The following is a 144,179-nucleotide window of genomic DNA, read 5'->3' as shown; positions in this document are numbered from 1 at the left end:
GAACTCTCTTGCAAGGTCCTCCCTACAAGCCTTAGACCAACTTCTCATCCCCTGTTAATATCAAGTCATCTACATACAATAATAAGATAAGAAATTTTCCATCTACCATAATGTAATAGAGATTGGCATATGCATCACTCTTATTGAAGCCAATTCCACTGAGATAGGGGTCTATGCAAGTGTACCAAGCACAGGGTGCTTTCTTGAGACCGACTCTCCTGAGTCTACACACATGTGTCTCTCTACCAAATGTCTCAAAACCCTTAGGTTTCTCTATGTAAATATCTTCCTCAAACACTCCATTGAGGAAGGAAGTCTTCACATCCATATGGTGGATCTTCCACCCAAACTTCATAACTAATTCTATAATGGTTATGATGGAGGAGTATATTTCCATAGGGGAAAATGTCTCCACATAATCAACTCCCTCTGCGTATGAGAATCCTTTGGCCACAAATATGGCCTTGCACTTCTCGATAATGCCATCAGCTACATGTTTCACTTTGTATATCCATCTAAATCCAACCACTGACTATTTATTTGGTCTTGACACCACCTTCCATACATTGTTCTTCATGATGGAGTCATACTCCTCCAACATGGAATCTACCCATGCTGGTTGGGAAACTTCCTCCTCAAATGAAAAGGGCTCAAAATAATTGAGTTTATTCATGAGTTCTATACAACCAACATATCTACTTGGTGATCTCCTCTACCTCCATAAGGAAGTAGAAGCTTCCACATGATCCTGACCATCTTGTACTAACTTGTCATCCTCTCTAGCCCTCTTCATCCCATCTTTGAAAGATTTTGGTTGAGTGGGTACCTCCACTTGGCCTCCCTTCTCCTCCTCCACATGTGGTTTCTCCAAAACATCCTAATAATCTGACTGAGGCTCCTCCTTTAGAGCTAGAAGTTCCTCCTCTAGTGGAATACTTATCCCTCACTCTAGATAACTTCTCATAGTATTCTCCACGTCAAATCTGACATCTCTCCTCATCGTTGTCATTTTGAGAGAGGTAAAATACAACCGATAGTTATGAGGTGTCTCTGTGTATCCTAAAAAGATGCCCATATCAGTTGTAGGCTCCAGTATTTTCCTACTATCCTTGGAGACATGGCAATAGATTGTAGCTCCAAAAATTTGAAAATGGGAGACATTTGGCTTCCTCCCAGATAAATCCTCTTCGGGTGTGATCATGCCAAGTATTTTGTGAGGGCTCTAGTTCTACAAATAAATTTTTGTATTACAATATTCTTCCCATAAGGATAATGGAAATCCTTTATCATGCAACAATGCTCTTGCAACTCATACAATGCTTCTATTTTTCCTCTTTGCCACCCCATTGTATTATGGGTTGTGGGGTGCAATTAGTTCTCTTCTAATACCTACCTTGGCAGAAAATTATTTGAAAGAATCAAACATAAATCCTCCTCCATTGTCACTTCTCAGGGATTTAGTTTTTTTCCAGTCTCATTTTCAACTAATTCTTTGAATTCAACAAATTTTGCAAACACTTCATATTACTTCTTCATAACATAGATCCAACAATTGCAAGAAAAGTCATCTATGGAAATTACATAATTCATGGGCGTTGTAACTGAGACTGTAGATAATGGTCCGCACACATCTAAGTGGACATGCTCCAAGATGTCTCCAACTCTAATATCTTGACCTTGGAAGGAGGATTTCACATATTTTCCAAGGGTGCATCCCTTTGATGAGCCTCGGTATTGCAACAAGAATGCTGCAACTCCCAAGGCTACTGACTTTAATTATCAACCCTGGGTTCGTACAAACTTAAGAGGTGTCGACACTATATGTGTGGCATACAATGTGTCCTTCCTTTGTTGTCATGATGTAATGGAGTGCATGTATTAAAGTCAAATCGTAAACTAATTGCAGAAAATGAAGTGTTCGAAATGGAACCTTAACCTATTGCAAGAAAGAAAGTACAAGGAAAGAGACGGAAATTCAATGCTAAATCACACCATTTCCTAATTAATAGCCAAGAAACTATGCATTGCAATAATTCTAAATTATCATGAACCAAATGCTACTATCTAAGCATGGAAGTAAGAATCATCAAACGTCACTAATGTGCAAGTAAAGGGATTGAAATAAATCTGTTTTTTGTATTTTTGTCTTTTCATGCAAAATCAAGTATGCAAATTAATTTCCTTTGGTGATGTGGCAGCTGAATTACGGATGTTAGAGGTTGGATGGAAGGGTTAGGAGATTGTTTGATGGTGTGGGAGATCCTTGGGAGGCTTTTGGTGACTTCCTAAAGTTTGTTCATCAATTCAGCCTCAAAACAAACCCTTTCAGGAAAACCTACAGGATGTACAAGAAACCTACAGGATGATCATGTAGGAATTATAATGAACCTACAAGATACAACTGAGAGAAAAATGTGAGGTGTTGGAGGTGATGGAAGGCTTAGGGAAGGTGGTAGATGGGTGGAATGGAGTGAAAAAATGCCTAGGATCACTCATAACTCAAAACCAAAGTTGGGAGATGGATGGATTTGCTCAAAAAGCTTGGAGAAGTTTCCTTGTGAAATGATGAAATTGGTGAGGATTTAATGACTAAGAAAATCAAATCCAAATTGGATGCGACACATTTTTTTATTAACTAGGATGTCTTAGGTCCCTATTCCAAGGATGAAATAATGCTTGTGATCCTGCAAAAGAACTTAAATCAACCATTTAACTCAATCCTACAACAAAAAATCATTAATTCTAAACGCAGAAATAGAAAGAAATAAAAACAAGAGATGCATGTGAATAAGCAATGAAAAGAGGGAAAGAAAATGATACAAAAGGGCTCTAAGGTTACTGAGATGGCCAAGCCCAAGGAAACTCAGATACCTATGGAGAAGAACAAGATTTAGAAGCTAAACATGACACCAATCTTCATTATTTTCATCAATAGAATTACATCCCTGCAAGAAAATACAATGGAGCTACAAAAGAACATGCTCTCTCCCCAATAATACTAATGAAAATCTCTATCTAGAGGAAAATTCGACTTGGTACTTATACAAAATGATTAGGAATCATTACCTGTAAATGGAGGAAGCTTTTCCCACAAAAATCCCTTGATTAGTGGATCTAGTCCCCAATACTAGGAATTTGCATTAAATGGCAGGGAACACATTCCTAGATTTTCTCAATCATTCCCTAGAGGCAAATTCGACTTGGTACTTATACAAAATGATTAAGAATCATTCCCCATGAATGGAGGAAGCTTTCCCCACCAAAATCCCTTGATTAGTGGAACACATTCCTAGATTTTCTCAATCATTGGAGTTCCACAATTTGTGCCATAATTCCATAATATCTTGTTGAATTATTATTTATTATTGACCCTCGAGTAGTAGGGAACAAGTCACTAAATTAACTCCTCCTCCAACTCTTCATAACCTGCCCAATATTCTCATAATATTCCACAAAAATAAATAATATTAGGCACAAGTATTCAATTATTCATAAACCTTCTTAATGAATATATTAAAGTTAAAAATGAATTATCTAATGCAAAAAGAGAGGTTTAATGTGCTGAAGGATGGTCATAGGCCTTAATTTATGTTTTAAATTAGAGACATGGGCCTTAATTTATGTCTAATTTAGAGGCCCATCATACCCCCTACTGAAAGTGTTGCTCATCCTTTGAGCAACTTAGTGACCTCATTGTGCCTTATCCATGGTCGTGGTGGCCTCTCTCTTGTGCATTAATAATCTTGGTTGTAAGCTCTGCAAGGACAAGCCCAAAAACATATTTTTTCAAACAAAAATCATTGTTTCTTGAGACCATTAGCTTGCTTTCTTTCCCTTATTCAAGATGAGTTATTGAATATTTTTTTTAGTTTGGCAAGGTCTTCCACACCCTTATCAACCCTCTGCTACCTAGTTTCGCCATTTGGACACCACTAACACCTTCAAACTACATTTAGATTGATTTTCTTTTTTGAAATTGATATTGTTATTAAGTGTGAATGCAGAGGTGGTGATCGTGGACAAAGTATGGCGATGGAGTGATGAAGCGGGTGCATTTTATTAGAATAGCAAGTCATTTATTTTCCTTAGGACTGACTCCTGTAGGATTTCTGGGTCACTGTAATTCCTACAGGATCATCTTGTAGAAAACACAATCCCTTTGTAAATTGAAGTAAAGGAGTGGAAAAAATGACAGGAATGGTGGAGGAATGAATGGTAATGAGTGGTAAAATGAAAATGTGAGTGACAGGGGTCTCTTTGTGATCCTCCTTTGCTCTTTGAACATCCTTCTTGCTAACCTACAAAGGGAAATTTTATGAAAATGGAGAGGATGCTCTTTTTTTTTTTTTTTTCAAGAATGAAATGGGATGGATGAATGCTGAATAGATAGTGAATATGAAGTGGAAGGAGGGCTTGGAGTGTTGTCGTTACCTTGGCCTTTGCAAAAATTTCTTCTTTTAACTGTTGTTGGTGTAACCCAGCCACACAGGCACGCAGTTCCATGTGTCCATAGGCTACGACGTGTTCATTATCGTTGAGTTGTTATATCTGCGCGGAAATTGTTCTTTTATATTTTAGCTGTTGGTGGGTAATGTGAATTAATGTTGCATTAAATGGCCACCCATCTGCCTCAGGCCTGGTTCCCGACTCGCTCTTTACCCCACTCACTTGGTTCCTCATCTATTCTGGATTGTTTTGCTCGCCGAGAGAGTTCTGTGAGGGTTTCCGGAGTCGTGCTGTGTAGCCTCTGCTCTGATGGATGCGGTGACTTCTGGTGCGCCTCCGGTGAAGGCTATGAACATGTATCACTCTATTCGACTTGATTGTGAACTCATGGAAGGCTTTCTCTGGTGTTTTGGTGTTACTCTGGCTCTGTGGTGCTTATTCGGCTTCGTTTCACCTGGTGAGTTCTCGGTTGTTATGTTTTCTAACTGTAATGGTGTTTGTAAACTTCGGCCCATCAGAGGACTGCTCTCTAGTTCTGGTCCTTCTCTACTGCTCACGCTTAATTATCTTTAGCTCATATTTTCTGCTGCCTTCGGTCTCTGTCTTATGTATGTAATGGCTGTCCTGGATTCAGGGGGTACTCCGGTGGTCATTCGTAGGTTCGAACAGGTAATGCTACCCTTCCCTGTTTCAACTCGTCCTCCTTGTAGAATCATTGCTTACCAACGCCGTTCCTTTGGTCTCAGCTCTATAAATTCGTTTGCGATGGCTCTGTTCCTCGAGCTCAGCTCTGCCTGCTCAGGTAAGCTACAACATTCCTCTTATCTTGCACAGTTTCATTTCTGAGTTTTATTGCCGTGCATGCATATTAATCTCAGTGGTTTTCTGGTGCAGGTCTGGAATGCGACTTGGGTACGCGGGCTCTCCATCTCCTATTCCACACGATGGGAACCTGCCGGTAGGCTCTGGCTCTTCAAGCTTTTGACGTGTTGTTAGGTCTCTGGGTCCTGTAGGTTAATGGTCACAGTTTGTCATTGCTTGTCTGTAATTATTGTCTCTGTCGATAACTGTGCTTTGGTCGATTATAATGGTCGTTGGGTGGAAAGAGTATTGGTGACTATGTTCAAACCCTCGTCTAGGGTTTTGCCCTTAACTTCAATTACCGTCTCAGCACTTGGTTTATTTATTTTACAGGAAAGAAAACCCTCGATGTATATGTTTCGTTTGATAACATAAGCAATACAATTTTAGCATGTAATGTTCGATTTGTAATGACTATGAAAATGTGCGATGAAAATACCTCTGTTCTGGTTGTCTTCTGTGTATTGTTTTCTTGCTCATGTTGTTTGACTGTTGCTCGGTCCTCAAACTATTTTCCCCTTTCTGTTAGTCACTACGCTGTGTGCGAATTTCTGCCCAGGTTTGAAACAATCTGTGTGTCTATTAAGAGAAACAATGGGATCACGACTCACATGATCACTCCCAGTTTATCATTTATCAATCTATTGGAAAAAAAAAGTTATTAAGCTACAATAAATGAACAATGAATAGTAATTGCAGATGGACAATGGTAGAAGAGATTTGTCTCTGTATTATTTTTATTTCTTCAATCTGAATTTGCTGAACCTCTCCATCGTGTTACATCCCTGCTTTTATACATTTCTGTTACAGTTGATTGCAGTTAATTAAAACTGTCATAGAGTTCAGTTAAATGATCTTGATATGGTTGATAACCACTGCTCGTTTGATATTACAAGATTCATTTAGACAGTTTTTCATTTCTCCCCTAAATTGACAAATTATTTCCTAATTACTATTTAGAATGTAGTAATTCTAACTGTCTACTTAACTGTAACTTAACACACCGACTCTGACAGAAAAACAAATTAAAAAAACTACCTTATGACCACGTGTACTAAAATAAAATAAAATAATCCAGATGATCAACAACCTTCAAACCTGGCTGAGACTTCACCCAGTCATGGTGAGCTAGATGCTCCTGCATCAGGCTCCCGGGGCAAAAAGAGATCATGGCTCCGGCCCATGAGCTTCTCAACCAAAGTTCCTATTTGTGCAATCTGCCTGGCATCAAGCCACGAACTGTCCTCAATTGGACAGTTCTTCCACTTGACCAGGTACTGCATGTAGTCCTTCCGCCGAGTTCGTTTAACCACCTAAGTTTCGAGGATGCTTTCGATCTCGGGAGGTTGAACGTAAGGCATCTGTCTCTTCCAAGCTTCTCCGTCTTCCTGGGTACTTCGTGTAGATTGTATGGGTCCATCTTCTTCCTTTTCCTTTGGGTCAGCCGTGTATGGGAACAAGTCTGCTACGTTAAAGATAGGTGAAATGCCTATTCCGGGTGGCAACTGTATCTCGTAGGCATTAGCTGAAAACTTCCAAAGGACTTTGCAAGGCCCTATCTTTTTATACTTCAGTTTATTGTACGTACCTTTAGGGAAGTGTTCCTTGCGTAAGTGTGTGAGGACTTCGTCCCCCACTTCAAACTGCACTTCCCTCCTCTTTAGATCTGCATGTTGTTTGTACTTTAAGCTGCTGTCCTGTAACTTTATTTTCACCTGTTCGTGCAAGTATCTCATCGCGTTAGCGAAATCTTCTCCGTCCGCACTCCGTCTTTCCTGCAATCCAAGATCCCGAAGTTCATGCACTCTGCGAGGATGCATGCCATACAGGATCTGAAAGGGACTGAAACCTGTGCTGCGGTTAGGCGAGTCATTGTAAGCGAACTCTGCCTGTGCTAGCACCTGGTCCCACATCCGTGAATTCTCCCTGACTAAGCTGCGTAACAGGTTTCCCAAACTCCTGTTTACAACTTCTGTCTGCCCGTCGGTTTGCGGGTGATATGCAGAACTATAGCTTAGATGTGTGTCCATTTTCTTCCATAAGGTACGCCAAAAGTGTCCCGTGAACTTCACGTCCCTGTCTGAAAGGATAGATTTGGGCAATCCATGTAACCTGACAATCTCATTGAAAAACAAGTGGGCCACGTGGGTGGCGTCACTGGTTTTTCGGCAAGGTATAAAATGTGCCATTTTTGAGAACCTGTCCACCACTACCATTACTGAATCATATCCTCACTGTGTCTTTGGCAGACCTAAGACGAAATCCAAACTAACTGAATCCCATGGTCTGCTTGGAACAGGTAACGGTGCATACAGTCCTGTGTTCTGACTGTGCCCCTTTGCCAATTGGCACACTTTGCATTTGGCCACAAAACGTTGTACATCTCGTCGCATCTTCGGCCAAAAATAAAAGTGACTAAGCTGCTCGAGGGTCTTATCCATGCCAAAGTGTCCGGCCAAACCTCCACTATGTTTCTCGCAAATAATAATATTCTCCCTCATCGAGCAGTTAGGTATGCAGAGCTGTCCTCCTTTAAACAACAATTTTTCCTGTAAATTGTAGTCCAACCAAGGACTGTTGTCCCTCACTAAAGGGTTCTGGAACACCTCATAGGCCTCCTTAAAATATGTATCCATCCGATATAGATCCTATAAGTGCTCAAAACCCAGCACCTACACAGTGCTTTCCTGCAGAAGTAGAGCCTTCCTACTCAATGCGTCTGCTACCTTATTTGCTTGCCCGCTAATGTGCTTCAGTATGAAATTGAAACTCTGTAAATATTCTACCCATTTGGCATGTTTGTCGTTGAGTTTGTGTTGCTGCATTACATATTGTAGTGCAAAATTATCCGAGAACAGCACGAATTCATTTCCCAATAAATAATGCCTCCAGTGTTTTAATGCCTGTACAACAGCATAAAACTCTTTATCATATGAGGAGTATTTCTGTCTACTCTCGTTCAGCTTCTCGCTGAAGAATGCCACAGGCTTGTCCTCTTGACTGAGCACAGCTCCGATTGCTGTCCCACTGGCGTCACAACGAACTTGAAACAACTTCTGGAAATCTGGTAGCCTTAGGATCGGCCTCTCAGTAATCTTCCTCTTCAACAACTGGAAACTTCTCTCTGCTGCTTCTGTCCACTGAAAAGGCTGGCTGGCCTTTTTGATGGTATCTAGCATGGGCGCACAAATTTCGCTGAAATTCTTGATAAACTTCCTATAAAAACTTGCCAATCCATGAAAGCTACGTACCTCAAATAGATTTTTCGGAGATGGCCAATTTACTATCGCCGCCACCTTCTCCGGATCCATCTTCAGTTCATTCTCCACTACCACAAACCCCAAATAAATTAATTCCTTCTACAGAAAAGTACATTTCTTCAAGTTTATCAGCAGTTTGTTCTGCTACAAATTCTCTAGCACCTTACGCACATGTTGAAGGTGTTCTTCTCTCGTTATGCTGAAAATGAGGATGTCATCCAGGTAAACTATCACGAAATTCCCAATATACTCCTTCAGCATCTCATTCATTAACCTCAGGAATGTACTGGGCGCATTGCTCAGTCCAAATGGCATGACCAACCATTCGTACAGCCCCTCATTTGTCTTAAAGGCAGTCTTCCACTCGTCCCCCTCTCGTATCCGAATTTGATGGTACCCGCTTTTCAAATCTATTTTAGAGAACTAAGCTTCCCCACTTAAACAGTCCATCATATCATCCATTCACGGTAACGGAAACCTGTACCGAATGGTGATTTTATTAATGGATCTTGAGTTGGTGTACATCCCCCATTCCCCTCCCTTCTTGGGAGCGAGGACTGTTGGAACAGCACAAGGGCTCAAGCTCTCCCTTATCAAACCCTTGTCCAACAGATCTTGCACCTATTTTATGATTTCTTCATTGTCCTTGGGGCTCATTCGGTATGCTGCTTTGTTCGGCAAACTGGCTCTAGGTATGAAGTCAATGTGATGACTAATGCTTCACTTGGGGGGTAACTTGTCTGGCAAGTCATCTACAACGATGTCTTCAAACTCCTCCAACATTTTCAGAATCTTTGTCGGCAAGTCTGATATTTTTGTATGCAGCAGGACTGTCCTTGCTTTCCTGACCACCGCATAACCTACCTCACTGTCCTCCACCTATTTTAAAAACTGTTTTCCACTCACCAGCAATGCTCTGGTTTCACTTGTCTCAGCTGATCCTTCTTCTTCTTTGATAGGCACAAGTGTATGCTTGATTCCATCCTTCTCGAATTTGCAACAGTTCGTCACTCCATCGTGTGTCACTTTCCTATCGAATTGCCAAGGTCTGCCCAACAATATGTGACATACATCCATTGGCATGATGTCACAAACAATTTTGTCCTTGTATCTGCCTATCTGAAACTCAACCTCGCTCTGTTCATCCACCAGCAATTGGTGGCCCTTTTGCAGCCACGAAACTCTATACGGATTGGGATGCTTTAAGCGTTTCAACTCCAGCTTTTCCACCATTTCTGTGGACACCAAATTGTCAGTACTTCCGCTGTCAATTATTAGTTTACAACACTTACCTCGTGATTTGCAAATCATCCTGAACAGAGCTTTCCGTTGTGTCTGTTCGGTATTCTCCTTGACTGGTTTCAATAGCACCTTATGCAGCACCAAAGCTTCTCCCGTCTCTGGAGCATTCTCCGCCTCTTGAGGGAGTGCTGTTGTTTCCTCTGGTTGCGCCACATACGCACCCCACTGTCCAGTTGGATCTGCTTCTGGACACTCAAACGAGTGGTGCCCCCACTTATGACACCTATAACACTGATAACCAGCCCCTCTACCTCGACCATTTCCCCTGCCGTGCTGGGACGATCTGCTGCCTCTCGTACTATCTCCTCTGTCTACTGTTCCAGAAGTTTTCAAACTACTAGCTTCCTCACTGCTGCTAGAAGTCTGACCCCTACCATAGGACTACCCTTTCCCTCTGCTGGCTCCTCGTCCTCTCCAGGCATTCTGCCTTCTGGTAATTTTCTCCTCAGCCTTTATTGCACTCTGATATGCCTCCTCAGTATTATTCGGAGATAAAATACTTATTTCATCTAGAATATCCATCCTCAGCCCATTAACATACCTGGCTGTCCTTTCTGCGGTATCTTCTGTATATCCGACTCGCAAATTCACTCGATAGAACTCCTTCGTGTACTCTTTTACCGTCAATCCTTTCTGTCTCAGATTCTGCACCTGCCTGTGTAATGCAATCTGATAGTCCCTTGGCAAAAATCTGCCCTTTAACTTGGCCACCATTCTTGACCAGGTTTTAATCGGCGCCTTATTCAGTCTCTTCCTCTCGTTCTGGACGCTATCCCACCATAGGGCTGCGTGTCCCTTCAGTTTCGTCGTAGCGAATTTGACTTTGTGGTCTTCGCTGACTTCCTCACACTCAAAATACTTATCCATCTCGCTAATCCAATCTAGCAAAACATCGATAGATAGGCTGCCGTCGTACGTCGGGAGTTTTGGTTTAGGTTTACTACTTGCTAATAAAACAGACTTCAGCAATCTCACCTCTGCGGATTCACCTTCTGGTCCATCTGTTGCCACTTCTACTTCCTCTTCACTGGCATCACCCATTTTTGGATCTCTTCATCTACCTGCCTCTACTGCCTCCAAACGGGCAGTAAGAATTCTGATCTCCTCTCTTAACCCTTCATCTGCCAATCTGCGAGCACCTCTGCCACCTCGGCCACGACCTTGTCGTCCTACTTCCATATCCTCAGCCAACTTAATTTGCTCTGATACCACTCTCGTGTAACCCTGCCACACTGGCCCATAGTTCCATGCGTCCGTAGGAAATGACATGTTCACTATCGTTGAGTTGTTATATCTGCGTGGAAATCGTTCGTTGATATTTTAGCTGTTGGTTGGTAATGTGAATTAATGTTGCATTAAATGGCCGCCCATCTGCCTCAGGCCTGGTTCCCGACTCACTCTTTGCCCCAATTGTGGAGTACTAAAGAAGGTATGTTTTTGGTAATTATTTCAGCATCTTTTCATTAGAACTTACAAACCTTTTGCATCATGAACTAGGAAAATGATAAGGAATTGTAATGAAACCTGTGAGATTAATGTGCAAAGCGGAAACACTGACAATTGTCATTTTCTTATGCAGAAAGAAGGGAAAACAAAAGACTGTCGTGCTGAAGGAAAGAACAAGGCCAGGTTAACCGTTGTCCCTTTGACGGGGAACCGTATGCAAACAAGGCAAAACATATCAAAGCGAATCAGCCCTGGAAAGGAAGTGGAGATGTCGGCTTGGCACAAGAAGGAAAAGAGATAACTGAGAACTAACGATTCGGCGAATCCCTTGCTTTAACTATTTTTGCACCTAGACATCTTTGCCTTCATCATTATAAAAGGGGCAACACTGTTAGCTTGAGGGGGTCGAATCCTTATGTTTTATGTAATTTCTCTGAAGATTGAAACTTTGATCATCGAGTCTCATTGAGAACTGATCTACTGTAATTCCATTTTATGCATTAATACAAACTCGGTTGCTATTTCATCCCTGAGTCTGGAATAACTTCAAGCGGTGTACCCCTGGAGGCTAAGGGCCTGGCCCTGGAGGACACTTGCTCCTGTACTATTACGTTTGGTTTATGTGTGGTTTGCTTATCAGCGTTATTTGGTAATTTGATGTGTTTTGTTAGTTTACATCACATGCTCTGTTATGTTTACTTTACTAAGACAGAATTATCGCATTGACTCTACAACGTATCACTGTTCTTCTAAGTGTTGATATAATACTGTCAGTCTTTACAGAATATTGTTGTTGTTCAATTACAGAGCCTCTGTGCTGTGCACTTATTCATTGATATTACGGAATTCATCTTAGCGATTATGTTCTTTGCGATTGTTGGATCTATAGACATTACTATTCCATTTTGAAACACAGTCGTAATATTTTATAACTAAGAGTGATAACTGGTTTACCGAGATCATGTTACTATTATGGTGTGTCGTGTGCATATATGGTTTTGAAGTGCTATTCTATAATTCATCATTAATCAGTGCTGTTCCATTTTGGTGTGTTGTTCAATTCGTCCGCAAGAGTGAAGGATTTCCATTTGATTCCTGTAGGTCATGATTCGTGCATTTGATCTTGTAGACTAAGGTGTTACTGCTTGCTAGACTTAGTTGTTGTTACAGTTTTTTGTTTTCCATTCTATTTCAGATGTGTTGTTCTATTTCTTATTTCCCTCTTCCATTTCTTATCTGTCGTTCCATTTCCTATCCTTTGTTATTTTGGTGTGAAGAACGATCCAGGGCTGTAGCGAGCACTGACATTTACTGCCTGGCTTCCAGATCCACGATCTGTTCTCTGATGTACCTTAGTTCCATCAGTTTACAAAGGGAGGAGTTACTACTACTGAACCCTTGACTAATAACTTGCTTAGTTTTTTGAATGTGTAGTTTAATCTTTTAAAATAGTTTGCTGTAAACAAGAATTCGTTTACTCTTGTATTTCTGAACATTGTATTGCTAGCATTACTCTGGCAAATGATAGCCTCAGACTGAGACACTCTTTGAAATAACAAAACGTTCCTGGATTGACAACTAATGTGAGGTAATTAGAGGTGAAAGAGACCCTTTTTATAGCTCCACATTTTGGCGTCGTTGCCGGGGAAAGAGTGTAGCCATTTGTTTTTTTCAGAGTAGTGTAAGAACCTATTAGGGAAGAATTGGGTTTTAAAAATGGAAGGTAAGAACCTATGTGTGGAGCATGTAACAACCCTGCTCCCCTGCCCGCTTTCCTACAGATTTGCTGTTGTTTTGTTTGGGTAGAATCTAGCAGTTGATTTGTGTGCATGACTAAGCAGAAAAAGCCAGAAAAGAATTCCAAACCTCTACCCAAGCCAGAAAAAGCTAAGGGGCCGGTGACCCTTGGCCGATCAACCTTCATAGACAAAATCTTCAAGAAAGTAGAATCTCAGCCTTCAGTAGGACCCAGAAAAGTTATTTCTAAATAGCCTACTAGTTCCCTTCAGGCCACAAGATCACCATCTGTAGCCTTTGTTGAGGTGCATAGTCAAACTGAAGAGCAGGACTTTCAAGAAATTGAAAATTCTACTCCAGAACTATTGCAAGAAGGGAATTTCAGTAATCTTTGTGAAGGAGGAGGAGAAACAGGGGAAACTGAGGAACCAAGGTCTCCTCTTGGGACAACTCAGCCATTAAACAGCCCAGACAAGGGAAGTGCTGCAAAAATCATTGTTGAAGAAACTCAATCTCCTCAGACATTAGGCACTCTCATTATCCCAGACAGAGGAAGTGTTATTAAAACCATTCCTGTTAAAGCCATTCCTTCTCAACCTAGGAATACCCTCCTAGATATCCCAGAAGGTTATTGGCATATATTCGACCAAATGGCTCAAAACCAACTGAACACCCAAACCTCTACATTGCAATACCCCATAGTGGATACTGCAGCAAATTCGCCCATGAAATCAATACCTCTTCAACATATCCCTACATTCCACGGTCTTACATCAGAAGGTCTGGACGCATTTCTATTTGAATTCGATGTGCTGTGTAGGGGATATGATTACACCACCGACCCCCAGAAACTAAAATTATTTCCCTCTACATTAAAAGGGGTTTCCTTAAGATGGTTTAGGGGATTAGGTGGCGGGTTTATAAATAACTGGGGTCAAATGAAAGAATCTTTTCTAAAGAAATATCAAGACTATTGCAGGTCTAGAGCACTAAAGGATGAAATATTCCAGATGGTAGCTAGACCAAATGAAACATTAGAGGGGTATGTGGAATTTTTTCAGTATAATCTTCAAAGATCTTATGCATCACTACCTTTACCTGATAATGTGTTAAAAACAACATTAATTAGGGGCATGAAGGAACAATGGATTGAAACATTAAATATTATGGGAAAAGGAGATATTTATCAGGAAAATTTTGCTGACATTATTGACTTATGTATCAGGAGTTCGAGAGGCAGCACAAGATTGAAACCGGCAGAACATGATCAGTTTGTAAGAGATAATAAAATTTTGACAGAAGGAGTAATGCGTGTAGAAATTGGAAATCTATTGGAAAATTTTAAAACTGATATACTAGGGACACTAACTACACAACTTGATGTTATGCAGGCCAAGCAGAAGCAAATGGAGGCAGAACAGAATTTGGCAATCTTCTGTCCCCGATGTAGGAAGAAACATAGCCATAAGGAGTGTCCACTAGATGCAGTCCGAACATGCACCATCTGCACAAAAGATCACCTTACGGAAAGTTGTCCCTCACTTCCTGGATTAAAAGCAGTATATAAGGAAGCAGAAGAAGAGCCAGAATCGGTATATTTGCTCAACCAGCGCCGTCAGTGGCAGCCGCGACAATCTGGTATGTTTTCGGACCCGACCTCTTCTTTTCAGTCTCCGCAGTATAATGCTCAACAATATAATATGTGGCAAAGTCAATCCCAACCCCCGCCCCCAAACTGGTCACCTCAGTCGTTTCCTTCATCAACCCCGTGGCTGAATCAGGCAAGCCCATCTGGTTGGCCGAATTTTCCCTATACTCCACCATATTGGCAAAGTAACGCATACCCACCACAATGGACTCCGCCTACTTCACAAAGTTTAGCCTGGCAGACAAACTGGCAAAGACCGATGCATCAGCCAGTAGGAACCATGCCGCTCCCTCAACCTACACTGCCAGCCTTACAACAAAATCCCCAGTCTAATCTGAGACCGCAACTCCTAGCCCAACCCAACCCCAATCCAAATAACAGATCGGTCCAATTTGTCCAAATAATAGAAACATTAGAAATAGGAGCTGATCTGAGGGAGTGTAATGATCTTCAGTTAAGATATGGGCATATTGTTGAAACTGAGGGAGAAAAGACAGCCCATGTTGAAAATCAGTTACCCAGAGAACATCTGTCACAAGAAGAGGATGTGAACAAACAACAAACTCATAACCAAACAACCACACCCTCTCCCCTGTTTCCAAAATGATTAATCATACATTGACCTACACAATACCCTGATTTTGACATTCTGGGAGAATTACAAAATTTGTACATAAAAATTCCATTCCTCCAAGCCATTCAAGACATTCCGATATATGCAAAGACTATCAAAGAATTGTGTATAAAGAAACCAAAGAGGAATGTAGCAAACAATCCAAGAGTCCAAGTAGTTGGCACTCTATCTGACTTATTATCAAGAAAAGAAATGCCCATTAAATACAAAGACCCAGGAAATCCAATAGTCACCGTACAAATTTATGGTCAAACATTCCCTAATGCCTTAGTTGATCTAGGAGCTGCAATCAACATCTTAACAACTACCACTTGCCAAAAACTAGGCATTACATCTATAGAACCCACCTCAGCCTTGTTAGAGCTGGCTGACTGATCTGTGGTTAGGCTAGAAGGCACGCTACATGATGCCATGGTATCTGTTGACTCCTGGGAATATCCGACTAATTTTTTGGTAATAAATCCCAAAAGCCAACTCGATGGACACCCAATGATTTTAGGAAGACCTTGGCTTGCAACTGTTGATGCCTATATTGGCTGCCGATAAGGCAATATGACCATAACGAGGGGAGCGAATATCAAGAACTTAGCCTTATATCCTCCAGCACAGCCAAGTGTCACAATGATAAAAACTAATAAGCACCATGTATCATACCTTACTGACAACATTAGATCTCCATTAACTATACAAGAGGCACTTGATTTTAAAGATCAGACAGAGGACGATGCCATTAATAAATTTATTAGTCAAACTGAATCCAGATCCCACACACAGTGTCACATGATAGAGGTAGCATTCGATAACGAATTAGAAGAAGATCCTCTTAAAGATACACATGATCAAACGATACTTGTTACCTCTGTTGCAAATAGTAAAATTGTGGAAATTGAACTGGGAAAAACCTTAAACATTAATGCCAACCTCACCTCCGAACAAGAAACGAAGCTCATCCATCTATTGAGGAAATATAAAGAAGCATTTGCATGGGACTATCCTGATATGAAAGGAATTGACCCTCAATTATGTACCCACCACATTTACATAGAAAAAGATGTGAGACCTGTTCGCCAGCCTTAGAGGAGACTTAATCCTCATCTAAAAGATGTGGTAAAAGCTGAACTTCAAAAACTTTTATATGTCAACTTCATCTATGCTATCTCCGATAGTAAATGGGTCTCTCCGCTTGTGGTGGTACCAAAAAGAATGGGAAATGGAGAATTTGTGTGGACTACAAAGAACTAAATAAAGCAACACAAAAAGACCACTTCCCTCTCCCATTCATCGACCAAGTATTAGACACTTTGGCAGGAAAGAAATTCTTTTCTTTCCTGGATGGCTTCAGTGGATACAATCAGATCCATATTTCCCCTGAAGACCAAGACAAAACCACTTTTACTTGTCCTTGGGGAACATTTTCCTACAGAGTTCTACCTTTTGGCTTATGCAATGCTCCTGCCACATTCCAAAGGGCTATCCTCAGCATTTTTGCAGACTTAATAAATGAAGGACTTGAAGTATACATGGATGACTTTACACTGTATGGAGACAATTTCGATCCAGCATTGGATACACTGGAAAAAGTCCTACAACGCTGCATTGCTACCAGGCTTTGTTTAAGGCATGAAAAATGCTATATGATGACGACTGGAGGACTTATTCTCGGACAATATATTTCAGCAGTTGGCATTCAAGTTGACCCAGCCAAAATCCAAATAATTTTGCTTATTCCCACTCCTACCACTCAAATGGAGGTACGCAGTTTTCTTGGATTTTCTGGTTATTATAGGAGGTTTATAGAGCATTTTTCGCATATTGCTGCACCTCTGTATGCACTAACTGGTAACACTGATTTTCTCTTGACAGAAAAATGTGAACGTGCTTTCTAGGATCTAAAGAAGCTTGTGTCCACAGCCCCAGTCATTCGAGGACCAAATTTGGATTTGCCATTTCAGATATCATCTAATGCCTCAGATACAGCCATTGGAGCAGTCCATGGGTAGGAAGAGGATAAAAAACCATATGCAATTTATTATATTAGCAAAAATTTATCCCTTGTTGAATTAAACTACACTATTACTGAGAAAGAATTTTTAGCTGTAATACATGATGTCAATAAGTTTAGACATTACATTACTGGATACCCTGTTATCTTGTATACAAATCATTCTGCCATCAAATATTTAGCAAACAAGCCTATCACAAATGGTAGAATAACTAAATGACTGATTTTATTGCAGGAATTTGATATTACAATCAAGGATCGACCTAGAAGAGAAAACCCTGTAGCCAATTTTCTCTCAAGAATGCCAAAGCCAATCGATGCAACAGCAGTTGAAGATCAATTTCCGAACGAGCATCTGTTTTCTGTTGCTGTTCAAACACCCTGGTATGTTGATGTTGCCAATTACCTAGCAGTAGGTAAATTACCAAAACATCTAACCCCTAATGAGCGGAAACAGATTGTTCAAAAGAGTGCTCGATTCTCGTGGGTTGGAGGCTACCTGTTCCACATAGGGGCAGACATGCATATCAGAAGATGCATTCGAGAGGATGAAATCTTTGACATCTTAAAAGCCTACCATGACAGACCATGTGGAGGACATTTTGCCGATCATAGAACTGGACATAAGGTCCTGCAAACAGGGTATTATTGGCCTACAATTTTCAAAGATGCAAAGAAATTCGTCCAAGCTTGTGACAGTTTCCAGAGAGCAGGATGCCCTGGTCAGTCCGATGAGATGCCCTTGAATCCACAGTTAGTCATTGAACCACTCGAACGATGGGCCCTTGATTTTGTTGGACCAATTAACCCACCCTCAAACCAGAAAACATATATTTTTGTGGCAACAGAATATGTCACCAAATGGGTTGAGGCAGAGGCGTTGCCGAGAGCTACAAAAGATTCTGTCATACAGTTCTTGTTCCATATATTTGTGTGTTATGGCCTTCCAAGAGATATAATTATAGACGGTGGACCACAGTTTGCTGGGAACAAAATAGCTGCAACACTCAAAAACTATCATGTCCAACACAAAATCACTACTCCATACCACCCACAGGCAAATGGTCAGGTAGAAAGCAGCAATAAAATAATAGAAGCAATCCTAACAAAAACAATCGTGTCACATAGACGTGATTGGGCTGCCAGACTACCAGAGGCACTGTGGGCTTACAGAACAACATGGAGAAGTACCACTGGTTACTCACCTTATCAATTAGTGTTTGGCAAGCAACCCATTTTTCCCATAGAATTCGAAATCCAAACACTGCGAATAGCACAGGAAGTTGGTTTAGATTTAACGGAGGCACAGATTAATCGATTGCAGCAGATCAATGAGCTCGATGAAATCAGGCTCTCTGCAATCCAAAATACTGCACTTATCCAACAGCAGTGAGTTAAATGGCATGATGCTCTCATCAAATTAAAGTCTTCCACGAAGGAGACTAGGCACTTTTGTACGATTCCAGGTTTCAGGACTTTCCCGGGAAACTCCAAACTCGTTGGTTGGGACCATACGAAATCCAGAAGGTACATGACAATGGTACTCTTATTGTAATCACTATTGACGGTTCTGGATATGCCTTCAAGGCAAATGGCCACCGAGTTCGCCTTTATCGCAAACCACTCACTCGGGAGTCCTTCTGCCAGTAGCTATGCCAAGACTCTGATATGGAAATTTTGGGGGAGGGAGAGAAGTCTTCCTCACCTGTGATTCATTAAGTAATTTATCTCTTTTCACAGTTTGTACATAATTTCTTTTGTTTTTGTACATATTTTTGAATCAAATGCTTTGCCGTTACTTTTTGAACCAGCAGCAATGTTATTATTTTTGTTGTTCCTTTTCTCAAAGGGACAACATTTTTCATTCTGCTATTCCTTTTTCAAAAGAACAGCACCTGTTGGATCAGCCGTCATTCTGCTTTAATTTTGTTCTTTTTCTTTATTTTTGCTTTCTGTTTTTCCTTTTCCAAAGGAACAGCACTTTTGCTTACAGCATTTGTGTGCCTTACTGTTCCTTTTCCAAAGGAACGGCACTTCCGTGTCTTGCTATTCCTTTTGTTGTTCCTTTTCCAAAGGAACGGCACTTGTGTGTCTTGCTGTTCCTTTTCCAAAGGAACAACATTTTCAATTTTTACTGTTCCTTTTCCAAAGGAACAACATTTGTGTGTTTTGTTATTCCTTTTCCAAAGGAACAGCGTTTCTGATCTTTGCTGTTCCTTTTTCTAAAAGGAACGCCACTTGTATTCTTTTGCTCTTCCTCTTTGAAGTAGCAACATCCTCTTATTCCTTTTACTTATGCTTGTTCCCCTTACTGTTTTAAATTAAGGATTCTTACTGTTCCTGTTCTTTCAAGTATTTTGGAATACAGCTATGCACTTATGCAATGGATACAAAATCACAACATACTGAAATCAGGTGAATTATAAAATCGTTATTTTTATAAGAAATTGCTCTGAATTGGTAAAAGAACAGAGGAAAGGACACACTTACCTATTATCTTTTGCTGTCATTGCTTCACTAACTCTGCTTTGCTTGGTTATCTTTATCATGTTGGTTCCTTTTAAATCCTCTTTGATTATTATTTAGGAATAAGAGAAAAGGGTTTATATATTCCTATTGAGATGTTAAGACTTCTTCCACCATTCCCACTCTTAGGGAGTGTTGAACCACCCTTTGTGTATAATTGGGATAGTACTTTATGAAAGAAAAAAAAAAAAAGAGAAAAAAACAGTAAACTGACTTGTTTGTATAAAGTTGTCAAATGCAGGATAGGGGGTCTCACCAAGAGCTAGCATACCATAATCATGAGGAAGAAAGTGAAGTGGAATTCCCACTATGGCCACCACACCAGGGATATGGTCCAAAAGGTATATCAAATAAAGAACCCTTGGAACAGGAGGTCTCATCACGAGCCGGCCTGCCCACCTTTCACTCCTTCCTCGTGAATGGCATTATGGCTAACTGGTCACCAAGCCAGCATAATGGCCTACATTTTGACATCACACAACACTTCCTAAGCATACACAAAGGATCATGGTTCCATGGGTGAAATAAACAACTCTGCCAAGGTTATGGACACCTGTTGGCAACAGAGCACTGTTAATGGTATTGAAGTCACATTATTTACACCAATAGGTAGTTATTAGCACCCTTCTGTTTCTTATACCTTAGTAATCAATCACATAAGACGAATGCATATTATTTTCCGAACCATACAACGCATGTAAATCTATTATCACCAATCATGACAGAGCAGTTGACAATGACCGCATGAGACTCAGTATGTACAGTAGATGTCCTATCCTCCCAGCCTCACATCATATCACAGAAATCTCTTACATATTAAGCGATCCAACTTGACACCTCGATTTCGGTAATCTGCTACCTTTGTAAACATGACATATTTCCATACACTGTTCCTTTATGACTTTGCTTTAGAACAGACCGGCACGCTGCTCCTTTATTTGACAGTCGGGACGGCCTATCACATTGCGGGGGGGGGAGGTTAACCTCATCATTCCTTGGATGACGTGTCAAACCACTATTCGGGAAACTGTGTACTTGGGAATAGCATAGCTCAACGGTAGACTATTTTTTATTTTTTGCATGACTTGTTGTTCCTAAGCCATTTCCATTGTATATTCCGCAACATTAGATTTTGAGCAATTCTCGCATCTGTCAGCCTCTTTGTGTTTCTAACAACGTGAACAACTGTTGTTCCATTGTCAAAATTCTGAGATTTCACAACAAAACCATAAACATGGGAGGGAGATCGATTCGGAGAGAACCGCTGGTGTTAACAGTCTCTGATGCTGCACGGGAAATCCTGGCAAGAGTCGGGTGGCTAACTTATCTCAATCGCTTACAGGAATCCAACGAGACTATAGCAATTGAATTCTTGCAGAACTTGCAAGAGGATCACTCCACAGTGAGGGGGAGACACATAGCAGTCACCGATGACATAATCGCAGAGGTCTCGGGACTGCTAGCCACTAGGCCTGTATGGACGCTAAAGAAGGAGAGATTGCAGAAGATTATAGAAACCTTCCAAGAGGAAGGCTAGAGCCTGACAATTAGAGGAAAGGGGGTTCTACCAGCAGCATTAGGAGAATCGTGGGTGGAATTGGCAAGGACCATTCAAAGCTACATCACCTGTGAAGGAAGAAAAGACGTGGTAAGACCACGGCACCTTAAACTTTTAGCTGTGTTAAAACAAAAATGCTCTGTAAATTTACCTGCATTCTTGAATTCATTACTGTATGATGTTGCACGGAGCATCAAAAAGGCACAGCATGTAGAATCAGTTATTAGTCATCATGGGTTGATATGGTTAATAGTCAGCCATAGCCTTACCCAGTAGCAGAGCAGCTGGGAAGAGCTAATTGCCATAATAGATGGAAGATTGACCACACCATCCCCAAACGTAAACATGCCACCAGTACACCTGAGCATCCAGAAAAACGAAGGAAATCGGCCCGACTAGCACGGCTATGAGGGAGGCTGGATAAGCCCCAAAGAAATAGCAGCCAACCGGTAGAGATAGAAGATACAGGGGATGAGCAACCCCCACGATTAGAAGGAGAAAACAATGAGAAAGTAATGCAGGAAAACAAGGAAGGAGAAAATGAGGGAGAAACCGAGTAATCTAAGCAGGAGGAGGAAACGGGATAGTAGGAAGGCAGCCCAGTGCAAGATCCATTGAGAGAAGATGAATTGGCCAAAGTTTTGGATAATATGGGCAAATATGGCCAATCTTCCAGCCCATCAAACCTCCATGCTGAAGAAGAACCAAAAGAACACTCTGCTCAGGAGGGAAATGCACTTGAAGAATCACATGCAGAGGAAGTAGAAGAGGAGAGTTAGCCCGTTCATGATGAAAACATGACAGGAGATGCAGAACAGGAACAATCCGTTCCTAGCCAGACGACACCAGAAGAAACTCCGGAGGTAGGGGGGGCAGAAAAGGAAGTCACCCAAGAAATAACAGAACCAGCTAGGGTTCTTGCCCCGGAGCAGCCAGAGCAGAGCAACAAAGAAGCACCCCAGGAACAAAATCAGGGAATTGATCATAGTCCAGGCCGCAGTGAATAGTCTGCTATTCCTTCTAAGGAAATTGAGGAAATTAAGAAATTACGAAAAGAACAGCAACGACTACTGAATGTAATAGTTCAGCTTCAACAGCAAATCAGGATTTTGAAAGCAAGGAAAAGGGTAAAAAGGACTTCGGGGAGGAAACATGCAATCGATCCAGCAAAACCCCTCAAGACAAAGGAACGGAGGACCAGAGTCCACCCTGTTGTTCAAAACCCTGTCGAAAAACGGGATGCTGTTCCAAATGTTGTTGAGAAGCAGCCTGTTGTTCAAATTAAAAAGGAACAGCATTTGACTGATATCCACGTTAAGATAGAAATGGATGATAGATTGACCTGCGATAAGGAAATTCAGACAGAGGCACCACCCTCGGGAGTGATAAGGGTCATGAACACAAAACAGCGCAATAGGAAAATTCAGGTAAAACTCCCGGTCTCCACCGCCGCATGGGAAAGAGATCCGAGAATGAAAACCCTACGGGAGGGTTTGATGCAAGCTCAGCAAGCAACAGAAAAGCTCATAGAGCAAACGGTTCCTCGGGAAAGGTATGAAGAGCTACAGCAACAACTTAGGAACGTCAATCTATCCGAAAGCCAGGCCTTTGAAGGGTGGCGAAGGGAAGAAGAAAAAGTCATGAAGGTAACTCGTAGGTTAGATATAGTTATCAAGCAGATGGATACCTTATGTTCTTTGTACAATGACGTCCTAGCATGTAGAGCCCCTGCTAAGAATTATGCCTTGTTTTTAATGGAACGATATTTGCAATTGAAAATAAAGGTTGTTAAAGCAGGTTCTCCCATACAAATTAATACCCTCGATGATTTTATAAACTGTTGTAAGCACTATGGGGTAAGAGTTCAAAGACTACTGTGTGAGTTTTACTTACATAACCTTGTATTAGACCAGGAGACTGAGCTGAACCTTGGGCCTTTTGTTGGGGATATCCAATTGCAGGCATTTATTTCATTTGGGGTTAATCAAATTAAATGGCTTAAAGCCTATAACGCTTTCCAAAGGCAAGAAAACGGATTAGATTTGTGGGTAAGAGCTGAGCCTAGGAATCCAGTACAGTTGTGGAGAGAACATAGGAACCTCATGAAGACTCCAGGTGTAATTGAAGCATTAGGACCCATTCACACAGCAATCAATCAGCAAGGAATAGAATACTTTTTCACTATTAAAGACCTTGCCATTGATGCGGCTAAATTTCGATATCAGATCTCTAATCCGAATATCCAACTCAGGGAGCCATTTAAGTATGAAAATTTTAAGTTAGCCGCCGATCGCTTGCACCTCTATGGCGAAGTCATTTTGAGGGTAGGGCCATCCTGGTTAGGATATAGGTTCCGGAGTCCAATTATTTGGCACCCTGCACCTGGGTACCAAGCCCTGTATGAGATGCCTGAGGGTCAGACAGGCCATTTCTTTGAACACCTAGTTATGCATCATGGCTGTAGACCTCCACATGAGATTCCATCTCCAGCCTACTCTCTCACTACCTTACATGTCAACTACAATGTTTTCATGAGGGAATGAAAAAGGGAAAGCAGGCGGGTGTGTGGAGTACTAAAGAAGGTATGTTTTTGGTAATTATTTCAGCATCTTTTCATTAGAACTTACAAACCTTTTGCATCATGAACTAGGAAAATGATAAGGAATTGTAATGAAACCTGTGAGATTAATGTGCAAAGCGGAAACACTGACAATTGTCATTTTCTTATGCAGAAAGAAGGGAAAACAAAAGACTTCCGTGCTGAAGGAAAGAACAAGGCCGGGTTAACCGCTGTCCCTTTGACAGGGAACCGTATGCAAACAAGGCAAAACAGATCAAAGTGAATCAGCCCTAGAAAGGAAGTGGAGATGTCGGCTCGGCACAAGAAGGAAAAGAGATAACTGAGAACTAACGGTTCGGCAAATCCCTCAGGATCCTTTGATCCTGAGGGATCGCTGCTTTAACTATTTTTGCACCTAGACATCTCCACCTTCATCATTATAAAAGGGGTAGCACTGTTAGCTCGAGGGGGTCAAATCCTTATGTTTTATGTAATTTCTCTGAAGATTGAAACTTTGATCATCGAGTCTCGTTGAGAACTAATCTACTGTAATTCTATTTTATGCATTAATACAAACTTGGTTGCTATTTCATCCCTGAGTCTGGAATAACTTCAAGTGGTGTACCCCTGGAGGCTAAGGGCCCGGCCCTGGAGGACACTTGCTCCTATACTATTACATTTGGTTTATGCATGGTTTTCTTATCAGCGTTATTTGGTAATCTGATGTGTTTTGTTAGTTTACATCGCATGCTCTGTTATGTTTACTTTACTGAGAAAGAACTATCGCATTGACTCTGCAACGTATCACTGTTCTTCTGAGTGTTGATATAATACTATCAATCTTTACAGAATATTGTTGCTGTTCAATTACAGAGCCTCTATGATGTGCACTTATTCATTGATATTACGGAATTCATATTATCGATTATGTTCTTTGCGATTGTTGGATCTATAGACATTGCTGTTCCATTTTGAAACACAATCGTAATCTTTTATAACTAAGAGTGATAACTGGTTTACTGAGATCAGGTTACTATTACAATGTGACGTGTGCATGTATGGTTTTGAAGTGTTGTTCTATAATTCATCATTAATTAATGCTGTTCCATTTTGGTGTGTTGTTCAATTCATCCTTAAGAGTGAAGGATTTCCATTTGATTCCTGTAGGTCATGATTCGTGCATTTGATCTTGTAGACTAAGGTGTTACTGCTTGCTAGACTTAGTTGCTGTTATAGTTTTCTGTTTGCCGTTCTATTTCAGATTTGCTCTTCTATTTTAGATTTACTGTTCTATTTCTTATTTCGCTGTTCCATTTCTTATCTACCATTCCATTTCCTGTCCTTTGTTATTTTGGTGTGAAGAACAATCCAGGGTTGTAGTGAGCACTGACATTTACTGCCTAGCTTCTAGATCCACAATTTGTTCTCTGATGTACCTTAGTTCCATCAGTTTACAAAGGGATGAGTTACTACTACTGAACCCTTGACTGATAACTTGCTTAGTTTTCTAAATGTGTAGTTTAATATTTTAAAGTAGTTTGTTGTAAACAAGCATCTGTTTACTCTTGTATTTTTGAACACTATACTACTAGCATTACTCTGGCAAATGATAGCCTCAGACTGAGACACTCTTTGAAATAACAAAACGTCCCTGGATTGACAACTAATTTGAGGTAATTAGAGGTGAAAGAGACCCTTTTTATAGCTCCACACCAATCACTTGGTTCCTCAACTATTCTGGATTGTTCTGCCCGCCAAGAGAGTTCTGTGAGGGTTTCTAAAGTCGTGTTGTGTAGCCTCTGCTCTGATGGATGCGGTGACTTCTGGTGCACCTCTGCTGAAGGCTAAGAATGTGTATCACTCTATTCGACTTGATTTTGAACTCATGGAAGGCTTTCTCCAGTGTTTTGGTGTTACTCTAGCTCTGTGGTACTTATTCGGCATCGTTTCACCTAGTGAGTTCTCAGTTGTTATGTTTTACGACTGTAATGGTGTTTGTAAACTTCGGCCCATCAGGGGACTTCTCTCTGGTTCTGGTTCTTCTCTACTGCTCACGCTTAATTATCTTTAGCTCGTATTTTCTGCTGCCTTCAGTCTCTGTCTTATGTATGTAATGGCTGTCCTGGATTCAGGGGGTACTCCGATGGTCGTTCGCAGGTTCGAATAGCTAATGCTACCCTTCCCTGTTTCAACTCATCCTCCTTGTAGAATCGTTGGTTACCAACGCCGCTCCTTTGGTCTCAGCTCTATAAATTCGTTTGCAATGGCTCTGTTCCTCGAGCTCAGCTCTTCCTGCTCAGGTAAGCTACAACATTCCTCTTATCTTGCACAGTTTCGTTTCCAAGTTTTATTGCCGTGCATGCATATTAATCTCAGTGGTTTTCTGATGTAGGTCTAGAATGCGACTTGGGTACACGGGCTCTCCGTCTCCTATTCCACACGATGGGAACCTGCTAGTAGGCTCTGGCTCTTCAAGCTTTTGACGTGTTGTTAGGTCACCGGGTCCTATAGGTTAATGGTCATAGTTTGTCGTTGCTTGTCTGTAATTATTGTCTCTGTCGATAACTGTGCTTTGGTCGATTACAATGGCTGTTGGGTGGAAAGAGTATTGGTGACTGTGTTCAAACCCTCGTCTAGGGTTTTGCCCTTAACTTAAATTACAGTCATGGCACTTGGTTTATTTATTTTACAGGAAAGAAAACCCTCGATGTATATGGTTCGTTTGATAACATAAGCAATACAATTTTAGCATGTAATGTTCGATTTGTAATGACTATGAAAATGTGCGATGAAAATGCCTTTGTTCTGGTTGTCTTCCGTGTATTGTTTTCTTGCTCACGTTGTTTGACTGTTTCTTGGTCCTCGGACTATTTTCCCCTTTCTGTTAGTCACTACGTTATGTGTGAATGTCTGCCTAGGTTTGACACAATCTGTGTGTCTATTACGAGAAACAGTGGGATCACGACACACATGATCACTCCTAGTTTATCATTTATCAACCTATTGGAAAGAAAAGTTATTAAGTTATAGTAAATGAAAAATTAATAGTAATTGCAGATGGACAATGGTGGAAGAGATCTGTCTCTGTATTATTTTTATTTCTTCAATCTGAATTTGCTGAACCTCTCCATCGTGTTACATCCCTGCTTTTATACATTTCTGTTACAGTTGATTGCAATTAATTAAAATTGTCATAGGGTTCAGTTAAACGATCTTGATATGGTTGATAACCACTGCTCATTTGATATTACAAGATTCATTTAGACAGTTTGTCGTTTCTCTCCTAAATTGACAAATTATTTCCTAATTACTATTCATACTGTAGTAATTCTAACTATCTACTTAACCGTAACTTAACACACCGACTCTGACAGAAAAACAAATTAAAAAAAAATACCTTATGACCACATGTACTAAAATAAAATAAAACAATCCAGATGATCAACAACCTTCAAACCTGGCTGAGACTTCACCCTTTCATGGTGAGCTAGATGTTCCTACATCAGCTGTCCTCATTCCTTGAAATGTTCACCCTTCATAATTTGACTTTTCAACATTGCATGAGTGGAGGAGTGAGTTGCAAATAACTAGCTAAAGGCGGATGAGACTGTCGACCAATCCTTAGCATATAAAACCTCAACTCTCATTCATTGACAACAAATTTCTAACTATAATATGCTCAAGAGAAAAGGTTAAGAATATTGCATACATGTACCTAACTGATGGTTGTTGGAGAGACATGCATGTTGTTGCTGAGTTGATGCTGATGTATAGGGTTGGATGGTGATGTTGATGATCCTAATGTTGCTACTAAGCTATGGAGGAGCTTCTTTGACCTCTGGATCTCCTTTAAAACTGCTCATTGCCAATCCTATAGCTGTTGTTTTGTATCTTGTAGGTTTACAGGACAACGACTTGTTTTTTCCATATCTCCCAAATAGTATACTGGATTGAGCTGAATGTTTTTGAATATGTTGCCATCATCATTATGCATCTCCCTATAGAAACATTTTGGTCAATTGATGCATGGATATCGAGAAACACTAAATATGGGTGAAGGTGATGGAGGCCGATTTCTTAGAAACCGTGCACTGGAATTTTCTGAAATTGCTTGGGCATGTTACCATCATCCATATGCATCTCCCCATGAAACAACTCTTTAAATGGATGCACGGATATTGAGAAAATGCAAAAATGGATGAAGGTGATGGAAGTCAATTTCATGGGAACCATGCACTGGAATTTGCTGAAACTGCTTGAACATGTTACCATCATCCATATGGATCTCCCCCTAAAATAGCTTGGCAAATGGATGCATGGTTTTCAAGTTATGGCAAAAAAAAATTTCTGCTCTATGTATTTTTGTATCCTGTAGTAAAATAGAGCATCCTGTAGTTTTTTAGGACAACAAGCAAATTGAACGGTAGAAGCGTGAGAATGATGGGTGGATGGTGAAAATAGATGAGGGTGATGGATTAGCATTTCCTTGGCCTTGTTGGAGCATTTGAGAAAAGGAGAAGAAAGTCAAAATTTGACTTCTTTTCACTATGCTTAACCAATTTTCCTTTTGGTACCAACTTTTTCTTGTTTCTTGCAGATGTTGGAGAGTACATGCATTTATTAAAGAGATGCATGGAACAAGGATTTTTTTTTTTTTCTCTTTTTCTTCTAGGCCTACTAGCCGCCTCAATGATGTTTTCAACTACTAGGTCTGCCTAGGCGCCTCAAAGGATGTTTTCACCTAGGATCTTTTCCTTTTTCTCATTTTTTCTTTTTTCCCAACCCATTGACCGCTTCATGGAGGTTTTCAATCAATGAGCCAATCTGAGGTGCCTCCAAGGAGGTTTTCACCTTAGATTTTTATTTTCTTCTCTTATTTTTCAATTTTTTTTCCTCTACCCTACCCTACCTGAAAAAAAAAAAAATTCATTTTCAAGTATAAGAATACTTCCAATGGAGCCATGTGCACATCAAGATGACAAACAAAATGATTTGGAGGCTTGAAATGTATGTTTTGACATGCACCTAGATTCTAGAGACCAAATGATTTGACTTTGAAAGGATCAAGCATAATTGAGGAAAAGAGTGATGCTGCAACTTAGTGACTGTTTGGAACCATATTTCAACATAGTTGTGATGTCCTTGGTCCTCTCATTGATTTGGATCATTCTTCATGTCTTCTTCTACCAAAACCTTCCAATATTCCTCTTTTTGCTGATTTTTCTCTTGAATACATGGAGGATTTGATGGTAGTCATGAGGGAGTTCTCTTGATCTCTGATTTTGATGTCTGCTCTTCATCAATCACAACCCATGGTTCTGTGGTTTTCTTATTTGAATCTTCTTCTTTTGGATGTGGTCCTTCAATGATATCAAGATTATCTCTTTTTCTCAATACTCTTCCTGAGCTATGGTGAATACCATTGATCTCAAGAGGAGATTTTTGGAAGTGTTATACCTCAGCATTGTAAGTAGGCTGAACTACTTCAATGTGTGGGTTTGCGAATGGTGGTACAGGTAGTTGAGTGGGGGTGTATATTTGAGATGGATGTGGATGGGGTTGTGGTTGTGGTGGAGGTTAATGGTAAGGATAACATGGAGTTTGGTATGGAGGATATTGAGGAATATATTGAGGATATTTTGGATGGCTCCCATAAGTTCTTTGCCAACCTTGTTTCCAAGATTGGTTTTGGGGTTGAGATGGCCAATGTTGCCAAGGAAAAGGTGTGTTCCAATTACTTTGAGGTGGAAGTGCATAAGCTTGAAATTATGAATTAGGATCTTGCATCATATCAGGCTGAATAGGCTGCCATGGTCCTCTTGGAGCTACATAACATTGCTTCATTGGCAATTGACTTGCTCCATTGTCCTCTTGGTGAACTTCCTTCAACCTTGGCAATGAGGAGCAACATTTAACATCATGTGATTATGCATGGACAACACAAACATATTCTTTTCGCTCATTTCATATTCTTAACATTTCTACTTGTTTTGTTAGATTGCTAAGAATTTCTATTTTAAAGTCATCAAACAAATTTCCAAGTTTAGCCTTAGTTACTAATCTTGATGCTGATTTACCTACTCTTGCTTTTCCTATTGATATGTTTTTGCATGTTTCACAAATTTTCTCATATAATAATTGATATACATCACCTCTACTCATGAGATTAAGGAGATTAATCCACTCATCCCAAATTGTTCTAAGTAAGAGGGTTTTTAGTGTGTCGGATCCTAAATGATGTAGTTTTGCCCTCTTAACATTATACATGAACCTATCTATTAGATCCTCTAGATTATCATCTTCTCTTTGATTCATCCTAAATATTTCTTCTTTAAGATCATGATATTTATATTTTTCTAGGAATATATTTTGCATAGCATTCCATGATCTTATTGAATTAGTCCCTAAACTCATGAACCATTTAAGAGCTCTATCCTTCAATGTTGCCGGAAATAATCTCAATTTTTGAGTTTTTTAATAAGTAACCATAAGATCTACAAACAATCTTAAATTCAAAGAGAAATGTTTATGAATCCTCTGACCTTAAACCATGAAATTTCGGAAGAAAATATGGAAGTATGTTCTTCATGTGCGCACTTCCATCAATATCTTGAATGGGAAATCCAATAGGATCTTCCTCATTGTCATCATCGCCATCAATTTCTTCTACATTCTTCGCCATCTTCTTCTTATACCTACAAAAGTGAATGGTGATATAGCTCTTACTAAACCATGTGATCAAATGGGGGGATGGGTTGGTGTTGGAGAATACTGTTTTCGTTTTTATGATTGAATGAAAATTATAATACAATGCAATTTTCTAGTTTTGAAATTAAATATGCGCAATGAAAATATTTTTCTTTTCTTTTGCAAAAATTAAAAAGAAATGAATCAACTAGGGAATAAAACAATGCATACTTTGACACCTCCCTGGAAACGACACCAAAAAGTGATGAGCCTTCGTATGGCGACAAGAATGCTGCAACTCCCAAGGCTACGAACTTTAATTATCAACCCGAGGTTCGTACAAACTTAAGAGGTTTCGACACTATATGTGCGACATACAATGTGTCCTTCCTTTGATGTCATGATATAATGGAGTGCATGTACTAAAGTCAAATCCTAAACTAATTGTAGAAAATGAAATGTTCGAAATGAAACCTTAACCTATTGCAAGAAAGAAAGTACAAGGAAAGAGACAAAAATTCAATACTAAATCACAACATTTCCTAATTAACTACCAAGAAACTATTATTTGCAATAATACTAAATTATCATGAACCAAATGTTACTATCTAAGAATGGAAGTAAGAAGCATCAAACATCACTAATGTGCAAGTGAAGGGACTGAAATAAATTTGTTTTTGTCTTTTTGTCTTTTCATGCAAAATCAAGTATGTAAACTAATTTCCTTTGGTGATGTGGTAGGTGAATTACGGATGTTGGAGATTGGATGGAAGGGTTAGGAGATGGTTGGATGGTGTGGGAGACCCTTGGGAGGATTTTGGTGACTTCCTAGAGGTTTTCCATAAATTCGGCCTCAAAACAGGCCATTTTAGGAAAACCTACAGGATGTACTAGAAACCTACAAGATGATCCTGTAGGAATTACAATGAACCTACAGGATATGGCGGAGAGAAAAATGTGAGGTGTTGGAGGTGATGGAAGGCTTATGGAAGGTGGTAGATGGGTGGAATAGAGTGAGAAAATTTCTAGGATCACTCAGAACTCAAAACCAAAGTTGGGAGATGGATGGATTTGCTCAAAATGCTTGGAGAAGTTTCCTTGTGAAATGATGAAATTGGTGAGGGTTTAATGACCTAGAAATTCAAATACAGATTGGATGGGACAAATTTTTTTATTAACTAGGATGTCTTAGGTCCCTATTCCAGGTGGAATCACTCAAAAATACCTCTATTAACCCATGCCAAAAAAAAAAAAAACATTACTAGTCGAAAATCAAGAAATTCGAGAACTAGTGAGCTAGTAAATCTAAAAAATACCTAACCAAATCAAGTGCAAATGAAATGGGGTAATCTTTTTTATGAACTAGAATGTTTTTTTTATCTAATTCAAGTAGAATCAATTTGATTGAATCTCGTTATCATGCTCTAAAAAATAGTAGAAATTTAATGTTCTTTGCTAAAAGAAGGTCCAACAATCTGGATTTGGGAAGAAGAAGACTAATCCAAGCAACTCAATGACTCCTATGAACTCCCAAAGCTTTTCCAAGGATGTAATAATGCTTTTGATCCTTCAAAAGAAGTTACATCAACCATTTAACTCAATCCTACAACAAGAAATCATTAATTCTAAATGGAGAAATAAAAATAAATAAAAACAAGAGATGCATGTGAATAAGCAATGAAAAGAGGGAAAGAAAATGATACAAAAGGGCTCTGAGGTTCCTGGGATGGTCAAGCCTAAAGAAACTCAAATGCCTATGGAGGAGAACAAGATTTTGAAGCTGAACATGACACCAATCTTCATTATTTTCATCAATAGAATTACATCCCTGCAAGAAAATACAATGGAGCTGCAAAAATACAAGCTCTCTCCCCAATAACACTAATGAAAATCTCTATCTAGAGGAAAATTTGACATGCACTTATACAAAATGATTAGGAATCATTCCCCATGAATGGAGGAAGCTTTCGCCACCAAAATCTCTTGATTAGTGGATCTAGTCCCCAATACTAGGAATTTGCACTAAATGGCAAGGAACACATTCCTAGATTTTCTCCATCATTCCTTAGAGGTAAATTCAACTTGGTACTTATACAAAATGATTCATAATAATTCCCCATTAATGGAGGAAGCTTTCCCCACCGAAATTCCTTGATTAGTGGATCTGCTCCCTTGATTAGTGGAACACATTCCTAGATTTTCTCAATCATTGGAGTTCCACAATTTGTGCCATAATTCCATAATATCCTATTGATTTATTATTTATTATTGATCCTCCAGTAGTAGGGAACAAGTCCCTAAATTATCTCCTCCTCCAACTCTTCATAATCTTCCCAATATTCTCATAATATTCCACAAAAATAAATAATATTAGGCACAAATATTCAATTATTCATAAACCTTCCTAATGAATATATTAAAGTTAAAAATAAATTCTCTAATGCAAAAAGAGAGGTTTAATGTGTTGAAGGATGGTCATAGACCTTAATTTATGTTTTAAATTAGAGGCATGGGCCTTAATTTATGTCTAATTTAGAGGCCCATCATACCCCCCTACTGAAAGTGTTGCTCATCCTCTGAGCAACTTAGTGACCTCATTGTGCCTCATCCATGGCCCTAGTGGCCTCTCTCTTGTGCATTAAGAATATTGGTTGTAAGCTCTGCAAGGACAAGCCCAAAAACATATTTGTTCAAAGAAAAATCATTGTTTCTTGAGACCATTAACTTGCTTTCTTGCCCTTATTCAAGATGAGTTCTTGAATATTTTTTTTAGTTTGGAAAGGTCTTCCACACCCTTATCAACCTTCTGCTACCTTGTTCCGCCATTTGGACACATCTAACACTTTCAAAATGCATTTAGACTATTTTTTTTTCTTTTTTTTTTTGAGAAACTGATTTTGTTTGTAAGGGTGAATGCAGGGGTGATGATGGTGGACAAGGTATGGTGATGGAATGATGAAGGGGGTGCATTTTATTGGCATAGCAAGTCATTTATTTGCCTTAAGACTACCTCCTGTAGGATTTCTGGGTCACTGTAATTCCTACAGGATCATCCTATAGAAAACACAGTCCCTTTGTAAACTGAAGTAAAGGAGTGGAAAAAATAACAGAAATGGTGGAGGAATGAATGGTAATGAGTGGTAAAATAAAAATGTGAGTGATAGGGTCTCTTTGTGATCCTCCTTTGCTCTTTGACCATCCTTCTTGCTAACCTGCAAATGGAAATTTCATGAAAATGGAGAGGATGCTCTCTGTTTTTTTTTTTCAAGAATGAAATGGGATGGATGAATGATGAATAGATAGTGAATACGAAGTGGATGGAGTGCTTGGTGTGTTGTGGTGATATTGGCCTTTGCAAAAATTTCTTCTTTTAACTGTTGTACACATTCTTTGAAATGATCACCCTTCATAATTTGACTTTTCAACATTCCATGAGTGAAAGCTTGAGTTGCAATTAACTAGCTGAAGGCGGTTGAGACTGCTGACCAATCCTTAGCTTATAAAAACTCATCTCTTATGCATTGAAAACAAATTTCTAACTATAATATGCTCAAGAGAAGAGGTCAAGAATATTACATACCTATACCTACCTGATGGTTGTTGGAGAGACATGCATGTTGCTGCTGAGTTGATGTTGATGTGCAGGTGTTTGATGGTGATGTTGATGATCCTGATGTTGTTGCTAAGCTCTGGAGGAGCTTCTTTGACCTCTAGATCTCCTTTAAGACTGCTCACTGCCAATCCTGTAGGTGATCTTTTGTATCATGTAGGTTTACAGGATAACGACTTGTTTTGTCCATATCTCCCAAACGGTAGACTGGATTGGGCTGAAAATTTTTGAGCATGTTTCCATTAGCATTATGCACCTCCACATGGAAACATTTTGGTCAATTGATGTACAGATATCGAGAAAAACTAAAAATGGCTTATGGTGATGGAGGCCGATTTCCTAGAAATTGTGCACTAGGATTTGCTGAAATTGCTTGGGCATGTTACCATCATCCATATGCATCTCCCCATGAAACAACTTTTAAATGGATGCACGGATATTGAGAAACTACAAAAATGAATGAAGGTGATGGAAGCCAATTTCGTGGAAATTGTGCGCTAGAATTTGCTAAAACTGCTTGATCATGTTACCATCATGCATATGCATCTCCCCCTGAAACAATTTGGCAAATGGATGCATGGTTTTCAAGTTATGGCAAAAACAAATTTCTACTCTATGTATTTTTGTATCTTGTAGTAAAATAGAGCATCCTATAGTTTTTTAGGACAACAAGAAAATTGAATGGTAGAAGCTTGGGAATGATGGGTGGATTGGTGAAATGAGAGTGATGGATTGGCATGGCTTTGGCCTTGTTGGATCATTTGAGAAAAGGAGGAGAAAGTAAAAATTTGACTTCTTTCACTAGGCTTGACCAATTTTCCTTTTGGTACCAACTTGTTCTTGTTGCTTGCAGATGTTGGAGAGTACATGCATTTATCAAAGAGATGCATGAAGCAACGATTTTTTTTTTCACTTTTTTCTTCTAGGCCTACTAGCTGCCTCAATAAGGTTTTCAACTAGTAGGTCTGCCTAGACGCCTCAAAGGAGGTTTTCACCTAGGATCTTTTCATTTTTCTCTTCTTTTTTTCCCAACCCATTGACCACCTCATGGAGGTTTTCAATTAATGATCCAATCTAAGGCGACTCCAAGGAGGATTTTACCTTAGATTTTTATTTTTTTCCCTTATTTTTCATTTTTTTCTTTTCTTTTACCCCACCCTACTTGAAAAACAAAATCATTTTCAAGTATAAGAATAATTCCAATGGAGCCACATCCACATCAAGATGACATAAAAAATGATGTGGGGGCTTGAAATGTATGCTTTGACATGTACCTGGATTCCAAAGACCAAATGATTTGACTTTGAAAGGATCAAGCATAGTTGAGGAAGAGAGTGATGCTGCAACTTAATGACTGTTTGGAACCATATTTCAATATAGTTGTGATGTCCTTGGTCCTCTTGCTGATTTAGATCATTCTTCATGTCTTCTTCTACCATGACCTTCAAATCTTCCTCTTTTTGTTGATTGTTCTCTTGAATACATGGGGGATTTGATGGTAGCCATGAGGGAGTTCTCTCGATATCTAATTTTGATGTATGTTCTTCATCAATCGGAGCCCATGGTTTTGTGGTCTTCTTATTTGAATCTTCTTGTTTTGGATGTGATCCTTCAATGATATCAAGATAATCTCCTTTTTGCAACATTATTCTTGAGCTATGGTGAATACCATTGATCTCAAGAGGAGATGTTTGGAAGTGTTCTACCTCAGCATTGTAAGTGGGCTGAACTACTTCAATGTGTGGGTTTGGGAATGGTAGTACAGGTAGTTGAGTGGGAGTGTATATTTGAGATGGATGTGGATGGGGTTGTGGTGCAGGTCCAGGTGAATGGTAAGGATAACATGGAGTTTGGTATGGAGGATATTGAGGAATATATTGACGATATTGTGGATGCCTCCCATAAGTTCCTTGCCAACCTTGTTGCCAAGATTAGTTTTGGGGTTTAGATAGCCAATGTTGCCAAGGAAAAGATGTGTTCCAATTACTTTGAGGTGGATATACATAAGCTTGAAATTGTGAATTAGGATATTGCATCACATCAGGCTGAATAGGATACCATGGTGCTCTTAGAGCCACATAACATTGATGCATTGCCAATTGACTTGCTCCATTTTCCTCCTGGTGAACTTCCTTCAACCTTGGTAATGAGGAGCAACATTTAACATCATGTGATTCTGCATGGACAACACAAACATATTCTTTTTTCTCATTTCGTATTCTTAACTTTTCTACTTGTTTGGTTAGATTGCTAAGAATTTTTGTTTTAAAGTCATCAAACAAATTTCTAAGTTTAGCTTGACTTACTGATCTTGATGTTGATTTACCTACTCTTGTTTTTCCTCTTGTTATGTGTTTGCATGTTTCACAAATTTCCTCAAATGATAATTCATATACATCAACTCTACTCATGAGATTAAGGACATCAATCCACTCATCCCTAATTGTTCTATGTAAGAGGGTTTTTAGTGTGTCGGATCCTAAATGATATAGTTTTGCCCTCTTAACATTATACATGAACCTCTCTATTCGACCCTCTAGACTCTCCTCTTCTCTTTGATTCATCCTAAAGATTTCTTTTTTAAGATCATGGTCTTTATATTTTTCTAGGAATATCTTTTGCATATCATTCCATGATATTATTGAATTAGTCCCTAAACTCATGAACCATTTAAAAGCTCTATCCTTCAATGTTGCCCGAAACAAATTCAATTTTTGAGTTTTTAATAAGTAACCATAATATCTACAAACAATCTCAAATTCAAAGAGAAAGGTTTATGGATCCTCTGACCTTAGACCATGAATTTTTAGAAGAAAAGAACTAAGGATGTTCTTCATGTGCACACTTCCATCAGTATCTTGAATGGGAAATCCAATAGGATCTTCCTCATTGTCATCATCGCCATCAATTTCTTCTACATTATTTGCCATCTTCTTCTTCTAGCTGCAAAAGTGAATGGTGATATGGCTCTTACTGCACCATGTGATCAAATGGAGGGGTGGGTTGGCATTGGAAAATTTTGTTTTCATTTTTATGATTGAATGAAAACTATAATGCAATGAAATTTTCTAGTTTTGAAATTAAATATGCCTAATGAAAATATTTTTTTGTTTTTGCAAAAATTAAAAAGAAATGAATCAACTAGGGAAGAAAACAATGCATACTTGGACCCCTCCCCGGAAACGGTGCCAAAAAGTGATGAGCCTCGGTATTTCAGCAAGAATGTTGCAACTCCCAAGGCTACCGACTTTAATTGTCAACCTGGGGTTCGTGTAAACTTAAGAGGTATTGGCACTATATGTGCAGCATACAATGTGTCCTTCCTTTGTTGTCATTATGTAATGGAGTGCGTGTACTGAGTCAAATCCCAAACTAATTGTATAAAATGAAATGTTCGAAATAGAACCTTAACCTATTGCAAGAAACAAAGTACAAGGAAAGAGACAGAAATTCAATGCTAAATCACACCATTTCCTAATTAACTTCCAAGAAACTATGCTTTGCAATAATGCTCATGAACCAAATGCTACTATCTAAGCATGGAAGTAAGAAGCATCAGACATCACTAATGTGCAAGTAAAGGAACTGAAATAAATCTGTTTTTGTCTTTTTGTCTTTTCATGCAAAATCAAGTATGCAAACTAATTTCCTTTGGTGATGTGGCAGGTGAATTACAGATGTTGGAGGTTGGATGGAAGGGTTAGGAGATGGTTGGATGGTGTGGGAGACCCTTAGGAGGCTTTTGGTTACTTCCTCGAGGTTCTCCATCAATTCGACCTCAAAACAGGCCATTTCAAGAAAACCTACAGGATGTACTAGAAACCTACAAGATGATCCTGTAGGAATTACAATGAACCTACAGGATACAACTAAGAGAAAAATGTGAGGTGTTGGAGGTGATGGAAGGCTTAGGGAAGGTGGTAGATTGGTGGAATGGAGTGATAAAATGCCTACAATCACTCAGAACTCAAAACCAAAGTTGGGATATGCATGGATTTGCTCAAAATGCTTGGAGATGTTTCCTTGTGAAATGATGAAATTGGTGAGGGTTTAATGACCAAGAAAATCAAATCCAAATTGGATGGGACAAATTTTTTTATTAACTAGGATGTCTTAAGTCCCTATTCCATGTGGAATCACTCAAAAATATCTCTGTTAACCCATTCAAAAAAAATAAAAAAACATTACTAGTCAAAAATCGAGAAATTCGAGAACTAGTGAGCTAGTAAATCTAAAAAATACATAACCAAATCAAGTGCAAACGTAATGGGATGATTTTTGTTATGAACTAGAATGTTTTTTTTATCTAATGCAAGTGGAATCAATTCGATTGAATCTCGTTAGCATGCTCTAAAAAATAGTAGAAATTTGCTATTCTTTGCTAAAAAGGAGGTCCAACAATCTAGATTTGGGAATAAGAAGACTAATTCAAGCAACTCAATGATTCCTATGAAATTCCAAAGCTTTTCCAAGGATGAAATAATGTTTTTAATCCTACAAAATAACTTACATCAACCATTTAACTCAATCCTACAATAAGAAATCATTAATTCTAAATGGAGAAATAAAAATAAATAAAAACAAGATATGCATGTGAATAAGCAATGAAAAGAGGGAAAGAAAATGATACAAAAGAAATCTGAGGTTCCTGGGATGGCCAAGCCCAAGGAAAATCAAAAACCTATGGAGGAGAGCAAGATTTGGAAGCTGAAATGACACCAATTTTCATTATTTTCATCAATAGAATTACATCCGTGCAAGAAAATACAATGGAGCTGCAAAAATACAAGCTCTCTCCCCAATAACACTAATGAAAATCTCTATATAGAGGAAAATTCGACTTGGAACTTATACAAAATGATTATGAATCATTCCCCATGAATGGAGGAAGCTTTCGCCACCAAAATCCCTTGATTAGTGGATCTATTCCCCAATACTAGGAATTTGCTTTAAATGGCAAGGAACACATTCCTAGATTTTCTGCATCATTCCCTAGAGGTAAATTCGACTTGGTACTTATACAAAATGATTCAGAATCATTCCCCATGAATGGAGGAAGCTTTCCCCACCGAAATCCCTTGATTAGTGGAACACATTTCCTAGATTTTCTCAATCATTGGGGTTCCACAATTGGTGCCATAATTCCATAATATCTTATTGACTTATTATTTATTATTGATCCTCCAGTAGTAGGGAACAAGTCCCTAAATTATCTTCTCCTCCAACTCTTCGTAATATGCCCAATATTCTCATAATATTCCACAAAAATAAATAATATTAGGCACAAATGCTCAATTATTCAGAAACCTTCCTAATGAATATATTAAAGTTAAAAATGAATTATCTAATGCAAAAAGAGAGGTGTAATGTGCTAAAGGATGGTCATATGCCTTAATTTATGTTTTAAATTAGAGGCATGTGCCTTAATTTATGTCTAATTTAGAGGCCCATCATACCCCCTACTGAAAGTGTTGCTCATCCTCTGAGCAACTTAGTGAACTCATTGTGCCTCATCCATGGCCCTGGTGGCCTCTCTCTTGTGCCTTAAGAATCTTGGTTGTAAGATCTGCAATGACAAGCCCAAAAACATATTTGTTCAAAGAAAATTCATTGTTTCTTAATACCATTAGCTTAATTTCTTTCCCTTCTTCAAGATGAGTTCTTGAATATTTTTTTTAGTTTGGCAAGGTCTTCCACACCCTTATAAATCTTATGCTACCTTGTCCCGCCATTTTGACACCTCTAACACCTTCAAAATGCATTTAGACTGATTTTTTTTTTCTTTTAGAAACTGATTTTGTTTTTAAGGGTGAATGCAGGGGTGTGTAGAAATTTCACCTGTAGATCAAACTGGTAATGTAATGTACTAAAGCAAAACACATGATCTACTTCTACAAAACATTAAGCGGAAGCAAAATCGATTTCATGAGCAACATCAACCATAAACACATATAACTGATTAAGAGAAATAATCACACATAACATAGATATATCACCGGGGAAAGCACCAACATAAAACCCCCAACACTGTATTATCAATCAAGTGGAAATCCTCTTCTGTTTACAAAAAATATCAGCTCAAGAGCTATCCTATACTTCCTGCAATCAAAAGATGATGATGATAGACTCACTATGCCTCAATATGTAGGCAACCATCCATCAATCCCCTATTTCCTTATGCAATTTTGATTGGGGTCCAATTACAAAACATATGTGAATTGGCCCCAAATCATACCTGTTGTCAACCATAGGTCCAACTACGCAATCCTTGAGGACACTAGTTCCTCATGCATGCAAGGAATATTCCATGGGAAGATCCAAGCATCTGATAGTACACTATCCCTCATCTGATCTCAACTGGGTCTCTGACAAAACTAACATGCAACAGCTATCCATGAGTGAATCCTCAGTTATCTAAAATAATAGTTGTCACATGCATGCAAGCATTAACAAACTATATTTTATCATTTTAACAACTTGTTAAAATAATCTAACTGGACTTGACTAGTTAGAACTAAGTCAACTGATTCTCTCAGTATAGAACTCATACTTATTCCCTCAATCAGTGGAGGAAATTAAGGATAAATTCGTCAATCAGTGGGACAACTCATGTGCATGCTCACAAAGACTTCAAATTCAAATTTCCTTAACTAATTAACTCAACTAAATTAATTAATTAATTAATATTTCCAACTGCTATTAAGACCAAGATTAGTTTTACTTCCTATAAATAGACTAGGTACTGCTATAAATAGGAAGGGACCTAGAAATGCTATTTTTAGAACTTTCTATTTTTAGCAGTTTCACCTCTCACCCAAGGTGGCCAATGACCTCACTGGCCAAACTGCTATTTTTAGACATGCTATTTTTAGACATTCTATTTTTAGCACATTCTAAATTTAGCATTTCTTGTTGCCCACTTTTCAACACTCCCTCTCAACAAGAAAGGGATTATCAGCAACCCTGATCTTGTCTTTGTGGAACTCAAACTTTCCTTTTGACAATGCCTTTGTCAAAATATCTGCATCCTACTCCTTGATTGAAATGTAGTGCAACATCATGATCCTCTTGACCACACAATCCCGTAGATGATGATAGCGGATATCTATATGCTTGGACCTGTCATGAAACACTGGATTCTCAGAGAGTTTAATGCAACTCTGATTATCACAATATATCACTGTAGGATCCATCATCTGACCAAACAATCCCACTAGAATCTTCTGCATCCAGATGGCCTCACATGCAGCCTGACTAGCTGCCATGTACTCTGCCTCTGCTATGCTAAGTGCAACTGATCTCTATTTTTGGCTATACCAAGAAACTACAACTAACCCAAGGTTGAAGATCCCTCCAGAAGTGCTCTTCCTGTCTGATGGACTACCTGCCCAATCTACATTTGTGAAGCCTTGGAGCTTCACTCCCTCTGTCCGCCTGTACCATAATCCATACTATGTAGTGCCTCTGAGATATCTTAGCACATGCTTTGCTGCCTTCCAAAATAACTTGGTTGGCTGAACCATAGCTTGACTCAGCTAGTTCACTACAAAGCACAAATCTGGTCATGTGTTCACCAAATACATGAGTGAACCCACAAGCTGCTTGTAAACTATAGCAGCTACTACATCACCTGAAGTAGCATCCTCCTTCCTCCAGTTACCTGCTAGAGGAATCTCCATGGGCTTGCACATCTCCATGTGGAAGTGCCTCAATATCTCATTGGCATACTTGCCTTGAGACACAAATACTTCCCCATCTCTCTACGACACCTCCATGCCTAGAAAGTAGTGCATGAGGCCCATGTCCTTCATCTCAAACTCTCTTGCAAGATCCACCTTGAAAAACTTGATCAACTGATCATCACCTGTCAAAATTAGATCATCGACATAAAGTACAATAATCAATAGCTTACTATCTACAATGATGTGCTAGAGGTTCGCTTCTACCTCACTCTTGGTGAAACCCAACCTAGTGAAATAGTTGTCGATTCTAATATACCAAGCACGGGGTGCTTGCTTCATCCTATACAATGCTCGCTTGAGCCGACACACATGTGACTCACAATCGAAGGTCTCAAATCCCTCTGGCTACTCTATGTATACCTCTTCCTCAATCTCCCCATTGAGGAATGTTGTCTTCACATCCATCTGATGGATCTGCCAACCCATCTATGCTGATAGTGCTAGAATTGATCTAATCGATGAGTACATTGAAACAGGAGCAAAGGTCTCATCATATTCAATCCACTCAACCTGTGAGAAACCACGGGAAACAAACCTTGCCTTGTGTTTCTCAATACTACCATTAGCTGCCTGCTTTACCTTGTAAAGCCATCGGGAAGTAACCACTGACTTGTCCCTCAGTCTAGGAACAACATCCCATACATTGTTCTGCATGATAGAATCATACTCCTCTACCATCGCATCCACCCAAACTAGCTACTGCACTGCCTCCTCAAAAGAAGAAGGCTTGGTCGCTACACACTCCCCAACCAGGGCCATGTAGCCAATTTATCTATCAGGAGATCTCCTCTGTCTATGTTGAGAGGATGGCTGCCCCACATTCTCTCTCGCATCCTGCATCAATCCATCAGCTTCCCATGAGCATTTCCGCCACTCTGGAAGACTCTCCAGTAGTGGTGATCTCCACAACTAGAATCTCTACATGCGGCTGTTCCACATCATCAGGAGGCTCCTCCTCCTTAGGAACTAATAGTTCCTCATCATCACCATGCAACTTGAGCTCCCTCTCAAGTGATGCTCGCATGGCTCGCTTTTCATCGAACTTCAGATCCCTGCGCACTATGGTCCTCTGACTGACAGGTAGAAACACACGATATTTGTGAGGTGTATCTGTGTACCCCACAAGTATTTCCAACTCAGCTGTTGGGTCTAGCTTCTTCCGAGCATCCTTGATCACATGACAAAAGACTGGTGATCCAAAGATGCGGAAGTGACTCACATCTGGTCTCTTCCCCGAAAAAGCCTCCATAGGTGTCTTCATCCCCAAAATATGATGAGGACTTTTGTTCTAAAGAAATACTGTTGTATTGCATGCCTTAGCCCACAGATGAAGTGGTAGGCCTTGATCACGCAACATCGATCGAGCTGCGCCCACAATAGATCTGTTCTTCCTTTCTGCCACCCCATTCTATTGTGGGTTATGAGGTGTCGTGAGTTCCCGTTTAATTCCTTCTGAAGAATAGAAGTCCTTAAACTGCTGGGAAATATACTCTCCACCGTTATCACTTCACAAGGCCTTTACTTTCATCCCTGATTCTTTCTCTACCAAAGATTTGAACTCACAAAACTTCAAGAAGGTTTGATCCTTCTTTTGCATGAAGTAGATCCAACATCTACGAGAAAAATCATCAACAAAAATAACATAATACCTTTGCTTTTCGATGGAGGCTATAGAGAAGGGCCCGCATACATCTGAATGAACTCACTCCATAGCTACTCCTGCTCTACCATCCCGATCATGAAAAGAATATTTTTCATACTTACCCAAAGTGCAACCTTTGCATGTGCTCACTTGCTCCAGCTTGCACTTGGGTAATCCGATAGAAATTTGTTGCATGATATTCAAGGCCCCATGATGCAAGTGACCCAGTCTCCTATGCCATAACTTGCCAATATCTTGGCCATGCATCACCTCTACTTTGGAACTAAAAGCAGCACAATCTTCTACCTGTAACTTATAGATATTCTTCACTCGAATCCCTATCTGTTTGGTCTGTCCAGTGCCTATATGCCTTAGGAAAACCTTTCCCAAACTAAAGACTACATCATAGCCTTTATCCTCAAGCATAGCAATAGACACAAGATTCTTTTTCAGCCCTGGTACATACATAACATTAGAAAGAGAGAGGGGAGAACCATGCTCCCTCTGAAACACAATCGTACCTTCACCTGAGACATGATACTTTCCATCATCGCCCATCTCGATCCGTATCTGGAGATCTTTCTCCTCCAAAGTGCTAAAAATAGTCTTGTCACCTGACATGTGGAATGAAGCTGCACTGTCCAAGTACCAAACACATCCCATACTGGATGAAACCATGCATGTAATAAGTGGGAAATCCATCTCAAATTGTGAAGCTATAGCATCACCATCATATTCCTTGGAGGAACCTTTCTTGGACTTCTTCCTCTTTGGGCAACTAGTAGCATAGTGACCCAACTCATGACAATGAAAGCATTTCACTTTCGACTTGTCAAACTTCTTCCCTCCTTGAGAAGACTTGGATTGGGATGCCTTCCCTTTCCCTTTCTTATCTTTAGATGCTAAAGCCAAGTTCTTTTCATCATCATTCTTTGATGAAGAAGCTCCATCTCTGGTGTTCCCTCTAATCTCCTCCTGCATCAAATCTGACCACAGTCATTCCCAATCTGGCAGTTTGTCCCTTCCATTCACTGAGTCCTAGTAGCTATGCCAACTCTTAGGAAGGCCAAGGAGTGCTAGAATCACCATATCATCATCAGCGGTAGTGACCCCTATGCTTGCAAGCTAATCTCTGCAATTGGTGAGCTTGTTCAGGAATGTAGTGATCGTATCACCCTTCTCACACTTGATATTTCGAGGCTTGTCCTTCAGTGCCAGCTTCCTCTGATCACTGTTATTCTGATATAAATCTTTCAATGTTTTCCACATTGCAAATGGAGTCTCCTTCCCATGGAGGCTCGAGACTATGTGATCTCGAACTCCCTCTAGGATGATTCTCCTAGCTCTAGCCACGTTCTTCTTCCAGTCTGCAGCCTGAGTAGGATCAGTAGGCTTGGGGACATCTTGATCAATGAAGTCTTTAATGCCATTATCTTCCAATATTCCCTCCATGCGATCCTTCCAAGCTATGTAGTTTGAGCTGCCATCAAGGGCATACTCAAGCCTCAACCCAATGAAGGCCATCTAGATGAAATATGAACTGTGATGAGAACTAGATATCTATATCCTGAATAATAAACTTCAACTTTCTTTCTCTTGCTCGTATATTTTTCCTTGCTTGATTAACTGTGCTCTGATACCATGTAGAAATTTCACCTGTAGATCAAACTGGTAATGCAATGTACTAAAGCAAAACACATGATCTACTTCTACAAAACATTAAGCGAAAGAAAATTTGATTTCATGAGCAACATCAACCATAAACACATATAACTAATCAAGAGAAATAATCACACATCACACAGATATATCACTAGGGAAAGCACTAGCATAAAACCCCCAACATTGTATTATCAATCAAGTGGAAATCCTCTTCTGTTTACAAAAAATATCAGCTCAAGAGCTATCATGTACTTCCTGCAATCAAAAGATGATGATGATGGACTCACTATGCCTCAGTATGTAGGAAACCATCCATCAATCCCCTATTTCCTTACGTAGTTTTGATTGGGGTCCAATTACAAAACATATGTGAATTGGCCCCATATCATACCTGCTACCAACTACGCAATCCTTGAGGACACTAGTTCCTCATGAATGCAAGGAATATTCCATGGGAAGATCCAAGCATCTGATATTACACTGTCCCTCATCTGATCTCAACTAGATCTCTAATAGAACTGACATGCAATAGTTATCCATGAGTGAATCCCCAGTTATCTAAAATAATAGCTGTCACTTGCATGCAAGCATTAACAAACTATATTTTATTATTTTAACAACTTGTTAAAATAATCTAACTGGACTTGACTAGTTAGAACTAAGTCAACTGATTCTCTCACTATATAACTAATACTTATTCCCTCAATCAGTGGAGGAAATTAAGGATAAATTCCTCAATCAGTGGGACAACTCATGTGCATGCTCACAAAGACTTCAAATTCGAATTTCCTTAACTAATTAACTCAACTGAATTAATTAATTAATATTTCCAACTGCTGTTAAGATCAAGATTAGTTTTACTTCCTATAGATAGACTAGGGACTGCTATAAATAGGAAGGGACACAGAAATGCTATTTTTAGAACTTCCTATTTTTAGCAGTTTCACCTCTCACCCAAGGTGGCCAATGACCTTACTGGCCAAACTGCTATTTTTAGACATACTATTTTTAGACATTCTGTTTTTAGCACATTCTATATTTAGCATTTCTTGTTGCCCACTTTTCAATAGGGTGGTGATGGTGGACAAGGTATGGTGATGGAATTATGAAGGGGGTGCATTTTGTTGGCATAGAAAGTCATTTATTGGTCTTAGGACTACCTCCTATAGGATTTCTGGGTCATTGTAATTCCTACAGGATCATCCTGTAGAAAACACAGTCCCTTTGTAAACTAAAGTAAAGGAGTCAAAAAAATGAAAAAAATGGTGGAGGAATGAATGGTAATGAGTGGAAAATTAAAAAGTGAGTGACAGGGGTCTCTTTGTGATCCTCCTTTGCTCTTTGACCATCCTTCTTGCTGACCTACAAATGGAAATTTCATGAAAATGGAGAAGATGCTCTCTTTGTTTTTTTTTTTTTTTTTCAAGAATGAAATGGGATGGATGAATGATGAATAGATAGTGAATATGAAGTGGATGGAGGGCATGGAGTGTTTTGGTGACCTTGGCCTTTGAAAAAAATTCTTCTTTTAACCGTTGTCCTCATTCCTTGAAATGATCACCCTTCATAATTTGACTTTTCAACATTCCATGTGTGAAGGAGTGAGTTGCAATTAACTAGTTGAAGGCGGCTAAGACTGCTGAGAAATCCTTAGCTTATAAAACCTTATCTCTCATGCATTGACAATAAATTTCTAACTATAATATTCTCTAGAGAAGAGGTCAAGAATATTGCATACTTGTACCTACCTGATGGTTGTTGGAGAGACATGCATGTTGCTGCTGAGTTGATGTTGATGTGTAGGTGTTGGATGGTGATGCTGATGATCCTAATGTTGTTTCTAAGCTATAGAGGATCTCCTTTGACCTCTGGATCTCCTTTAAAACTTCTCACTGCCAATCATGTAGGTGATGTTCTATCTCTTGTAGGTTTACAGGACAACGACTTGTTTTGTCCATATCTCCAAAACAGTAGACTAGATTGAGCTGAAACTTTTTGAGCATGTTGCCATCATCATTATGCAGCTCCCCATAGAAACATTTTGGTCAATGCATGCACGAATATCTAGAAAAACTAAAAATGGTTGAACGTGATGGAGGCTGATTTCTTAGAAAATGTGCACTGGAATTTGCTGAAATTGCTTGGGCATGTTATCATCATCCATATGTATCTTCCCATAAAACAACTTTTTAAATGGGTGCATGGATATTCAGAAAATGTAAAAATGGATGAAGGTGATGGAGGCCAATTTCGTGGAAACCGTGCACTAGAATTTGTTGAAACTGTTTGAGATGTTACAATCATCCATATGCATCTCCCCCTAAAACAACTTGGCAAATGGATGCATGGTTTTCAAGTTATGGCAAAAACAAGCTTCTTCTCTATATATATTTTTATCCTGTAGTAAAACAGAGCATCCTGTAGTTTTTTAGGATGGGAAGCAAATTGAATGGTAGAATCTTGAGAATGATGGGTGGATGGGGAAATGAGAGTGATGGATTGGCATGGCCTTAACCTTGTTGGAGCATTTGAGCAAAGGAGGAGAAAGTCAAAATTTGACTTCTTTTCACTAGGCTTGACCACTTTTCCTTTTGGTACCAACTTATTCTTGTTGCTTGCAGATGTTGGAGAGTACATGCATTTATCAAAGAGATGCATGGAGCAACGATTTTTTTTTTCTCTTTTTTCTTCTAGGTCTACCTAGGCGCCTCAAAGGAGGTTTTCACCTAGGATCTTTTCTTTTTTCTCTTTTTTTCTTTTTTCCCAACCCAATGACCACCTCATGGAAATTTTCAATCAATGAGCCAATATGAGGCTCCTCCAAGGAGGTTTTCACCTTAAATTTTTTTTTTTTTCTCTTATTTTTCATTTTTTTCTTTTTTCTTTTACCCTACCCTGTTTGAAAAACAAAATGACTTTCAAGTATAAGAATACTTCCAATGGAGCCATGTGCACATCAAGATGACAAAAAAAATGTTGTGGAGGCTTGACGTGTATGTTTTGACATGTACCTGGAATATAGAGACCAAATGATTTGACTTTGAAAGGATCAAGCATAGTTGAGGAAGAGAGTGATGATTCAACTTAGTCACTGTCTAGAACCATATTTCAATATAGTTGTGATGTCCTTGGTCCTTATACCGATTTGGATCATTATTCATGTCTTATTCTACCATGACCTTTAAATCTTCATCTTTTTGTTGATTGTTCTCTTGAATACATGGAGGATTTGATGGTAGCCATGAGGGAGTTCTCTCGACCTCTGAATTTTTATGTCTGCTCTTCATCAATCGCAGCCCATGGTTCTGTGGTCTTCTTATTTGAATCTTCTTCTTTTGGATGTGGTCCTTCAATGATATCAAGATTATCTCTTTTTTGCAATACTATACCTGAGCTATGGTGAATACCATTGATCTCAAGAGGAGATGTTTGGAAGTGTTCTACCTCAACATTGTAAGTGGGCTGAGCTACTTCAATGTGTGGGTTTGGGAATGGTGGTACAGGTAGTTGAGTGGGAGTGTATATTTGAGATGGATGTGTATGGGGTTGTGGATGTGGTGGAGGTGAATGGTAAGGATAACATGGAGTTTGGTATGGAGGATATTGAGGAATATATTGAGGATATTGTGGATGGCTCCCATAAGTTCTTTGCCAACCTTGTTGCTAAGATTGGTTTTGGGTTGCGATGACCAATGTTTCCAAGGAAAATGTGTGTTCCAATTACTTTGAGGTGAATGTGCATAAGCTTGAAATTTTGAATTAGGATCTTGCATCATATCAGGTTGAATAGGCTGCCATGGTCTTCTTGGAGCTACATAACATTGATGCATTGGTAATTGACTTGCTCCATTGTCCTCCTGGTGAACTTCCTTCAACCTTGGTAATGAGGAGCAACATTTAGCATCATGTGATTCTGCATGGACAACACAAACATCTTCTTTTTGCACATTTCATATTCTTAACATTTCTAATTGTTTGGTTAGATTGCTAAGAATTTATTCTTTAAAGTCATCAAACAAATTTCCAAGTTTAGTTTGACTTACCGATCTTGATTTTGATTTACCTACTCTTGCTTTTCCTCTTGATATGTGTTTGCATGTTTCACAAATTTCCTCAAATGATAATTCATATCCATCAACTGTACTCATGAGATTAAGGAGATCAATCCACTCATCCCTAATTGTTCTAAGTTAGATGGCTTTTAGTGTGTCTGATCCTAAATGATGTAGTTTTTCCCTCTTAACATTATACATGAACCTCTTTATTAGATCCTCTAGACTCTCATCTTCTCTTTGATTCATCCTAAAGATTTCTTCTTTAAGATTATGATTTTTATATTTTTCTAGGGATATCTTTTGCATATCATTCCCTGATCTTATTGAATTAGTCCCTAAACTCATGAACCGTTTAATAGCTTTATCCTTCAATGTTGCCGGAAACAATCTCAATTTTTGAGTTTTTAATAAGTAACCATAAGATCTAAAAACAATCTCAAATTCAAAGAGAAAGGTTTCTGGATCCTTTGACCTTAGACCATGAAATTTTGGAAGAAAATATGGATGGATGTTCTTCATGTGCACACTTCCATCAATATCTTGAATGGGAAATCCAATAGGATCTTCCTCATTGTCATCATCGCCATCAATTTCTTCTACATTCTTCGCCATCTTCTTCTTCTACCTACAAAAGTGAATGGTGATATGGATCTTACTGCACCATGTGATCAAATAGGGGAGTGGGTTGGTGTTGGAGAATTTTGTTTTTGTTTTTATGATTGAATGAAAATTATAATGCATTGCAATTTTCTAGTTTTGAAATTAAATATGCCTAATGAAAATATTTCTTTGATTTTGCAAAAATTAAAAGGAAATGAATCAACTAGGGAAGAAAACAATGCATACTTGGACACCTCCCTGGTGATGGCACCAAAAAGTGATGAGCCTTAGTATTGCAACAAGAATGCTGCAACTCCCAAAGCTACCGACTTTAAATATCAACCCGAGGTTCATGTAAACTTAAGAGGTGTTGGCGCTATATGTGCAGCATACAATGTGTCCTTCCTTTGTTGTCATGATGTAATGGAGTGCATGTACTGAATTCAAATCCTAAACTAATTGCAAAAACTGAAATGTTTGAAATGGAACCTTAACCTATTACAAGAAAGAAAGTACAAAGAAAGAGACAGAAATTCAATGCTAAATCACACCATTTCCTAACTAACTGCCAAGAAAATATGCTTTGCAATAATGCTAAATTATCATGAACCAAATGCTACTATCTAAGCATGGAACTAAGAAGCATCAAAAATCACTAATGTGCAAGTAAAGGGACTAAAATAAATCCGTTTTTGTCTTTTTGTCTTTTCATGCAAAATCAAGTATGCAAACTAATTTCCTTTGGTGATGTGGCAGGTGAATTAAGGATGTTGGAGGTTGGATGGAAGGGTTAGGAGATGGTTGGATGGTGTGGGAGACCCTTGGGAGGCTTTTGGTGACTTCCTAGAGGTTTTCCATCAATTCGGCCTCAAAACAGGCCATTTCAGGAAAACCTACAGGATGTACTAGAAACCTACAGGATGATCCTATAGGAATTACAGTGAACCTATAGGATACAACTGAGAGAAAAATGTGAGGTGTTGGAGGTGATGGAAGGCTTAGGGAAGGTGTTATATGGGTGGAATGGAGTGAGAAAATTCCTATGATCACTCAGAACTCAAAACCAAAGTTGGGAGATGGATGGATTTGCTCAAAAATCTTGGAGAAGTTTCCTTGTGAAATGATGAAATTGGTGAGGGTTTAATGACCAAGAAAATCAAATCCAAATTGGATGGGACAAATTTTGTTATTAACTAGGATGTCTTAGGTCCCTATTCCAAGTGGAATAACTCAAAAGACCTCTGTTAACCCATGCAAAAAAAAATAAAAAACATTACTAGTCGAAAATCTAGAAATTCGAGAACTAGTGAGCTAGTAAATCTAAACAATGCCTAACCAAATCAAGTGAAAATGAAATGGGGTAATTTTTGTTATGAACTAGAATTTTTTTTTGATCTAATGCATGTGGAATCAATTCTATTGAAGCTCATTAACATGCTCTAAAAAATAACAGAAATTTATTGTTCTTTGCCAAAAAGGAGGTCGAGCTATCTAGATTTGGGAATAAGAAGACTAATCCAAGCAAATCAATGACTCCTATGAACTTCCAAATATTTTACAAGGATTAAATAATTCTTGTGATCCTAAAAAATAACTTACATCAACCATTTAACTCAATCCTACAACAAGAAATCATTAATTCTAAATGCAGAAATAGAAAGAAATAAAAACAAGAGATGCTTGTGAATAAGCAATGAAAAGAGGGAAAGAAAATGATACAAAAGGGCTCTGAGGTTCCTAGGATGGCCAATCCCAAGGAAAATCAGAGACCTATGGAGGAGAATACGATTTAGAAGCTGAACATGACACAAATTTTCATTATTTTCATCAATAGAATTACATATCTGCAAGAAAATACAATGGAGTTGCAAAAATACAAGCTCTCTCCCCAATAACACTAATGAAAATCTCTATCTAGAGGAAAATTTGACTTGGTACTTATACAAAATGATTACGAATCATTCCCCATGAATGGAGGAAGCTTTCCCCACCAAAATCCCTTCATTAGTGGATCTAGTCCCCAATACTAGGAAGTTGCATTAAATGGCATGGAATACATTCCTAGATTTTCTCAATCATTCCCTTGAGGAAAATTCGACTCGGTACTTATAAAAAATGATTAAGAATCATTCCCCATGAATGGAGGAAGCTTTCCCCACCAAAATCCTTTTATTAGTGGATCCGCTCCCTTGATTAGTGGAACACATTCCTAGATTTTCTCAATCATTGGAGTTCCACAATTTGTGCCATAATTCCATAATATCTTGTTCACTTATTATTTATTATTGATCCTCCAGTAGTAGGGAACAAGTCCCTAAATTATCTCCTCCTCCAACTCTTCATAATCTACCCAATATTCTCATAATATTCCACAAAAATAAATAATATTAGGCACAAATATTCAATTGTTCATAAACCTTCCTAATGAATATATTAAAGTTAAAAATAAATTATCTAATGCAAAAAGAGAGGTTTAATGTGCTAAAGGACGGTCATAAGCCTTAATTTATGTTTTAAATTAGAGGCATGGGCCTTAATTTATGTCTAATTTAGAGGCCCATCACCCTTCAAAACATCATATTGGTCAAGGGTGCATTTTGGAAGTCTTGTGGTGATCTACTACAAGATTTTCAAAGCCCCCTGGTGTAGGTGACCCATGTGCTTATGCCATAGTTCTCCAACATCTCGACTCTGAACATGTTCTTATTTACTGCTCGATTTAGCACATGCATCCACCTCTAGCTTGAAGATATTTCTCACTCTAAGACCATTTTTTTTACTTGTCTAGTAGCAACATTGTAACACCCTCTCCCAGGTCTACCCAAACTAACTAGGCTAAACATGAGGAGAGATGTTACTACAATCAAATTCAACCTCCATTGTCACCTTAAGGAAGTAGAATCGATGGAATGTCACATACAATCATCCAACATCATTAATAGATCCCTCGGGAGGCAAGTTAGCCACTCAGATAACCTATCCCTAGGTCCCACTGTTATTCTTCAGCTCTTAGGCCATAATCACTATCATGCTATGGGAAAGGGAGCAACCAGAAATCCACAGTCGCTCTCATTAGTATACCTACTAGCGACTGTGGACCAAAATTGCTAATTTTGTTCCAGTGACCCTAGGATTTAAAACCAATTTTCTAGCCTAGAATCCTATCCTCTACCCATTTTGTGGCCAGCAACAACCCCCCTTCTTATTTAGTGTTATTCCTAATACTAAATAAGTGGGGACCCTTAGTCAAAAATCTAAAAGAATCAAAGTAGTGTTTAAATGTACTTTTCAAATAAAACTTACCATCATAAGCTTAGGAAACCTTCCTTCGAAAACCTAAAAAAATCCAAGCTTTATGATAAGGTAAGATAAAATCTTTCCTTAGGAAAATCGCATCGCAAAAGGATAGCGGGATGCTTCCTTACAATCAAAAGTTCCAATATTGCGAGATCGCGATACATGATAATATCGCATCGCATCCAGCAAATACAACTTACATGAAACACTTTAAAATTTGTTGATATGCGATATCGCCGATCGTAAGATCACATTTCGCAGAAAATAGGTTAACAAAGATTGGCATACATAACATTTCTGCGATCTGCGATATTGTGATACAGAGATACAGTGATAATGCGATGTCATGAGCGATCAAACTTGCGATTATGCGATTTTGCGATGTTGCGATCTGCGATGTTGCAAAGAAAATCGCAAAATCGCTTCATCACAGATCTTTCGGGCACATTATTCAAGAAAAGTATTTTCCCTAAGCTAACACCTGGTTATGCACTTTAATGCTAATAAATGAGGTAGTTGCCAGTTATAATGGAATATGGGTTCATGCTTATTGAAAGAATCATTTCACGTAAGGTGGTATGCTTCATATGTCTGCGGCATTTAAAACTTTCCCATCACCCTTCCTTGTCATTCATTTTCGCTTCACTTGTGAATTGCAGGAACGGAGAACAGAGGACGATACAAAGCAATACGCAGAGTAAAATGGGAAAGAAAAGCAAAGCCCTAAGCTCAGAAGAAAAGGAAATGGTGCCCTTATATACAGACACGGCCTGTAACAGAGACACGGGAATAGCTACGTGGGAAGGCATGTATAATCTGCTCGAAGAGGAGAATCCCAGAGTAATGGAAGTAGTGACCACCGTGGGCTCAAATGGTTCTTCTGAAGCATCCCTCACAGAGCTACCCTGCTCATTTCTACAATGGATAGCAGCAAGGCCTAAAATTCTCCCATACAGGGACATGGTAAAGTGGATACGGGACAATGCAGAAATGAGAAACAGATAGTTTAAGACTCAAGGTCAAGAGTCCACAGAATTATCATTTTTACAAATTTCGAACTTTATATCTGCTGGAAAGAAAAAAGCGCAAAAGGCAAAAAACATGTCAAGGAAATCCGGATCAAGAAACGGAGGCAGTTTCCAATGCGCGATTAGCGCCTAGCGCTAATCGTGCATCGCTAAGAAAAAATTCTAGAGAAGGAAATATGCTAGTTGTCCAGTCACCTACAAGCCCCGAAAATCGCAAGAAAGTAACAATATAGGCAGATTGGAAACAGAGAGCTCGAAAAAAGGCACAAGAAATCTAAGGGTTAACCAAGTTGAACTGGGATTATTACTGGGCATACTTGGTAAAGCCACATAGCCAGTGGATGACTGTTAATTGTATCATCAATTCGGCTGAAAAAATGGCACCAGCTCTTGTCAATTCTGTTTTCTTAGCTCAGCTAAAAGCGGAAGTCAGCCAGCTGACTCTTCTCAAACAGATGTTGCATGTGTGCAATTTCAAGGACCAAATACAGAAGTATTTTAATGTTAGATTTAATTTTAGCTTTAATTTTGTTTTATTTTCCTGAAAAGAGGACGGTTATTTAAACCGCATCCTACATTTTTGTAATAATTTATTTTTAGATTTAGTTAGTAGTATTTAAACCCTTCTCATGCATTTAGAGAAAGGTCCTGAAATTTATCAAAAACTTATCCCCAGAACATGCACTTCTATACCCTCTAAGGAGGTTTTGATGAATGAATGGATCAGGATTTATTGATGTTTGCATTTGATATCTGCTACTGATGTTGCACTTTTGTACTCTTAGTAGATATTTGATCAAGGAGAGATAAATCGTTATCACTTGAAGCTCATGAGTAGGACTAGTTATAAATGGTATTTCTATCTCTTAACTATTTCTGCCTTGTGTTAAAGTGATTTCTAGTTCAGTTATTTATATATTAATGTATGAATGCATGAGTTATCATTTGGCACTTTTGTACGGTGATAGCTATTTATTTATGCTTAGTGTATGAATAACTCATTATGCGATATGTTTTGCACAACTGTTTCATCTAACTTTTTATACGAAGTGGTTCATCTTTATTGAATTCTTTTCTCATAACAACTGAATGATCTTTATTACCAGTTGTTGTTTGAAATCATTTTAGATCGCATAAAGAAAAAATTACACCCCGAGTTAGTGTAGATTTACATATTTCTGTTGGTTAGAATACAATTTCCTTATTATTAGATTAGAATTAGAGTAGAAGTATTCCATTTAGAAACTGTTAGAAACAGAAATATCAGATCTTTTCTCACAGACACACAAATTGGGAAATTGGTCCCATATCCCCAGTCGAACCCGCTATACCAAACGGAAAAGGAGCTGCCAACCAAGGTCCGGACCGGGCGGGTATCCCCCTTGTTGTAGACCCGATTTTCGGGGCTTCAACATATTTGGCGGTAGAAGGAGGGCTTGAACTGTGAATGGCAAGCAAATCCAAATCTAAATACCATTCTGAGAGTAAATTGCCCTCACCATCTCCTCTGACTTCTCCATTGCATTCAGAAACCTTGAATCCATAGTTAGAAGTCGCTGGATCAATAGCCGCTGCTACAAACCCTGACATTTCAGAACAATCTACTATTTAACCTCCTGAAGTTGAATCTTTGATTCACAAACTTCATCGATTTTCTATATCTCCTCAGAAATCTGATAAATCTCAAGGCAATGTGACTTCGCAATATAATCTTGCTCATCCTCTCACCAGGTTAAAGAGCGAAAATTTTGGTGTTCAGCCAACCGAATTACCTCTACCTACTAGGAAGAGAGCAAGGAAGTCTCCTAAAGGATCTAATAGTGAGACTCTTTCATCATCATCATCATCCATCTCAACCTCTTCACCGTGAAGTCAACCATCCACTCCTCCACTTCAGATCATCGTCCATCAGCCTATTGCAACTTCCTAAACTCCTTCTCAAACATCTGGAGTTATAATATCCTCATCTTCTCAACCGCACGGATCATCTTCTGCACTTTCCTCTGTTAGTAGTTCAGCAATGGCCCAATCTCCATGGAATAACCCAGGGGTAGTCTTAATGCCTACACCCTTGAGTCAGATACTGGCCCATCCTAAAAAATGGCTGCCTAAGTTTAACCTCGAGGCAGGCATGCTAGCAGAAGAACATATAAATAACTTTATGCTATCCAGCCCAGTCCAAACAGACACATCTACTCCATCTAAAACGCTAATCGTTTCGGATGAAATGGAGTATAACATCATAGAAGACATGAAAAAGACTAGGGCCAATATTACTCTTTTTGAATTGATCAAGTTAAAACACCAGCAGAAAGTACTTTTGAAAGAATTACATGTTGTGCCAGTTGCACCTTTACCAGCTGTTGTAATCTCTCAAGCTTCCCACGATATGAGAAGACCTCCAACTAGTACGATGAATAAAGTTGATCCAAACGATATCACAATAATTGGAGGAAGATCGAGATCACATACTCCCCCATTTCTCCTTACTTATGAAATTTTCAATAAAAATGTGCATAATTGCTTAGTAGATTCTGGAGCTTCATCAAATATTTTGCCAAGATCAATTTGTGCAAAATTGAATGTTCAACCACAGAAATCCGCTGTGCGCATAGTTCAGCTAGATCGATCACAAGTCGAAGTGATTGGTGAGTTAAATCAAGTTACCATAAGGCTGTCATCCAATCCAAAGGTATGTCAAGTTATCGACATTTTAGTTGCTGATATTCCTGAATTTTACGGCTTAATTCTTAGCAAAGATTGGTCAGAAAAACTTCATGGATACTTTGCAACTGACTGGTCCCACATGTGGCTGCCTTATAATGGAAAACCAAACCAAATAAAACTTGAACATGAACGACATCAGAAATACATAGTAACAGAACTCAAAGGAGAAAATGAACCAATAGCATATAATTCTAACATCATTGGCAACTATTCAATAGATTCTTTCTTAGGAAATTTTAATGCTCATTCTTCACCTTACTTAGAACATTCTATTTTATCTCAAGTAGAAAATTTCTCTTGAACAGATAGTTATAAATGAATTAATTTTATAGATAGTCCTGTAAATAAATCTTTGTTTTGGAAACTATTTTTTGATGGTTCTAAGTCTAACGAAGGAGCAGGAGCAGGATGCGTATTAGTAAGCCCAGAGGGAGATAACACCATGCTAACCTGTAGACTCAAATTCGAGTGCACCAACAATGCCGCAGAATACAAAGCTCTAATCCAAGGGTTGTATAAAGCAATCGGGTTAAACGTCAAATACCTGCAAGTTTTCAGAGATTCTGAAATTTTAATTAGACAGGTATGCAATACTATACACTGTTTATCAGGTCATTTGAAGCATTACCAATTTTTAGTTCAAGATCTAACTAAACATTTTATAGCATTAAATATTTTGTCAATTCCCAGACTCCAGAATGTTAGTGCAGACCTCTTAGCCAACGTAGCTTCCAAGCTCATTCCTTCAGAAGATTTTAGCCTTGACCGATTTTCAATTGAGTTAATTTTTAGGCCATCTATCCCTGATAACATCACCAATTGGAGAATTTTCAATGATGATCCTGATATCGTGAGTTTTCTCACATCTGAAGGATCCTACACCAATCAAATAATTGACGAAGACCACCATGACCAACAATTGCAACAGGATAGTACTAACAATGCTATACCTAAATTAGTAGTCAAATTAGAAGACCTTTCTGATTTGAAAGATCGATTTAAAAGATCTAGCAATTCAAAACTCCAAAGTTCAACTTTGAATTACGAATTAGTAAATCTAGGAACTGATGCCAAACCACAGAACATCAACCTAGGCCTTGGCCTAGCCCCTGAAGAGAAATTAGCATATATCCGTCTCTTGAAACAATGCAAAAGTGTTTTTGCTTGGAATTACGATGAACTCAAAACGTATGACACCTCCATCATTCAGCATACTATCCCAATGATCGATAATGAAAGACCTATCCAACAGAGTTGAGAAAGATCCATCCAAATTTAGAAAATTTGATTAAAACTGAACTCAACAAGTTATTGAAAGCCAAAATAATCTTTCCTGTTAGACATTCTAAATGGGTCTCCAATATGGTACCTGTTAGAAAGAAAAACGGAGATATCAGAATCTACATTGACTTTCAAAACCTTAACAAGGCCTGCCAAAAGGATAATTTTCCTTTACCTCCCATGGAAAAAATATTGCAGGCAGTTGCGGGCTCAGAATTAATGTCATTCTTAGATGTATTCTCAGGATACAATCAAGTGCTAGTACACCCCGACAATCAATTGAAAACGACATTCAGGACTAAATGGGGCACATACGCATATCAAAATATGCCATTTGGTTTGATTAACGCGGGTGCCACATTTCAGAGAGCCATCGACATTGCATTCAAAGGGTTAGTTAATAATTCAGTGGTAATCTATTTGGATGATATTACTTTTTATTCCAAGAAATGAAACAACCATCTCAGGGATTTAAAACAGATCTTCCAACATTATTTAAGGTATGGAATTTCACTTAACCCGAAAAATTCCTTTTTCGCATTAAGTGAAGGAAAGCTTCTAGGATTCATTGTGTCAAAATCTGGAATTTACATTGATCCCAACAGAATCAAAGAAATTTTCGCAGTTCCACTACCTCACAATAAAAAAGCCATGCAATCTTTCCTCGGTCAGATTAACTTTGTAAAAAGATTCGTTCCAGATTTTTCCAGAATCGTGTCTCCTTTACAAGCCATGATTAAAAAGAACGCGAACTTTAAATGGGGCCAAGATGAACATGAAGCATTCAATCTGATCAAACAAGCCATTATCAATGCTCCATCGTTAGCAACTCCAAATTTTTCCGATCCTTTTATTTTGTACACTTTTGCCTCAGATAGATCATATGCTGCGATACTCACTCAAGCAAATCAAGAAAAGGCGGAAGCCCCAATTGCTTTTTTCAGTTCCAATTTACAAGGTGCTGAATTGAATTATTCAGATGTAGAAAAACAAGCTTATGCTGTTTTTAAAGCAATTAAATACTTCAGACCTTTCTTACTCAAAACACATACCAAGATCATAGTACCGTTTCCAGCGGTAAGAAATCTTCTAGTACAGAAGGATGTGGGTGAGAAAAGGGCCAATTGGGTTACTGCTTTACAAGAATATGATGTTGAAATCAAACCGGCAAGTATTGTAAAAGGCCAAGGCTTTTGCAAAATGCTGGCAGGAGCATCGCTAATACCCAAAAATCCATCTGAAGAAGTACAAGTGTACGAGGTAAGCCTAAACGATGTTGAGTCATTATACGCTGATATTATTTATTATTTAAAGAATGGATATGCTCCTCCAAATCTTGATCACACCAAGAAAAGAGCCCTGAGGTTAAAAGCCAAACAATATCAACTTGTGAATGATGTTCTTTTTAGAATAAATTATGATTCTGTTCTTCTTAGATGTCTTGAGAAAGCTGAAGCTGAAAAAGTCTTGCAGGAACTCCACGATGGGCTAGCAGGTGGACACTATGCTAGAGATGCAACTTCTCATAAGATCTTACGCACAGGCTATTACTGGCCTACATTATTCAAAGACGCACATAACTACGTAAGGAAATGTCAAGTCTGTCAAACTGCTGCTGGGAGACAAAAGAAACCATCCTTGCCACTGCAACCAATTACCATTGAATAGCCTTTCGATCAATGGGGATTGGACATAATAGGTGAGATCATTCCTCACTCTTCTAAACATCATAGATACATCCTCACAGCGACAGATTATTTACTAAATGGGTAGAGGCAATTCCACTCAAGATGGCTAACGCTGAAAATATCATTGAATTCATAGATAAGTTCATAATCACTAGGTTTGGATTGCCTTCCGCTTTAATGTTTGATAATGCATCATACTTTTCTGGAAATACAATGACTGAATTTGCACTCAAAAGAGGTTTCAAACTTAAATATTCTGCCAATTACTATCCGCAGGGCAATGGTTTAGCTGAATCTACAAATAAGAACTTAATTAGAATCATTAAGCGAACCATTGACCAAAATCATAAAAATTGGCATAAGTCTTTAATATATGCTTTATGGGCAGACCGAATAACACAAAAAGCCTCTATCGGCACTTCTCCCTTTAATTTAGTTTATGGGAAAGAAGTGGTTCTTCCAACACATCTGGCAATTCCCTCTTTAGCCTTGGTTCAATATATTGATGAAGTACCAACTTCTTCTTTACAACTTAGGCAGCTGGAATTAATTAAATTAGAAGAACAACGAGAACGGGCTAAGGTAAATCACGCTCATCATCAAGCATTGGTGAAAGCCTCTTTTGATTCCAATATGGTATCCAGAAAATATTTTCAAATGGGGGATCTAGTTTTAAAATGGGACAAGGCTCATGAGGAAAAGGGAAAACATACAAAATTTCAAAGAATGTGGCTTGGTCCTTTTCAGATCATAGAAGTTGTAGGTCTGTCTACCTTCATGTTACAAGATTTAACAAGGAAAAGAGATTCTCTACCTGTTAATGGTCAAATTCTCAAGAAATATTTTCCATAGAAGATCATTCTTCTATTTTTTTTAGGGTAATTGTTTTTGCTTTTCATAATAAAACCAGTTGTGAATGGTTACAATAGGCATTTACGAAAAGGACACCAATTCTCTTTCAAATTTTTATCTTTTGCTTGTATAAATAGAAAATATTTTGGAAATTGATCTTTATTATTGAAAGATATAGTTAAAAACTCTAGCCTAGATATGATACTAGTTTCAACTTCATAAAATTTGATGAAAACAACCTTTAGTGATAAATTGTTTTATATCAGTGCAATGAAAAGTATCAATAAAAAAATAAAGATTCTTTGTAGAACAGCTATTTCCAAAAAACTCTACTATTCTTGTCCAGAGCTATCTTAAGGAAACAATGACTTCCTCCCTATTAAGGAAATCACAACTTTCAGAGGAACAATCCAAGGATACACTTTATCTTAAAGAGTGACAGGTCTCATCATGAGCCGGCTTATCATAATCACAAATATTATAACTTGTTGAATTTGCCAATACTGCATACGACAACAGGGCAAAGACTCAAGATTGTTGCAATCAAAAGGCAAGGGGTCTCATCACGAGCTAGCTTGTTCAGCAAAGTTATAAATCAGTGAATGACTATGTCATAAATTGGCTACCAAACCAAGACATTTCTCTTTAAGAATAAAAAAGAAAATCAAAGCAATAAGTGTGGGTGTGGATTCTTCTTTGGGAATTGTGGGTTTCTTTAAGTAGGACACAAGATCATTGTTGGGTAACAGGTAAACCTGTCGAGGCTATAAATGCCTGCTGGCAGCAAAGGCTCTACCTACGACAAATGAGCATATTTAAAACTGGTTTACAGAGAAGACTTTGTTTTATCTTTACAAACCAAGTAATGACTAATGTAAATACAAGGACTAGCTTGAGGCAGCAAATAATCAAAGTTGAAAATAGCTGAAACAAAATGTCATTGACAAGTTAGAATATAATGTACTTTATCTTTCTATAATAAAGTTTAACTTTCTGGAAAATTTTCTGTTTTGGAAGTTTTGAAAATTCAAAAAGCAGTAGAGATAACTGGTTCTTCCAAGTGAATCGCCAATTGTTGTGGCCAGCAACAACCCCCCTTCTTATTTAGTGTTATTCCTAATACTAAATAAGTGGGGACCCTTAGTCAAAAATCTAAAAAAATCAAAGTAGTGTTTAAATTTCCTTTTCAAATAAAACTTACCATCATAAGCTTAGGAAACCTTCCTTTGAAAACCTAAAAAATCCAAGCTTTATGATAAGGTAAGATAAAATCTTTCCTTAGGAAAATCGCATCGCAAAAAGATAGAGGGATACTTTCTTACAAGCCGAAGTTCCAATATTGCGAGATTGCGATACGCGATAATATCGCATCGCATCCAGCAAATACAACTTACATGAAACACTTTAAAATTTGCCGATATGTGATATCGTCGATCATAAGATCGCATTTCACATAAAATAGGTTAACAAAGATTGGCATACATAACATTTCTGCGATCTGCGATATTGCGATACAACAATACAGCGATAATGCGATGTCATGAGCGATCAACCTTGCGATTCTGCGATGTTGCGATGTTGCGATCTGCGATGTTGCAAAGCAAATCGCAAAATCACTTCATCGCAGATCTTTCAGGCACGTTATTCAAGAAAAGTATTTTCCCTAAGCTGACACCTGGTTATGCACTTTAATGCTAATAAATGAGGTAGTTGCCAGTTATAATGGAATATGGGTTCGTGCTTATCGAAAGAATCATTTCACGTAAGGTGGTATGCTTGATATGTCTGCGGCATTTAAAACTTTCCCATCACCCTTCCTTGTCATTCATTTTCGCTTCACTTGTGAATTGCAGGAACGGAGAACAGAGGACGATACAAAGCAATACACAGAGTAAAATGGGAAAGAAAAGAAAAGCCCTGAGCTCAGAAGAAAAGGAAATGGCGCCCTTATATACAAACACGGCCTGTAACAGTGATGCGAGAATAGCTACGTGGGAAGGCATGTATAATCTGCTCGAAGAGGAGAATCCCAGAGTAATGGAAGTAGTGACTACCGCGGGCTCAAATGGTTCTTCTGAAGCATCCCTTACAGAGCTACCCTGCTCATTTCTACACCAGATAGCAGCAAGGCCTAAAATTATCCCATACACGGACATGGTAAAGTGGATACGGGACAACGCAGAAATCATAAACAGACAGTTTAAGGCTCAAGGTCAAGAGTCCACAGAATTATCATTTTTACAAATTTCGAACTTTATATCCGTTAGAAAGAAAAAAGCGCAAAAGGTGGAAAACGTGTAAAGAAAATCTGGATCAAGAAACGGAGGCAGTTTCCGATGCGCAATTAGTGCATCGCTGAGAAAAATTTCTAGAGAAGGAAAGCTGCTAGTTGCCCAGTCACCTGCAAGCCTTGAAAATCGCAAGAAAGTAACAATACAGGCAGATTGGAAACAAAGAGCTCGAAAAAAGGCACAAGAAATCCAAGGGTTAACCAAGTTGAACTGGGATTATTACTGGGCATACTTGGTAAAGCCACATAGCCAGTGGATGACTGTTAAGTGTATCATCAATTCGACCAAAAAAATGGTGCCAGCTCTTGTCGATTCTATTTTCTCAGCTCAACTAAAAGTGGAAGTCAGCCAGCCGAATCTTCTCAAATAGATGCTGCATGCATGCGATTTCAAGGACCAAATACAGAAGTAGTTTAATGTTAGATTTAATTTTAGCTTTAATTTTGTTTTATTTTCCTGAAAAGAGGACGGTCATTTAAACCACATCCTACATTTTTGTAATAATTTATTTTTAGATTTAGTTAGTAGTATTTAAACCCTTCTCATGCATTTAGAGAAGGGTCCTGAAATTTATCAAAAACTTATCCCCGGAACATGCACTTCTGTACCCTCTAAGGAGGTTTTGATGAATGAATGGATCAGGATTTATTGATGTTTGCATTTGATATCTGCTACTGATGTTGCACTTTTGTACTCTTAGTAGATATTTGATCAAGGAGAGATAAATCGTTATCACTTGAAGTTCATGTGTAGGACTAGTTATAAATGGTATTTATATCTCTTAACTATTTCTTCCTTGTGCTAAAGTGATTTCTAGTTCAGTTATTTATATATTAATGTATGAATGCATGAGTTATCATTTGGCACTTTTGTATGGTGATAGCTATTTATTTATGCTTAGTGTATGAATAGCTCATTATGTGATATGTTTTGCACAACTGTTTTTCTAACTTTTTATACAAAGTGGTTCATCTTTATTGAATTCTTTTCTCATAACAGCTGAACGATCTTTATTACCAGTCATTGTTTGAAATCATTTTAGATTGCATAAATAAAAAATTACACCCTGAGTTAGTGTAGATTTACATATTTCTGTTGGTTAGAGTACAATTTCCTTATTATTAGATTAGAATTAGAGTAGAAGTATTCCATTTAGAAACTATTAGAAACAGAAATATCAGATCTTTTCTCACACACACAAATTGGGAAACTAGTCCCATATCCCTAGTCGGACCCACTATACCAAACGGAAAAGGAGCTGCCAACCAAAGTCCGGACCGGGCGGGTATCCCCCTTGTTGTAGACCCTATTTTCGGGGCTTCAGCAGCCCAAAACTTGCTGTAACTTCCATAATTCATTAAAAACATGATAACAATTATGATCAATCAAAAGCTACCCTCAGGACTAGGCCTGAACATCCCCAACCGGGATTGACACTCTGTGAAACACTTGGCATCAATGCAACCTACAGGTCTAGGATACAAGATAGAGCATAAAAGACTGGAAACAACTTATGAAACATAACCAGAAGGATCACCTACTTCTCCATTGAACTACTATATCATCAATAAGGTCTTGCATCCATCCATTTAATAGTTACAAGTAAATATTTGAAATAACCATGACATAAACCAGTCATTCAACCATGCTTATAACCATCATAAAATGATATAAATGTCATAGATATGATAGCCATTAATTCCACATATAAATCAGTGAAAAAGTAAGAGAACATAACTTTTATTGGTCATGGGAAAATTCGACGAGGTTCAGGACTTCCATGTACCACCCGACCATAGACATGGCTGAACCAAATCTCTCTTTCAGCTAGTCACCCTCGTGCCATATTCCAAGCATGAATTTGGCATCTCATAGAACAACCAATCCAAGAAAAACCAAGGGAATCTAGAGGCTAAACCACCTCCACCCTTGTCAAACCATGATCACACCAAAACCAGTGCTCCATTCACAACTAAATAGAACTTGGAATGCCATCTGGAATCCATCACTATCCTTGAGGAATTTTCCATCTTCTTGTCTCTCAGGCTTTACTGCAATCCAAACCAGATCACTAGGCCCTAAACCAAGACTAGTCTCTTAGGTTTTACCACAATCCAAACCTGTATCACTAGGCCCTAAAATGAGAGTTCTCCATTAGGATTTACTATTTATCCCACCAAAACCAATCAAGGGATTCCTAGGCCTTTGGGAATGGAACTTGAGACCAACTCCACCCTAGATTCTAAAATCCATCTGAAAAACCAAAGCTAAAAATCTAAAATAAACATCCCAACACCATGGCATCTAGAAAAAGGCTAGGCTAGGCTAAAATCCACTATCATCACCTGGAAAAACCATGCCACCAACAACAAGACAACCATACACCAACATGCAAAGCTATGCATGTCCAAACCAGCTAGGAAATCACAGATGAAAAAGGTTACCTGCAAGTATTCATGTTGAAGTTGCTTGATCCTTCTTTCCTTTCCTTTCACTTTTCTTGCTTTTCCGTCCTTGATCCAAATCTAGAGTGCTCCAAGAAAACTCTAAGTGACCAAGAGTGAGATAAAGAGAAATAATAATGAGAGAGATCCAAACTTTCACTGACCAAGATCCTGCCCACTGATCCTTAGAAGCCTTTTTATTAATGAGGCCTCTAATTTCTTCATTTTCCATTAGTTTCCTTCATTTTCCTCCTCACATGCAACTTGTGACCTTTTATCTTACTTTTCTCCTAATTTCCTTTATTTTCATAAACAAATGTGCCAAAAATGACTTTTTCGCTTTAAGGCCTTTTCCTTAGCCTTTGCCAATATTCCTCAGCCAAAACACACATCTAGTGACGCCCACTAAGATATCTTTGCCCAACATTCAGCTTGAAATATGTTTCCCTTACCCATGGTCTTATTTTCCCTTTATTTACTTTATTACATGAACTTTTCACCAAGGTTGTTATAGAATCCTCCCCCTTGGGGAACACCATCCTCGAAATTAAACCACACCAAGACCTCAGCAAAACCACTGAAAAGAAAACACACTGCCCATGGAGATTTATAATTTAGCTTGTTGCAGTATTTACAATGAAGGACCTGCTCAAAATCCAAACATAATGACAACATGAAAAGATAATAACCATACCGCTTATGAGAGCTTTATAACACAACTCATTACTGTATTTACAATAACCACATGTACACATATGCACATTTGTTAAACCAACAAATAAAAGGATATGATTCTTGTATCAATCAACAAGGGAATCTAGAGGATCACACCTCAAACCTCAAAGTAATACCAGGATTCACCTCCTTCCCAAGAAGCCCAAAATCCACTGTCACAATCAAATTTGCATCCAATGTCTAGTGCTACAATCCTGCACCACTTTTCCTCTCAGTGAACAGTTACCAGCTCATTGTTCCAGGGCACATGCCCAATGTACATCTGATTCCATCTAGCAATGCTAATGACCAAACCAATATGTCCACGACCTTCCCTTCTTTGCTACACAGTCCCTCAGGAAATATGGTCACCCCCTTCTGTGCAGTCACTCACCTTCCATGTTCCATGAAATCCCCTAACCCGGGCGATCCATCTCTTGGCAAGGCTTCTTACATCGAAAGATACAAAACCAAGGAATATACTTGCCTCAAAACCATCATACCAGTCATAGCATTCTCTCGTAAATCGATTGACACTATTGTGTACCAGTGTCCCACAACTGCTCTCCTCCTAAAGTACTATGCCAACATACTATTGAATGTTCCAATTTATTTCGTTGTTGCTGCCAATTCTTGCAATCAATTTCAGCCACCCAACCAAGCATGTTCATGCCTTCATGTTCCAAGCACATAAATTCCATTAGATTCAAATAAAATTGAAATAACCTAAAATCATACCTCATTGGTAGTTCGTCAATAAGGTACATTTGCACTGATGCTCGCTTCTGTCACAACAAGTAAAACTAATTGTTTGATCAAAACATCATGTATAAACATATCACATTTGGTTAGCTCAAAACACAACCATCATAAACCAGAATCATAGATCACATATAATCATCTATACCATAATCATAAATCATGTGCATGATAAAACTGAAATAAAATACGGATACTTATCCTTTAATCAATCCCTAGCTTCCACCTTTGTCTTTATTTTGTACACACTATGGATAGGTTTGCACACTAGACAAACACCTAGTGCCTTCTCCTCAACCATGTGCACATACATGTAGTGTGCATGACACACATACAACTACACATATCATACAACACCATGAAAGACATGCATCTACACTAGTGCCATATGTACCACATGCACACATTACCACCTGTACACTACAACCACTTGCACAATGTGTGCACAGCATCACATGTACATGGCACCACCTGCACAACATGTACACAATCCCACATGTACACTACATCACTCTACAATGTGTACACATTACCAAATGTACATAGCATCACATTCATGACATGTGCAAGACACCACATGTACATATCATCACATGCACAACACATACACAACACCACATGCACACACCATCACATGTAGAACATGTACACAGCACCACATGCTCACAACACCACTTGTACAATCATGCACATAACACCATATGTACAACATGCATAGAACACCATATGTACATAGCACTGCATATCCAACATGTACATAGCACCAAATGCACACAACACCACATATCCATCATGTACATAACACCATCTATACCCAACACTACATATGCAATATTTGTACAACATTATCTATACCATCATGTACATAACATTGCATAAACAACATGTACACACACTATGTATACACAACACCACAAGCACAAAACACCATAGATGCAACAGGTACAACAGATATAAGATATGCACAACAATAGTACCTCACATCCAAAAGCACACTATCTCTACCAAGAAAATTTGCTCCAATGTCCTATCTATGCTTGTCCCAGCATGTCGCAAACCACAATGCTTCATTTCCATGATGTATCTCTCAGTGTTACTTGTCGTAACATAACATAAGCATAATACAAGCATATAATATAAATTCATAACCACATGATACTGACCTCGTATATTTTTCAGGCTTACTCTTCACACTTGATGCCTCATAAGACTAGGAACCTCATCATACCATTCACCTATATAATCAATAATTCCTCCATGTTACAGGGAAAAGTGTCTATTTAGAACTGCTCTATCCCACTAAGGTATGACAGCTACCTTAGAAACAAACAGAGAAAAACTACTTTTGTTTTTCCTTTATGAATTATAGATAGAGAGGAACAGAAAGACCAACCTCAGTCTTGCGCTAATCCTTCGATTTGATCCCTCTCCTCTTTGATAGTCCCCAGCTACCTGCTCCCTTGCACGCCCAGCTTCACAAAGTACCTGTAAGATCACAGAAGCATAGCACTATACAAAGACATGTATCTATAATCATAAACAATTTAGGATCAGATGTAAATTGACCATACAAATGTAACAAGCATCAATGATACAAAAGCATGGAGGAAAACTCAAATAGCTTTTATTGATAAACAAGAAAAGATCCAGGAGGAGTTACAACCAGTTGTTCCGACCCAGCATCAACCTCCCAGCAAAGAAGCCCCTCTTCACCTCAAACAAAGCTTAGATCACCCAACAATCTGATGTTTGTCTCTAGAAACCAATAGCAATTCCTTACAATATGTAAAATTCCAACCCCTGGATCTCTGGGATGAGGGATCCATATATAGATATCTGTAAGGGGGATGAGTCAGCTTGTGATTTGATTAGTGTCTTCTCTCTGACAGTTCTTGCTTCCACTTGGAGGTTGAGGGCCTCTTACTCATCCTTGGTCGAATTCAGTGAGGCAAGTGTCACAGGAGAAGATTCTGGAAGCTTCCATTGCCTCTCCACCTCGCGGAATGACACTGCCATTTGTCATTTTTTGCCAATCGCACCCCACAGAAGGGACTTTTGAAATGCAATGCACCCTCACAGTGTATTTAGGTGAGATGCAACGCACTTAGCTAGTGGAGCAGCTACAATGATCCTGTTTTGACCAATTCTGAGTAGTTTCTCATGGAGAACTTCTAGGAGAAGCTATAATCTGTTGACCTTGTTCCTTTAGGGGTTAGAACAAAACTTTTAGGGACTTAGGAGCCCTTGGTTTATGGAAATTTCATGCTTGGGGTTGTAGGGCACAAAAATGTCTATAACAGTTGCCCCCTAAAGTATGAGGCCATTAACCTTTTGGTGTCGGGTGAAATGCTTTATTATGAGGATCCGAAGTTCTTTCAATGTCGGGAGGAGACCTGTAATAAGATACAATACAATACATTATCTTCATAATATTTTCATGATCTAGCTGAGGCGGGCATTCCCATGCTCAGCTTTATAAATTCATTTTCATGTACATAGCACAGACAATCGTCTGAGTGTAGACTGATGATTCTGATAGAGCCATCATCTTTTTGAGTGGATGATTATCTGTGCGGCAATGATGTACATTTAATGTCTTTATTTCCCTGAATATATATCGCAGCCCGGATGGATGAAACTAGATCCGGGGTCTTCAATCTCGTTCGATCTTCACTCAAAGTACAAGTCGATCCATGTGAGAAATGTTCTGAAGTCGAACATGGAAAGACATCGCTTGATTACCAGTCAATGATGTAAACTGTTAACAAGCGCGAGAGGAATCACCGATAATGATAATGACCCTCAAGGTACTGCAGTACAATTCACGTGGTGTGAATAAAGGACTTGCCGTCGAACACCATGCAAAATCTTTCGGTCGAAGGCCATTGATGTAAACCTGTCGCTGGAAGTGAGAAACTCGCCATTGAGGCATGCAAGCTTCAAAGTACTGAATGGGGTGTTCCTAGATCAACTTCTTGGATAATGAGCTGATGTCGACAAGAAGTGATTGTTATAGACATTTTTGTGCCTTACAGCATTGAGCATGAAATGTCCATAATCCAAGGGATCCAAAGTCCCTAAAAGTGTTGTTCCTGCCCCTAAAGGAACAAGGTCAACCAATGACAGCTTCTCCCAGAAGTTCTCCACCAAAAACTACTCAGAATCAGTCAATTCAGGATCAATTCAGATGCTCCACTAGCTGCCTGCGTTGCAAAGCACCCCAGTACACTAGCTAGGTGCGTTGCAACGCAGGTGAATGCACTACCAAGGTGCGCTGAGTGGGAAATGACAAATGGCAGTGACATTCCGCGAGGTGGAAAGACAATGGAAGCTTCCAGAATCTTCTCCAATGACACTTGCCTCACTGAATTCGACCAAGGATGAGTAAGAGGATCTCAGCCTCCAAGTGGAAGCAAGAACTAATAGAGAGAAGGACACTAGTCACAGCAGAGGATGACTCATCCTCTTTCTCTACATCTATATATGGATCCCTCATCCTAGAGATCCGGAGGCTGGAATTTTGTACTTTGCAGAGAATTGCTGTTGGTTTGAGATTGAGATTAGTACATTGGGTGACTTATGCTTTGTTGGAGGAGAGGAAGGGATTCCTTTGCTGGGAGGTAGATGTTGGATCGGGACTCACTTGGTTGTATCTCCTCTTGGACTTTCTTATCATATCAATAAAATTATTTGAGTTTCTCCTACATGCTGTGTATCAATGATGTTTTGTTATATTTGCATGTTTAGCTTAATCTGATCCTGAGTTTTTTATGAATGTATATCTATATCTTCGTGTAGTTTCTCTCTCTTGTGATCTTGCAGGAATTCGATGAAGCTGGGCCGATAAGGGAGCAAGGAGCTGGGAGCTATTGAAGAGAGGAGCGATTGGATCAACAAACTAGCGAAAGACACAGGCTAGTTACATCCTTCCTCTTCATTTACATTTCATAAAGAAGAATACTCAAGTAGTTTTCCTTGTTTGTTGCTAAGGCACTATCACACCTTAGAGTGGGATAGGGGTGTTCTGAATAGATACTTTTCCCAACAACAAATTGGCGACTCCACTGGGGATCGTATCTAGTTAGTTTATTTGTGTTTCTATTGTTGTTCTTCTCATAAACTTAGGAGTAGAGAATCGAACTGCATTTGCCCTTTACAAATGCAAAGTAGAGGTCTGCTACTCTAGTTCATTTACTGGGCCTGTTTATGATCTGAACACTTGACTCACAAATGATCTGACAGCCCTTTGTGATAGCTCTTAGTCCTCCTTTAAATCATCCCTCTAATTGTACCTTATTGATAGCTTTTATCCGGCCAAAAACTGTAGATTAAACTGCAAACCGTGACCCAGAACCCAGAGACAATTCTCGTTTCTGCTTCAGCGTAGGATCTGTGAAGAGACTTTGCATTTCAACACAGGTCCTGAGAGGGCTACCTGCACTGCAATTCAGTTTCTCTGTGCAACAGGTGCGCTGATCAGCCTTTGCCCTATGCAGCTGTGGTTCTTTGCATCCTTGTGTTCAGTTTTATCTCTATTTTTTGCAGCCTGTTATCAGTGTGTGTACCTATCTGAAAACCCCTTTTCTCTGCCTTAATTCCGCCTCAGTTGTATAAAAGAAACTGTATTTGTTACATCATTTGCAGTTTCCCATTACAAAAGTAAACTAGTCATACTGTCACCCTTAGATCTAGACCTGTCGTAAGTGTCGTTTTGATCTTAGGAGTGAGTTTGTTTGCTGTTGACAGTTGATTACGCTTTTAATTTTGTCTTTTGGTTTGAATTTGTGAATTTCTAGTGTCGAAACAAGTGTTTACTTCAAAATCATAAAGTGTCGTAATCGTCTTTTTGATTTCAAAAAGAAGCTTGTTTGTGTTTTCACTTGAAATCGAATTCAAATTTGTACAACAACTTTCTTTTTAGGAATCAATATTAAGAAAGTGAAAACAAATACATGCATATGTGCATTTGCATTTTGACAGTTTGTATGGATTGATTTAGGAAAAGTGCATTTACAGTGTGCTCTATGCTCTTTGAGAAAAGATTGTGTCTTTCTTTTACCCTTGTAGCTAGGATCTTCATTGTTGAAAAGAGATAAAAGCTTGCTTATCATCTTTAGACTGCATTTAGGAATTGTATCTACATCTCGTGGTGATCCAAAAAGGCAAACTTATAAGAAAGATCAACCTAAAATAAATTGAATGAACTTAACAATGCTTTGTAACTTAACGCACAACATAGAGGTCTAGGCTAGAGACGTGTTCCGGCGTCGTAAAACTTGGTAACTATTGGCCTCACTGATGGTTGGGTGATTCCTCCTAAGAGACAATAAGTGCCAGTACGGATTGTGCTCCCACGTACCATCGAGTATATATTGGGAGACCCCTATAGGCATAAAACCTTTATCCATAGGAAACCGTGTCGGCCGCCCTACTGATCGCAATGCACTGAACACAGCATTCGGGAAGATTGACCGCCCGTACCTTAAAAAGTATTCTGCGGTTTTGCGATTGGTTTGGCACACCCTCTACCTAGATCTCTAGAGAAGTTCCTTTTGGCCTTTTTCAAACTCTATAACGGAAAAATTCCATCCGAGCATTTGTCACTTCGGGCTCGTTAAAACATCGAAGGTGACTAGATTCATCTTTTGCTTTTTCTCGACTCTTTAAAATTGAAAAAGAAAATTGTGTCCCAGCGTCGTTAAAATTTATTTTAAACGGAATAATCACCCCTTTTTCCTGCGTTGATCTTTAGGTTGAGAAAATGGAGCCTACCAACCAAGGAATTCCCCTTGGTGGAAATCCTAGTCCCTTCTCCTCTTGGGGAGATGTTGGTGCGCCCCATATGGCCACATTGTCGCTTCCAGGACTGACAATTGGCTTGCTGGTCTAGCTCTTCTCAACCAATGTCGTTCAGAACACCACTATTCCTGAACAGTCGAATCAGCAATTAGACGAGTCCAGAGTTTCCCACCCACCTTCTACTTCCTCTAATTCTTCCTCTCTTCCTTCCTCTTCGTCTGATGGGACTGGTAAAGCTAAAAACCAAGTTCCGCCTAATGAAAACAAGTGTCGTCTAATGAAAATCCACACACAGCACTGACCAGGCCTAAATCGCCATGTGTCATTTGCAAGGGAGACCACTTTCACAGAGATTGTCCTTGCATCCCTCGGATACTAAGGGACTGGTCTCCCTGTTTGCACAATCCGGTGGCGTCAACCTCTGATAGCCATGTTGAAAGCACACCGTCAACTAGCGAAAGTGAAGTCCCAGGACAAAAAGAGAGAGCTAGATCTCCTTGTAAACTGTGCGAAGGCAACCATGCCCTCCACCATTGTCCCTTCTTAGACGAGGCTAAAAGAGTTTTGGATGATCGTCCGGTTTCACCGTTACGACTCCCTCCTGGATATAAAAAACTCTTGCCGAGTCCTTCGTTAGTTGAGAATCCAGCTGGCCCACTCAAGTGGTCAGCTGAAGCATCTATCATTGAAGATAAACCAACTGAATCCATACCAGACGAAAGTCAAAAGGTCGAGGCGGCAGTTGACCCGGTATTGTCTTCAGAGGCTTTATCTTTGAATGATACAGTCACTGAAGAGGATAAGGATGACACCGTCCAAATTCTCTTCATCAACACAGACTCCGACGAACACGGGGACAATCCACCCATTCCTTTATCGTAGGAAGGAAGTTCGTCAGAGCGATACCCGGCCGTCTACTCGGTCCCACCTCCAAGCAACCTAGTTGTATCCTTCGACTGGAACCAACTAGGCAGACCCCGTTTGCCAGCAAGCATACCATTCAGAATTATCGTCCAAATATACAGAATGGTCATGGTTGGTACCATCATTGATGAGGGGGCATCTGTGAGTATCCTTTCCTCTATTGCTTGGAAAGCGCTTGGTTCGCCATCGCTTTTGCCTGAGATGAGAAATCTAACAGGCTTCGATAAAGGAACCAGTCGACCTTTAGGGATCCTCCCCAATGTGCCTATCACATTGAAAGGGAAGACCGTTCAAATGAACATGATGGTCGTTCAAGGACCCTTGGATTACAACCTACTCCTTGGACGAGACTATATATATTGCATGGGAGCCATCGTCTCCTCACTCTTTAGAGTAATGTGTTTTCCGCACGAAGGAAGAGTGGTCAAGCTCGTGGACCAACTTTCATTTCCCGGATCACGCATCGCAAATAGTCATATACCATCCCTAAATGGTCTCTTCGCGCAAGAAGTGTCTCAACCCACGGTCCGTCCTCCTGATGAGCGCAAGTAATTCGGAAGGATATGACTGGAACCCAGGGGGCATGCGTCCTGGTCTGCTTCGGCAGGAAAACTTTGGGTATAGGGTAGGTTTCCGCGGGAGAATATGACTAGTCCGTACCCCGTCCGTGATTGGAAGAGGGGTTATTCTAGAATAAGGTTCTTTTGTCAAAGTTATGTGTTTGGCACTCGTTGTCACTCACCTTTGTCTATCTCGGTAGACATTGCCGAGGAAATGTTTTGTTTGTTGCGCAAATGAGACAATCTTTGGGTAACCTGAAAGAGGTAGGCCTCTCTCGGTAAAACAAATGTTTTGGCGGAAGTGAAGTAGGGGTAACCTTGAAATCGTATTTTATACCTGGGGGCATGCAAACCTTTTGGAGTGCAAGCAAAGAGCAGTTATTTATCTGTTTTTTGGATTAGTCGTTTCCTAACTTGCATAAAGAAAGGATGCGGGGCAAAGCTTTGTAAGGCGCAAGCTCCATAAAAAATGGCATCTTACATGAGACATTCTTATCATATGACTGGATTATCGAGCAGTTTTAGCACATAGTTCATGCTCGTTAAAAAATAAACATAAGACCGAGCAAGTGTTTCAATCCACGTTTAAGCTCGTTAAAAAATGAACTATCCTCCGGTAAATAACCACCGTGAATGTAACATTATCAGCCATTAAAGCCTTGGTCGTGTTTGCACCATCACCTCCACTTTTCCATTGGCCGATCATTCACCTCCATTTGATTGTTTACCCATTTTGAGGAACAGCTGCGAAGAGTGATTTCACTAGCCATCCTTGTGACACTGCCGTGATTGGAAAATTCCAACCCTTACCTGGAATCAGCTGCTACCCGTCTTATCACTCGTTCCTCAAAAGACGAATCTTCTTTAAGCTCTTTTCATCTGACTCGTAAAATATGAAAAGATTGCCGAGTTTTGGCCTTCCAGCTCGTTAAAGTGACCAGAAGTGTTATCCCTCCTCTAGATTTTAATCTTTTTGGACCTGAGGGATTATTGCACAAAAAGATCGAGCGCTTGTATTGTTCGGCTCATTAAAACTATTGAAAATTCATCCCTTCTGTATTGTTTTATACTTTTTCGAACTTAAGGGATTAAATGACGAAAAAAGAATTTCGGAGTTACCTTTACGTACCTTTTCAGACTCTCTAAAAATGAAAAGGACCGAGTTATCTTTGTCGTTAAACTCGTTAAAAAACATTAATAGTGACAAACTTGTCTTTAGATGAGAAACGAGTTTCATTATCGCTAGGCTCGTTAAAACATAGCGATGGGTTTGCCTGAAGGGCAAATTATAGAACAAGCATATGTTATCCTCCTCAAGCTTGACAAAAATAAAGAGGTACTAGTCAGCAATGACTGGCGAAAACTTGGGAAGGAACTCAAAGAACCTTTATTGGTAGTAAGTCGCTCTTGAACATGACACTTCCACTCCGTGCCTGAGTCGGGTTGGGTTGTTTCATTCACCGGTCACATCACCATGGTTTCACCATACCATCCACCTTTGGGGTAAATGCTACCAATCCATCATATAAGTGTCGCTGATATGTTCAAGAGAAGTCATCCAGAGAAGTCAACCATGTCCCATCCACTACCATACATTATACTTCATTCTTTCATGACCGCCACCCTGAACCATATATCATCAGATCGTTTTCACCTCCATCAAAATCATTTGCTCCGTTCCGTGTCATTGTTGTGGGATACATCAAGGCCCTCCTTTCACGGATTGCTTCTTGTCGACATCAGCTCATTATCCAAGAAGTTGATCTAGGAACACCCCCCTTCAGTACTTTGAAGCTTGCATGCCTCAAAGGCAAGTTTCTCACTTCCGGCGACAGGTATACATCAATGACCTTCGACCGAAAGATTTTGCGTGGTGTTCGACGCCAAGTCCCTTATTCACGCCATGTGAATTGTAGTGCAGTACCTTGAGGGTCATTATCATTATTGGTGATTCCTCTCGCGCTTGTTAACAGTTTACATCATTGACTGGTAATCAAGCGATGTCTTTCCATGTTCGACTTCAAAACATTTCTCACATGGATCGACTTGTACTTAGAGTGAAGATCGGACGATATTGAAGACCCCGGATCTAGTTTCATCCATCCGGGCTACGATATATATTTAGGAAAAATAAAGACATTGACATGTACAGCATTGCAGCACAGATAATCATCCTACCAAAAGGATGATGATTTCATCAGAATCATCAGTCTACCATCAGACGATTGTCTGTCCTATGTACATAAAAATGAATTTATAAAAGCTGAGCATGGGAATGCCCGCCTCAGCTAGATCATGAAAATAGTATGAAAATGATGTATTGTATTGTATCTTATTACAGGTCTCCTCCCAGCATTGAAAGAACTTCGGATCCTCCTAATAAAGCATTTCACCCGATAAACGGCCTCATACGTTAGGGGGCAACTATTATAGACATTTTTGTGCCTTACAGCATTGAGCATGAAATGTCCATAATCCAAGGGATCCAAAGTCCCTAAAAGTGTTGTTCCTGCCCCTAAAGGAACAAGGTCAACCAATGACAACTTCTCCCAGAAGTTCTCCACCAAAAACTACTCAGAATCAGTCAATTCAGGATCAATTCAGATGCTCCACTAGCTGCCTGCGTTGCAAAGCACCCCAGTACATTAGCTAGGTGCGTTGCAACGCAGGTGAATGCACTACCAAGGTGCGCTGAGCAGGAAATGACAAATGGCAGTGACATTCCGCGAGGTGGATAGACAATGGAAGCTTCCAGGATCTTCCTCCATGACACTTGCCTCACTGAGTTCGACCAAGGATGAGTAAGAGGCTCTCAGCCTCCAAGTGGAAGCAAGAAATGACAGAGAGAAGGACACTAGTCACAGCAGAGGATGACTCATCCTCTTTCTCTACATCTATATATGGATCCCTCATCCCAGAGATCCGGAGGCTGGAATTTTGTACTTTGCAGAGAATTGTTGTTGGTTTGAGATTGAGATTAGTACATTGGGTGATTTATGCTTTGTTGGACGAGAGGAAGGGATTCCTTTGCTGGGAGGTAGATGCTGGATCGGGACTCACTTGGTTGTATCTCCTCTTGGACTTTCTTATCATATCAATAAAATTATTTGAGTTTCTCCTACATGCTGTGTATCAATGATGTTTTGTTATATTTGCATGTTTAGCTTAATCTGATCCTGAGTTTTTTATGAATGTATATCTATATCTTCGTGTAGTTTCTCTCTCTTGTGATCTTGCAGGAATTCGATGAAGCTGGGCCGGTAAGGGAGCAAGGAGCTGGGAGCTATTGAAGAGAGGAGCGATTGGATCAACAAACTAGTGAAAGACACAGGCTAGTTACATCCTTCCTCTTCATTTACATTTCATAAAGAAGAATACTCAAGTAGTTTTCCTTGTTTGTTGCTAAGGCACTATCACACCTTAGAGTGGGATAGGGGCGTTCTGAATAGATACTTTTCCCAACAACAGTGATCCGTCACAGGAGGCCCTTAATGAATCCCACATCAATGACACGAAACGGAGCAAATGATTTTAATGGAGGTGAAAACGATCTGGTGATATAAGGTTCAGGGTGGCGGTCATGAAAGAATGGAGTATAATGTATGGTAGTGGGTGAGACACAGGTGAATCCTCTGAATGACTTCTCTTGAACATATCGGCGACACTAATTTGATGGATCGATAGCACTAACCCCAAATGTGGATGGTATGGCGTGACCATGGTGATGTGACCGGTGAATGAAACAACCCAACCCGACTCGGACACGGAGTGGAAGTGTCATGTTCAAGAGCGACTTGCTACCAACAAAGTTTCTTTGAGTTTTCTTCCCAATTTTTCCCCAGTCATTGCTGACCAATACCTCTTTATTTTTGTCAAGCTTGAGGAGGATAACATATGCTTGTTCTATAATTTGCCCTTCGGGAAAACCCATCGCTATGTTTTAACGAGCTTAGCGATAGTGAAACTCGTTCTCGTCTATAGACAAGTTTGTCGCTATTAATCTTTTTAACGAGTTTAACGACAAAGACAACTCGGTCCTTTTCAATTTTAGAGAGTCTGAAAAGGAATGTAAAGGTCACTCCAAAATTCCTTTTTCATCATCTAATCCCTTAAGTCCGAAAAAGTATAAAACAATACAGAAGGGATGAATTTTCGATACTTTTAATGAGCCGAACAAAAAAAGCGCTCGATCTTTTTGTGTAATAATCCCTCAAGTCCAAAAAGATTAAAATCTAGAGGAGGGATAGCACTTCCTGTCCCTTTAACGAGCTGGAAAGGCCAATGGCTCGACAATCTTTTCATATTTTACGAGTCAGTTGAAAAGAGCTTAAAGGAGACTCGTCTTTTGAGGAACGAGTGATAAAATGGGTAGCAGCTAATTCCAGGTAAGGTTTGGAATTTTCCAATCACGGCAGTGTCACAAGGATGGCTAGTGAAATCACTCTTCGCAACTGTTCCTCAAAATGGGTAAACAATCAAATGGAGGTGAATGATCAGCCAACGAAAAAGTGGAGGTGATGGTGCAAACACGACCAAGGCTTTAACGGCTGAAGTACTACATTCACAATGGTTATTTACCGGGGAATAGTTCATTTTTTAACGAGCTTAAACGCGGGGGGAAACATTTGCTCATGTCTTATGTTTATTTTTTAACGAGCTTGAACTATGTGCTAAAACTGCTCGATGCGGGTTTATTTTTTAACGAGCTTGAACCTTGCGGTAACACTGCTCGATTAATCCAGTCGTGTGATAAGAATGTCTCATATGAAACGACAATTTTTAGAGTTTTTCCCCACATCCTTTCTTTATGCAAGTTAGGAGACGACCAATCCTACGAGTTTAAAGGGTTAGAGGTCCTAAAAATTTAAAAAATAAATAGTCGCTCTTCGCTTGCACTCCAAAAGGTTTGCATGCCCCCAGGTATAAAACAGAGTTTCAAGGTTACCCCTACTTCTTTCCGTTAAAACATTTGTTTTAGCGAGAGAGGCCTACCTCTTATAGGTTACCCAAAGATTGTTCTATTCACGGCGCAAACAAAACACTTCTTCGGCGATGTCTACCGAAATAAACAAAGGTGAGCGGCGATGCCCGCCAACTCACATAACTTTGACAAGAGGATCTTATTCCAGTCCAACTCCCTCTTCCAATCACAGATGGGAGTATGGAGGTCATATTCTCTCACGGAAACCTACCTTATACGCGAAGTTTTCCTGCCGAAGCAAACCAGGGTGCATGCCCCCTGGGTTTCAGTCATGTCCCCCCGAATCACTCGCTCTCATCGGGTGGACGGACTGGAGATTGAGACATTTCTTGTGTGAAAAGACCATTCAGGGATGGTATATGACTATTTTCTATGCGTGATTCGAGAAATGAAAGCTGGTCTACGAGCTTGACCATTATTCCTTCGTGCGGAAAACACATCACTCTAAAGAGTGATGAGACAATGGCTCTCATGCAATAAATATAGTCTCGTCCAAGGAGTAGATTGTAATCCAGGGGTCCTTGAACTACCATTACGTTCATGTGAACGGTTTTCCTTCTCAATGTTATGGGCACATCGGGAAGGATCCCTAACGGTCGACTGGTTCCTTTATCAAAGCCTGTTAGATTTCTCGTCTTAGGCAAAAGCGATGGCGAACCAAGCGCTTTCCAAGTAGTTGAGGAAAGGATACTCACAGAAGCCCCTTCATCTATGATGGTACCAGCCATAACCATTCTATATATTTGAACAATGATTCGAAACGGTATACTAGCTAGTAAACGGGGTCTGCCTAGTTGATTCCAGTTGAAGGAGACAACTAGGTTGCTTGGAGGTGGGACCGAATAGACGGCCGGGTACAACTCTGACGAACTTCCTTCTTGCGGTAAAGGAACGAGTAAATTTCCCCCATGTTCGTTGGAGTCTGTGCTTATGAACAGAATTTGGATGGTGTCATCCTTGTTCTCTTCAGTGACTGTATCATCTGAAGATGGAACCTCTGAAGGCAAGACCGGGTCAACTGCCGCCTCGACCTTTTGACTTTCGTCTGGTATGGGTTCAGATGGTTTATCTTCAATGATAGATGCTTCGGCCGACCACCTGAGCGGGCCAGCCGGATTTTCAACTAGTGATGGACTCGGCAAGATTTTTTTATATCCAGGAGGAAGTCGTAACGGTGAAACCGGACGATCATCCAAAACTCTTTTAGCTTCGTCTAAGAAGGGACAACGGTGGATGGCATGATCGCCTTCGCACAGTTTACAAGGAAATCTATACTTTCCTTTTTGTCCTGGGGCTTCACTTTCACTAGTTGACAGTGTGTTTTCAACATGATCATCAGAGGTTGACGACACCGGGTTGTGCAAACGAGGAGACCAGTCCCTTAAGATCCGAGGGATGCAAGGAAAATCTCTGCGATAGTGGTCTCCTCTGCAAATGACACATGGCGATTTAGGCCTGGTCGGTGCAGTGTGTGGATTTTCGCTAGACGACACTCGTTTGCCCCCATTCGCTTTTGGCTCCTTCTTCTTCTTCTCTTTCTTCTTCTTTTCCTTCTTCTCCTTAGGTACTTGACTTTTGGCTTTACCAGCCCCATCAAGCGAAGAGGAAGGAGGAGAGGAAGAATTAGAGGAAGTAGAAGGTTGGTGGGTAACTCTGGACTCATCTAATTTCTAATTTGATTGTTCAGGAATTGCGGTGTTCTAAACGACAGAGGTTGAGAAGAGCCATATAGGTAAACCAATTGTCAGTCCTGGAAGCGACAATGTGACCATATGGGGTGCACCAACATCTCCCCAAGAGGAGAAGGGACTAGGATTTCCTCCAAGGGGAATCCCTTGGTTGGTGGATTCCATTCTCTCAACCCAAGATCAACGTAGGAAAGGGTAATGAATATTCCGTTTAAAATAAATTTTAGATGATTTGACACAACTTGTTTTTTCAGTTTTTAAGAGTCGAGAAAAAAACAAAAGATGACTCTAGTCACCTGCTATTTTTAATGAGCCTGAAGTGACAAGTGCTCAGATGGACCTTTTCCGTTAAGGAGTCTGAAAAGGAATGAAAGGGACTACTCTAGAAGTCTATGTAGAGGGAGTATCAAACCAATCGCAAAACTGCAGAATACTTTTTACAGTACGGCAGTCAATCTTCCCGAATGCTGTGTTCAGTGCATTGCGATCGATAGGGCGGTAGACACGGCTTCCTATGGATAAAGGATTAATCCTATTGGGGTCTCCCAAAATATACTCGACGGTACGTGGGAGCACAAGTCCGTACTGGCACTTATCGTCTCAAAATGGAGGAATCACCCAACCATCAGTGAGAACAACAGTTACCAGGCTTTACGATGCCGGAATACATCTCTAGCCTAGACCTCTAAATGTTGTGCGTTAAGTTCCAAAGCGTTGTTAGATTCATTGAATTTATTTTAAGTTGATCTTGTTTATGAAGTTTGCCTTTCGGGTTCACCACGAGATGTAGATGTAATTCCTAAAATGCAATCTAAGATGATAAACAAACTTTTTATCTTCTTTTATGCAATGAAAATCCTAGCTACTAGGGAAAAGAAAGACAGAATCTTTTCACAAAGAGCAAAGAGAACACTCTAAATGCACTTTCCTAAATCAAGCCAATCAGACTGTCTATATGCAAATGCACATGCATGTATTTGTTTTCGACTTTCTTAGTATATGGATGCTAAAAAGAAAGTTGATGCACAAATCTGAATTTCTTTTCAAGCGACAAATATAAACAAGTTTCTTTTCGAAATCAAAAATGGAGACGATTACGACGCCTTACGATTTTGAACTGAATGCTTGTTCTTGACACTAGAAAATTACAAATTCAGACCAAAAGCAATAGTAACAGGATAATCGACCATCAACAGCAATCAAACTTTTTCCTACGATTGAAATCGACACTTGCGACATATTCAAATCAAAGGACGACAGTACGACTATGCTACTTTTGCAAAGGAGAACTGTAAATGACTCAACAAACACACAAAAACATCTACAGTTCTTTTGTACAAAGGAGGCGGAATAACAGTAAGGAAAAGGGGTTTCAAATAGACATATACTGATCACAGACAGCAAAATTCAGGAATAGAACTGGAAAGAATGAATCACAGAAGCCACAGCTGCACAGAGCTAGTCTGATCAGCGCACCTGTAACACAGAGAATCTGAAATGCAGCGCAGGTTGTCCACTCGAGAAGTGCGCTGAAATTCATAATCTATGAAAAGTACCTGCGCTGGGCCAGAAACGAGACTCTGTTCGGGTTCTGGGTCACAGTTTGCAGTTCAGTTCTTGGGTTTTGGCCAAGTAAAAAGCAATCAGTAATGCAACAATCAGGGGTAGATCTAAGGAGGATCTAAGAGCTATCACAAGGGCAATCAGATAGTTTTTGAATCAGTTGTTTAAATCATAAACAGATACGGTAGATGGATTGAAGTAGCAGTTGTCTACTTTTCATTTGTTATGGCAAATGCAGTTCGAATGCTACTTGTAAGTTTATGAAACAAACAACAAAGAATGATAAACAAACAAACTAATTAGCTCCCCAGTGGAGTCACCATTTTGTTATAGGGAAAAGTGTCTATTTAGAACTGCTCTATCCCACTAAGGTGTGACAGCTGCCTTAGAAACAAATAGAGAAAAACTACTTTTGTTTTTCCTTTATGAATTATAGATAGAGAGGAACAGAAAAACCAACCTCTATCTTGCGCTAATCCTTCGATTCGATCCCTCTCCTCTTTGATAGTCCCCAGCTACCTGCTCCCTTGCATGCCCAACTTCACAAAGTACCTGTAAGATCACAGAAGCATAGCACTATACAAAGACATGGATCTATAATCATAAACAATTTAGGATCAGATGTAAATTGACCATACAAATGTAACAAGCATCAATGATACAAAAGCATGGAGGAAAACTCAAATAGCTTTTATTGATAAACAAGAAAAGATCCAGGAGGAGTTACAACCAGTTGTTCTGACCCAGCATCAACCTCCCAGCAAAGAAGCCCCTCTTCACCTCAAACAAAGCTTAGATCACCCAACAATCTGATGTTTGTCTCTAGAAACCAACAGCAATTCCTTACAATATGTAAAATTCCAGCCCCTGGATCTCTGGGATGAGGGATCCATATATAAATATCTGTAAGGGGGATGAGTCAGCTTGTGATTTGATTAGTGTCTTCTCTCTAACAGTTCTTGCTTCCACTTGGAGGCTGAGGGCCTCTTACTCATCCTTGGTCGAATTCAGTGAGGCAAGTGTCACAGGAGAAGATTCTGGAAGCTTCCATTGCCTCTCCACCTCGCGGAATGACACTGCCATTTGTCATTTCTCGCCCATCGCACCCCACAGAAGGGACTTTTGAAATGCAACGCACCCTCACAGTGTATTTAGGTGAGATGCAACGCACTTAGCCAGTGGAGCAGTTGCAATGATCCTGTTTTGACCAATTCTGAGTAGTTTCTCATGGAGAACTTCTGGGAGAAGCTGTAATATGTTGACCTTGTTCCTTTAGGGGTTAGAACAACACTTTTAGGGACTTAGGAGCCCTTGGTTTATGGACATTTCATGCTTGGGGTTGTAGGGCACAAAAATTTCTATAACACTCCACAAGAATGATCCCTGATTACCCTATCAAATAGTGACAACATACATACATACATATATAATAATTAGCATAAAACAATCATCATCCTATCAGAAAACAACATACATACATACATGCATACATATATAAACATCAGCATAATCATGATCATGGCATAGATAACATAAGGTCTAGGTTAAGAAAACTTCCTATATCCATGTACAACATACATAGCCAAGGCATCTGACATCGTTCCCAACATAGCCAAGGCATCTGACATCATTCCCAACATCCCTTCCATTGTGCTTACTCATGCACTGAGTCTCATCTAAGTCTTAATTACATGTTGGGTACCACACAGCTCTCCCTGAGCTCCATTAAATTTATTTTTTCCCGACGAATTCCCAAGACTCAAAACAAAACAAAAAGGAAAAAATGGAAACAACAACAAGAAGACCATGGAAACCAAAAGCAATATGACACCACAAAAAAGTGGTATAGCTATGCACCATACACACGCAAAATAAAAAATCAATTGCAACAATCGAAAAATACGAAAAGATCAAAACTAACAATAGAAACCATCACTCAATCCCTATGGTTCCCAGTGCTTCCAAAGGAAAGCTCAACCTAAGCCTTCTTCAAGGTTCATGACAATCGCTCTTGCCATGCAACTCCCTGCATCATGTTGTCATTAACACATAGTTGTTAGTGCATAAATAAATATAATAATACACCAAATACATTATCTTGTTGTGCCAAACACGTTGCTTGAAATTGAACACGTCCACGCCATCTCTCAAGGCACTCCAATTCCCTTGGCAGATCCACCCAGAACTAGAGACTAGCTAACATACATGTCAATTACATGTTCGTGAATCTAACACATATCCACATAATGTTAGATAATATTAAGGTCAAGAATACTTCCTGTATGCAAAGCACTCATTCGTTTGGAATTAGAGTTTCCAAACCTAGCTAAAGTAATTCTTGTCCAATTCCTTCCTTTTACCCTTTTACTTGGTTGCAATAGAGGCTTACTAGTATTGTCACATCACCCAACCGTTAGTTATATAAACACATCAACTATTACCTTGTCGGGCTAATACCAACATGCTTCCTACAACTGCTCACACATGTCAACCACATGTTCCACATATCAAGATAATCATATCTATCAATTTGAAATCTACCTTTACCAGGACTAACAATCATGTCATAATCCATAGTCAACTCATAGTCATCAATCATAATACATAATTCTACAACTATCACCTATCATACTCAAGTACATTTTAGCTATCTCAACTCATATGTATTAGCACAATCATATTAAAACAAGATCATTTGAACACATACTCATATTATGCAATTCATTAAACATTCAACCAACTTGCAACATACCATGTTAAATAAATCAAATAGATGACATAGTCAAATAGTCAATGACCTGAATTTGGAATATTAGATTTCTATGCTAAGATCCTCATCAGAATATAAAAATGTGCTTGAGGTTTGTACTCCAAAATAGCAAGTAAAAACATGAGTTTTTATGTGTGTTTTCTTAAGTTAGTTTCATGAAAAACTTTAAACATGAAATCAAAACACTAAATGGAAGCATGCATCAATCAGTAATACACTAGCCATTGATAAAGGATTTCACCCCTCCTGGGCTACATCTCCTTGGATCAACTCTAAAGGCATGACCCCTTCTCATTATGCTCAATGTCTAGAAAAGAAGAGTACATAAACTGTTGAAATGGAATGGCTAGTTTCTCCTTCAAAGAAACAACTTCTGCAAGAGTTCTCACTCCATACACATGTTAACCTATAGTCAAACATGTAAACCTTCAACAAACATAGGCATCTTACACCAAGACCCCATACTCCAACTTCAAAGAGCATAAACAGTACCACAATCCACTTGAAGTACATAAACAAGTATCTTCTCCAAAACACATATAGAGAAAAGAGGAATAAAAGCTACAATACTAATGTAATGGTTGTTATAGAAATCACATGGAGACTAGAAAACCCCTGCAAGTTCCTCTCCATCTTCAAACTCCTCCATAAACTAAATCAATGCTCTGGTTGACCATGACACCCATAGGCTTCAATTTACAAAAATCCTATCCAGAAGTGCTCTTTTGATCCTGAGACCTACTCCAATGAATCCAGAATGTCCAAAAATGGCTATCTAGCCTCTTTTTTACCCAATTTGGTCGAAAAGTGTTGAGGTTATGACCTCTCCTAGTTAGGCCACTATTCGCTCCACAAATTGCTAAAAAACAAGCACCATCCTACAAATTTTCCTCATTTTCTGCTAACGAAGCAACAAATTCCTTGGATGTTGGGTGGATTTGTAGGATCATTAATTTGGTCGTTGAGGCCTTAGAACCAAAATATGGGTCATATGGGGTCCATGTGCCCAGGGGCTACCCCCAACACTGGGCCCCTCCCTCTGGTGGTCATGGTCAATGCTAGCGATCAGGAGGAGCATTCACATGCGGACAACATGTCTAGCGATCGGTGGTGGTAGTTGCGGTTACATAATTGTCAGTGGTTAATGTGGGCTGGTGGATATGTGTTCACATGGGGGGCAGTTAATTCTGCCCGCCCCCCATCCTTGGTGGTGATAACTATTAACAATAACCCTTATCCATAATATGTTAAGTCATGATGTACAGGCGCAATGGTTAGTTCTTGGTGCTTTTGAATGTGAGGTCGCAGGGTCAAGCCCAGCCTTCAACCTCTATTGCCATACTAAATTTTGATTGGCCATTAGGAGGACATGTGGTGGCCTCCGACTTAGCCACATGTCATCTTCTGATTGGCTTGAACCCAAACACATGGATCAATAGGACTTCACCAATTCAATAGAATATTCCAAGAATATTCCAGGAATATTTCGAGAATATTTTGCAAATATTTTTATAATATTTTTATAATATTCCTTTTGCCACCTAGGCAGAACAGATGCCCAATCAACATCCCAGTTAGCCACCTGCAAAATTTTTCCATGTTTGACAAAGTGAACAAAACACGTTCCTAGGAGCATATGATGTCTGTTTTGTGCGAAACAAGTTTTGCTGGATTCAAGACGACGAGATCTACACGGTCATTCAGGTTCCACACCATTCTGACAACTTTGATATTTAGGAAAATTTTGAGCCCTTAGTCACTCTTCCCCACTGAAAAACTTTTTCTATCCAAAATTTCACTTTCAATTGTTCAGCATTTGAAGGTACAGTTCCTTCATTTTTCGAAACTCGATCCAATCAATGTTTGTAGTGCCTTTGTTAGGTCCCTATAATACTAGTGATTCCCCCATTACTATTGTTATTGTCTCCCTTATTATTATTGATGTGTCCCTATTGTCCCCATATTTTTAGTATTGTGCCCCATAGAAGCCCACTATTGTTATTTTTGTGCCCTTATATTATTATTGTTAGGTCGGCTTTGGTTATATTGTGACCCCTTAGACTCACATATAAGGAAAGCAGGTTTTGTCATTTGTATCATCGAAGAATTGTTCATTTGTGTAATGTAAATCAAGATTCCCACTTGAAAAGGATGATTTCTAAGTTGTTGATCTATCTTTTCTATCTCTTTGTGAGCTGGTTTCATAACATTTGGTATCAGAGCTTGGATTCTAGGGTTTTGCTGCTCCAAATAGGTCATAGTGGTATTTTCTTTATAACGTTTTTCTATGATGTTTCAGAAGCTAATAAAAAACCCATTTGATATGAAATCTCTCTTCACCTCGGGTCTGAATTTTAGATCTTTTATCGCTATATTTTCAGAGATATGATCCAAGGAAGTTAGGGTTTTTGCAGGATCCCGAATTATATCTGAAACAAGTGACCTGGGGAAAATCATCATAACTTTTTTTTCTGAGCATTGGATTTATATTTCATAAGATGTTACAAAAACAGGACAGCCTATCATTTTCTATGTATCAGGTTTAGGTCCTAAGGTGAAAACAGTGACACGTGGCACTTCGTACATGCTCGCGCTACTGAACCAATCCATAATCAGGTCATTGTGGTAGATTTGGCATAACTCTTCATTCGAGAATCCAATATTGATCATACTTGTGGGTTTAGAAAGAGTACTCATAGGGTTACCACAGTAAAAAATTTCAGACCTTGGAGATCCGAAATTACAGAGATACAACAAATTCAATATTAAGTTCCTACAAAGTGAAAAAGTGTGTGTAGTTTTTTTAAATTTTTGCATAAGTTTGGTTTTAAAAATTAGTTTGAAGGAATTCAAAGGGAATAGTGAAGCATTATTATCATTAATGGATGCCTCGAAGAAAGAAAATGGAAACACTTAGTAAAAAACCTGAAATCTCTAGCATGACTCATGAAGAAGAGGAAGAAATGCAACATGATATATCAAAATTGTGAGACCAAGTGCAACAAATTTCACTGGCACTCTAAGATGGATGGTTTAAAGAAAGGTGTAGAATCTAAGATGGATGGAGTGGAAGCTAAGTTGGATGGCGTGGAAGCTAAGATAGATGATTTAAATAAAGGCATGGAAGCTAAGATGGAAGATTTGAAGATAGATTTGACAAAGTTTCTACAAGAAATGCTCACTAATGGTGAAAGGGTAGTAAAGGAAACTCATGATGAGAACAAAATAAATGTTAATCATGATTTCATAGACTCTAACATTGGATCTAAGAACCACCATCTTCCAAAGATCAATATGAGGAAGTTTGATGGCAAGGATCTCGTAACATGGATACTACAGATGAAGCAATTTTTCGATCTCCATAATGTGCAAAACACACAAAAGGTATGCATTGCAACTTTATATTTGGAGCCAAATCAGTTTGTATGGTATCGATGGCTTTTCTCTCATAAACAAATTGTCACTTGGGCTATTTTTATGGATGAACTAATAGCACATTATGAGGATACAAAAATAAACATTATTTTAGCCAATGGATAAATCTCAAACAAAAGGGTTCAATGATGGAGCACATTGAGGACTTCCAAAAATTGAATATAAGGGTAAAAGATATTCCAGAGGAGCATAGGATTGATGTGTTCATAGAGACTTTAAAGGATAACATCCAACATGAGGTTCACCTTTGGGAACCTGATTCATTGGAGAAGGCATTCAGGTTGGAAACAAAAACGGAAAGAAAAATTATGGCAACAAGGAAGCCTACCACTCACAATCATAAAGATGGAAGTGTTGTTGCCCCTAGCCATCCACAACCTACAAGGTTGACACCTCAACAATTGGAATAAAAAAGAGCAAAAGGGCTTTGTTAAAATTGTGATAGGAAATACATTAAAGGTCATAAGTGTGCTAAGAAGAAATTATTTTACATAGATTGTAAAGAGGATGAAGAAAAAGAACAAGAAACGTCAAAAGAAGAGGATATACACCAGGAGCAAACCCTAGAGAAAGAAGAAATGAATACGACCATATCTTGTAATGCATTGGCTGGAATTACCACTCCTCAAACTATCAAGATAGAAGGGCATATCAAGAAGAAAAAGGTAATAATGTTGATTGATTCGGGTAGTACCCATAATTTTATTCATTGTAAGATAGTCAAGGAATTGAATTGCTTCCTATATCTAGCACCATAGTGTCAAGTGATGGTTGCAAGTGGAAGAACCATAGATTACTCAGGAAAGTGCCATAATATCAAGCTATCCATGGGAGAATATGTATTGAATAGCCCAATGCTTTCTATTCCAATGGGTGATGTTGATGTTGTACTAGGAGTCCAATGGCTACAATCCTTGGGTATAATATCTTTTAATTTTCAAGAAATTTTCATGAAATTTTCTTCAGATGGAAAGGAAGTTGAATTAAGGGGTATAGGGAAACCGGGAATCATAATAAGCTATAATAGAATGACATTTTGAACCAAGGAGTTTGAAAACAACCATACTGGCAAGCCAATGGTAAATCCCAAAAAGGACAATGTAGCCATATATGGAGCACCAATATTTCCAAAAGGAGGAAAAGGATTAGGATTCCCATCAAAAGGAATTCCTTGATCGGTGGAATCTAGATTTATTTCCATATGTCTCAACCTAAGACCAACTAAGGAGCGAGTGTGGAGGATGTTATATGTGGTCAATTAATTTTATTTTAATCAAGATAACAAAACAAAACAAAAGAGGGATGATCTAGGCAAAAGGATTACCAAGCAACTGTGAACTGCAGAATACCTCTTGGCGAACCAAGAAGTATGGGAAGGAAATCTCCCCGAATGTTGTGTTCGGTGTATCACAGTGTACAAGGTGGCCAACTCAATTACCTAAAGATGGATAGAAACCAAATGTTGTCCTCCCATATATACTCAAAAGTACGTGGAGGCCCAATCCGTATTAGCGCAATCTAATGCAAAACCGCACAGTGAGAGCATTCCCATATACTTTACGTACTGTAACACGGCCCTATATACCTGAACATATGTGGACGAGCTACGATATAATCACGTATGTGGAAAGAGATATCAAACTCGGAATGTATTGCAGACAAGTTAGAGACAGCTGCTATGTTTTATGACACTGGAACACGTCTCTAGCTTAGACCTCTAAATGTTTTTCGTTAAGTGACAATGCTCCATTAGGTAAATTTAGATAAGTTTTAAGTTGATCTTCTTTAGAATTTTCCTTTCAAGGTTCACCACGTGATGTATGATTTCAATTCCTAAAATTCAACTAATATGATAAGCATTATTTTCATTCAATTGAACAATGAAAACCTTAGCTAGTAGGGATAGAGCAATCAGATCTTTGATAAAGAGCAAAGAGCACATCTAATGCAATTTCCCTAGCTATTCCTTTCAAGCATTCACAAACTTAATATGAATGATGCAAGTTTTTCTTTTCAAATCCCTTAATGTTAGGATGAACAAAAAGAAAACTAATGCACATACAGTCAATCAATATTTTTATAAGAACGAAGACTTTACGATAGTTCAGTTTCGAGGGAAAAGAAGACTTTTATGACACTTTCTTTCGAACAAAGATTAATTGACTATAATATAACTTTGACGATGAATCGATAATGACAAAGAAATCATTTAAGAAACATTAATCAATCAAGTCAAAGTAGGTCTGGAAAGAGGAAATACAAGTTGATTTCAGAGACATACTACAATCATTGATCTTTCAGAAAGCATAAACAAAAGTAAATTTGGATAAAAACCCAATACAAAGGTGAAAATTTTCCCTAAGGTCAATCAGCGCAGCTCAAATAGGGCTTAACTACATTGAAGAGCAGTGTCTCTCACTCAAGGGTACTATGTAGAGCACTGTCCCCTAACCAAGCCTGTGCTGATTCCAGAGAGGCCACTCAAGAGTCATCTAACCTCAATTTTTGACCAAATAATACTTCAACAAGGCTGAAATACAATCAATGAAATGAAGTAAGGTCTGTTAGAGTGTCTTGGGATGTGGATAAGCTCTTTGGAATGATGATCGTTCACTAGTATGGTCACCAATTTGTTTTGGAGAATTTGGTATCTACAAATAAATACTAATTCCCTAGATAAGTAGCCATATCTAGAACAACAATTTAAAGAACTTTAGCCTTTTCCTATAAGCAATAGATAAGACAAAGAAGATGAGAAGACTTACTTGTAGTTCCACTTTCCTCTTGTCTCCTTTGTATTGATCCTGTCACTCCTTCTCGTACTTAACATGCTTACGAAGTACCTGTAAACACAAACAGAAGACAAAGAACCGATCAAAGCAAAAGATCTATTGAATACAAGTAAATGGAATTAGATACATTTCACACATATAAGAATCATATGACAATACAAGCACATAAGGTTCAAATACTTTATTGAATAGAAGAAGGAATTACAACCATTGTGTCTAATTCAAAGTCATTCCTCCAGCTTTGATCCCATCCACATCACATCAAAAGCATGAAAAACTTGTAGCATTAAAATACTCGCTTCAAAGCCAATTCTCATAGCAATATTATCTCATTACAATTCAACATAGTCCAACCCCTGATCACTTAGATGAGTGGTTAATTTATAGGGAGATGAAGGAGGTTTTGTCATAAATGGTGGTATTGAATGGCCTTCCATGCTTAGAATTAGTTCCATGGAAGAAGGGATGAGAGGATAGGATGCATCTTAACTCATTCCTCATCCATTTTCGGGCTCATAGGAGTTGATAAGTGAGGGAACCTTCTAGGTGACTCCAAAAGATAAGAATATTCCCCAAAACCTATGTGAATTTTGCTCAATCTCGCCCATTGCAGGTGAATGAAGGCCTAAGTGCTCTGCAAACAACCCTGGCATGGATTTAACTACTCTGTAACGCACCCTTACATGGGCCTACCTGCGCTGGTCCCTCTAGAGGTCATTTCAGGATGTCTTCAGGTGGAAGGAGGCATTCAAAAGGGTGACTTGTTTAGGGCATGTAGCAACTGAATTTAGGGTTTTATGAGTCCTAAAACACTGATCTGGATGATGGGAGTGATATGCCCAAACGGATCTGTAACAGCTGCCCCCTAAAGCATGAAGTCAAAAAGTGCAAATGTCGAATGAAATGCTTTACGATGTGATGAGGAGGTTTCGAAGTGGAACGTGACCTGCATCAATTACAATACATATATCATGATATTTTATTTTTACATGAATTGCTGAGGGAAGGCTTACCCATGCTCGGTGTATAAACTTTCATTACATGTACATAGACAGTCATCTACAGATATAAACCCATGATCAGAATGACTATCAATGTAAAGCCAATGTACATATGATTTAGTACTCCTGAAATCGCAGCCCAGATGGATGAACCTAGATTCGGGGTGTTGGGCATGGAATATCCCCACAGCATGTTTTAGGGCTCAAACCCCAAGTTTTGGTCAAATAATGTTGTAAGACTCTGCGAATTGTGGGCGTGGAGCACGAAATGTATGTTGAGTCATAGGGTTGTCCGCCCTAAGTTTTGCAATGTAAGTTTTGGGTTATAAATAGAGCGAGGCTCTAATTTGTAAGATAGGAGATAGATGAAAATGAATGGAGTCTAGACGATAGCGAGCATAGAGAAAAGATCTAGTGTCTTGGAACATAGTAGTAGGAAGAGGCTCTATAGCTGAGTGTGCAGAGGCCTAGTAGAGTCTGCAGCTGAGTGCGTGGACCCCTACAGCTGAGTGCACAGGGAAAAGTCGAGTCTATAACCCAAGGAGAAGAATAATAAAGAGAAGTTTGATTCCAAATACTATGTATCTGCTTTTGTATTACTTTCTATGCACTTATACTATTTTGTTTATCGCATGCAATTATATGAATACTAAACACTGTTAAGTATAATTGGGCTGATACAGACAAGTTAAGTAATTGGATAATATCGGGTTAATAGTAAGGAACTTGGGTAATAATACGAATTGCACCTCAAACAAGGCTACGCGAAGGTAGCATTGCAGGTTGCAAGGTACTGATAGATGTGTGTAGCGAGGAGCGCAGGGCAAATTTGTGGACCACTGAAAATCATCAGACATCTCTAGGGTGTGGAAACCTGGTTCTAGCACCCTCCCATACGACTTCAGGTGAGACCTCAGTCCGCGCTCTATGGACTATTGCCGAAAGGGCTAGTAGTACCAAGATTTGTTTGGCTAAATCATCTCTAAACCTGAGTCAGGCCCATATAAGCAAACAAATGGTTTCGTTGTTAGGATCGGGATCTGCATAAGGGATGTATGATGTCGTGTCACTAGAATCCAATAAAGAAAGAAATTGAAGGGTGGTTGGACAAGAAGATTCACAAGTTCACGGCACAGGAAAACAAGAATCCGCAAGTATCTAAGGAATAGTGGTTGGAGCGCTACTTATATACGAAAATCCATGAAATTTTCTTTGCATCCTTTCCTTCTGAGTTATATGAATGGATCGCGAAGTTAGCAGACAGTCAGGGAAGGTGTAGGCTCGACAAACCAATTGTGTGGACTCCAGAATTAGTGCGCAGACTAGAAGTGTCAGGAGATAATATCTCACGAGCTGTGGACCATTGGCTTGATTGAACTATAGGAGGATTTATCACTGAGTTCGTGGTAGATACGACCATCAGCTACAGTGAGGTGGAATGACACTTCCTTAAAGGACCACGAGGTAAGTATATTAAATCTTTGAACACTTGGATTAAGATGTTATTGTGGGAAAAGTGAGTTATGCAAATAAATTAATGTTTGGGACTACACGAAGTGGGAAGATCTACAGAAGCAGAGGTAGTGAAAAATTATAAGCTAGTCCCTTAATTTCACCCTCGCGGAAAGCGAGGAAGAGCTCGCAAGAGTTTCTCTGAGAAGCGCAGTCAGTCTAATAAGGCAATGAATTTTGCGCTTACCACCTCCACCTACACCACCACCTATCTCACCCTCCTCACCTCCATCTCCACCCACCCCATCTTTGACACCACCATAGTTCAGTATGGCGAGTGCGATCAAACTACCGTATTCAAAGGAGTAGGGAATGAAGATCCAACCAATTCTGGTTTGTGGTAAGAGCGGTATGGGAAGCACAAGGAGTCGTGGATGATAATATCAAGAATGCTACGCTGGTAATCATGTTGCAGGATCGCGCATTAACATGGTACATCAAGCATTCTAATGACCATCCAAACGTAGGAATCGCAGAAATCTAGACCGCGCTGAACAGGGAATTTAGCAGGCCAAAGTCAGAGACACAATCAATTATCGGGTTTAAGGAGATCGCAATTCTCCCAAGCGAGACCCCCTGGGATCTGGACCAAAGACTAAAGAGTATGACTCGTAAAGCCAATATGACTTTGACGAATGGACAACATCACACTTGGTTTGTAGCATCACTAACACCACATTTAAGGATGACGCTGTCACAACAAAAGCTTTCCACCCAAGTCGAAGCTTTGGAGATGGAAATGAGATTGCATGAGACCCCTATACAAGACCCTGGTCTGGGAGTCTAAAAAATCCATGCATAATTGCAAAATCTGTGTCTGGAGATGTAGAGTTTGAAATAGGAAAAGACACCTCGGCCAGAGGCACGCGAGGAGGTATGGTGCATAAAATGCAAAGGCCAAGGGAATGACAAGGACCATTGTCTAGTGTTAGCAAATTACTTAGCGGGAGGAGGGTCGATGCTGTTAAGACCTGAGGCACAAGCAGGACCAAGCACGACGCCTGCACTATGGTGCACGATCTGTCAGATAGGAGGAAAACACACTACAAATAATTTTCATCTATTGCAGAAGTATATGCAGATGTCCCAGCAATTGTTTTGTAATTTCTGCAGGTTGGTAGGCCATGATGAACGCACCTACAGAAGCTATGAACTAATGATGGATTAGACTCCTACCTACAGGGTGTAAACCGAATTGCGAGCCCTTGACCCAAATACAGGAATTGTGCATGCTGGATTTCAAGGGAACGGACAAGGTTGAGGTGGAATGGGACCAGGAAGGGGTCGCAGACAACTAATTTGTTACAATTGCGGAGGGCCAGGGCACTATGCGTGCAATTATACAAACCTGACAAGGACATCATGTTTGTACTGTACTCAGTTTGATCATGAGACAGAAGACTACCCTACCTTGATAGCGAGGTTGCACAAAAGAGGGGTACTCCAGCCTCCTTCAACTTAGAATTTGCAGATGATGAGGTTTGAGCCGCGCAAAGAAGACCCGAATGTAAACATCGTGCTTAGGAGCGGTATGACCACTGGTGATGATAAAGGTAAGGAGTTAGAAGAAAGTGTGTGGATTCGCAAGGCTCCTACAAAGGAACCCAAATTTGACTTAGAAAGCACGAAGGAGACATTCATGGAAGCTAAGAAGAGCTTCACAGAGGCCTCCACTTCAGGTAGTAAGGATCAACTAGAACCAGGGATGGATCCTTCAATGCTCACTACCTTTCTGGAGACATGCATGAAATTGTTACGCGATCGCAGGGTAGTAAAAGGACTACAGGAACTTATCACTAGGTGTGCAGGGTCAGAAGAACCGTGCGTGGTCAAGAAAATTGGAAAGCATGCATTGTGCATAGGAAGGGAAATGAGGTTGACTGCGCAAATCGGCAAATATGAAATGGATTAGGTAATCCTGGATCTTGCATTGGACATGAATGTACTGCCGAAACAAGCATGGGAACACATGGGTAGACCCACGCTACAATGGTGTCCTATTTAGTTGTGAATGGAAAAACAATAGAAGATCTTGCCCATGGGAAGATTGCAAGGGGTAACGGTGGATATTGAAGGTGCAAGCGCGCAGGCAGATTTTGAAGTGATAGAGATTGTTGATGACAGCAATCCCTATCCCGCACTACTAGGAATAGACTGGGCCACCGATATGAATGGAGTCATAAATCTAAAGAAGCACAAAATGATTTTTGAGAAAAAGTCACTACGCGTAGTAGTACCGCTAGATCCAGCCGAACGAGTGCGATACACTGAATCAGTGCATGACGATGATAATGATGATGATATTGATTACATCTACAAGATAACTACACGAGAACAAGATTGGGCGAATCCGCCTGCAGATGGAAGGATTTCATGGGAGCGCGAAAGCTCCTGCACTTTGGATTTGGATGAAGAAATAGAACGATGGCAGAATCGGCTGCACAAAGTAACAACGCTTAACTGCAATACAATGATGAGATCATTATGTTGCATGAAAATAGAGGTAAGGAATCTGCCTATGTATGATGGCTTGACAATGGTGGAGGAATTTTTGAACAAATTTGAAAGTGAAGTACCAGAACAATAGCAGTTCGACGCACTAAAATGGGCACTGCAAGATGGTGGGGTACGCATCAAAAAATTTTCAAGGATTGGCGTGAATGCAAAAGAATGATGTGCCTACAATTTGGAAAACCCCAGTTACGGATGAGAGCTGGTTGCGAGGGACAAAACAACTTGCGTGCCAACCTTTCCCAATGGGTGCAGACCTATGGCTTGCAACCCGCCCCAGCACATACCATTCCCAGAATAGAGAATCGGAACAAAATGCAGTAGTAGGAAAGGCAATGCACGCTACAAATTATCCACGGGGAAGCATTTGATAAGGTGTGCAAAGTGTTGAACATGGTTCACCAGGTGCGACGTACCAACTGGGACCTGCACGGTCCAATGATCCAATGGGCCTATAGGACAATGTGTAAAACCCTGACCGCAGAAACGATTCCAAGGTTGTGGAATAAAGTACAGACCGTAATTTCTAAAGAGCATGCAACGAGGAATCCACACGTAATAGCACCTGTAGGTGTGACAATGTGCAAAGCCGAGGATGAATAAATCACATAGTTATGTGAAGTAGCACATGTAAGACTTCGGGAAGCCATTCAGTAAGGGAACCTTAGACTTCGCAAACTTGAAAAGGATCGGGTATGGCTAAGGAAGAAAAGCATTTTTATGGACACAGAGGTCAAGAAGTTGGAAGACAAAATAAAGGAAGCCTTTCTCGAAAAACCAAGGGTGGTATGACAAGGTGCGCACACCCATAGTGATAAGTGGGAGAACTACCACCAAGGTTTAATTAGTCTGCTACCATGGTTAGGACCATATATCACTAAACACAGTAATCAGGAAAGTGCACTACTAACAGTAGAGCACGTGGCAACAATTGTCACGAAGACAACTGAGGGTTTTCTGTGGACTATCCTGAGGGGTGAAATGGAGCCCTGCACGGGTGGTGTGACCACCTGACTAGCCATCGGAAGAATAGTCTCATTGCTCCAAGCAGTTGAAAGGGAGTGCAGGGCTATAAAAGAGATTGCTTGGGAGCACCGTAATAATGGAGGTGTGCGCAAAGTCAGCATGTCACAAGGTTCGTGCCCACGCACGGAGGGCTACGCTACCGCGCAGGTAGGCTAGGAAGCGATCATTGTTGTCACTTTTCATGACGAGATGTCCAGTTTGAGGCAAAATGGAGCAGGCGGCAGACATTTAAGATAGCAGTTATGGGCAAGATTTCAGAAAATCTACCGCCAAGAAAGCATTGATGGCCTGGAATTGGGGGGAACGGTCGAATTTGAATTCAAAAGGCGCTATAAAACTCTAAGGGCTAGCCATGAGACAACACTTGTTCACTTAAGACTTGAGCGGTTGAATAGAGCACAGAGTGTTGAGCACCGAGCAATATTCGAGCCCCTAAGTTCGCGAAAGACCGCATACAGTACAGATAAGATGACGACTACCGGGGGAGGTTTGGGCTTTGAAGAAGGAACCACCAGCAAGGCCGCGCGACCCATACAATACACAATGTTCCCAAAGGTACTAGGGTTGTGCCAGAAATCTCGAAATCACCTCAGACACCGAGACCAAAAAAAGATAAGCGGGCAATGGGACTAGTCCGCATGTCCCCGAGGAATCCGAGGTTCAGTAAGCTATTAATGGAAGAAAAATGCAAGGTAGTCACCATTGAAACAGATAAAGAGGAAGAGGACTTTTAGGATCTGATTGCCGCAGTAGAGGAAGAATAAGACTCGGAGGAAGACATCCAAACAATGTGCTCCGCAACAAAATTTCCTGAGTACGTCCCTCCGTGGAAAGGGAAAGCCAAGGTCCCAAAGGATCTGGATGAAATGAAGAGTGTACTCCAGACCCCACTCCTCCCCGACAGAATTACCTTTGAGGGTCTGCTCCTAGGCCACGTGCCCACCCTGAAATTTGAAGACTAGGACCTCGCGGACAGTGAAAAGTTCCCACACTTAGAGACGGCAAGCCTAATGAAGTAGAATACGGAGGCTGGTGATAACATTGGAGCTGCAAAAATGGCTGCATGGTGTGGAAAAGGCCAGGTTACTTCATCTGCTATGGATACCAAATTTTCACCCCTCACCACTCACCATTTTTGTCATCAGGCAACTGCTTTGCCTGGTGCATGATGGGTACTTATGCCTGGAGGATCCTATTCCCATCATGATAGATCTCATCCACTAAATTCCTTGGTGTCCATGTAAGGGAAAGGACCCCGCAACAATAGCAAGAAAAAGCAATGACTTGGCTCTCATAGAAACCATGAAGAAAAAATATAACCTCAAGAAGAAAAAGAGGGGTTACGCTATCACCAGTATCAAGGATAAAGGGGTGCGCGTAGCCACCCAACTCCTGGTCGGTAAGGTAATGAGAAAATGTCACGGCGATGAAGTACCAATGCTGGTAGTTGTGTTGGCCGAACAGTGTGCAGAAGGGGTCTAGTTCAACTGGGCTCAATTTCTCTGCAAATAATTTTTTATCAACTGCCAGGAGGCCCAAAAACAAAGGTAAGACCTTCCACTACATGCGGTTGCTCTTATCCATCTTGTTGGTAGCGGGGGAACTGCCGGAGGATAGCCAGTTCCTGAGAATCGACCGAGACTTACCAGAGGTCGCGAAGTATGCTTCACTCTGGGTCAGCAAGGACGCGAAATAGATTCACGATAACAAGATTTTCTAGGTGCTCATGGAGGCAGGCATCTGAATGTGGATTAATAGGAGGTCGTGCCTGTCCCCCACAGTGCACAACAATCTACAGAGTTTTGCAGACTTCAAGGAAAACATGCACAACATCTACATCCGGGCACGAAAAGATCCAGCATAGCAGTGGACGAAGCTCCCATTCATAGCCACTAACGGCACGATCTTTACAGTGTTAGAGACATGGCCTCCCAAGTGGTGCACCCCAGATTTAGCGGAGTTGGATAAGACAGTAGCGCAAAAAGGGAAGGATGATGCCGAGCAGCACGTCACACAACTGGCTGAGATAAGAAGGAACGAAAAATTGATAGCTGAGGTCAGGGCAGTCCACGAAGCAGCACAGGCAGCTGCGGAGCAAAATAAGGCCACCGAAGCAGAAGCAATAGTGCAGACAGCAAAGGCCGACACAACGCAGGCAGAGGAAAGCCAAGCAATGTCTACAGGGCAGGAGGCAGAGGACACAGAGCTTACAGAAGAGACAGCGGACCCAGGGACTCCCTCTATATATTTTAAGCGGTCGCGCATCATAGAAATATCAGGCCTAAGAAAGAAGGTCAAGGCCTCAAAGCTGGCTATCGACCCGATCACCTTAACTAAAGGTGACCTCCATGTCATTAGCGAGACGGTTCACGATGTCACTAGTGAAGCACTCCAAGACTTTATGATGGAGTGACAAACTGTGTTGGGGGCCCTAAGGGCATAGCTGTAGGAGTTATAGGTATGGCCCCCCTAGGAGGGTACCTTGTCTACCCACATTGTGGCAAGCACGTCGGTAGTAGAACAGATGCTACGTGCGAAAATGGCCAATATGATAACATTGTCGGATTGAGCACTAGTCTCGGAAAACACAATGCAGCAGGTGACGCTTAATAAAATGAAAGGCATTGGCCTTAACTTGGTTGCCCTTCCCTGCAACACACTTTATCAACTGCAGGATGGGATAACAATAGAACTCTGTGCCAGAGAGAGCCACGCAATCCAAGTTCTGAGCGAGCAAAAGATTAATATAGAACAACTTAGCTTGCAGCGCGACGAGTTGGTATCGTAGAACAAACAATTGCTACAGACACTTGATGATGCTTGTCGGCACATCCTAGAGTTGTCTATTGCAGTAGACCTACCAACAGAAGTGCAGATCCACTGTTTGGCAAGTGGAGTCCGTGACGTGTGCGAGGAAATAACAAGAGTGTAGCTGGAGCTGAATCTCTAGATTTCTGAGTTTGGCTAAAGGTGCAGCCTTCCACTCCCCCAAAGGTCAGAGAACAGTGCACCACTGCTATTACAGTAGGGATGGAAGAGATTGGAGGTGCAGTCTGTGACTATACCAACATGTTGGAGCAGGCGCTAGAGGTCCTCACTACATTGCAGGAGGACCCCAACATTTAGTGGCTGGAGACCGAGGCACGTGAACTCCAGCAATAATATGACAGCATTAGAGAGACTGCGTAGACAGTAATCCTTACTCAGTGGCTTACAAGGATGCAGTAGGCCAAGGCCTTAAAAGAGCAGGTGGATGCAGCACGCCACAAAGAAGCAGTTCTAAAAGCGCGCGTCCAGTCATGGATTGATGAAGCCTTCACAATCACGGCGGATATTGAAGGAAAGCTTGCACAGATTCAAGGAATGCATGCATAGATGCAACACAACATGCCGGAAATAGAGGGTTCAGACGCAAGAATGTAGCAGGTTCAGTAGGCAGCAGTGTAGTGCGCTGTAGACATTCAGGTCGTTCGAGAATAGTTGGACAGACTCTGCGCCAAGATCGACGCGCCGATAGAGTGACTTGAGGGCGAGTCACGATGTTTGTGTTGGGGGCCTGTTGGGCATGGAATCCCCCCACAACATGTTTTTGGGCTCAAAGACCAAGTTTAAGTCAAATAATGTTGTAAGACTCCATGAATTACGCGTGCGGAGCATGAAATGTATGTTGAGTCATAGGGTCGTCCACCCTAAGTTTTGTAATGTAATGTCAGCCTACCCATGGTCTACGGACGATGGGATTGTATAAATAGAGCGAGGCTCTAAGTTGTAAGAGAGGAGATAGATGAAAACGAATAGATTCTAGACAATAGCAAGCATAGAGAAGATCTAGTGTCTTGGGTCGTAGTAGTAGGAAGAGGCTCTGCAGCTGAGTGCGCAGAGGCCTAGTAGAGTCTACAACTGAGTGCGCGGACCCCTGTAACTGAGTGCGCAGGGCAGAGTCGAGTTTGTAACCCAAGGAGAAGAATAATAAAGAGAAGTTTGATTCCAAACACTATGTATCTACTTTTGTATTACTTTCTATGCACTTATACTGTTTTGTTTATCATGAGCACTTATATGAATACTAAGCACTGTTAAGTATAATTGGGCTCATACAGACAAGTTAAGTAATTGGATAATATTGGGTTAATACTAAGGAACTTGGGTAATAACACGGATCGTGCCTCGAGTAGGGCTATGCGAAGGCAGCATCGCAGGCTGTGAGGTATTGATAGATGTGCATAGCGACGAGCGCAGGGAAAATCTGTGGACCACTAAAAATCATCAGACATCTCTAGGGTGCGGAAACCTGGTTCTAGCACCCTCCCATACTACTTCGGGTGAGACCTTAGTCTATGCTCCGTGGACTATTGCCGAAAGGCTTAGTAGTACCGGGATTTGTTTGGCTAAATCATCTTTGAACCTGGGTCAGGCCCATATAAGCCAACACAAGGTCTTCTATCTCGTTCAATCATTCGCTCAAGTATGAGTCTAACCATGTGAATATGTGATTTGAAGTTGAACATGGGAAGACACCGTCTGATTACCAGCCAATGATGTAAGCTGTTAACATGCATGAGAGAAATCACCGATAATGATAATGATCCTCAAGGTACTGCAGTACATTCTGCATGGTGTGAATGGATGATTTGATGTCGAACACCATACAAAGTCTTTTGGTCGAAGGTCATTTATGTCAACCTATCACCGGAAGCGAGAAAATTTCCATTGATGTATGCAAGCCTCAAGGTACTGGGAGGGTGGTTATAAATCAAATTCTTGGATAATGTGCTAATGTCGACAAGAAGAAACTTGTGGTAGGAGGGCCTTGATTTATCCCACATCAACGACATGAAAAGAGTGTAATGATTTTGGAGACAGAATTTGACTGACGACACAAGGTTCATGAATGGTGGTCATGAAAATGAAGGTTTATGGTATTGCAAAGGATGAATTTTAACTGAATGACTTCTCTTGAACGTATCGGCGACACTGAATGAAATGGAAACATTGAACCAAAACCAAAGTAATGGATAGTGTGATAGACCATAGATGTGATAACCAACAAGCAGATAACCCAACACAAATAATCTGAATGAATTGGTAGCATTGACCCAAAACAAAAGTGATGGATGGTGTGATAGACCATAAGGATGATAACCGTCAATCAGATAACCCAACCCAAATAGTCATGGAGATGAAGTGAAAGTTTCATGTTCAAGAGAAACTTGCTACCGTAAAGTGGTTTACCCCTTTTCCAATTTTCCCCAGTCATTGCTGACCAGTACCTCTTTATTTTTTATCAAGCTTGAGGAGGATAACATATGCTTGTTGTATAATTCCACCTTTTGGGTCAATCCATCACTATGTGATGTTTTAATGAGTCTAGAAAAGGTGAAACTCGGTCTTGTTTAGATGGACATGTTTGTCACTATTTGATGTTTTAATGAGTTTAACGACAAACATAACTCGATCCTTTTCATGTTTAGAGAGTTTGAAAAGGGACGAAAAGAAAAATCCACAAGTTATTTTTTGTAGATTTGTCTCTCAAGCCCAAAAAAACTTAAAACAATATGAGAGAGATCCTATTCACCATGTTCGATCAACATATTCTATTTTCGTAAATAATCTATCTCATCCTGAAAAAGGGTTAAACTTATACTGAGTAGATGTCATTTCCCATCTGTTAACGAGGTGAAAAGGACAAGCACTTGGCAATATTTTCATATTTAGAGAGTCTGAAAAGAGCTTAAAGAGGACTCCACTTTGAGGAATGAGTGGTGTCTAGGATAGCAACTGGTTCCAGTGATGTTGGAACTTCTCAAAACATGTTGATTTTTGTGAAGAGGCTGGCTAATAATTCCACTCATTGCAACTGTTCCTCAAAAAGGGTAAAAAAACCAAGTGAAAGCGTATGATCGGCCAAAGGGATGGTGGCGATGGGATGAAAACAACCAAGGCTCATCTGACGAAAGAAGTTGATATGAGGGTTAAAAATGAAAATGGATTCATTTTTACACAATCTTGAACCATAGGGAACTATGCTTGCATTCAGTTTCATGTTTACACAAGCTTGAAATGGAAAACTATGCTTGGATTCAGTTTCATGTTTACACAAGCTTGAAACGAAAAACTATGCTTGGAATTGGTTTACATGCCCTCAGTATGATGAAAGGGAGAGTCTCCTGTAAGCAGATGGAAGTCGTTACAGTGAAACAGGACGGTTATCCAACACCTTTTTGGCTTCGTCCAGATAGGGACAAAGGTGAATGGGGTGATTCCCTTCACACAACCTACAGGGAAACTTAACTTTACCACTAGGTGCATGCCCCCCAAGCTTCATTACATTCACCTAAATAGACTACTTGTGGCTATCTATCAGGTGGATGGAATGAAGGTTCATTTACGAGATCAAGTGAAAGAATTGATTGGGATTTTACGAGATATACTCAAAGACTCGACTTGGAACTTTTCTCCAGGGGACCTTGTTTTTTTTAATGATCTTGACACAAGATAAGGAACTCTGCTTATATTCCTTGTTTCATATTTTAAAGAGCTTGACACAAGGCAAGGAACTCTGCTCTGATTCCTTGTTTCATTTTTTAACGAGCTTGACACAAGACAAGGAACTATGCTCATGGGATTTGTTTCACTTTTTAATGAGGTTGACACAGTAAAAGAACTATCCTCATATTCCTTGTTTCATTTTTTAATGAGCTTGACACAAGACAAGGAACTATGCTCATACCCTTTATTTCATTTTTTAACGAGGTTGACACAAGACCAGGAACTATCCTCGTGGACTTGTTTCATTTTTTAACGAGGTTGACACAGTAAAAGAACTATCCTCATATTCCTTGATCACAACCCATAATAGATCATGACTTCTAAAAGGTTCTCATCAGATGGGAGAACAACGCTATGGAAGGGATCTATAGCAAGGAATCCATTAGAGAGATATGGTTCCAAAGCCCCCAGTACATAATGTTCAACATCACAGAATTGATCGTCTGTTGATGTAAGCACGGAACTGGTTGCCACATAATTGACCCATGGTGGGGAAGATACCATTGGGACAAAAGGACCATTTAGGGAATATGGTTGACTGGAAGCCATATTTGGACCGAGAAATGAAAGCTGGTCAACGGTGACAATTCTGCCTTCATGCAGGAAACAAATCACTCGAAAGAGTGTTGAAACAATAGCTCCCATGACATAAACATAGTCGCGCCCAAGAAGTAAATTGTAATCTAAAGGGCCTGGGACTACCATCACATTCAAATAAATGATTTTTCCTCCCAAATTAATAGGTAACTGAGGGAGGATCCCTAATGGTTGACTGGTTCCTCTGTTAAAAGCCAACAGATTTTGGGTAACTGGCACAAGTGGTGGTGAACCGAGTGCTTGCCAAGAAGTAGAGGAAAGGATACTCACTGATGCACCTTCATCTATAATAGTTCCAGATACAATCATATTATAAACCTATACTATGATCTGGAAAGGCACATAAGAAGGAAGACAGAATCTTGCCAGTCGATTCCAATCAAAGGAAGTAACCAGACTACTTGGAGGGGGTACTATAGAAATGGGAGAATTAACCCCTTGAGTTACGAGAACGGGAGGATTTTCCTCCTGTCTTGATGGAACAAGAAGATTTCCCCGAAGCTCATTGGAATCTGAAGAAACAAAAATAACTTGAGTGGTATCATATTCACTCTCTTCAGGAAAGGTACGATTAACTAAAGGTGAAATCAGATCAACTGTTTCCTCAACCTGTGATTGGTCAAGTATAGACTCATGGGATTCACATTCAGAGAGAGTGGGTTTGACCAACAGTTGATTTGAGTCTGTCAATTTATCAACTAGTAAAGGATTAAGGGAGAGTCTCCTGTAACCAAATGGAAGTCGCTGCAGTAAGTAGGACGGTTATCCAGCACTTTTTTGGCTTCATCCAGATAGGGAAAAAGGTGAATGGGGTGATTCCCTTCACATAACCTACAGGGAAACTTAACTTTACCCTTCTTTCCATAAAATTTACTACCACTAGTTGATGGTGTGTCACCAGCATGATCTCCAGAAGTTGATGACACAAGATGATGTGAACGGGAGACCATTCTTCTGAGATCTGAGGAATACCAGAACAATTTCGAAGAATATGGTCTCCCGCACAAATTTTTCATAGATATTGAACTTTGTGAGGCTTGACAGATGGTTTCTCATCAAATGTTGCATTCAAAGCAATGGTTGCTTGGTTGGCCCTCTACTGAATTTGCTTCTTCTTCTTCTTCTTCCCTTTATTCTTCTTCTTAGCCACCTGGTTACTAGTAAAAATACTTTCACCAGGTGAAGAGGAAGAAGGGGAGGAGGAAACAACCAAGGAAGAAGGAAAAGGATCAACTTTAGGATCAACTGGAGGTTGATTTTGTCTAGTTGGAGGTGTACTCGATTTCGGAGAAATCACGAAATTTTGAAACAAGAAGGTTAAAAAAAACCATACTGGAAAGCCAATGGTAAATCTCGGAAGGGAAAATGTAGCCATATATGGAGCACCAATATTTCCAAAAGGAGGAAAGGGATTAGGATTCCCATCAAAAGAAATTCCTTGATCAGTGGACTCCAAATTTATTGCCATATGTCTCAACCTAAGACCAACTAAGGAGCCAGCGTGGAGGATTTTATCCACGATCAATTAATTTTATTTTAATCAAGATAATAAAACAAAACAAAAGAGGGATGATATAGGCAAAAGGATTACCAAGCAATTGTGAACTGCAGAATACCTCCTGGTGAACCAAGAAGTACAGGCAGGTAATCTCCTTGAATGCTGTGTTCGGTGTACCACAGTGTACAGGGTAGCCGACTCGGTTACCTAAAGATGGATGTCAACCTAGTGTTATCCTCCCATATATACCCGAAAGTATGTGGAGGCCCAGTCCGTACTAGCACTATCTAATGCAAAACCACACAATGAGAGCATTACCATATACTTTATGTACCGTAACACCGCCCTATATACCCGGAGGTATGTGGATGAGCTACAATATAGTCACGTACTTGGAAAGAGATATCACACTCGGGATGTATTGCAGACAAGTTAGTGACAACTACTATGTTTTACGATGTCGGAACACGTCTCTAGCCTAGACCTCTAAATGTTTTTCGTTAAGTGACAATTCTCCATTAGGTAAATTCAGATAAATTTTAAGTTGATATAATTTAGAATTTTCCTTTCAAGGTTCACCACATGATGTATGTTTGCAATTCCTAAAATGCAACTAATATGATAAGCATTATTTTCATTCAATTGAACAATGAAACCTTAGCTAGTAGGGATAGAGCCATCAGATCTTTGACAAAGAGAAAATAGCACATATAATGCAATTTCCCTAGATATTCATTTCAAGCATTCACAAACTACAATATGAATGATGCAAGTTTTTATTTTTGAATCCCTTAATGTTATGATGAACAAAAAGGAAACTAATGCACATAGAATCAATCAATCTTTTTATAAGAATGAAGACTTTATGACAGTTCAGTTTCAAAGGAAAAGAATACTTTTACGACACTTTCTTTCGAACAAAGATTAATCAACTATAATCTAACTTTGACGATGAATCGATAATGACAAAGAAATCATTTAAGAAACATTAATCAATCAAGTCAAAGTAGGGCTGGAAAGAGGAAATACAAGTCAGAGACATACTACAATCATTGATCTTTCAGCAAGAATAAACAAAAGTAAATTTGGAGAAAAAACCCAATCCAAAGGTGCAAATTTTCCCTAAGGTGGATCAGCACAGATCAAAGAGGGCCTAACTGCACTGCAGAGCACTATCTCTCACTCAAGGGTGCTCTATAGAGCACTGTCCCCTGACCAAGCCTGTGTTGATTCTTGAGAGGCCACTCAAGAGTCATCTAACCTCAATTTTTGACCAAATAATACTTCAACAAGGCTTAAATACAATCAATGAAAGGAAGTAAGGTCTGATAGAGTGTCCTAGGATGTGGAAAAGCTACTTGGAACAATGATCATTCCCCAGTATGGTCGCCAATTTTTTTTGGAGAATTTGTATCTACGGATAAATACTAATTCCCTAGATAAGTAGCCATATCTAGAACAACAATTTAAAGCACTTTAGCCTTTTCCTATAAGCAATAGATAAGACAAAGAAGATGAGAAGACCTACTTGTAGTTCCACTTTCCTCTTGTCTCCTTTGTATCAATCCTGTCACTCCTTCCCATACTTAACACACTTGAGAAGTACCTGTAAACACAAACAGAAGACAAAGAACCGATCAAAGAAAAAGATCTATTGAATACAAGTAAATGGAATCAGATACATTTCACACATATAAGCATCATATGACAATATAAACATATGGGAGAAAGGTTCAAATACTTTATTGAATAGAAGAAGGAATTACAACCATTGTGTCTAATTCAAAGTCATTCCTCCAGCTTGGATCTCATCCACATCACATCAAAAGCATGAAAAACTTGTAGCGTTACAATACTTGCTTCAAAGCCAATTCTCATAGCAACATTATATCCTTACAATTCAACATAGTCCATCCCCTGATTACTTAGATGAGTGGTCAATTTATAGGGAGATGAAGGAGGTTTTGTCATACATGGTGGTATTGAATGGCCTTCCATACTTAGAATTAGTTCCATGGAGGAAGGGATGAGAGGATAGGATGCATATTAACTCATTCCTCATCCATTTTCGAGCTCATAGGTTGATAAGTGAGGGAACCTTCTAGATGACTCCAAAAGATAAGAATATTCCCCAAACCCTATGTGAATTTCGCTCAATCTTGCCCAGCGCTGGTTAATGAAGGCCTAAGTGCTCTGCAGAGCACCCTAGCATGGACTTAACTACTCTGCAATGCACCCTTACATGGGCCTACCTACGTTGGTCCATCTAGAGGTCATTTCAGGATGTCTTCATCTCATGAAACTCTCTAGGAAGGAGGCATTCAAAAGGGTGACTTGCTTAGGGCATGTAGCAACTGAAAATAGGGTTTGATGAGCCCTAAAACACTGATCTGGATGATGGGAGTGATGTGCCCAAATGGATTTGTAATAACAGGTTTACCCAAGTCTGAAGCAAGGAGTGTTATCATGGTGGTAATTGACAGACTTACCAAGTATGCACACTTTTGTGCATTATCTCATCCATTTAAAGTGAGTATAGTTTCTACTTCATTTATGGAAACAATTCAAAACCTACATGGAAACCCAAAGATTATTGTAAGCGACAGAGATCCCATTTTCATTGGAAATTTTTGGACAAAATTATTTTGTTGTCTTAGTAGTGAGTTGGCTCATAACTCATCTTATCATCCTCAATCTGATGGGAAAACTGAGATAGTAAACAAATTTTTGGAAGGTTATCTTCGTTGCTTTGTATCTGATAAACAGACACAATGGGTCAAATGGTTTCCTCTAGCTAAATAGTGGTATAACACTTCCTTCCATACTGCAACAAAAATGACCCCATTTATGGCACTTTATGGATATCATCCACCATCCATCACATCATATTTAAGAGAAAATTTTAAGTTTTAAGCAGTGGAAGATCACATCAAGCATCAGCAACAAGTTCTCCAACTCTTAAAGGATAACCTCACTTTAGCGCAGAATAGAATGAAACAACAGGCAGATCAACATCGCAGCGAAAGAAGTTTTGATGTAAGTGATTGGGTATTCCTATGGCTAAAACCATATAAACAAATGTCCCTCAAGCAAGCTAAGAAGGATAATAAATTATCACCAAAGTATTATGGTCCATACAAGGTGTTGCAAAAGATAGGTACTATCACATACAAATTGGAGCTTCCTACAGCTTCTCGAGTACACCCCGTTTTCCATGTTTCATGGTTAAAGAAGGTTATAGGTGATAAGCTCCCAGTTCAAACAATATTTCCAAAACTTGATGAGGAAGGAAAAATCATAGTGGAACCTAAAGCATTCAAAGAAACAAGAACTCAACAACTACGAAATCGATCAATTTCAGAGTATCTCATCAAGTGAAAGAACTTACCCATTGAAGATTCCACATGGGAGGATGAGAATTTTATACAGAAGCATCCAGAACTTCTCAACAGTTGAGGACAACACATTTTTGAAGGAGAGGGGCATGTTAGGACCCTATAATACTAGTGATTCCCCCATTACTATTGTCATTGTATCCCTTATTGTTATTGTTGTGCCCCTATTGTCTGCATATTGTTATTATTGTGCCCCATAGAAGCCCACTATTGTTATTTTTTTGCTCTTATATGATTATCATTAGGTCAGCTTTGGTTATATTGTGACCCCTTATACTCTTATATATAGAAAGTAGGTTTTTTCATTTGTATAATTGAAGAATTGTTCATTTTTTCAATGTAAAGGAGGTTTCCCCCTCGAAGAGGCTAATTTCTATGTCATTGATATATTTTTTCTATCTTTTTGTGAGCTAGTTTCATAAGAGCCTTAACTTATACTTGTCTTAGCTCTTTCTCAAGCTGAACATGAAAAATAACTTAACCAGAGAATTCAATTTCAATATTCTTCTCGCCTTGTCCATGTCTCTATGGCCATCCACAGAAACATCCTTCCCAAGAAGAATTCCAAGGCGCTTTTCTACAAAATCCTTATCGAAGATAAGATCCCAAAATACTTTGACAAATGCACCAAAACAAGTTTCACATAGTGAATACTTGTATAACTTGAGTTCTTAACACATTTGTAACATAATGAATGTGTTGCAACTACTCGTACACAACAGTTTTAAAATTCTTTCTTAAACTACAAATAGAAATTAATTTACAAGATGGAATAAACTTGACTCCCAAATCTTCCATTCAAATTGACTATCAACAAGCCAGACTAGTATAATAATACCCAAAGAAAACACAATTGCATATAAGTGATTTACTTATGAACATCACTTTTACAAATTTCCCAACTATGGGGATATGCAACTAGTGCAAAACAAAGATTTACAAACTTCAGTTGGACAAATAGTTTGTCCATTTCTTACCCAACTAGGTAAAATGAACCCTCTATTTGAACTTTTTCTTCTTTTGAAGCTGCTTCAAGGATGGTCGCATCTTGCACCACTTTTTCTTTTGTCTCTTCCTCTTTTGGTGCTTGCATAATTTGCTTTCCCTTACCAGGATTAAGTTGTGGAAACAACTTCCAACACTTCTCAACCCAATTCCCACTAATATTTCTATGTGTGCAAAAGTTCTTTTGAGCTTCTCTTGGCTCACATGTCTTTAACCTTGGATGAGATTTTCTCTTTTCGGTCTCAATTCCATTAAAAATAAACATCTTCTTGATGATTGATTTCTTTTTATCACACTTATCTACAAAATGGATAGATGAAAGGAAAAATGTGCATGGAAACACATTCCTCAACATGTTATTCAAGTCAATATGTTGTTTTCCATTATCAAAAGCATTTGAATTAATAGGACGATTATACGTCTTTTTTTTTGTCCTTTGGATTATGTTTCTTGTGTGAGGAACTTGCATGGGAAGAATAATTTAGCTTCGTTTCTTCTTCAACTTGTTCATCTCTCTTTGGAGATGTTTTTCACTTCAAGTCCTCCTTATTCTTGAGGAACCAAGCGGGTACCAATTCTGGATGCAAATCCCAACATCTTGCCTCCTCATGTCCTCTTTTATGGCAAAAGGAACATGATACCCATGAGTTGTCGCTATAAGACCATTCTTCTTTTTCAACATAGACTAAGCCTTCATATTTAGGCCTCTCCTTTGCCTCAATTGGATTTTTAATGCCTTGATGGTTCACTTGAAGTCCTCCTCCCTTGTAGCCCTTCTTGGTCAAGAGCTTGGATCTAATGACTTTACTATGTTTTTCAAGGGCTATAAATGGATTTACATCAAAACTTTCATGTAAAGAAGAAGCATGTAAATTATTACCATTTGCCTCATTTTTCGATTAACATACAAAGATGTTTTTAAACTCCCTTTTGATTTTGGATGTGTCCTCTTGGACTCTTTGGCTCTCTTCTTTCAGCCCCTTGAATTTGGGTGCTGATACAACCTCATCCTCCACATCATGTGGACAAAAGATACAAAATTGTCCATGTTCCTTCTCTGAGGGACTTTCTACAGTAGCATATTGCATAAGAGTTGTATAAAAACATGAATATTGTGGAGAATATGGTGGTTTATCACCATTCTTGTTACCTTCTTCCCTTGGAGAACATTCTCCTCTTGGAGATCTAGATCTTTCACCTTGAAATTTGGTATTCCTCTCTTCATGGAGGAATTTCACCATTTCTACCATGTCTAATAAAGCCTTTCTAGAAGCCTTAACATCCTCTAACATCCTTGCAGTATATCCTCCTTGGGACATGATTTTCTTGAAGCTTCTTCTGCAACTTGAGGTAGAACTAGTGGTAGAGATTGTAACAATCTTGCTCTCCTTTCCAAAACCTTCTCCTCACTTGAGCTTCAAAACACATTCACTTGCAAACAACAGTCAATTCCTCCTTGCACAAAACAAAATAGTGCTCTGATACCAACTTGATCTATGATAAGATCCTCATCAGAATATAAAAATGTGCTTGAGGTTTGTACTCCAAAATAGCACGTAAAAACATGAGTTTTTATGTGTGTTTTTGTAAGTTAGTTTCATGAAAAACTTTAAACATGAAATCAAAACATTGAATGGAAGCATTCATCAATCAATAATACACCAACTATTGATAAATAATTTTACCCCTCCTAGGCTGCATCTCCTTGGATCAACTCTAAAGGCATGACCCCTTCTCATTATGCTCAATGTCTAGAAAAGAAGAGTACATAAACTACTGAAATGGAATGGCTAGTTTCTCCTTCAAAGAAAAAACTTCTGCAAGAATTATCACTCCATAAACATGTTAACCTATAGTCAAACATGTAAAACTTCAACAAACATAGGCATCTTACACCAAGACCCCATACTCCAACTTCAAAGAGCATAAACAATACCACAATCTAGTTGAAGTGCAAAAACAAGTCTCTTCTCCAAAACACATATTGAGAAAATAGGAATAAAATCTACAAGCTGCACTGATGTAATGGTTGTTGTAGAAATCACATGGAGGCTTGAAAACTCCTACAAGGTCCTCTCCATCTTCAAACTCCTCCATAAACTAAATCAACACTCTAGTTGACCAAGGCACCCATAGGCTTCAATTTGCAAAAATCATATCTAAAAGTGCTCCTTTGATCCTAATACCTACTCCAATGAGTCCATAATGTCCAAAAATGGCTATCTAGCCTCTTTTTGCACCCAATTTGGTCAAAAAAAGGAGACATTATGACCTCTCCAAGTTAGGCCACTATTCGCTCCACAAATTTCTCAAAAATCGACACCATCCTACAAATTCGCCCCATTTTCCGCTAACGGAGTAACAAATTCCCCAGATTTTGGGTGGATTTGTAGGATCATTAGTTTGGTTGCTGAGGCTTTAGAGCCAAAATCTGGGTCATATGGGGGCCATGTGCCTAGGGGCTAGCCCTCAACACTGGCCCCCTCCCTCCGGCGATCACGGTTAATGCTAGTGGTCACGAGGAGGATTCACATGCGGATGACATGTATGGTCGTCGACGATGGCAGTTGTGTTATGTAACTGTCGACAGTTACTGTGGGCTGGCAGATATCTGTTCACATGGGGGGTGTTTAAGTCTGCCCGCCCCCCAACCTTAGTGGTGATAAGCATTAACAATAACCCTAATCCATAATATGTTAAGTCATGATGTGTGGGTGCATTAGTTAGTGCTTGGTGTTGTTGAATGTGAGGTTGTGGGGTTGAGCCCAACCTCCGACCTGTCTTTCCATACTAAATTTTGATTGGCCATTAGGAGGACCATGGTGGCCTCTGGCTTAGCCATGTGTCACCTTCTGATTGGCCTGAACCCAAACACATGGACCAATAGGACTTCGCCAATTCAACAAAATATTTCAAGAATATTCCAAGAATATTTTGAGAATATTTCTTTTTCCACCTAGGCGGTATGGATGCCCAGTCAGCCACCCACAAAATTTTTACATGTTTGAAAAAGTGAACAGATCATGTTTCTGGGAGCATAGAGTGTCTGTTTCACATGAAATGAGTTTCGCAGGATTCAGGACAACGAGATCTACGCAGTCGTTTAGGTTCCACACCATTCTGACAACTTTGAATTTTAGGCAAATTTTTAGCCCTTGATCAGTCAAGCACCAAATATACAACATAAGAAAATTTGTACCTTATTGTGTCTCAAGGGAGGCTATATTTTCTACAAAATAAATCTAGTTAGCATGATATAACTTCACAACATATCAACTCAAACATAAATAAGATCATGATATCCAGAATAGTCACTAGCTAACATATTTACATCATAACTCATACACAATTATCGTTCACACATATGCAAAGTCAATATAGATTAGTACAACACCATATCACAAATATGTCATATCATACCTGAATATCGTAACCATAACCATCTACATAGGCCAATCCAATTTAGCATGGTACATATAACATCAAGGTATAAATTATATAACCCTAATCATCAAGCTAACTATTATTCTCATCAACAACATATAACCTAATCTTCAAGCTAACTATCATATAACAACAACAAATTAACCTATAACATACTCATTTATAACATATTCATCAGGTTATCTAATATAAAACAACAATAGCAATGCATACAACTATAGGTTACTATCATTCTTGACTATCTGACACATGTGCATCTAACTACATTAATCAACTAACATCTATCATGAATGTAACCATAACATCAAAAGACATGTACATAAATCTAATGTGTATAAAACTAATGCATATAACAATCATTGATTTACATACCTGCATGCCAAACATACAATACATGTATGAAGATCTTCTCTTACCCCAAAGTCTAGTGTTGCAACCTCATTATGATGCTTTGCATCTCCTACTCTATCTCAGTCAACACATTAGAATCATAACATACCAATATCACCTAGATGACCTAAATTGCATACCATGACTTCACAAGAAATGTTTTACCTACTATTCGTCCATAACTATAACCAAGACCATACATGCATGACCAAAAACTTTACTCCATTGTACGCATGGCCTCATGCGACTATCAACCTGCATAAGCAATATTTAATCAACTACACATAAGCATAAATGCATGTAGTCGAGCATAAGCGATCAATTCTTGTAATCAACCTACAAGACTGATGCATGTAACCAAATAACCAAGAATGCAACCCAACATACAAAGATGTAATCAAGCTGCATATAATTGTATAACCATTCATATATTCATGACGATGCATTCCATAAAATCGACATCAAGTTTCTCATGATAACCTTACTACAACAATGATCAATCATTATGCAATGCAACAAGCACATGGAATGCAAGTGTAAGAGACACAAATGAAACTGACATGCATGCATGACCAACACATTCACCCAAGGAGAGCGTAACCACGCTCTGATACCAATCTGTAACACCCCCTCCTAGGTCTACCCAAAGTAACCATTCCAACTAGGGTAAACATAAGGAGAGATGCTACTACAATCAAATTCGACCTTCAATGTTACCTTAAGGAAGTGGAATCGACGGACCGTCACATACAGTCATCCAACATCATCAACAGAACCCTCAAGAGATAAGTCAGCCACTCAGACAACCTATCCCTAGGTCCCACTTCTATTCTGCAGCTCTTAGGCCATAGTCACTCTCATTTCATGGGCAAGGGAGTGGCTAGAAACCCATAGTCTCTCTCACGGACCTGCCTGCTAGTGACTGTGGACCAAAATTGCTAGTTCTATGCGAGTGACCCCGGGATTTAAGCCACTTCTCTAACCCAAAATCCTGGCCTCTGCCTAGAACTTGTTTTAACTTCCAAAATTCATTAAAAACATGATAACAATGATGATCAATCAAAAATCACCCTCGGGACTAGACCTGAGCATCCCCAACCGGGACTGACACTCTGTCAAACACTTTGCATCAATGAAACCTACAGGACTAGGATATAAGACAGAGCATAAACAACTGAAACAACTTATGAAACATAACCAGAAGGATCACCTCCTTCTCCATTGAACTACTACATCATCAATTAGGTCTTGCATCCATCCATTTAACACTTACAAGTAAATATATGAAATAACCATGACATAAACAAATCATTCAACCATGCTTATAACTAGAATAAAACCATATAAATATCAAAGATATGACAACCATGAAATCCACATATAAATTGGTGCAAAAGTAAGAGAATGTAGCTTTTATTAGTCATGAAAAAATATGACCAGGTTCAGGACTTCCATGTACCACCTGACATAGACATGGCTGAACCAAAACTCTCTTTCAGTTAGTCACCCTTATGCCATATTCCAATCATGAATGTGGGATCTCATAGAACAACCAAGGGAATTTAGATGCTAAACCACCTCCACCCTCCTCAAACCGTGATCACACCAAAACTGGTGCTCCAATCACAATTGAACAGAATTTGGAATTCCATCTAGAATCCATCACTATCCTTTAGGAATTTTCCATCTCCTTGTCTCTCAACCTTTACCGCAATCTAAATTGGATCACTACACCCTAAACTGAGACCACTCTCTCAGGATTTACTGCAATCCAAACCCAGATCACTAGGCCCTAAACCGAGAATTCTACCTTAGGCGTTACCGTGTATCCCTCCAAAATCAGTCAAGGGATTCATAGGCCTTTGGGAATGGAACTTGAGACCACCTCCACCCTGGATTTTGAAATCCATCTAACAAACCAAAGCTCACAAATCGAAATAAACATACCAACACCATGGTGTCCAGAAAAAGTATAGGCTAGGCTGAAATCCACTGTCATAAACTGGCAAAACCATGCCACCGACAGTAAGAGAACCATACACCAACATGCATGTCCAAAACAGCTAGGAAATCACACATGCAAAAGGTTCCCTACAAGTATTCCTGTTGAAGCTTCTTGATCATGTTTTCCCTTCCTTGATCCTTACTTTCCTTTCCTTTCCCTTTGCTTTCTTTTCCTTCCTTGATCCAAAGCTAGAGTGCTCCAAGAAAACTCTAAGTGGCCAAGAGTGAGAGAGAGAGAGGGAGAATAATGAGAGATCTCCAAACTTTCACTAACCAAGAGCCTACCCACTGATCCTCAATAGCCTTTTTATTAATGAAGCCTCTAATTTCTTCATTTTCCTCCTCACTTGCAACCTGTGACCTTTCAACTTACTTTTCTCCTAATTTCCTTTATTTTCATAAATAAATGTGCCAAAAATGCCTTTTTCCCTTCAATGCCTTTTGCTTAGCCTTTGCTAATTTTCCTCGGCCAAAACACACATCTAGTGATGCCCACTAGGATATCTTTGCCCAATGTTCATCTTGGAATACATGTCCCTTACCCATGGTCTTATTTTTCCTTTATTTACTTTATTACATAAATTTTTCACCAGGGCTATTACAGACATGCTTCATAAAAACTTTCCCTTTATTGAACACCACATCATATCCTTTGTCCTCCAATACAACTACAAAAATCAATTTTTTCTTCATCCCAGGCACATACATTACATTTTTTAGGTGAATATGGGAGCTTGACTCCCTCTTAAAGGTGATAGTACCAATCACCTTGGTACTATATCTCAAATCATCTCCAAGTTCTATGTGTAATTATAGGTCCTTTTTGCTCTATGCTACTAAAGAACTCCTTGCTTCTTGTCATATTAAATGAGGCACTAGAATATAAGTACCATACACTACCTCATATAGTACTTTCCATGCATGCAATGAGGGTGAAATCCAATTCGAATTGTGATGTGAGAGAATCACCTCTTGCTCCTCCTGCAAGCTTCTTCCTGGATTTCTTGTGTGGACATTTGGTTGCATAGTGTTCATATTCATGGTAGTGAAAACATTTAATTTTTCTGAGGTCCTTCTTGCCCTGGTTCTGGATAGACTCTACCTTAACTTGGGCTTTCTTTCCCTTTCCTCCTAAGGCAAAGTTTTCTCCCTCATCATCTCTAGATGTGTCACCATATCTAGTGTTTCTTTTGATCGCCTCCTACACTAAATCAAACCAAAATCTCTCCCAATTTGGTAGCTTGTCTCTTTCACTAGCTAAACCCTGATAGTTGTGCCACTATTTCGTAATGCCAAGGATTTCTAAGCTCACAATTTCAGATGATGGTACATTTTCTTCTACTTCTACAAGTTTATCTCGAACATGAGTGAATCTAGACAAATATTGCGTAATGGTTTCATTTTTCTGCATTTGAATGCTCTTGAGTTTATTTCTCAATGCCAATTTCCAGGCATTACTACTACTCTGGAATATATTTGTGATATTTTTCCACATTGCAAAAGGAGTCTCATTTCCATTCAAGTTCTAAACCACATGATCTCTGACACCCTCCAAAATAATCCTCCTAGATTTTGTTTTGTCTTTCTTCCATTGGGCAAGTGCTTGTGCATATGATTCTACTGGCTTTGGAATATAATTTTGTGTGTATTCCCATACTCCATTCTCATCTAGGACAACTTCCATCCTTTCTTTCCAATCACAAAAAATTGAGGTGCCCTCCAATGCATACTCAAGCCTCAATCCTTTGAAAAACATTTTTCCTGCACTAAAGAGAATCTACACCAAAAACTTTGCAAATCAAAATTTTTCTAAGAGAAGATCTAGAACAAGGTTTCTATATAGCCTTTCATAGCTCTAATACCATGTAGAAATGGAAATAAATTTACCACTACTAATGAATTTGAGATGAAATCAAGAGATGAAAATTTCTTCTACTATTATAAGGAAAGGAAAAAACAAAATGAAAACAAATGCAATAACATGCAACCATCAAATCACAAGGAACACAATTATTTTACAGGGGAACCCAACTAGGAAAATAACCTTTGTTACTATTCATTAATTCAGATGAGAAATATGGATCTATTACAATGACATCTTCACACATGAAGCACCACCTGCACTGCAATATTGATCTCCTTCTCACTAACCTACTCTAACCAACACTTAGCCAAAATAATCCTTTATTTTCTTGTTAGCTTGATGGGGCCTAACTCAGGTTTAACGTTAGTTGCACCAACCAACAAAACCCTAATTTCCGGCCCTTTCAGCAACAACCTGCGTAGTGTAGGCTGAAGTCTCATCTGAGGCAGTATTGGGGGATGACATAACTAGGCTTCTACATCCAGAGGTTTGTGTGAAGGGTTCCTGCGATCTTCAGGGCTTATTTTATGTCTTTTTGAACCCTAATATTCCTAGAATAATTAATAATAATAAAACTTATACACAGTATTTATACCTTCACGAAGGTCCTTAAATAGTTATAACATGCATAAATTCTACATATCTTCTACTTTCACACATAAATTAAGCATTCTTTCATATATTTTCAATAAGAGAGAAAACACATAAAATGGAGAAATAAAAATAGAGATGCAAATACACAGGATAGGTCTTCAAAACTGTCTTTTATTATATATTCTTCAAAGTATAGACTTCTTTTCCCTTCACATCCAGCTACAAGGGCCCGCGCACTCATCCTACAAACTTACCAAGGTCTTCGCGCACTCAGTTGCAGAAGCCTTCCTCTTTCATCTAAGTATAGGAAACAGACCTTTCCTGCCTTAGCTTCTTGCCCAAAACAATAATATTATTTCTTATTTACTTCTCTAAACTTGTTATGACTCATCTCTATATAGAATTTTCGCTTACAATACCATGCTCTGCAGACCATGGGCAGGTCTCAAAACCTCCCTATCACTTACCCACATAAGGGAATAAAGCCCCTTTGACTCATACTATCTTCGCACTCTACTTCCACATTTCATATAGACTTTACGTTTTATACAAAATTTAACCCAAAATTTGACCAAACCTTAACCCCAGGGACCCCATCCCAACAGGACCCCAACACAATTAGGTGACTCGTCCTCAAGTCACTGAGCTTGTGCTTCAATATTTTCCTGGAGTTCGCAAAACTCTACCTTTAGAACCTGTAAATTACTTGTGCCCTGCATAGCTACCTGCTGGAATTCCTCGACGAGATTCTCTATAGTAGGGCCTTCCACCATGAGGCCCATTGTTCTCTGTGTCTACTGCATACCCTTTAATTTGTTCTACACAGATAGAGTTAACTTACTAGCTTATTCTATCCATGGTTACATTCTAGTCCAGAGTATGGGTTCTTTCATGCACATCTCCTCAATCTCAATCTCCAGCTGCTTTCCCTCCTATAACTTCACTAACTACTGTACCGGTATCAACGTCTGCACAATTGAACTGATCTCGTCAAACTGCAACCACTTGTTCCTTAAATTTGTGTTGATCCATTGTAGGGTAGGGTCTTCCTGCATCGAATTCCATAGCTCCATTGTCTACTCAAAAAGTTATGTGTATCCTTTGACCATTGCATCCAAAGTGGCCATCCCCTCCTTTATGGCAACACCGTGCTACTCTCTAACCTCTGGTGGACTTGTTGGCTGCAACTTGAGTTGTTGGCTGCAACTTGAGTTGTTAGCTGCAACTTGAGTTGCAACTTTGAAATCTGCACTTGTAATTCAAAGAGAACTTTTCCCACTTCCTCTTTTGACTCCTTGACTACCGCGGCCAACTTTTGAATTTTGACAATGGATTCTGCATTGGCAGCAATCTATAGATCTGGAAGCTCATTACACACTTGTGTAAGTGTTGCTTCCAATTGTTGGCTTCACGTTGTTATCCCCTCATTTTGCTTCAAGGCCTGCGCTTTCTCCTCGAAGATCTTCTCATTATTCTTCTTTACTTCATTGATAATCAATAGTGCATGCTACTCCCTAACCTGAAATTCATCTGAGGCTCCTTGGTGAAATTCACGTAGGGTATGTGTAGGAGTGTCGTAATATTGAGATATAGATTCTTCATCTATACCAACTATGCTCTGGCCTCCTTTGTTTCTGTGTGTAGTTCCTCCTTTGGCAGCTGAATGACCCTAAGATCCAGAGTATGCTCAGCATCCACCGCTGACACGCTCGCTTATTGCAAGCTCGCCTAAATCTCACTCGCTATCCCATGCTTTCTTGTAGCCATCATGTTTGGATCTGCAGATCACATAGATCCTTCTACACATTGCCCATCGCCTACTGATACTACTGCTCAAATTGTGTCCAAAGTGCTGTCGTGGTGTTCCGGACCTTATCTCCGATTTCATACAAGTCCCCCTAAGTGATGACCTGTTGACAGTGCTAGACCTGCCAACATTCAAGGGATCTCCCTAGTATGAAGTCCCAACTAGACCTCACACCATTTGGTGTAGAAGTCTCATCCTGTATGATGGCCTGGTTTCCATTATCTTAAATGTTTGCCTTAGCTCTTACTTGTCAGCACATGAGAGTGGTCTGCTTTGTCTTTGAACAGCGAGGTTCTCGTGCCTGGTAAGTGCTAGTGTTACTTTTGTCAAGGTTCTTTCACCATAGAGAGAGAGGGGTGAAGTGAGTCTCTGGTCGAAAGGGAAAAGTCCCAACTCTGTTAGAGACACACAACACAACAAGACATGCGTAGCTTCCGACAGAGCAGTCAACACAGATGTGGAAGTCTCACACATAAGAAGGAATAGCACGTACAACACTCAACGGAGTAGTCCACGCGAGTGCGACGGTCGTTATAACAAGTTTATGGAATGGTTATTTCTGATGTTTGGTGTGGCAGCGCACATGGGCAACACAATGTTAATAGTTTATACAACACATTTTCATAAACATATGTATTAGAACAACCGAAAAATTTCAATTGTTTAGCACAGGTTAAAGTAACATGCATTACAAGTGTTCCAAGATTAGTCTTACAAACAATCACAATACATGTGTGAATATGTGTTGGCTTGTTATCAAGCTTCTGAATTAAGCAAAAGTTCCAAGAAACATCAATACACCATACATCACTAACCCCGTGAGAGGGGCATTGGAGCCACTAGTCACTCCTCAAAGAAAAGATTACAGACTCTCAAGGTTATGTAGGAGGAGCCAAGGTGAAAAGACCTATGCATGTACAAATGAGGGGTATTTATAGCCAAGGATAAAACTGGTGCTTGTTACTGTTCAACTTCCCTCATGACTGTTTGAATTTCATGACTTTTCAGATTACATGACTCTTCTGATTACATGTGGGTCTCTTGGAGTTCTATGTCACATTACATTTATTTACAATAGTTTGGCCCACAATAGTGATGTGGCCGACATGACTCATGACACGACTCGATAGGAAAGTGCTAGTATGTTCATGCTGTTGGTGGTGTCCATGTCAAGTTGCAGTGCTGGTGAGTGATAGATGTACTCTTGGTGTATCATAGCTTTACCTTTGCATGGAAAGGTGTGCAGATTCTTTGATGGTCTTCGTGTTCACTTGATGTTGCAAGTGCACATAGCTCCTTTACTTCTGCTTGGCATGCTTCACATGTTCGTCCATTTGCAAAACAATCTCCTCGCATGTCCGTACATTTGTGAAAAAATCTCCTCGCATGCATCGTCCATTCACGAGAAAATTTCCTCACATGCATCGTCCGTTTGCCCGTTCTCAAACAAATCTCCTTGCATGTGCTCTCCTTGTTCATCTAGTCTATCGTCACGTCATGTCTTATCCATGTACCTATATATACAATCACTGATGATGAGACAAAATCAAATCCATAAACCTCCTACTCTACCATGATACATTATCGTTTACTTTCGGATGCAGGTGGCCAGGAGAGAGGACAAGGCTATGAAACTGCACAAGGCATATTTCAAGCTAGGATGTGGGCTCTAGGCACTGTGGGTGAAAATTGCATAGAAGTCACTTGGAGACTGAGATGGAAAACCCGGCTCAGCAGTGATTGTCGGTGGAATTTGGCTCAACTCATGGGCAGATCTGCGCAATTTTTTACAGGAACCAATGTAGGCAACAAGGGGTCTTAGCAACAAAAACTACGCAATTCGTCTGGGGAGCTGGGAGCGGGCTACAAGATGCTTGATGGGAAAATATGCAAATTTTTTCAAGGGGCTGGCAGTGGGTTGTAGGAGTGCTACTCGTGAAAACTGCGCAAATGCTGGGAGGTTGGTTTGCTGGATATCCCATCGCAATTTTTGAGTTGATCGGGATGTTGGGCTATTGGACATCCCATCGCAACTTTTGAGCTGAGAGGGATGCTGGGCTACTAGACATCCCATCGCAGTTTTTTAGCTGAGTGAGATGTTTGGTTACTAGACATGCCATCGTATTTTTGAGTAGATCAAGATGATGGGTTGTTGGATGACTGCTCATGAAAACTGCGCAATTTTCCGAGTGAGCAGCAGTGCGGCTGTCTGGGTGACTAGCTCGAAGAACTACGCAATTTTTGGAGGGAGACAAGGGTGGACACAAGGTGATGGTCTGGCATGTCAGTGCAATTTCTTTAGTCAGCGGAGAGGGAAAGGTCTGCATCTTTTACGCAAATTTTTGAGGGAGTGAGTTCCAAGGTCACTACCCGGTCAAACTTTTTAGTTGACCAACAGGTGGGTTGATTGATTCACTTTCGGGCAGCACAAATGAAGATGAATTTCTAATAAAATTCTGTGTTGTTGTGGGTGACAGCCAGTTTGGTCGATTCCACGATTGTGCAATGCAGGCTGCCTGGGAGACAACCTTAAGCTCTGCGTAATTCTGGGCAGCAGTACATGGTCACTTAGTGCTAACACTGCACAATGCAACTCAGCGAGGGTCCTTCTGTTGGAGGGTGATCCAGTCATCAGAACTTTAGCAAAATGACTAAGTGTGTGAGTGAGTGAACTTGTGCATACATCATCTTGCGAACACACATTCAACATGACTTGATGACAAGAAGCCTCAAACCATCAAGACAATATATACTCAGTGTGACTGACTGACAGTGTGAGAGACAAGCACAATGCTTGTGATAGATCATTGAACGACCGCGGCAACACTTGCGTGACAGTGCATACAACTTCATGTGTGGATGCGACGAATGTTTACATAGTGAATACAGCTTGTGCACATGAAGAAGGACCTTGTGCATGACCAAAACATGGTTGTAAGCGTGACATTGTGACCAACATGCAAAAGGATTTCCATTGAATGACATGCCAAACAATCACCTTCCAAGCTCACGAGGTGAGCCCAAGTTCTTGCAAACATCAAGTAAAAACCTAAGGGAGGCTCTGAAATTATATGCAGGCCAAAATTTTGGAGGATGTTGCAGCGGCTACAACACTTGGCAACACACTTGTTGAACTCCAGCTTCTATTTTTTGGTCCATTGACAGCACAGAGCCTTGGTCTTTCAGGGAGTATTTAATCATTGTGTGGGTTACTTTGGCCCCCCCATTTACCCCATGGATAGACACGGTTCACCTTTTGCCAACTTATTCAAACACAAAAAAAAATTTTAGCTTGATCACAATGTTTCGATATCGGCAAGGGTAGTTTGGATCGCGATTTAAAAAATTCCAGAGTATAAGTTTTCATCTCTGGTGTTGCTCTATTGCCAATGGGCCTGGACAGTACCCTGGCAGAGTCACATAGGAACACATGAATTACTCCACTGCCAGCGAGCTTGGTCATTACCACGGTGGAGTTTCATGCTTCACCTCTCTGCTCTGAAATGCTTTCTCTTCTTTCACCTATGTATTTTTTTTTTAAAGATGACTGTGCATAGGAACTTATTTGTTTTTGGGGCAGAAGAGGGATCCTAACTTACTGAGATCATAAGAGTTTGTTCCTTTAGAGAAGCATGTAAGAACTGTGACATAGGTTTGCTCATTTAGATTTTCCCCTTCTCTGTTTCTACTAGTGGGATGATCTTGAACACACAGAGCAGAAGGCTGAGTACATGCATGGGGTTTCCCAGTGTGGACACATGTTCATGGTTGGACCCAAGCTTCCCTTACAGATGGCTTGTATTTTCCATGAAGACTTCATCGGCAGAAGGTTATAACCAAGCACAAATAAGACAGACACAGGACTGGCCAAGTGTTGTAGTGTCACAAGACTCTCTGGATCTTAGCCACATAATCATTTAAAATCTAGAACTCAGTAGAGGGCGACCCTTATTTAAAAAAATAAAAATAGCATGATACTAAGAAAATAAAACAAAATGAAACAAAAATAGAAAGAAAAACAAACAAAACAATAAGTAATCAAAGAGAGCAAGCAAACAAACCAAACCAAGTCAGCAAGCAAACAAACAAGCAAACTAGAAAACAAGGACAAGCAGGAAAACAAACACTACTCCTACTCCTACGCTAACAGTGCATGGGCCTACTTATGTGAAGTGATATTTCCAATGTAGCCACTGACGCATTGGCTGGCCCATGTTTTTAAAGGCATGGTTCACGAGAAACACAGTCAAGCGAACTAGAAAACATAAAAGATATAACAATGAAGACCAACACACTCCGAGTTTAAATGCGTCCACAAAAAATAAAAGAGTGAAAGTGCAAGACAAACCCTCTGTGGACTTGCACTGGTGTTGTGACACACTATGTACATATGATAAACATATGCACTCTCTTGACTATGGCAGAAAAGAAAACAAGAGAAAAAGAGACAACTTACGCCTTGCAAGTGTGCTTGCTATGAATGATATCTCCAATGCATAGGCGATGGGATCACGTGATTCCGGTGGAGGAAGCAAAATATGTGTGTTGGATTGATCTTCAGTGCATATAGATGAGCGATGATGAACCTCGAGTGTTTCGCAAATTTTCTGATCAGAATTGGAACTAACCTCAGGACAGTGAGGGCCTAACAAAACCATCAACTCGGGCTGAATTACCTCGATAACCTACGAGGTTTCCACTTTATCAATAGATAAATCATTAGAGACTAGTGGCTTAGATAGATTAACAACGAGTAAATCAACATCGTGATCAGATGAAGAAGTATAGAGATCACGACAACCATGATAAAAAAATTCAAGATGTTTGTCGGCATCCTCATGATTTGATGAATCATACAGAGGGGTAGATGAGAAGCAAGAATGTTCACCCTTTGTGTTTCCAAAAAAAGTAGATGAAAGATCAAGTGGATTTTTAATGAATGATTTGTCCTTTTTGTTATCAAATGATGGAATTACATCAGGTGTGTTCTATGAATGATCAAAAGCAGATACATCCGTGGATGGATTAACACAAAGACAATCAGGGATAAAAGAATCATCAATGATGTCAGGAAAAAGCGAAGGAGGCACAGATGAAAGGAGATCATCCTTCACCATGGGTTCATGCTCAGATGCTCGGTCATACTCTTCATAAATGAAATCTTAGGTTGATTGTGCAACATCAACTCCGTCGATGGCTTTATCCTCGTTGACAACAAGTGTAGAGTCTGGAAAGGAAGAACACAAGATAGTGCAATCTGGAGGGTCAGCAGAACGTGGAGACGGAGGTTGAGGTAACAAGTGTGTATGAAAACCCATGGGCTTCCCAACCAAATCTACATAGATATTGAGAGTAGTGAGGGTGGTAGGATGTGACAATTGAACAGATGTGTGTGCATGTTCTCCCACATCACTCTGCGGTGGTGGAGTTGTTTGATGAGGGGAAGGTGGATAGTCACTTGTGATAGCGACTGTGTCCACTTGTGATTGCACAACTCCATCACCGAAGTATGTTGAGTGGGGTTTGAACTTCAACTTCATCTTGGGATAGAGTGATTTGGTAAGGAAATATTTAAATCTATCCATGAGATATTGGAATTTCATCTGACTTTTTGGAGCTTCAAACATGAATAGACGGAAGCGCTGCGAAAAATCCATAAGCAATTCATGCGGGGCCTTCCATTGTTTTAACATTTTTTTTATCAAGTGCTCCAGGATCAAAATGGTGAAAATAGATTCTATTAGATAATTGAACTACTTGAATGAGTGCATGGAGTTATGAGGCAGTATGCTACACCATCGCAATGGGTGGTCGTGAAGTGTGTGCGCGAGCAGCAAACAGACCTCTGTTTCATTAAAACCTTCCACATTCTCCATGAGTGCATGGAAGTCATCTAAGTGCTCAAGCTATGCCACTTCACCTTCACCATCATATGTGACAATTCATCCCAAAACTCCCTCTATAAGTGAAATATATGTCCATTGCATAGACATTTCAGAGGGTGAACTATAACAAACTCCATGACAGATGTGCGAAGATTCAACATAGATTGTGAGGACTCAACTTGTCACTTAGCCCTCCTTCTAGCACCAGAAATGTTGACAGTGCTAGACATGCCAACATTCAGGGGATCTCCCTAGTATGAAGTCCCAACTAGACCTCACACACTTTGGTGTAGGATTCCCATCCGGTGTGATGGCCCAGTTTCCATTATCTTAAATGTTTGCCTTAGATCTTACTTTTCAGCACATGAGAGTGCTCTGCTTTGTCTTCGAACAGCGAGGTTTGCGTGCCTGGTGAGTGCTAGTGTTACTTGTGCCAAGTTTCTTTCACCGCAGAGAGAGAGGGTGGAAGAGAGTCTCCAGTAGAGAGGGAAAATTCCCAGCTCTGTCACAGACACACAACACAACAGGAAATGTGCAGCTTCCAGTGAAGCAATCCACGTAGATGTAGTAGTCACACACACAAGAAGGAAAAGCACGTACAACACTCAATGGAGTAGTCCATGCAAGGGCGATAGTCATTATAACAATTTTATGGAAAGTTTTTGTCTGATGTCCGATGAGGTGGCCCATGCGAGCAAGATAGCATTAAAATTTTATACAACACATTTTCATAAACATATGTATTAGAACAACCGAAAAATTTCAACTGTTTAACACAGGTTAAAGAAATATGCATTACGAGTGTTCCAATATTAGTCTTACAAATAATTACAATACATGTGTGAAACGTGTTGGCCTATTATCAGGCTTCTGAATTAAGAAAAATTTCCAAGACACATTAGTACACCATACATCACTAACCCCGTGAGAAGGGCGTTGGAGCCACTACTCGCTCCTCAAAGAAAGTATTACAAACTCTAAAGGCTATGTGGGAGGATCCAAGGTGAAAAGTCCCATGCATGCATAAATGAGGGGTATTTATAGCCAAGGGTAAAATTTTCCCTTGTGACTATTCGACTTCCCTCATGACTATTTGACTTTCATGACTTTTCAGATTACATGAATCTTCAGATTACATGTGGGTCTCTTGGACTTCCATGTTACATTACATTGATTTACAACATTATGGCCCATAGTAGTGATGTGGCCGACATGACTCGTGACATGACTTGACACGACAGTCCTGGTATGTTCATGTTGTTGGTGGTGTCCATGTCGAGATGTAGTGCTACTAAGTGATGGATGTCCTCTTGGTGTATCATAGCTTCACCTCTGCATGGCAGGGTGTGTAGATTCTTCAATTGTCTTGGTGTTCGCTTGATGTTGCACGTGCACATCGCTCATTTTCTTGTGCTTTGGCATGCTTCACATGTTCGTCCATTCACGAAAAAATATCTTCGCATGTTTGTCCATTCGAAAAAAGACTCCTTGCATGCATTGTCCATTCGCGAGAAAATATCCTCTTATGCATCGTTCATTCGTCCACTCTCAAACAAATCTCCTTGCATGTGCTCTCCTTGTTCATCCCGTCCGTCGTCGCATGATGTCTTATCCATGTACATATATCTGAAATCACTCATGATGAGATGACACCAAATCCATAAACCTCCTAGTCTACCATGATGCATTTCCATTCGTTTTCAGATGTAGGTGACCGAGAGAGAGGTCAAGGCTACAAAACTGTGTAAGGCAGATTTCAAGCTGGGATGCGAGCTTCGGGCACTGCCGGTGAAAATTTCACAGAAGTCACTGGGAGACTTACATGGACAATCTGGATTAGCAATGACTTTCTGCGGGATCTAGCTCAGCTGGCGAGCAGATCTGCATAATTTTTTGGAGGAAGCAATGCAGGAAGCAAAGGGGCTTGGCAACAAAAACTATGCAATTCCTCTAGGGAGCTAGCAGCGGGCTAGAGGAGGCTTGCCGAAAAAAAATGTGCAATTTTTTTAGGGGGCTGGCAGTGGGCTATAGGAGTGTTGTTGGTGAAAACTGCAAAAATGCTAGGAGGTTGGCTTGGTGGACATCCCATTGCAGTTTTTGAGCTGAGCGAGATGTTGGGCTACTAGACATCCCATCACAATTTTTGATGTGAGCAGGATGTTGGGTTGCTGGACATCCCATCACAGTTTTTGAGCTAAGTGGGATGTTGGGTTGTTGGATGACTGCTCATGAAAACTATGTAGTTTTTTGGGTGAGCAGCAGTTCGGCTGTCTGGGTGACTGGCTCGAAGAAATGCGCAATTTTTTGAGGGAAACAAGGATGAACACAAGGTGTCAATCTAGAATGTTAGCGCAATTTCTTCAGTCAGCGAAGCAGGCAAGGTTTGTAGCTTTTGCAAATGTTTGGGGGAGTGAGTCTCGGGGTCACTGCCCAGTCAAGCTCTCTAGTTGACCAGATGTAAGGTTGGTTGATTCGCTTACGAGCAGCACAAATTGAGATGGCTTGCTGAGAAACTTCTGCGATGTTCTGGGTGATAGTCGGTTTGGTCGACTCTAGTATTTCACAGTGCAGGTTGCCTAGGAGACAACATCAAGCTCTATGCAATTCTGGGCAGCAATACATGTTCATTGAGTGCTGATGCTGTGCAATGCAGCTCAACGAGGGTCTGGCTATTGGAGGGTGATCCGGTTGTCAGAACTTCAATAAAATGACTAAGTGTGTGAGTGAGTGAGCTTGTGCATACGTGATATTGCGAACACACACTCAACATGACTCGACGACAAGACACCTCAAACCATCAAGACAACATATACTCAATGTGAGTGACCGATGGTGCGAGTGACAAGCGCGACGCTTGTGATAGATCGTTGAACGGCCACAACAATGCTTATGCGATAGTGCATATGTTGGGCATGGAATCCCCCCAAGGCATGTTTTGGGGCTCAAAGCCCAAGTTTTGATCGAATCTTGTTGAAAAGTTCCCCGAATTGCGTGTGTGGGGCGTGAAAGTATGATAGAGTCATAGGGTTGTCCACCCTAATTTTGTAATGTAATGTCAACTGGATAGACCTACCCATGGTCTGCGGACCATGGAATTGTATAAATAGAGAGAGGCTCTAAGTGTAAGAGGAGGAGATAGATAATAGAAGAGAAGTATGAGAAGTCTAAGTGATGGAGTCACAAGTTGAAGTGTGTCTTTGGGTCAAGTAGGAGAAGGCTCTGCAGCTGAGTGCGCAGAGGCCTAGTATTCCATAGCTGAGTGTGCGGACCCCTGCAACTCAGTGTGTAGAGTGAAGTCAAGTATGTAACCGAGGAAGGAATTAATAAGAGAATTTTTGTTATAATTTTGTGTATCTATTCTTGGGTTAATTAATGATTGATATAATTTGCAAATATATTGTTTATTTACCGCGCGCACCTGTATGAATGGTTTATGTTGTTAAGTATAAATTAAATGATGCCAGTAGGCTAAGATAATCAATTAACATTGGAATAATAGTAAGGTCTTAGGTAATAACGCAGAGTGCAATGTTCAGCCCCTGGGTAGGGCTGCGCGAAGGCAGTATATCAAGCTGCAAGGTACAGGAAAGTGCGCGAAACAACCTGTGCACAAGGTCAAACCGCGGACACTTGAACTCATCAGGCATCTCCAAGGTATGGAAACTTGGTTCTAGCACCCTCCCATACTACTTCGGGTGAGACCTCAGTCCGTGCTCCGCGTACTGTTGCCGAAAGGGCCAATAGTATCGAGATTTGTTTGGCTAACTTAACTCTGAACCTGGTTCAGGCCCCATTAAGCCAACAAATGGTTATGTTGCCGAGACTAGGATCTGCATAGAGATGCCTGATGTCGTATCACTGGAATCCGGCAAAGAAAGGAATTGAAGAGTGGTTGGGCATAAATATTCAGGAGTTCGCGGTGCACGAAAACCATAATCCACGATTATCAAAGGAAGAGTGGTTATATTACTACTTATATACAGAAATCCATGAAATTTTCTTTGCATCCTTCCCCTCTGAGTTGTACAAGTGGATTGTGAAGCTAGCATACAGTCAAGGAAGGTGTAGGCTCGACAAACATATTGTGTGGACTCTAGAGTTGGGGCATAGACTGGAAGCATCGGAAGATAAGATCGTGCACTGTGGATCACTGGATCGATTGAATTATAAGAGGATTTATCACCGGGTTCGCGGTAGATACTTCAGTCAACTATAGTGAGGCGAAACAACACTTCCTCGAAGGACTGCGAGGTAAGTACGTTAAATATTTGAAAACTTGGATTAAGATGCTACTGTGTGAAAAGCGGGTTATGTGAATAAATTGATGTTTGGGGCTATGAGAAGTGGGAGCATCTATAGAAATGAAGGTAGTGCAGAACTAGAAACTAGCCCCTTGATTTCACCTCTGCGAGAAAACGAGGAAGAGCTCGCGAAGATTTCACCAAGAACTATGATTAGTTTGATAAAGCAGCAAATTTAGCGCATACCACTTCCACATACACCACCACCAGTTTCACCATCTTCACCCTCGTCTTCACCCACACCACCTCCGCCACCACCATAGTTCAACATGGCAAGCACGATAAAGTTGCTGGTGTTCAAAGGAGTAGGGAGTTGCTGGTGGATTTCAGGGGTGCGAACAAGGTCGAGGTGGAATCGGACCAGGAAGAGGTTGCGGACAGCTTATATGTTACAATTGTTGAGGGTCAGGGCAATATGCCCACGATTGTCCAAATCTAACGAGACCATCATGCTTATATTGTACCCATTTTGATCATGAGACAGAGGAATCTCCCATGTTGATAGCAAGGTTGCATGCTAAAGGAGCACTCCAACCTCCCTCGACTCAGAACCTGCAAATGATGAGGTCTGAGCCGCGCGAGGAAGACCTGAATGTAAATATCGTGCTCTGTAGTGGTATTATGACGTGGGATGACAAGGGCAAGTAGCCCGAAGAAAGTACCTAGGTTCGCAAGGCTCCGACAGAGGAACCTGAATTTGATCTAGAGAATGCTAAAGAGACATTTATGGAAGCTAAGAGGAGCTTCATGGATGCCTCTACTTCAAGAAGTAAAGACGGACTAGAACCAGAAATGGACCCATTGATGCTCACTACATTCCTAGAGACATGCATGAAGCTGCTACGCGACATCAAGGCTGTGAAGGGGCTGCAAGAACTCATAACTAGATGTGTTGGGACCGTGCCAGGAGAACTGCACGTAGTTCAGAAGCTCGGAAAGCACACGATACGAACAAGAACGGAGATGAGATTGACTGCACAGATCGAGGAATATGAAATGGATCAAGTGATTTTGGATCTAGGATTAGACGTGAACGTTTTTCCAAAGCAGACGTGAGAGCACATGGGCAGGCCTGTGCTGCAATGGTCTCCTATTCAATTGTGAATGGCGAACCAGCAAAAGATCCTACCTATGGGAAGATTGCGGGGAATAACGGTAGATATCGAAGGTGCAAGCACGCTTGCAGATTTTGAAGTGATAGAGATTGTTGATGACAACAATCCCTATCCCACATTACTGGGAATAGATTAGACCACTGACATGAATGAAGTGATAAATCTAAAGAAGCGCAAGATGATTTTTGAGAAAAATTCACTCCGCATAGTGGTACCTTTAGACCCTGTAGAAGGGTCTCGCTACACAGAACCGGTGCACAACAATGACAATGATGATGATTTGGACTGCATCTATAAGATAACCGCGTGGGATCAAGACTGGGTAAATCCCACTGTGGATGGCCAAATCTCTTGGGAGCGCGAAAGCTCTTGCACCTCAGATTCGGACAAGGAAATAGAATGATGGCAGAACCGGTTACACGAGGTAACCATGCTCAACTGTAACATGATGACAAGGTTGCTGCACTGCGTGGCAACAGAGGTAAGATATCTACCTATGTATGATGGCTTGAGTGAGGTGGATGATTTCCTGAAAAAATTGAAAGAGAAGTACTAGAAAAGCAGCGTTTGACGCTCTGAAATGGGTATTGCGCGCTATGCCTGCAAGATGGTGGGGTACGCATCAAAGAAGTTTTAAGGATTGGCACGAATGCAGAAGGATGATGTGCATGTGGTTTGGGATGCCCCAGATGCAGCAAATAAACAAGTATAATGGACAGGATGATCCACGTACACACCTCGCGAAATGGACCAAGGTCTACAGGGAAGAGCCACAACCTGAGTGGGTGCACCTATTCTGTCATACCTTGGATATCATACCCATGAATTGGTATACTGAGAGGGAGCTCTGCCATGGCACGAGAAAATGGGATATCTTTCACGAAGGATTCCTGTTAACCTTCGCGTTTGAGTAAGGAGTTCACTATAGTGGACAAGAGCAGGAAGACATCATTAGAGCAAATGGTGTGGAGGAGAGACTAGCTGACAATCTCATGAATTCTTTTGAGAATCCAAAGTAGCATACTAATGTGCTGATAGAGGAGAAAGAAACAGAGCAGCAAACTGAATTGTTGCCAAAGGAAGATAAGGCACATTAGCCTTATGTTTTTTATTTTAACAAGTGTTTTGTGAGTCTAGGTTTAGTTGCAGATGCTGGAGGAAATTTGGCACATATGAGCAGCCAAATAAAGATGAAAGAAGAAGATTTTGTGGAAGAATTTAATCCATGGAACAGAGATGCTCAATTGCTGGAGAGAATGCTAGAAAGTCATGATTCAGTGCAGACAGAGATAACCATGAAAGAGGGTAAGGATGAAAGGGAGGCAATAATCATAGGAGTCAAAGCAAAAGTTGGAACAAGAGCAATGTCTACAATGGTAGCAAGAGAAAAAAGTAGAAAAAAAAGTAAACCAACAACTACAAAGTGAAAGTAACCAACAGTAGTTTGAAGAGTTAGTGGACAACAGCAACAACCTCAAGCAAAGAGAAAGAGGAAGAAGTAAGTGGCAGTATATGGACCAGTCCAAGGATGAATAGGAAACAGAGATTGAAGAATTATGGAAGTTGATGATGAAACAGTCCATGTCGAGGAAATTGATAGCAGCAGGAAGGATGATCAATCAGAACTTGAACCTGATTGACAAGGAGAGGAAGATGAAATAGGATACAACAGACTACAAACTAAAGTTTGGGGCCTTGGAGGTTTTCTATCAACTTATGAAGACACATGATTAGGAGATCATGAATATTTTCTACTTTGGGAATCTGATGCAGGAGCATTCAACCCAAGGAAAATCATTGTATTTTATTAGACATAGGGGGTCATGTGTTTTAGGGTGGTTGGTTTCCTAATGTTAAGTTAATGTAATATTTAGGCTTTTGAGTGAGTAGGATAAGAATTAATTAGATGTTGTGAGGATGTTTGTAAATGCTCTCGAATGAAGGAGAACATGAGTGGTTAATAATGACGAGAGAGTTAGAAGTCAATTATAACCCTTAAGGTAGTTTCATGATTCGAGGAACTAGAGATGATTCTTAGGGATTAACTGGAGTTAGAAGTGGACTTAGAGGACATTTAGGAGTGAGTTCAGTAGATTAAGGATTTGAACCAGAATTATTTCAATAGAACCTTTCTGGTATAAATGTAAGCCTACGGGCAAAGTGTAAGTGGAGGAGGCCACTGATATTGAAGATTAGGCCTGAGAGAGATGAAGGTCTCATTCTGTAATTGTTGTTTATATTTATAAATACAGAGGTTAATTTCAAAGTTGTATAAGTGTGTTTCGAATATTGAATGATGTAATTAGAGATTTTCATAGTTTATGTATGCAAGCGGAGTCAAGGTGGAGCACAAAGGAGAAGAATGAGACAAAGGTTTGTAATGGATCTTTGAATCAATTCGAAGGATCAAGTAAGTCCAAGAGGATAGTGATTAAAGGAGTATGTGAGGTTAAGCTTAGGAGAGAGTGCGCAACAAAATAGTGAAAGTACAAAACCTTTGAAGAAAACCCGAAACCATGGAAAAAAGAAAAAAAAAACACTGAAGAGATGAAATAAAGTCAAAGCAAAGGGACGAACGAAGAGGTGAGTCCTTGATGCAGAGGAACCATTGGATCTCGAAGATCAATGGATGAGTTTTTCAAATGATAAGTAGCCAAGATCCAATCACATAGATTGGAATCAAAAGAATGAACGGTGGAGATTAACTAGAATCATTGGCGGAAGAAGAATCTGGAGGATCTGTCACAGCCGTCGATGGTTGAAGATCTATGGTCATCGGGTGCAAACAAGTCTAGACATTAACCAAGAAGAAAGGTGGGTTTATAAGTAGAAGTGGTATTTTGGGCGAGGTAGAACTGAGCGACACGTAGTAGTGGAGGAGAGAGAGGAAACCGCTTTATCAGACGGGTAATCCTCGTGCATGTAGCTCACCCGAAATGATTTTGGTTTGTTGGATCAAATGGGTTTTGATTTACGGTGGAGGATCAGTGATTAGTTTCATTGTTTGGGTGTAACGTCAACCGTTGGATCAGAGAATGAAATGAACGGCAAATATTGAGGCCGATAGAGCTCAGGTGAAAAGAGTGGAACCGAGAAGGTTTAGGCGCGGTTGTATTTGATTTGAAGTCCGGTTTCATTATTGCATATTGGATAGGAAAGGAGGAAGACATGTTGGTGGATCTGCGCAATTGCGATAGCGATAGAGGTAACCTCTATAAATATGCAAAGGCCAAAGATTGGCGAAAAGGTAAGTTTATGAATGTTTATGTGTATTTCTATTATAAAATAATTATAATAGAAATAAAGCGCCGAGAGAGGGTTTTGTGGTTAAGTCTGATATATCAAGTCAAAGTGTGGAGTTTGATTATATGTGGCTTAAGGTTTAAACTAAGGTTTAGAGGGTGAATGAGTCTCGAAAGAAAGGAAAGGATGGATTAAGGGTTAGACTTGGTTAGTCTATAAATTGTTACTGCAAAGATTAAGAAAGGGGCCTTAACCATATTCTAAATAAATATTTGACTCGTTTGTGAGTTAAATTCCTAGGACAAATATGCTTATGCATTTGACATGCACATTGTGGGTGTAAGCGGGGGTAGCCCTGTGTCATTTGGTATCAGAGTAGAATGGTAATTGAAACAATTGGTGTTAAAACAGAACAAAGAAATTCTATGTGAAAGAATTGAGAACAAAGTTATGTGTCAAGATGTTTATGTAGGCAAGGAAGGATTAGATTCTAATCTGACAGAAAGTAGGCACACAGAGGTGATCTGTAGCATAACTTGCAGATGCAAGAAACAGAGGACAATCCATTCAAGGTATAGGTGGAATGGTGGAACAAGATCATGCAGAGATCTTGAAGGTGAGGTGACATGTTCTGTTTTGATTTGATTGGATAATGTTTGTTTTTACATTGATGCACAGAAAAAAACAAAAGAAGGTAAGAAGGTTGCAACATCTAGATCAAGGAGTGCCTGAATTGGTTCCAGAGGAAAGAACTAGAGAAATTCTAAGAGACTGAGCTCAAAAGAGGAGAGAAGCTTAGTAAAGCATATGTAGCAAGAAGGAGACTTGTTACTACAGAGGTGTTGTTGCAGATCATAAAGGTAATTCCATAGAGGATGTGGGTATAATTGCTAAGGAATGAAGGAAGCTGGTAAGACTTTCTGAGTGAGAGAAGAAGTGGTTAGAACCAAGTATTTTATGGTGATTGAAATACAAGAGGACAATTGTGTTCCTAGGATATGTAGAAGAGTTGAAGCCAAGAAGGAGCAAAGAGAAGTGCTCAAAGGAGGTTCCAGAGACAGAGAACCAAGTGCTTTCCAAAAGACCGAGTACAGAGGAAAGCTTGGTGAGGTAAGTTGCAACAAGGAGGACTTGTTGTTGCAGAGGCTTTAATGCAACTCATAGTGAGTGAGTGAGGAGCTCATGAAGAGAGAGGAGAAGAAGATGGCTACTGATAGTCATAGCAAAGGTTCTGATGAAGACCACGGTAGAAGAAAGATGAAGAAAGAGGATGCGAAGGAAAATGGGGATGAGTCAAGAGGAGCTTGACAAAGAGATTGCAGAGTTAAAAGAAAAACTTGATGCATTAAGGAGGATACTTGAGGAAAGCCAAAGACTAGGTTGGGTCGTGAGGAAGAATCCAATGAAGTGGCATAATTTGCAGAGAAGGCTACAGCACAGGCAAGTAAGGTGGTCGATGGAAGAACTCAGAGAAGTTGAGCTGGAAATGAAAATGGAAGTGTCCATTTGTGAAGCAAAATAGGGTGAAGTTTTGAGTGAAGATGAAGACTTGAAGACTAAAACTTCAAGTGAGGCCAAAGGGTCACATGGTTTTAAATCTTACAATTTGTGTGTAGGTGAAACATGTAAAGAAGGACAATTTGCTGATATTGTCATAAAGGAGGAAGAAGACAAGCAGAATCTAAATTGTGTTCTGGAAGAAGGTGAGATAGATAGGTCTCATATACAATAGGGGAAAGATATCAAGCAACCAAGTGAAGGGCTTGAGGATATTGAGGAGGAGACCATCGAAGAATTTCTGGGTCATAAAGAGAACTTGGAACAGCAAGGAGATATGATGGTTGAAACATCAAGTGGGACCATAGGGTCTTATGCTTTTAAGACTGATAGTTTGTCTGTCGATGCAGAACAAATGCAGGAGAATATTAATGCAGATGGTGAGACAAGGATAGCTCTTGGAGAAGGCAAACAGCAAGAGATTCAGGGCAAACTTGAAGAAGAGACTATGTTAGCTGAAAACATTGTAAATGATCATCAATTCATCATGATGATAGGCACGGTGGAAATAACCATGGAAGCTGTTGAGACATTCAGTAAAAAAAAAGGACATCTACTGAAAGATGTTAAGAAGGAAGAAACCTATGCAAAGGATTTAACCTTGGGAGAAATGACATCTGATGATTGGTCACTAACAAAGGAGGGTTTTACAGAGGATGAGAAATATTTTGAAGCTGTCAAAAGTATGGAAAAGTATCTTTTAGAAGATGAATACTCTGGAGTAAAGGATAAGGGAGAATATCTCTTGAATGAGGAAGGTAGTGACTTATTGCAACAAAAAGAACTTAGTAATGAAACTGTTACAACATAGGGACAATTTCTTGTGGGAAAAAGAGATGAAGTTCAGTTTGAAGAACTGATATGTGAAACAATAGTTGAAACTATTGAGCCTTGTAATTTTCAAACTGACAATTTGTTTATAAATGCAGGGATTATAAGTGATGATGAAGTACTTGCGAAGTGTCACAGAGAAATTGCATTGCTGGAATATTTGCTGGGAAATTCAGAGTATGACAATGTGATTGCAGAGGAAGGAGTTCACTACAGTGGACAAGAGCAGGAAGACATCATTAGAGCAGATGGTGTGGAGGAGAGACTAGCTGACAGTATCATGAATTCTTTTGAGAATCCAAAGCAGCACACTGATGTGCTGACGGAGGAGAAAGACATGGAGTAGCAAACTGAATTGTTGCCAAAGGAAGATAAGGCACATTAGCCTTATGTTTTTTATTTTAACAAGTGTTTTGTGAGTGCAGGTTTAGTTGCATATGCTAGAGGAAATTTGGCACAGATGAGCAGCCAAATAATGATGAAAGAAGAAGATTTTGTGGAAGAATTTAATCCATGGAACAGAGATGCTCAATTGCTAGATATAATGCTAGAAAGTCATGATTCAGTGTAGATAGAGAATCATGAAAGAGGGTAACGATGAAAGGGAGGCAATAAGCATTGGAGTCAAAGCAAAAGTTGGAGCAAGAGCAAGAGCAAAAGTAGAGAAAAAGTAAACCAGCAACTACAAAGTGAAAGTAACCAACAACAGTTTGAAAAGTTAGTGGACAGTAGCAACAACCTGAAGCAAAGAGAAAGAGGAAGAAGTAAGTGGCAGAATATGGACCAGTCCAAGGATGAACTAGAAATAGAGATTGAAGAATTATGGCAATTGATGATGAAATATTCCATGTGGAGGAAATTGATAGCAGCAGGAAGGATGATCAATCAGAACTTGAACCTAATTGACAAGGAGAGGAATATGAAACAGAATATAATAGACATATAGTAGCAACAAAGGTGCAAGGAATTTGGGCAGCTACAAACTAAAGTTTGGGACCCTGGAGGTTTTCTATCAACTTATGAAGACACATGATCAGGAGATCATGAATATTTTCTACTTTGGGAGTCTGATGCAGGAGCATTCAACCCAAGGAAAATCATTGTATTTTAGTAGACATAGGGGGTCATGTGTTTTAGGGAAGTTGGTTTCCTAAGTGTTAAGTTAATGTAATATTTAGGCTTTTGAGTGAGTAGGATAGGAATTAATTAGATGTTGTGAGGATGTTTGTAAATGCTCTCGAATGAAGGAGAACATGAGTGGTTAATAATGACGAGAGAGTTAGAAGTCAATTATAACTCTTAAGGTAGTTTCATGATTCGAGGAACTAGAGAGGATTCTTAGGGATTAACTAGAGTTAGAAGTGGACTTAGAGGACATTTAGGAGTCAGTTCAGTAGATTAAGGATTTGAACCAAAATTAGTTCAACAGAACCTTTCTGGTATAAATGTAAGCCTATGGGTAGAGTGTAAGAGGAGGAGGCCACTGATATTGAAGATTAGGCCTGAGAGAGACAAAGATATCATTCTGTAATCGTTGTTTATATTTATAAATATAGAGGTTAATTTCAAACCTGTATAAGTGTGTTTTGAATATTGAATGATGTAATCAGAGATTTGCATAGTTTATGTATGCAGGCAAAGTTGAGACGGAGCACAGAGGAGAAGAACGAGATAGAGGTTCGTAATGGATCTTTGAATCCATTTGAAGGATCTAGTAAGTCCAAGAGGACAATGATCAAAGGAGTATGCAAGGCTAATCTCAGGAGAGAGTGCGCAGCAGAATAGCGGAAGTACGAAACCTTTGAAGAAAACCCGAAACCATAGAGAAAAACATTGAAGAGATGAATTAAATTCAAAGCAAAGGGAGGAACGAAGAGGCGAGTCCTCGATGCAGAGGAACCGTTGAATCTCGGAGATCAACGGACAAGTTTTTTAGATGATAAGTGGCCAAGATCCAATCGTGTAGATTGGAATCAAAGGAATGAATGGTGGAGATTAACTGGAAGCATTGGCAGAAGAAGAATCTGGAGGAGCCGTCGCAGACCTCGATGGTTGAAGATCTGCAGTCATCGGGCACAAACAAGCCCAGACGTTAACTAAGAAGAAAGGCGGGTTTATAAGCGAAAGTGGTATTTTGAGTGAGGCAAAAACCATAAGTGGTAAAAAGGAGTGGTCACCCGATTCCACTAACCAAGCATCACGTAGTAGCGGAGGAGAGAGAGGAAACCGCTTTATCGGGTGGGTAATCCTCGTGCATGTGGCTCACCCAAAATTATTGTGGGTCGTCGGATCAAATGGGGTTTGATCTACAATGGAGGATTGGTGATTAGTTTCGTTGATCGGGTGTAATGTCAACCATTGGATCAGAGAAGGAAATGAATGACAAAGATTGAGAGTGATAGAGCTCTAGTGAAAAGAGCAGAACTGAGAAGGTTTAGGCGCGATTGTATTTGATTTGAAGTCTGGTTGCATTATCGCATATCGGATAGGAAAGGAGGAAGACATGTTGGTGGATTTGTGCAATTGCGATAGTGATAAAGGTAACCTCAGCAAATCTGCAAAGGCCGAAGATTAGCGAAAAGGTAAGTCTATGAATGTTTATGTGTATTTCTATTATAAAAGAATTATAATAGAAATAAAGCGCCAAGAGAGGGTTTTATGGTTAAGTCCGATATATCAAGTCAAAGTGTGGAGTTTGATTATATGCGGCTTAAGGTTTAAACTAAGGTTTATGAGGGTGAATGAGTCCCGAAAGAAAGGAAAGGATGGATTAAGGGTTAGACTTGGTTAGTCTATAAATTGTTACTACAGAGATTAAGGAAGGGGCCTTAACCATATACTAAATGAAGATTTGACTCGTTTGTGTGTTAAATTCCTGGGACAAGTATGCTTATGCATTTGACATGCATACTATGGGTGTAAGCGAGGGTAACCCTACGTCACTTTGGGTTATAGAGTAGGAGAAGGCTCTGTAGCTTAGTGCGCAAAGGCATAATAGTCCACAACCAAGTGCGCAGACCCCTGCAGCTGAGTGCACAGGGTGAAGTCGAGTCGGTAACCGAGGAAGGAATTAATAAGAGAAGTTTTGTTATAATTCTATGTATCTGTTCTTGGGTTAATGAATGATTGATATAATTTGCAAATATATTGTTTATTTACTGCACGCACCTGTATGAATGGTTTATGTTGTTAAGTATAACTGAAAGCACACAAGTAGGGTAAGAAAATCAACTAACATTGGAACACTAGTAAGGTCTTGGGTAGTAACGCAAAGCATGGCGTTCAACCCCTGGGTAGGGCTGCGTGAAGGCAGTATCAAGTTGCGAGGTACGGGAAAGTGTGCAAAGCAACCTGTGCGCAGGGTCAAACCATAGACCACTTCAACTCATCAGACATCTCCAAGGTGCAAAAACTTGGTTCTAACACCCTCCCATACTAGTTCAGGTGAGACCTCAGTCCGCGCTCCATGGACTATTGCTGAAAGGGCCAGTAGTACCAGGATTTGTTTGGCTAACTTAACTCTGAACCTGGGTCAGGCCCCATTAAGTCAACAGCATACAACTTCGTGTGTGAGTGTGATGGATGTTTACATAGAAAATACAACTTGTACACACGAAGCAAGACCTTTTTCATGACTAGAACATGGCTGCAAGCATGACATTGTGACCAACATGCAAAAGGATGGTCGTTGAACAGTCAAGCGAGGAGGGTGAAAAGACTCAACACGAGCTCACGGCATGAGCCTAAGTGCATGCAAACATGAAATGAAAACCCAAGGGAGGCTCTGAAATTGGATGTAGGCTAAAATTTTGGAGGGTGTTGCAGCCGCTACAACAAGACCATTAGATCGACATTCGCGTACCTATCGGACTTATGGTTCTTCCTAGAGCCCGAAATTGTCTGTTTAGTCTGTTTCTTAACCACAAAAGGAGTGCATTGCTTCGGGCCCTCACCTCCTTTAGCCTCAAACCATTCCTGGTCCTGAGTGTGCAATGACTTTGACTCCTCAACCTCAATGGTTGTCTCCTGCGTGACCTATGCTTTCGTTGTCGCTGCTTTTTCGATGGCTTCTTTCTCTGCGACCTCTTTAGCAGCAGCTTCCCTGGATGCAGGGGCTTTCTTCTACGCTGTGAGTGTGGACGTATATTCTGTTTTCTATCTCATCCCTGTACCTGTATCTACGAGGATCGTCCATTCACTTGGCCATTTGTTTACAACATCTACTTCTCTCACTAGATATGGCAGCTTGTGCCATACCTTCTTCCTGTCTCTTTTGGCGCGAATGTAAACATTGTGAAAGTCCACCTTAAACTCTACATACGGCTCATAATTTTTGTAGACTGTGGGTGATATCCTTGGCCTTTGGATGATCACCATGCGCAGCTCTATTTCAACCAATACCTAGAACATTTTAGTTTCCAGGACCCGCGCAGGGTCCTTTGTCGCGCATAGCAAAGCTAACTTCACGGCTTCTCATAAATAAGATCCTTGTGGAGGGAATTGACAGTCTTTTGACAACCTCCATGTGACTAGAGGAATCAATAGTAATAGCCAAGCATAGTGAAATGCCTTTCCCTCATCTTGGGCCTCCCAGCAGTTCTCTAGAAACTCATTGCAGAGGTATTGCGAGCAATTATATTGAACTCCCCTCAAGAATTGTGGAGCCAATTAAATGATAGGCGTCGGAACCTTGTCTGTGTGACACTTCCTCATAATTTTACATGCTAGGATCTACATGAAAAACTGCACTGCGGGGTTAGAGATTAAGCGGATTGAATATCTACATGTCTTTTTAACCAACCCAATTTCCTTTTTCATCTGATTTGCCTCTTTCTTCTCCTGTGGATTTCCTCCAAATGTTGTTGCTTGATCCTCAACCTGATATGGCAATAGAGTGATATTGTGGATCAACATGTAGGTAATAGGGATGGGCTCTCCCAACCAGAGACACCCATCGTGTACCAACGTCAGCAACTTTTGAATACACACTGTGTTGATGATTATGCAGTTGAAATGCGACACCCATAGCATGTTCAAGAGGATCACAGCCTCAACACCAATGACCCATTTCATGTGCTCCAATCGCATGACTCCAGTCTCTAGGTAATGTATTTTTGACAAATAATGTGTCGATGCCAGCTGAGGGAAATTTTCATGATCCCCCATATCCCAGTCTTTCAATATCAATGTGGGGATGCGCCCTAGAAGTGTTCCCTCAAATACCACTTTTTCAGGAAGCAGCGTGTGGATACCATAAATTTTGCATTATCTGGGTTCTTCAGATTCTTAGCGGTGCCCTTCCTCGGTAGGATATACTTCGGAAGCTTTTTTATCGGTTCATTATCCTTGGTATCCATCTCTTGGATGTCTGCGCATACCTCTTCTTTATCCGATTCCAAAGTCTCATTTGGCTATCAAGAATGGTCCATTTTCCCCTTCTGCCTTGGTGACAACCTCATCGAAATGGATTGTGGTTTCTTTTGTTTCTGGTCGGCTACAGATGGCTTAGGCCTAGGTGACCTCGGTGTCATAAGTACAAAAGGTGTTGCTTCCATTGCAGGCGCAACTTCAGGGGTGGTTTCTTGAGAGGTTATGGCTTCAGACGTTGTGGCTTCACAACTTGTGGCTTATGTGGGGTGATTTGCAGACATTCTATCTAGGGAGGCCTTACGAAATGTTTCAGACACGTTAGCTAACCCTGGTCATGAGAAAATCTCTTCCCAATCATACTTGGACATAGAATTCAACTCTTGGTGCAACACAAGGCGAGAAAGCTCACAATCAATTTTCAGAGAGAAAAGTGTTTGAATGCAGGGTGGCATGCCAAATTTATAGGTGATTTCAAATTCGAATCTGATCGTTCCCTCCAAAAGCCCATCATCAATATTCCTTTGGCGGCAGATTGCTAAATATTTTCACAATAAATGCAGCCTCCCTGCTCCTCCTAACAGAAAATTTACTGAAAAATCATCTACAGTATCTTCAATGGCTACTTTTTTAGTGATCTGTGCAGCACCCATCCTCGTAGTGCAATTACCTTGGCGCAACTCCCCTTGGTGCCCTGCTTTTCTCCATCACACAACCCTTTTTCTTCACTTGTTCGTGATTGGGGCAGAGTAGTTTAAAGTCCCCTACCTCATTCTAGATGCCTAGAGTACTAAGACTACCCCGCCATCATATAGTCATTATGTAGGGGTGGGATCATCCTTGTACAACTTCAACCGGCTTCCATTAAATTTTCCTGGGAACATTTCTCCATTCATCTTCGCGAGCTAAACTACGCCACCATCTATAATTTCTTTGACAACATATGGCCCTAACCAATGCATTTGAAATTTTCGAGGAAACTTCATGAATTTTCTATCATAAAGTAACACTAGATCATTCACCTATTGCACTACTTAATATGTCGATCGTGTTAGGCATTTTTGCACTCCTTTTGCACCTGTTAGTGAAATCCTGTCAAAAACTTATCTTCC

The sequence above is a fragment of the Pinus tabuliformis genome, chromosome Q, assembly GCF_031772625.1.
Source record: "Pinus tabuliformis cultivar Carrire ecotype Pingquan chromosome Q, CPIR1, whole genome shotgun sequence".
NCBI classification, from domain to species: Eukaryota; Viridiplantae; Streptophyta; class Pinopsida; order Pinales; family Pinaceae; genus Pinus; species Pinus tabuliformis.
The sequence above is the reverse complement of the archived record's forward strand: the minus strand, read 5'-3'. Positions refer to the sequence as shown.